The sequence below is a fragment of the Arachis ipaensis genome, chromosome B10 (genome assembly GCF_059453495.1).
Source record: "Arachis ipaensis isolate K30076 ecotype BB chromosome B10, ASM5945349v1, whole genome shotgun sequence".
NCBI lineage: Eukaryota > Viridiplantae > Streptophyta > Magnoliopsida > Fabales > Fabaceae > Arachis > Arachis ipaensis.
Genome location: NC_142435.1, coordinates 97,145,137 through 97,266,943, shown reverse-complemented (window position 1 = coordinate 97,266,943; position 121,807 = coordinate 97,145,137). Strand labels below are relative to the sequence as shown.

Genomic DNA, 121,807 nt, shown 5'->3' with positions numbered 1-121,807 from the left:
TACAAGTATTTTTTATTTTAAGATATATATTTTTCAAAACTTCTTAACCACTTTCTCTCTCTTCATTTTTCGAAAATCCTCACCCACAAATTTTCAAATCTTTTTATTTAATTAATTAATTTAGTTTTCTAATTCCTTTTATTTCTTTTTCTTTTCTTAATTTTTGAAACTTGCATCAATTTTTTTATTTACTTTATTTTTTAAAAAAAAAATTATTTACAATTCACATCACTTTCCTTTCTCCATCATGGACCTAAGTGGAAATAAACAGTCCAAAAGGACTCTGGGGTCATATGCTAACTCCACTACTACTTCATATGGAAGTAGTATCTATATACCCCCCATCAGAGCAAGCAATTTTGAGCTAAACCCTGAGCTCATTATCATGGTGCAGCAAAATTGCCAGTATTCTGGTCTTCCACAAGAGGAACCTACTGAGTTTTTTGCACAATTTTTACAAATTACTGACACAGTACGTGATAAGGAAGTAGATCAGGATGTCTATAGATTATTACTGTTTCCATTTGCTGTAAAAGATCAAGCTGAGAGGTGGTTGAATAACCAAACCACAGCAAGCATAAGAACATGGAAACAGTTATCAGACAAATTCCTGAATCAATATTTCCCTCCAAAAAGGATGACAGAGCTAAGGATGGACATCCAAGGCTTTAAACAAGAGGATAATGAATCTCTTTATAATGCCTGGGAGAGGTACAGAGAGATGCTAAGGAAATGCCCCTCTGAAATATTTTCAGAATGGGTGCAGTTAGACATCTTTTACTATGGGCTTACAAAAAAGGCCCAGATGTCTCTAGACCACTCAACTAGTGGATATATACATATGAGAAAGACAATTGAAGAGGCTCAAGAGCTCATTGATACAGTTGCCAAAAATCAGTACCTGTACTCAAGTGGTGAGACCTCCATGAAAGAAGAGGCTGAGGCAGCATCCACTGAACTTAGCCCTCCAGAACAAATTATTGAACTCAATTAGTAACTATTTTCTATAACAAAATAGTTAGCAGAATTTAAAGAGATGTTACAAGAAACCAAAGATGCTAACCAGAATATGGAAAAACAATTGAATCAGACAAGACAACAGTTATCTAAACAGATAATAGAAGAATGCCAAGCTGTTCATTTAAGGAGTGGAAAAACATTGAATGTCTCAACTCAAAGCAGCAGGAAGCCAAGAAAGGAACATCTGACAGAGGATGACCAAACCACTGCCCAAAATCCCTCTAAGGACAATAAGAGCCCAGAGAGGAATAATTTTGGCGTTCAAACGCCAGAAAAGGGTCAAAAGTTGGCGTTAAACGCCCAATGGATGGCCAATTCTGACGTTCAAACACCAGAAAAGGGTGGCAATCTGGCGTTAAATGCCCAAAAAGCACCAAATTCTGGCGTTCAAATGCCAATGAGGGATCAGACACATGCAAGTGCCGATAACAACCCCTTTAAGCAAGCTTTTCCAACCACTTCTGTAGGAAATAAACCTGCAGCAACTAAGGTTGAAGAATATAAAGCCAAGATACCTTATCCTCAGAAACTCCGCTAAGCGAAACAGGATAAACAATTTGCCTGCTTTACAGACTATCTCAGGACTCTTGAAATAAAGATTCGGTTTGCAGAGGCACTTGAGCAAATACCCTCTTATGCTAAGTTCATGAAAGAGATCTTAAGTCATAAGAAGGATTGGATAGAAACTAAAAAAGTTTTTCTCACTGAAGAATGCAGTGCAGTCATTTTAAAAAGCTTACCAGAGAAGCTTAAAGATCCCAAAAGCTTTATGATACCATGCACATTAGAGGGTGCTTGTACTAAGACAGCTTTATGTGATCTTGGGGCAAGTATCAACCTGATACCTGCATCCACTATCAGAAAGCTTGGTTTGGCTGATGAAGTTAAACCAACCCGGATATGCTTCCAACTTGCTGATGGCTCCATTAAAATTCCATCAAGCGTAATTGAGGATATGATTGTCAAGGATGGGCCATTTGCCTTTCCAACTGACTTTGTGGTGCTAGAAATGGAGGAGCACAAGAGTGCAACTCTCATTCTAGGAAGACCTTTCCTAGCAACTGGACGAACCCTCATTGATGTCCAAAAAGGGGAGGTGACCTTGAGAGTCAATGAGGATGAGTTTAAGTTGAATGCTGTCAAAGCTATACAGCATCCAGACAATTTCAAAAGACTGCATGAGCGTTGATATTATTGACTCTTTGGTGGAAGAAGTCAATATGATTGAGAGTCTCAAATCAGAGCTAGAGGACATTTTTAGAGATGTTCAGCCTGATCTGGAGGAACCAGAGAAAACAAAAGAACCTCTGAAGACTCCTCAGGAAGAGGAGAAGCCTTCTAAACCTGAGCTCAAACTACTACCACCATCCCTAAAATATGCATTTCTGGGAGAAGATGACACTTTTCCGGTAATCATAAGCTCTGCTTTAGAGCCATAGGAAGAGAAAGCATTAATTCAGGTGCTAAGGACACACAAGACAGCTCTTGGTGGTCCATAAGTGATCTTAAGGGCATTAGCCCAGCCAGATGCATGCACAAGATCCTATTGGAGGATGATGCTAAGCCAGTGATTCAACCACAGAGGCAGCTGAATCCAGCCATGAAGGAGGTGGTACAAAAAGAGGTGACTAAGTTACTAGAGGCTGGGATTATTTATCCTATTTCTGATAGCCCTTGGGTGAGCCCTGTCCAAGCTGTCCCTAAGAAGGGAGGCATGACAGTGGTTCATAATGAAAAGAATGAACTAGTTCCTACAAGAACAGTTACAGGATGGCGTATGTGTATTAACTACAGAAGGCTCAATACAGCCACCAGGAAGGATCATTTTCCTTTACCATTCATAGAACAAATGCTAGAGAGACTAGCAGGTCATAAATACTACTACTTTTTGGATGGCTATTCAGGTTACAACCAAATTGCAGCAGATCCTCAGGACCAAGAGAAAACAGCACTCACATGTCCATCTGGAGTATTTGCCTACAGAAGGATGCCATTTGGTCTGTGCAATGCACCTGCAACCTTCCAGAGGTGCATGCTCTATATCTTCTCTGATATGGTAGAGAAATTTCTAGAAGTCTTCATGGATGACTTCTCATTATTTGGAGACTCATTCAGCTCTTGTCTTGACCATCTAGCACTTGTTCTGAAAAGGTGCCAAGAGACTAACCTGGTTTTAAACTGGGAGAAATGTCACTTTATGGTGACTGAAGGAATTGTCCTTGGACACAAAATTTTGAACAAGGTAATAAAGGTGGATAAAGCTAAGGTAGAGGTAATTGAAAAATTACCACCACCTGCCAATGTTAAGGCAATCAGAAGCTTTCTGGGGCATGCAGGATTCTATAGGAGGTTTATAAAGGATTTTTCAAAAATTGCAAAACCTCTGAGTAATCTGCTAGCTGATGATACACCATTTGTTTTTGACACAGAGTGTCTGCAGGCGTTTGAGACTCTGAAAGCTAAGCTGGTCACAGCACCAGTCATTTCTACACTAGACTGGACATTGCCATTTGAACTAATGTGTGATGCCAGTGACCATGCCATTGGTGCAGTATTGGGACAGAGGCATGACAAGCTTCTGCATGTCATTTATTATGCTAGCCATGTTTTAAATGACGCGCAGAAGAATTACACAACCACAGAAAAGGAGTTGCTTGCAGTGGTTTATGCCATTGACAAGTTCAGATCTTATTTAGTAGGATCAAAAGTGATTGTGTAAACTGAACATGCTGCTCTAAAATATCTCCTCACAAAGCAGAATTCAAAACCCAGACTCATAAGATGGATGTTACTTCTGCAAGAGTTTGATATAGAAATAAGAGACCGAAAAGGGACAGAGAACCAAGTAGCCGATCACCTGTCCTGGATAGAACCAGTAGCAGGAGCGTCCCTCCCTCCTACTGAGATCTCTAAAACTTTTCCAGATGAGCAACTCTTTGCCATTCAGGAAGCACCTTGGTTTGCAGACATTGCAAACTATAAAGCTGTGAGATTCATACCCAAAGAGTACAGTAAGTAGCAAAAAAAAAATTGGTTTCTGATGCAAAGTACTACTTGTAGGATGAACCATATCTCTTTAAGGGATGTGCAGACGGAATAATCCGTAGATGTGTGCCTAGAGAAGAGGCACAGAAGATCCTATGGCATTGCCATAGATCACAATATGGAGGACATTTCGGAGGTGAGCAAACAGCCACAAAGGTTCTCCAATGTGGCTTCTATTGGCCTACTCTCTATAGAGACTCCCGAGAGTTTGTACGTAAGTGTGACAGTTGCCAGAGAGCTGGTAATCTGCCTCATGGTTATACCATGCCTCAGCAAGGGATCTTAGAGATTGAGTTGTTTGATGTATGGGGTATTGACTTCATGAGGCCTTTCCCACCATCATATTCAAACACTTATATTCTGGTGGCAGTAGACTATGTATCTAAATGGGTAGAGGCAATTGCAACACCCACTAATGATACTAAGACAATGATGAGGTTCCTCCAGAAGTATATCTTTAGCAAGTTCGGTGTCCCTAGAGTACTGATCAGTGATGCAGGCACTCATTTCTGCAATAAACAGCTTGACTCTGCTCTGATCCGATATAGAACTAACCACAAAGTGGCTACTCCATATCATCCACAAATAAATGAGTAGGCTGAAGTCTCAAATAGAGAACTAAAATGAATCCTGGAACGGACTGCAAGTACCCATAGAATGGATTGGGCAAGAAGTCTGGATGATGCTCTGTGGGCATATAGAACTGCATTCAAGACTCCTATAGGGACCTCTCCATACTAGCTTGTGTATGGAAAAGCTTGTCATCTGCCAGTGGAACTGGAACACAAGGCCTACTGGGCAACCAGGTTCCTAAACCTTGATGCTAAGGTAGCTGGAGAGAAAAGATTACTCCAGTTGAATGAGCTGGAGGAGTTCAGACTCAATGCTTTCGAAAATGCTAAAATTTACAAGAAGAAAGCAAAAAGGTGGTATGATAGAAAGCTGTCATCTAGAGTCTTTGAGCCAGGATAGAAGGTTCTGCTGTTTAACTCTAGGCTCAGATTGTCCCTTGGGAAATTGAAATCCCGATGGAAGGGACCATATGTGATTACAAGTGTGTCACCATATAGATATGTAGAGCTTCAGGATATTGACTCTGACAAAAAGTTCATTGTTAATGGACAGAGAGTCAAACATTATCTTGAAGGCAATGTTGAGCAAGAGTGCTCAAAACTGAGACTAAATTAAAAGCTCATTGTCAAGCTATTGACATTAAAGAAGCGCTTATTGGGAGGCAACTCAATGTTATTTAATTATATTTATTTTTTATAGACATTTGTTTTCCATTGCCATGTTATGTTTTCGTTAGGTTGATGATAATGTGGAGTCATAAAAACAGCTGCAGAATTAAAGCAAAATAAAAAATAGCATCAAAAACAGCATACCCTGGAGGACAAGCTTACTGGCATTTAAACACTAGTAAGGATAGCAGAATGGGCGTTTAACGCCCATGCAGGCAGCATTCTGGGCGTTTAACGCCAGAAATGGCAGCATTTTGGGCGTTCAGAAAAACACCCAGTAAAGAAGGATTCCTGGCGTTTAACGCCAGCTAGGGTATCTGGCTGGGCGTTAAACGCCCAAAGAGGCAGTCAAGTAGGCGTTAAATGCTAGAATGGATAGCATTTTAACGCCAGGATGACACAAGGGAGGTAATTTTGTTTCTAATTCGATTTTTTTTTTAATTTTTCATGTTTTAATTCATAATTTTTGCATCAAACATATTTTAAACGTTCATCTTTTAATTTCTATTTTCAAATATTAATAATCTTTCCAATTCTTTTTAATTCTTTTTTTTCAATTCTTTTCAATTTCTTCCAAAACGTTTTCAAACTTACATATCTTTTCAAATTCTTTTTCAACTCTTTTTAATTTTTCTTGTATACAGTAATAAGATTTCATAATTAATTGCATCATTCTTCTTCTACTCCCTTCTATCTTATTTTGCTCAAGGACGAGCAAAGCTTTTAAGTTTCGTGTGGAAAAGCTCAGCTTTTTGCTTTCCATAACCATTAATAGCATCTAAGGCCGGAGAAACCTCTAGGAAGAGGAAAAACAAAGGCAAGGAAGAGACATAGAGGATCACTCCATTGGTTCTTCAAGAGGAAGAAGAAGCCACTATCACTAAGGTGGACCCGTTCCTTAATCTCCTTGTTTATTTTCTTTTCTATTTTCAGTTTTCACTACAAGAATTTGACAAATTAGCGACGAATTTTTGCGAGAAATATGTTTTGTCACTAATCCGTCACTAACTTGCGAGGAATTAGTGACGCACTAACGACAAAATTAATGAGCGGTCACAAAATAACTGAACTTAGAAAAGCGACTGATTAGCGAGAGATTTACGAATAAGTTTGTTTCTCGCAGATTGACTTTTGTGGCTAAAAAAAGAGCGGGAAAAATTTCCTCACTAATTTGTCACAAATTAATTAGCGAGTGACATTGTTCTAGCAAATCAGTCACTTAGGGGTTCAATCGAATAAAAGTAAAGTAACGAGTGAAATTATTGTCACTATTCCATCGCAAGTGTTTGATATACAATTAGCGAGAAACAATTCACACACTAGTTCGTCGCTAAATAAACTTTGTGCGAAATGGCTAATTAGTGAGGAACAACGTTCCTAGCTAATCCGTCATGAAGAATTGAAATGTATTTTGCGATGGATAATTTCCTAGCTAATTTGTCACCAAAGTTTTTATTTTTTAGCGAGCAACTAGTTTATCGCTAATTTGTCGCATAATATTGTAAAATTCAAAATAAGAGTAGCGACAGAAAATAGTCGTCGCTAACTCGTCGCAACAGATAAATCATTTAGCTAAGGAACTGTTCCTCGCTAATTAGTCGCTAAAGTGGAAATATGGATATTGAGCGCCTAGGACCTAAGTAGTGAGAAATTTGCGACCATTTAACAACTGACACAGTTTGTTCGCTGATTTCAAGTCGCTGATTAGCGGGCGAAATACATTTGTCTCTAAGTTGTCGCAAGTTTAATTTAGCGAGCGAGTTGGCAAATGCAATCTTGTCACAAAGTAAAAGCTATATCCTACCTATTTTGTAGCAAATTACTCGCTAATCTCGTTGGAAATCCGTCGCAGAGTTATAACAAATCCAAAACTGATCAAGAAAATTTTATAAGTAACTAGTCGCAATTGAGTCACTAATCAAAAGCTTATTTAGTGAGGAATTAGCGACCGTTTAACAACTGATATACTTTTCTCGCTTATTTCATGTTGTTACTAATTTATTAGAAAAAATATTAGTCCCAAGTTATTACTAATCACTAACCACTATATACATTCATGAAAAATTCATGAAAAAATCATTAAAAAAGTAATACAAATGATTTTAATTTATTTATTTTAAAATAAGATCATTGATATTTACATAAATATTTTCATATTTTTTTTAAAAAAATCTTATCTACCTTATAAAATATTTTTTAAAATTAAAATTCTTTTTAAAAAAATCAAAATGAAAATTTGAAAACAAAAGAAAAAAAAGTAACTCAAGAAACAAAAAAGTATTTAATTTCAAAATTTTAAAATGTATCTATAAGAAATTTTTTTTATTATTTCAAATAAAAAATTGCGTATAAGCATTATTTCTAATGCTTTAAATCAAAATTTGAAAATTTTATTATCGTTACATGAAAAAACTAAAATGAGCCCTATTATATATACTATATATGAGATTTGAGATCTTGTTATATATTGATGCAAGACGTAATCAATACCTATATATATATATATATATATATATATATATATATATATATATATATAATTAAATTTAATAAATAATGCTAACAAACTTGATTTATACATATAATCAAACTTTACAAATAACATTTCAAATTTATAATCATAGCACACATATACAAATGTACACTTGCTATCATAGTTGTAAAAATCGAACCGGATCGACCGGTTCGAGCAAAAAACTAATGAATCGGATCCTAATTCAGTTCGGTTTACTCCTTGAACCGTTTAAGGAAAAAAACCGGTATGATCCAGTAAGAATCGGTGCAAACCGAAAGCAACCTCCACTTGCCTCTCAACCATTGCACTTCTAATTATTATATTTGACAAATACTAATTATATAGTATACAAAAACATCTAATTTAATTTAATTTTTGTTTTTTCTATTTTTCAAATTAATTATATTTTAATTATATACCATTATTAATATAAATATAAATTTCACTAAAAATTTATTAATTTACTTGATCTATTTTAATGCTAGTATTGTGATTAAGGTTATTTGTTTTGATATTAGTGTTAAAATCTATTGATATTATAATTAGATGATATTATAACTAATCTATTAAGAGTAATTGTTCGGTTGCTCGGGTACCGGACAGGTCAAAGTGAAGCTTCAGTTGGTGAGACGAAGAATCGCCTGGTTCCGGGTTACTGGGTTGGAGGTGGAGTAGCTGACGTTCCGAGCTCTTCGTGTGGAGAAGGGGGTATCACCTGCAAAGACACTCCGATGCTCTAGTCAGTCAGGTGTGCAAGCGAAAAATGTATAAAGTGATGTGTGTCGTACCTTGGGGGAGGGGTAGGACCCTCCCCATATATACTGTGTCAGAAGTGGATCCCGTAAGAACAGATCCACCTTCCTCGAAGTTTCCTCTTACAGTTGTAGTGATGAGCTGCCAATGACGCGTGTCCGGGTCGGTGGTTGAGTGGCTCGTACCCGACCGTTCGAGTCGGGTGGTCTATGGGTCGGGTCGGCCCGCGAGCTGTTTGGGTCAAGCCGTTACAGTAATCAAATTAGTTTTATTAATATTTGGGGTTAAGATAATTAATATTCTTGTGTAAATTTTTATAATTGGTTATTTGAAATTAAAACTCAACAATAAAAGTATTATATAATTTAATTTAAGAAATTTGTATTATGATTAAATTACGATTAATTTTATTAAATTGAGTTCTTAGAGATTAATTTATTAAGAATGATTAAATTAATTTTTATAAATACTTTGAGTTTAAGTTAATTAATGTGTATGTACAATTTTTATTATAATTAGTTATTTTATACAAATTAAAATTAAAATTTTGATAGTAAAAAATTATGAAAGATTATAGCATATAATTTGAATAATTGATATTCTCGAATTTAAACTGTATTTTATAAAATTTGATTAGTATATTTATTTTATGATTTAAATTAAAGATAATCATTTGAGTTCATTGATATATTAATAAATAAAATCTTACGTATTTTAAAAATAATTTTTATAATATTATATTTAATTTTTAAATTATTATTTTATCTCAAATATTTTATAAAATTATTATATTACTGGTACATATTTTACTCTAACCTTAAAGTTTTCAAATAAAACCCTAATTCCATTAATCCCTAAATCAAAACAAGCAAAACATACGCAGAAGGGGCAGAAAAGAAACAGGGAAACAGAGAGGGGGAAATGGGAAGAAGAGGAAGGAGAAGAAAGGGACGGGATGGAAGGGAAGGCGCCGGGAAGACCGTCGTCGCCGTCGCCGTCGCCCTCAGATGAAGGTGGATGAGTGACTGAGAGAGAGTCGGACGTGAGGAAGGAGAAGAGAGATTGAGAGAGGGAGACGGAGAGCTCGAGAGTCGAGGAAGGGGAGGAAGGCTGCTCCCGTCATCACCGCCGATTCCGCCTAGACCGCCGCCGTCACCATTGAGGGAGTCACTGCCGCCGAATCCTAACCGTCGCTGCTGTCAGAAGAACGAACCTGGAAGGAGAAGGACGAGGTCCGTTCTCGCACTGTCCTGCTCCGCCGCCGCCGCTGCCATCGATTGGGGTCACACCGTTGCTGTTGCGCCCTGTTTTCGTTGATAGAGCCACTGTTGAGAGTCTGTCGTCAGAGAAGCATCGTCGGCGTTGCTGCTGTAAACTATTTCAGCTACTGCCCTGGTATTGCTCGGTCACCACAGCCTCCTTTGTCCTTGTCTCTGAATTCTGTACCATTCACGACCTATTTTGATTATTGTTATTCTTGCTTGCCGCTTCTGCCTTCGTCGAAGGGAGTGAGAACGCCGTCAAACAGAATGTGAGAAGGGAGAGGAGTTGTGTTCTTTAGCTGTCGCCGTCGTTGCCGAAACCAAGACAAATTTACCGGTAACTCTGCTGTTTCCATTCTTGAATTTGCGCTACTTCCATTTTGTTCCTTAGTCTTTTTCTGTTCTGGTAAGGAAAACCCATGTCTCTGTTTAACACTCCTGCTCTGCCTTCTCTGTTTGCTGATGGAACTATCATAGGAGATAGTGTTGATGATAATAAAGAACTGTTAGAGTTGTTGCTGCTGCTGCTAGTTTGGTTCGAGTCTGTTGCTGCTACAAACTAAAACAAAAGAGGGGTTTGCTGCGCTTAATTATCAAATTTCGGCTAATCGAGGTAGGGGGTTTAATTTAAACGGTTTTAATTTAAGAATGCCGACAAAGTTTATTGGATAACTGCAAATAGGTATAATAGTTGTGAGTGATTGATTGATTATATGAATGTTGAATTGTGGCTGAGATTGTGATTGGAATGATTGAGATTTTGGTTGGAACTTTGATTGAATTCGTTGATTTTGTCAAATTGATCATGCGTGGTTTATGAATTGTTTGATGAGGGATTGTTGTGAATTCTGTATTTTGATGGATTAAATTGAAATTTTTGTTATTAAACTGGTTATATGATTATTGTAATGGACTTAGTTGGTGATTGATTGGAGTTGGGTTTAGAGAATATTTGGAGGAATGAATCTTGAAATGTTGAATTGATTGTTGAGAATCTGAGTTTTGAAATTAAATGGAAACTTTGGAAGTAAATCGGATATTCAACAGTAATCGAAATGATAAGAGAGTAAAAGCTAAGTAAACTAGGATGAAATTCGTTGTTGGAATTTAATTTTGAGAAGTTTGAATTAACTGGAGAATTAGTTGTGATTTTCAAAATTAAACTGAAAAATCTGATTTCCTGCATTATCTTTAAATGAAATCGGTAACTTTGAAAAGTTATAACTAATTCCGTGATGATCGGAATTGTGTGAGACCAAGTCTGGATTAAGCTTGGGTATATAAGGAGCTGGACTGGGGAATTTAAGACATTTTTTTTAAGTATATGATTTATGGTGAATTTTTGAGTTATGGTTGTGGAATCTGATTTTTACTGCAGAATATTTAGAACAGCAGTAACTTGTTGGCTCTGCTGTGAGTGTTTCGAATTGAATTTTGAAATGGAACCAATTTTAAATGAAACTTTGGTCCTATTATTTTAATGCCGTAAAATTTCAGAACGGTTGGACTTGTAGTTTTAAAGATATGAATTTTTGAAAGATGATGCATTATGCAGTAAAAGCCAGATTCTGTTTCCTTAAATCAGTAACTTTGAGAGTTTATAACTTTGGATTCTGGATAGATATTGAGATGGAACCAATTGGAGGTGAAATTTAAGTATGTTTAGCATATGTGATTTAAATTTCAGGGCTGTCAATGTTTTAATGAGTAAGTTATGAGATTTGGAAGAGGATATGTTCATTAACTTTTAAAACAGAATTCTGCAGAAAATTACTTAACTTCTAAGTTATATAACTCCTTTATTAAAAATGATATTGATCTGGAACCAATTGGAAAAGAAACCTGGATCAGTGAAGTCGAACCACATTAATTTTTAAGATCGTTGGATTTAACTTGGATTTTATATTGAATTTTGAATATCACATGCTGCTGTTTTCTGATTTAAAGACACTGCAGAGCAGTCACGGTTTTGCTTCTATTCCCGAAGTTAGAGTAAGCAAAAAATTATGATTTTTCATTTAATAGAAAGCTTAATCCGAGACGGTCGTATGGATATAGAGTTTGTGTAATTCCGAATTTATTTGATATTTTAAAAACAAAATTGAAATTAGGCTGCCAATGTTGTTTTGGTAACTACCCTGGGTATAGGGTTTAAAAATTGATTTTTACACTATTATCAAGTATTTTGAGAATATATTGTTGTGGTACTTGCTGATAAAAGGTTGGTGAAATGTTGAGAAAGAGGAAACCCGTATGGGTGGCTAAGTTATATTTTTAGAGGAGGTTATGTTCGAATTTTTATAAAAGTATAAGGTTGTAATTAAAACGAATATTTAAGACTTGTTTAAAGACGATAATTTTGCTGATTCTTTTGAGAAAAGATTATTTGGTTTATGAGGTTGTTGGCAAGGGCGTGGAAAGAAGGTTAACATCCTCTATTGATTTAGTTGGTTGAACTTGCACAAATTACTACTGTAGAGTGATGTTATTGAACCTGTTTTCTGATGCAATCTCTTTTAATGGGAATCAATTGTTTGATTTTTGGTCAGTATTAAATAGTCAATTATTGTACTCTCTTTTTTCAACGTCTCTTATCAATTATTCAGCTATTTGCTGGCTCATGCTATTTTCGACTCACCCTGTTCTCTTCTGTTGAGAGGAGCTGAAAATGAATCCTGTTTGTGTTTCTTGGTAAAGTTTCTACTTTAATTTCTCATCTTGCTTTCTTCTATTTGATTCTGTTGTTTATCTTGATTAATTTTTTTTGCGTGCAAACAAGAATCACATGATGTTGTGTAGTGTAGTGCAGTGGCTTTGATTTTGACTGCTGTTGGATTCTTTATAATTATAAAAATTCTTTTCTTTTATTTTTTGTTGAATTTCTTGCTACTTCTTTGGTGATCATCTTCTATAAATCCATTTATGGAATTTTTTATCATGGGTTAGTTTGGCTTATAGTTCTATGACCTCATGTATGGACACAAAATTTTCCATTTTTCTATTGATTCATGTTACTTTTCCGTAATCTGCAGAACTGATGAGGTAATCAACACTCAATTGATGGTTTCTCGGTAAATTCTCCAAAAATGGGTCAAGTATTTTTCTCCATATTTCAGCTGGAAACAAAGAGGTTGTTATGGCTTATTGGCATTACATTTGCAGTATGTAAATTAAATTATTAGTTTTATTATAGAATTATAATTTTTTAAATTATAATTATAGCATGTAAAGAATTTATGTAAATCAATAAAAAAATCAATTCTTTTTATACTTTCTTATTTTCTCCCTTCAAAAGCGTGGCTATATCTCCTATTGGCACGCTTTCGAAGTGTAGCTAACACTAACTCAATTGGCACGTTTCTAAAAAAGCGTGGTGAAAAGATATTGCTATACTTTTTGCATATTTGGAATGCTTTAAAAGCATAGCAAAACCCAGTTTTTTTGGTAGTGCGAGATACTTATCGATTTGTTACTAGTTTAAAAGGAATTTGCGATGACATTTTGCGATAGTATTACAACTAATTGACTACAGATTATTTCCTAGCAAATTAGCGACTATTTCGTAACTTTACTTTCTCATTTCGAATAGCTTTGGTTTAGCGACAAAATTCCTACAAATTTGATTAAGAATTTTTAAAGATTAGCTATAAATTTGCTACAAAATGTGACAGAGTTGCGATCATATTAGCGGACAACTTGCAACGAGTTAGGTTCGGAAAAATTCCTCTCGAATTAGCGTCAACTAATCATTCCATTTTGTCTACGAAGTTAGCTTGCATTTAGCGATGAGTCTGTTGCAGTAGAGTTTGTCGCTAATTAGCGACTACCGTTTAGTCTATTTCTTCTATGGAATTAGCTTTTACTTTAGTGATGGATTTGCGACTATCTATTCGGTAGCAAAAAAACTTTCCGATGAATTAGCGACTGTTGTGTTTGCCTCACTGATTTGCGACTTGTAATCAGCGAGGAAAGCATTAGTAGCTAGGCGGTAGCTAATCCGTCACAAATTATATTTTGCGTCGGATTAGCGACGATTTTACGACTCGTTTTGTGGTAGCTAATCGGCCATATTCTTGTAGTGTTTTATGCTATATTTTGACTATGTTTGTGTCTTCATTACATGATCATTAGTGTTTAGTGTCTATGTCTTAAAGCTATGAATGTTCCATGAATCTTTCACCTTTCTTAAATGAAAAATATTTTCTGAAAAAAAAAAAGAAGTACATGAATTTCGAATGCTATCTTGAAAATAGTTTAATTATTTTGATGTGGCGGCAATACTTTTTGTTTTCTGAATGAATGCTTGAACAGTGCATATTTTTTATAGTGAAGTTTATGAATGTTAAAATTGTTGGCTCTTGAAAGAATAATGAAAAAAGAGAAATTTTATTGATAATCTGAAAAATCATAAACTTGATTCTTGAAGCAAGAAAAAGCAGTGAAAAACACAAAGCTTGCGAAAAAAAAGAGGCGAAAAATAAAGAAAAAGAAAGAAAAAGAAAAAGCAAGCAAAAAAAGCCAATAGCTCTTTAAACTAAAAGGCAAGGGTAAAAAGGATCCAAGGCTTTGAGCATTAATGGATAGGAGGGCCCAAAGGAATAAAATCCTGGCCTAAGCGGCTAAATCAAGCTGTCCCTAACCATGTGCTTGTGTCATGAAGGTCCAAATGAAAAGCTTGAGACTGAGTGGTTAAAGTCGTGATCCAAAGCAAAAAGAATGTGCTAAGAACTCTGGGCACCTCTAACTGGGGACTCTAGCAAAGCTAAGTCACAATCTGAAAAGGTTCACCCAGTTATGTGTTGTGGCATTTATGTATCCGGTGGTAATACTGGAAAACAAGATGCTTAGGGTCACGGCCAAGACTCATAAAGTAGCTTTGTTCAAGAATTAACATACTAAACTAGGAGAATCAATAACACTATCTGAATTTTGAGTTCCTATGCATGCCAATCATTCTGAACTTCAAACAATAAAGTGAGATGCCAAAACTGTTCAGAAGCAAAAAGCTACTAGTCCCGCTCATCTAATTGAAACTAAGCTTCATTGATATTTTGAAATTTATTGTATATTATATTCTTTTTATCTATTTTGTTTTTTGTTGCTTGGGGACAAGAAACAATTTAAGTTTGGTGTTGTGATGAGCGGATAATTTATACGCTTTTTGGCATTGTTTTTAGGTAGTTTTTAGTATATTTTAGTTACTTTTTATTATATTTTTATTAGTTTTTATGCAAAAATCACATATCTGGACTTTACTATGAGTTTGTGTATTTTTCTGTAATTTCAGGTATTTTCTGGCTGAAATTGAGGGACCTGAGCAAAAATTTGATTCAGAGGCTGAGAAAGGACTGCAGATGCGGTTGGATTCTGACCCTCCTACACTCGAAGTGGATTTTCTGGAGCTATAGAAGCCCAATTGGTGCGCTCTCAATTGCGTTAGAAAGTAGACATCTTGGGCTTTCCAGAAATATATAATAGTTTATACTTTGCCGGAGATTTGATGGCTCAAACTGGCGTTAAACGCCAACCAGAGACCCTTTTCTGGCGTAAAACACCAGAACTGGCACACTTCTTGGCGTTAAACGCCCATTTTGGCACTCAGGGTGGCGTTTAACTCCAATTTGAGGCATATGCACGTGGAAGCTTGAAAGCTCAGTCCAAACACTCACCAAGTGGGCCCCGGAAGTGGAATTCCGCACTATCTACACATACTTACTCATTTTCTATAAACCTAAGTTACTAGTTTATATAAAAACTACTTTTAGAGATTCATTTAGCAAATCATGACATTTTACATCTCATATTGTATCTTCTACAGCATGAGTCTCTAAACCACATAGGTAGGGGTGAGGAGCTCTGCTGTGTTTCAATGGATTAATGCAATTACTATTGTTTTCTATTCAATTACGCTTGCTTCTGTTCTAAGATACTCACTCGTACTTCAATATAAAGAATATGATGATCCATGACATTCATCATTATTCTCAACTTTATGAATGCGTCCCTGACAACCACTCCCATTCTATCTGAGCTCAACGTAGTCATTGGGCGACAGCTTGAGTGTGTATCTCTTGGGTCTCTGATCCACGGATTCAACTTGCCTCTCCTGACAACAGAGCATTCGAATCCGTGAGATTAGAACCTTCGTGGTAGAGGCTAGAACCAATTGGCAGCATTCTTGAGATCTGAAAAGTCTAAACCTTGTCTGTAGTATTCCGAGTAGGATCTGGAACGGGATAACTGTGACGAGCTTCAAACTCACGAATGTTGGGCGTAGTGACAGTGTACAAAAGGATAGAGAGATCCTATTCTGACAAAAGTGAGAACCGACAGATGATTAGCCGTGCGGTAGTTGTACCTGGTATTTTTCATCCGAGACGAGAGATCCGACAGTTGATTAGTCGTACAGAAACCGTGCCTGGTATTTTTCATCCGAGAGGATGGATGGTAGCCATTGACAACGGTGATCCACCAACATACAGCTTGTCATTGAAGGAAGCCATGCGTGTTTAGAGAATAAGACAGTAGGAAAGTAGAGATTCAGACGACAGAGCATCTCCGGAACCTCAACCTGTTCCTCATTACTGAATCACAAGTAACCCTCAATTCATGTTATTTACTTTTCATGAACAAAAAATTATTTTGATCACTAATCTCCTAACTAAGATTTACAAGATAACCATAGCTTGCTTCAAGCCGACAATCTCCGTGGGATCGACCCTTACTCACGTAAGGTATTACTTGGACGACTCAATGCACTTGCTGGTTAGTTGTGCGGAGTTGCAAGGGTGTGATTGCAATTCCGTGCACCAGTTAGCAATGAGTATTTTATTTTTTGTGATTTTTGCAATGTATACATGTTTGTGGATGATATTTGTCTGCTTTTGTTATTTTGATCCTATTTTTTTGAACCAGAGTCCTTGTTAGGGTTTGTTTTAGTTCCTATGTTACTGGGTGCAAGGATATCTATATATGCTCTATTTTCAATGCTTGATAAATAGGTTTACGTGTGTGTGTGTGTGTGTGTGTGTAAATTTTTTATGACATCTGTTAACTTTGTTGCTGAATTGTAAATATGTTGAGAATTTTGTGTGTGATTGTCTTTATACCAATTTTGTTGCTGAATTGTAAATATGTTGAGATTTTTGTGTGTGATTATCTCTGTACCTATTAATTTGATGTGATAATGGTAACTATACTTTTCAATCAATTATGCAGACAGAGGTATTGATGGATATTATGTTCCATCATGGGAAAAATTTCAGAAAGATGGTAATGGGAACACAATTTATTCACCTGTTAATAATGCATGTCTTAGTGACCTTGATGAGGATACACTAGATTTATTATTTGTCAGAAATTATTATAAAGAACTTGGGTATGACAATAAGTTAGGGGAGATATGGTTTATGACTCAAAAGAACAATGCCCTAGTTGATATTTATTTTGAGCATAGAATTTCAACACCAGAGTTTCTTGAGGAGAAAGATTCTTGTGTATGTTGATGATGAAATAACGGAGAGTGGTGATGTTGATGCAAACTTGAAGGGCAAACCCAACATTGAGATTAGTTCTTCTATGTCCACTCCAAACCCCTTGCCAAAGAAAGACTTGAATCCTATCCCAAATTTCACTTCAGACACCCTGCCCAGGAACAATAAAACTATGGCCAAGGAGAATGAAACCATAGCTATTGCTCCTGATAAACCCTTGTCCACCAACAATGAATGCATTACCCTTGCTGCTAATAAACCTATTTCCAAGGAGAATGAAACCAAATCTCCTGCCAAAAACCAATAAATTCCTTACCACATCAAAGGCAAATCCTTAGTCCATGGCAAAGCCTAAGCCTGTTAGTAATGCTACATCAAAAAAACAAAACCTTAGTCCAGTAACAAGCCTAAGTCTAATTTAAAGTCTATACCAAAGCCCAATTTAAGGTCTAACAGAAGGTCATTGAAGGAATTCGGAGTTGTACAAGGGCTTCTTTAAAAGGTAAGCACGTTTAACAACATCAGTGGGCCAATAAAAGGTGATCATTTTTCATCTAAAGATAAGCATACTACTGAAGACAACTCTTATGAACCTGGCCAAGAAGATAGCTCCTCAAGTGGTGATGATGAAGCTGTTGGTAGCATATCAAAGGCTAAGATGAAAGACATGAAGTTCAGACATGCAACTGCACCTGCCTTTGCAAAGCCAAAAAGGAATCTAATTTAATGATGATGATGCACTAATTATGGATAATGAAGCTAAAGAGGTGGACTTTACGTATTTGGGAGTTCTACACTTAGATGATGCTGTAGCTGATGATGCTTTGGATTCGGGAGCTAAGTCTGATGGGGTCAACTGATGGAACTCAAAGAAAATGAAAACTCCTTCCAACTCCAAAGATAACTTTTCTGATGATAAAGATGATCTTGTGTTTCCAGTATTTAGAGAAAGTGTTAGGTTTTGTAAGCTGAAACTTGAGGTAAGGATGAAATTCAACACAAAGTATGATTTTAGGGAGGCTGTAAGAGTATACGCAATATAAGAGGGGAGGCATATAAGGTTTAAAAAGAATGATGTAGTGAGGTATCAAGATGTGTGCAGCGTTGATAATTGTAATTGGATAGTGTATGGTTCACAGGTCCATGAGGAAACATATTGGTATATTAAAACCTTCAACAATTAACACACATGTCCAAGGGAAGTCACCTATAGAGCTGCAAATCAAAGTTGGTCGACAAGAAAGCTTGTGACAAAAGTAAGAAAGTACCCAAATTTTAGGCAATGTGAAGCTACAATGTATTTCAACTCCAAGTGTGATCTAATCCTAAATAGGAATTCTATCTCTAGAGCCATGGCATATGCTAGAGCTATTGTGTATGGGGATGAAAAGGACCAGTATGCAATAGTGAGGGACTATGGTGAAACCCTCCTTAAGTGCAATCCAAGATTAATAGTCAGAATCAGCACCATCCTACAGTCTGATAGAGAGGTGATTTTTGAGATGTATGTTTGTCTAAATGGGTGCAAAAATGATTTTAAAATAGGGTGCAGGAGACTAATTGACCTAGATGGGATGTTTCTAAATACACAGTTCAGAGATCAGATCTTATCCGTAGTGGGCAAGAAGCAAATCATTATATTTATCTTATATTATGGGCAATTGTGGAGGTAAAGAACAGCAAGGAGAATTAGAAGTGGTTCTTGAAGCTACTCCACGGGATCTTGGTGACTATAAACAACATGGATGGTATTTTATGAGTGACATGCAAAAGGTATACTCCAACTCTAGTTATTATGTTAGACTAAATGGGATTATATTATTTGTTCTGTCTTGCAAATTTATTGGTACTGTAACAATATATTTTTCCTTGTTCATGTGTTTTTGTCTGTGTTTGGGAATTGATGAGCGGATATTTTATACGCTTTTTTAGCATCATTTTCATATAGTTTTTAGTATGTTTTGTTTAGTTTTTGCTGAATTTTTATAGGTTTTAGTGTTAAATTCACATTTTTGGATTCTACTATGAGTTTTTTGTGTTTTTTGTACAATTTTAGGTAATTTCTGGCTGAAATTGAGGAGTTGGAGCAAAAGTCTGATTCAGAGACAGAGAAAGCACTACAGATGCTGTCCGGATCTGATCTCCTTTCATTCGGAAGAGCTTTTCTGGAGCTACAGAAGTTCAGATGGGGTGTTCTCAACAACTACGAAAATCTGACTTCCAGAGCTTTCCAGAAATGTATAATAGTCCATACTTTGCTTCAGATTAGAAGGCCCAAAACAGGCGTCCAACGCCAGCCTCCTGCCCCCTTCCAGGCGTCCAATGCCCACAAAGCAGAGACCAGCGTCCAAACACCCAGAAAGGACCCCCTAGCCAGCGTTCAATGCCCTAGAGGCCTCATAGCACATGGATCTCATCAAAACTCAGCCCAAACACTCACTAAGTGGGCCCCAGAAGTGGATTTTAGCACTAAAAAGACTGTTTTATCCTTACTAGTCATTTGTTTAGTATTTAAGGGATTAGATTTATACCTTTCGAAACTTTTCTACAGACTTTACATCATATTCGAGTTTCACCATTGTATTTTCTATCAGTATGAGTTTCTAAACCTTCTAGGTTGAGGGAAGGAGCCCTGCTGAGTCCTATGAATTAATAAAAGTATTACTATTTCTCTTCGATCGTGTTTGATTTATTTCTAAGATGTATACTCATTCTTCAACATGGTAAATAGGATGATCAGTGACAATTAGCTCTGTTCATCATACTAGGACTGTGTGCCTGACAACCACCCCTGTCTACTGATGAGTATTTTGGTGGAAAAATAAATTTCTCCCAAAACACACAAATCTAACCGGCAAGTGCACCGGGTCGCATCAAGTAATAAAGACTCACGGGAGTGAGGTCGATCCCACAGGGATTGAAGGATTGAGCAATTTTAGTTTGGTGGTTGATTTAGTCAAGCGAATCAAGATTTGGTTGAGTGTTTTGTGATTTTCAGAAATTAAATTGCATGGAAATAAAGAGGACAGGGAATTAAAGTGCTGAATCTTAAAGAACAAGAAATTAAATGGCAGAAACTTAGAATGTAAGAAATGTAAATTGCGGAATCTTAAAGTGCAAGAAATGTAAACGGCTGGAATTGTAAAGGGGATTGGGGATTGGATTTGCAGAATTTAAACTAGGAAAAGTAAATTGCATCAAACAGAAGAGTAAAAGAGGATTTGGATCAAATCGGATCTCAGAGCAGAAAAGTAAATGAACATTGAAAATAGTAAACAGAGAATGTAAAAGTGGGAAATCAGATCTCAGGACCCAAAGACTAGAAAACCAAGTCTAGATCTCAATGCCTTCCTAGATCCAACAAGAACAATTGCAAGGGAATTGTAAATTGCAAGGAAAGTAGATGAAGAGCAACTGACAGAAATTAAATTCACTCAAGCAGTAAATAAAGCAGAGAGATCTAAGGATGAGATTGAAACAGAATTTCTTCAATTCTCCAACCCAAGATCCAAGACAATTGTAATTGAAATTGAAAGCAATAAAACTAAGAGGAAGAGAAGTGAATTTTCCTTCCCCAAGACGGAGAAATTAAAGATCACTCAATATCCAAAGCTCTCCGAAAACTGTTATGAAAATTCAAAAGAAAAGCTCCCCGAAGAACTTGAATTCTATACTATTTATACACTTTCTTCAAATGATCTTCAAGCCTTGAGTTGGGCCTTTGCTCTTGGTGGAATTGGGTTGAAAGAGGCCTTGGTTGATTGCTCTTGAAGTTTGGAGAAGAACCAAAGTGAACCAATTGAACCGGGTTGGAGTTTTGCAAAAGTTGGACCAAAAGTTGGAGCAAAAGTTAGGGTCTAACTTTTGGTCCAACTTTTCATATTAGCCAACATAACTTGCTGATACTCACGTTGGTGCAAAAGTTAGGGGTCTAACTTTTGCACCAACGTTGGCCTTCCTTGGTGCACTTGAGGCGCCAACGTTAGCCTCAAAGTTAGGGGCTAACGTTGGCGCAAACTTTTGCTCCTCCCCTTGTAGTTTTCATGTGCCAACGTTAGCCTCAAAGTTAGGGGCTAACGTTGGCACAAACTTTTGGTGCCCAGGGGTGATTTTCATGTGCCAACGTTAGCCTCAAAGTTAGGGGCTAACGTTGGCGCAAACTTTTGGTACCCAAGGAGTGATTTTCAAGTTCCAACGTTAGCCCAAAAGTTAGGGGCTAACGTTGGGGCTAACTTTTCACCCAAAAGTTTGTGCAAAAGTTTGAGGCTAACTTTAGGTCTAGCTTTTTGCTTCCTGGTTCAATTTCACTTATTCCATTATCTTCTCTTTACTCCTAGCTATTCCTTCTTGCTTCAACCTTTCTCCAAGCTTTCTTTACCTATCATTAATCAACCAAACACATCAAAGCTATGCTTAAAATCATGAGATATTCATTCTTTCATAATATGTGACAATTATAGCATAAAACCTCATGAAATAGCATGAATTCATACATGGTTGATTAAATCAAAGGAAACATGAAAATCTACCTAATTGGCTTGCTTGTAGCTCAAGAAAGTGCATAATTCTAATGAAAACAAAAGAAAAAGACTAGTTAAAATAGGCTAAGATGACTTGTCATCATCTACTTGGGTTCGTGTGAATACGTGATTGGAAAGTGATAAACCACAATTTTATGGTTTATCTTGTGTTTAATTGAGTGGTTTTCATCAAGCCTTTACCCACTTATTCATACTAATTACATGATTTTATAATCCCTTCCTAGTATTGTTTTATGATTGAAAACTTGCTTCCTATAGATCTTTAATTAGTATATTTTAATTCTCCTTTATACCATTCGATGCCGTGATCCGTGTGTTAAGTGTTTCAGGCTTCATAGGGTAGGAATGACTTAGAAAATGGAGAGAAAGCTTGCAAAAATGGGAGGAACACAAGAAACTAAGGAGATGACCAGCGAGTACCGACGCGCACGCATGGCTCACGCGAGCGCGCGGAATGGAGAAAACTGCAGCGACGCGTGCGCGTGCCTGACGCGTACGCGTGGATTGGAGTCTGCACAAAAGACGCACACACGTGGACGACGCGTACGCATGACAAGGAAATTTGCCAAATGACAGCCACGCATGAATAACGCATAAGCATGATCTGCGCGATTTGCAAAATTAACAGAAAATGCTGGGGGCGATTTTGGGCCGCGTTTTGACCCAGTTTTCGGCCCAGAAACATAGAATGAAGCCAGGGAACACACACAGACACATTCAAATATTCTCATTAGGATAGTTTTTAGGTTTTTAGATCTAAATCTAGAGAGAGAATTACTCTTCCTCTAGTTTCTCTTTACATTCCTAGTTTATTGCTTTTGCTTTTGGATTTTGAAGAGTCATCACCTCCGTTGAAGATACTATTCTAGTTTGTTTCCTTACTTGCTCTTTTATTTATTCCATATTCTTAATTCTTGTTTAGAGTGGTAATTGGATTATTTTCATGAATTGTTAATGCAAAGGATTACTTTTACTTTTAATTAATTTTGAATCTATATTTTATTTAAATTATCATATCTTCTTCTTATATTTTTCTAAGCGTTATATTCATGTCAATGGAGTAGATTCCCTACTTGACATGGGGGTTGATTAAAAGGAGACACTTGAGTTGGAAGGCTTAAGTGATGGTTAAATTGGAAGTTGTTGGCTAGTTCTGTATTTACTAACGCTAGACCTTCCCAAGGGAGAAGACTAGGATTTGCGAATAAGAGTTAGCTCAATCACTTGACTTTCCTTTATTTAGTAAGGGTTAACTAAGTGAAAACAACAACCTTTTTGATACTACACTTAAGAGATCCCAACAAGGATAGAACTTCCGATTAATCATTCTCCCAGTCAAGGCTTTTTATTTAGAATATTATAAATCTCTTTTAATTTTCATTGCACTAAATTACAATTGTTTAATTTCTGTTATTCAACTCTCAAAACTCTCGGAAAACTCCTGATTAATAACTTAGCACCCTTTCTAGCAACTCATTGGGAGACGACCTGGGATTCATACTCTCAGTATTTTTATTCTAAACCTTTTTTGTGACAACTTTTCTAAATTGATGAGGCGGATTTATGCTGGTTAAGAGCTATACTCGCAACGATTTTCTGTTATATTATAATATCTTAATTGGTCTAACTTCTGCCACTCGTCAGTTTTTGGTGCCGTTGCCGGGGAGTTGCAATTGTGTGCTAAATTATTAATTAGTGTACATATTTTTGTTTTATTTCCGTATTTTATTTTATTTTATTACCATGAGCTGTATGTTTCTTTCATTGAATGACGCGTTCGTTGCCTGATCCGAGCTTAGCCGCATTTGATCCTGAAATTAAAAGAACTATTTCACGTATTAGGCGAGCTCGACGTCGGTTAGCCTCAGAGGGTGGTGAAGTGATTATTATCGATTCACCAGTCTCATCTGAAGGCGAATCTGAACCGTCATCTGAGGAAGAAACAAGCTCCTTTACTACTGATTCAGTTGATTCACGTGTAGATAACATGGCAGCAACTAGGAGGATCACTCTCCAGGAAGCTGGAGCCCCAGATTTTACACTGCAACCATATCAAGTGCATCACACAACTCTGGCTACAGATTTTGAGCTGAAGACTGCATTAATCAACTTGATGCCCAAGTTTCATGGCTTACCTGCTCAGGAGCCTATCAAGAACCTAAGGGATTTCCAGACAGCCTGTTCTACTGTTAGGCGTCATGGTGCAAATGAAACTTCTATTCTGTTAACCGCCTTCCTGTTTTCTCTTGAGGAAAAGGCGAGGGAGTGGTACTACTCCCAACCTGAAGCAACTGTTACCAACTGGGATACGCTCAGGAGAGAATTTTTGGAAAAATACTTTCCAGCTGAAGTTACAGATAGATTGAGGAAAGAGATCTCCTGCATTGTTCAAGGAGAATCAGAGACTCTTTATGAGTACTGGGAGCTCTTTAGGAACCTTCTAGACGCATGTCCACATCACATGATTGACAGGCTAGTGTTGATCAGCTATTTCACTCAAGGCATGAAGCCTAGGGATAAAACTACATTAGATGGTGCTAGTAATGGTTCCCTGAAAAAGTACAAGACCGCAGATGAAGCATGGCAACTGATCAGCAACTTAGCTAAGTCCACCAGGAATCACAAGCACAGGAGCAACCACTCAAAAGCTATTGCAGAAGTTTTCTCTTGCACTGAGACTTCTGCTCTTACACAAAGTATATGTGAAATGACCAACCTACTGAAGCAAATGCAGTTGAACCAACAACAACAAACTCAACCTTTCCCACCACAACAAAGCCAACAATTAGTTCCCCAAAGAGTATGCGGAATCTGTGCTGATTATAGTCATTATACTGATGACTGCCTGCAGCTCCAACAAGAAGACAACACTGTGGCAGCTACTCATAACTTCTATGACCGCCCAAATTAAGGATACAATCAACAAGGCGGCAACTACAACCAAGGTGGGAACTATAACCAAGGATGGCATGACAACTCCAACCAAGGTTGGAGAGATAATTCCAACCATGGCTGGAGGGAAAACTATAACAGAGGAGGCAGAGATAACAATGGAAACCAAAGGTGGAATAACAACAACAGACAGCAGAATTAGAACCAACTTTACAGAGCTCCTCACCTAAGACAGTCACAAGGACCCCAGCATAACCAACAACAAGTCCCATAAATCACTTACCCTACTTGCTCATCAAATGACGAGATGCTTCGTTCTCTTGCACAAGAAAAACAAGACATGCAGATTACACTGAACTCTACATTAAATGGTCTGAATGCCACTTTACAAGCTCTCGCCGCCCGGATAGATTCACTACCTACTTCCACTAACCAACCTTTAAGCTCCAGTGGAATTCCTTCTCAACCCTTACCTAACCCCAAGGGTGGCATCAATGCCATCACTTTGAGGTCCGGAACCACACTGCAAGAGAGGACCCAGGAGGAGCCAAGCCCAATAGAACACACCCAAATTGAAGACTCAGTGGACATGGAAGACGCTGAAATGAGAGATGTTGAAGAGGAAGATGAAGTACAAGACAAGGTTGAAGAAGAAGTAGCTCCGCTAAGGAATGGAGCACCAAAGGATGCAGAGGCTATAAGTGGCGCCATTCCTATCTCATTTCCATACCTTGCAAGGAAGTCCAGAAAGCAGATGGCACCGTTCCTATCCCATCACTTTGGGGCATTTTTTGTCCCCTTTTTATTTCTTTTTTTCTTTCTTTTTTTTCTTTTTCTATATTTTTTTCTTATATATATATATATATATATATATATATATATATGTTCTTTTTCTTTTTCTTTATCATTTTTTAAGGTATATACAAATGTATCAATGCATATGGTTTTACATATAGTGCATGAATATGTACCAAATTCCCAATATTTTTAACAAAAATAAAAATTACACTTTTACCTCAACCAATGTCCTAAGTTTTCCATACCCAAATGATACACACCCTCACTAGCCTAAGCTAATCAAAGATCCAATTAAGGACATTTATTGTTTTTCACTTAGGGGTAGTGATGTGCTATAATTAAGAACAAAAGGGATTCAATAGGCTCAAATTTGGCTAACAATGGTTGATAAAAAGTAGGCTATTTGGGTAAGTGAGCTAAATAAAATGATGGCCTCAATCATATAAATGCATGTATACATGGAATAATGGACATAAAGAATCAAACAAATCAAAGATTACAATCATAGAAAGAGAACAATGCACACAAGAATGGAAATAAGTGGTTATATGATGTAACCACACAATTAGGCTCAAAACTCACATGCTTGTGTTCTTAGCTCAAAAACCATGTTCCAAAGTAAATTCTTCAAGCAAGTTCAACAAGAAAAATTTTCAAATTGATAGGGTGCCTTAAAAATAATTTTTCTTGGAAAAGAAATCATCACCCTAACCAAGTAGTCCTAACATAAAAAAATGGTAAGATATGTACAAATTCTAACTAACATGCAACCTATCATGCAATGTAACAACTAACTAGCAAAGGAAATTAAAAATTGGTGTTGAAAAAGGAAGTTGTTACCCATGGAGGTCGGTCGGACGAGCTCCCCGCACTTAGAAATTTGCACCATCCTCGGTGCATGCAAAGAAGAGCAATGTGGACGGGTTGCTACAATTGATGAGCTTCCTTAAAGGGTTGTGCGGGTGAACTTATTTGTTGCCCCATTTAGAAGCTTTTCCTTTCCCTCTTTCGGTGGCCAACCTAAAAGGAAAGAAAGAGAAAGAAGATTAAGCCTACAACAAAGATATCAAAGAAAATAGAACATAGGCGAGGGCTAATGGCAAATAAGAGTAAGGTTCTCACTACATGGTAGCTACAACATGTGAGTGAGAAAATAATATAAGCTAAGGCATATTAACTAACACTTGATGCAAGAGTAAAGTCAAAGCATGAAGAGCACTCAAAAGCATCAAGTTCAACTAGAAAGAGTGGGTCATGAAAGACATGCAAGTTCATACCAATGCACAAAGAATATAAGAGTCATACAAGATTAAGCATTGATTTAGAAATTTCATTACCCATCAATATCAAACAAGTCTAGAAGCACCAAGATTAACCAAGAAATTCTCAACAATTGAGTAAGAAAATTCAACACCGTTATTAAAATAAGAAGCTTAAAAAAGAAAGTAAAAACAAGCTATAAAAACAAAATGAAAATACAAAAAATAAAAGTATGTGAATGTAATGGACAAAAGAAAATGGAAGATGAGAAAAAAAACTCTTTTTTTACCGTCGCGGACGCGTCATGCACGCGTGCGCACCGATGCACAGTTGGCTGAAGGGCGCGTACGCGCTAGGTGCGCGCACGCGCTAGGTGCGCGCACGCGTGGGTTGCAGGCATAGAATAGGCACAAACTGGGCATAACTCTCTGTTTTTTGGCTGGGGGTAGAATTTTTGCATCCACGCGTACGCGTACATGGCGCGTCCGCGTGGATCATCGAAAATGCTTGAGACGCGTGCACGCGCCAGGTGCGCGCACGCGCGGGTTGGTACTCTGTTTTCAAAAAAAAATTTTCTATGTTTTTGGTACCAATCCAAGCATTCCAAACCTCCAAACAGCTACCAAAACACCATAAAACCTTATTTAATCTATCAAACTATCAAATAAACTCAACAAACAAAACAAAACATGGAATTAAACTAATTCTATTAATATGTACAAAAGAGAGAAAAATAAAAAGAGTTTACAATGGTGGGGTGTCTCCCACCTAGCACTTTTGTTTATTGTCCTTAAGTTGGACTTATGGGGAGCTCCTCATCAAGGAGTCTTGTGCTTGTAACCATCTTGGAACATCCACCAATGCTTGAATCTCCAATAAGCTCCATTTTTTAATTTTAATATCTTCAAGCTTTGATGGAGTTCTTCACAAACCATGAGCTCCCAAAGTTGATTTTCCTTGTGTGATCCGGGATCCCACACTTTGTTTTGACACCCATCTTCAAATTGATCATCATAATTCCAATTGGGTGGCATGACCTTAGAATTCTTAATTAAGCATCCAAACATTCTCCTAGACCCATGCCATTTGATTTTACACCAACCATTGCCATTCAACTTTGAGCATGCAACCATCATGAACTTAGAGTGACGTGTCCAACCACTACACAACTCTCTCTTACTGTTAACTCCACAAAGGGCTCTAAGTTGACCATCATTTTCAAGCAAACCATATTCAAATGAGAAAGTAAAGCTTAAGGATAAGAATTTTACCCACTTGAATGTTGTGTAGGATGGTGACTTAGGAAGGGGTGGTTCCAATGATCTTGCAAGCTCCACTCCCTTGTGCTCTTCCTTGACTATCTCCACCTCTTTGCAACTTTCCTCAACTTCAACCTCTTCCTCTTGGTGGCTTCCTTCCAATTCAATCTCTTCTTCATTGCTTACCAATGGTATGGGAGGTGAGGTATCTTCTTCCTTACCCTCTTTGTCAAACCAAATTGGAGAGGATTCAATTTACATAAGAATTCTTCAATGATTGAATCCATCTCTTGGTCAACCTTTTCAAAGGCTTCAACCACTTCTTCCGGCTCAATTATCTCGACTTCTTCCCCTTGTGGCAATCCTTGTTTCACCCCTTCTTCTACACCTTGAATTTCTAAACTCACTCCCTCACTATGCTCCTTGATTGCTACTCCACATTCAACAATTGGAGTTCCTTGATCGCATAGGCTTAGGCGGGAGGAGACCATATTGCGAATGGCTTCCACTATGGTAGCTATCTTGGCTTCCAACTCCTTGAACTCCTTTTGGTTCTCTTCTTGCTTTCGAATGTAAGAACTAACATATTCTTGGAGAGAATCATCTATTGGAGGTGGTGTGGAAAAAGAAGGTTCATAGGCATGTGGTGGTGGTTGTTGACAATCACAATAAGGGTCACCACATCCATTAGATTGATATGCATTAGGATTAGGATTATACCCATAAGAATCCGGAGGTTGTTGTTGCCAAGAAGGTTGATCAATCCCTTGAGGCTCCTCCCATCTTTGATTGTTCCATCCTTGATGCATATTATCATTATAGTTCCCATTCCCTACAACATAATTTAAGCCAAACTCATAGCCAAATGGGTGAGAATTCATAGTAACAAATAAAAGCAAAAGCTAACAAAAATAAGCAACACAGTCCTAAAGCTAACAAAAACTAACAAATAAGCAAAAGGCAAACATATTCACAATATTCACAATAGCCAATAACATAACACCATTGTAACTCTCCGGCAACGGCGCCATTAATTTGATTGCAAGAATCGTGTTGGTTAAGAATTTCTCTTATCGAAATAAGAACATCGTTGTAAGCGTAGCTCCAAATCAACAAACAACTCTCACATCAAATTAAAATTAGTTTTGTCACAAGTACAAACCCCAATAAGAATTAACCGAAGTATTTAAACTCCGGGTCGTCTCACAAGGAATTGCAATGAAGTGAATGATTATTGGCTATGAAAGGGGGTAAGGGGTTTGGTTTTGTATTTTTGCAAGAAATTAAATAACAAGAAAAGTAAATCAAGCAAGTAACTAAATAAGGCAATTAACAAAGAGAGACATTCATGGGAAGAATTGAGATCATAGGCTTTCTATCCTAGTCATACAATGATTAATTCATCTTATTTAGTCAACTCCAACAAATGGAAGAAGGTATCATGTTATCTTCACATAGGGAGAATGTGAAACAAAACTAATCAATCATATCACAATAATAACAAGAATCTATCTCATTTCGTCATCCCCAACATTGGAAGAAGGTGTAAGTTATCTTCCATGAGAGAAAATCAAACAAGACTAGTTAATCTCAAATCAAAATTCCTAATCAACTCACTAATTAAATTAGCAAAAGATTAGAGTCATTGAAAATGATATTAACTAACAATTCTAAATCACCAACATAGGTTGGATTTTCATGACTCAAGATTGCCCAATTACTCTTCCCAAGCCAAGGATGCTCTAAATCTACTCTAAAGCCCAACCAAGCATTTTGTCAAACACTTGATGGGTACAAATGGAAAGCATAATAAATTGCAAGAAATAGTAAAATCTAACAACTACTAATTGTAAGAAAAGTAAGTCAACAACTCAAATCATCAATAAAAGAACATCAAACATTAAATTTTATTAAATGTAAACAAATTCAACATGAGCATTCATAAACATAAAAGAGACATAAAGGTAAAATTGACAAGAGAACTAAGAAGAATAGAGTAGTAGAACAAGAAATTGTAAAGGAAATAAGATGAGACCATGGAATTAAGCCTAGATCTAAGATGGATTAACCTAACCTAATTCTAGAGAGAAGAGGGAGCTTCTCTCTCTAGAAACTAACCTAAATGATGCTAATGCTACAAACAATTGCTCCATCTTTTGCCCAAGCTTGAATTCTGCATGAAATAGCATCAGAAATGAGTTGGATTGGGCCCAAAGTGCTTCAGAAATCGCCCCCAGCGATTTCATCTTTAGTGAGCCACGAGCAGCATCGGCGTGCACGCGTACATGGCGCGTGCGCGCCCCTATACTCGAAGCAACATATGGCAAATTTTATATCATTTCGAAGCCCCGGATGTTAGCTTTCCAACACAACTAGAACCGCCTCATTTGGACATCTGTAGCTTAAGTTTTGGTCGATTGAGTGCGAAGAGGTCAGGCTTGACAGCTTTACAGTTCCTTCATTTCTTCATGAATTCTCCCACTTTGCATGCTTTTCTCCTCACTTCTTCCATCTAATACTTGCCTTATGAACCTAAAATCACTTAACAAACATATCAAGGCATCGAATGGAATTAAAGTGAATTAAAATCACCAATTTTAGGGCCTAAAAAGCATGTTTTCACATTTAAGCACAAATCAAGGGAGAATTGCAAAACCATGCTATTTCATTGAATAAATGTGGGAAAAGGTGATAAAATCCCCCAAATTAAGCACAAGATAAACCACAAAATTTTGATTTATCACTCACATTTCCCATTGACTTCTATATCCTGGAAATGCCCCCTAATGACTCAGGAAGACCATCATCAATCTTGCTTGGAAGACCATTCCTGAAGACTTCGAAGTTCAAGCTGGATGCATTCTCAGGAACTTACTCCTTTGAAATAGATGGCAGAACAGTGAGTTTCAGTTTAAAAGAAGCTATGAAGCACCCTCCAGAGGATCATTCTATTTTCCAATGCGACATCATTGATGAAACTGTAGCTGAAGTTCACCAAGAAGAAGTAGAAGAGAAGCACATGGAGCAAGGTCCATGTATGGGGACTGATGTGTGGAAAATGATCCAACACAAAACTCACCGGCAAGTGTACCGGGTCGCATCAAGTAATAATAACTCACATGAGTGAGGTCGATCCCACAGGGATTGAAGGATTGAGCAATTTTAGTTTAGTGGTTGATTTAGTCAAGCGAATCAAGTATTGGTTGAGTGGTTTGTATTTGACAGAAACTAAATTGCTTGAAATGTAAAGGGAGAGGGGAAATTGCAGTAAATGAAAGAGCAAAGAAAGTAAAAGTGCTGAATCTTAAAGTGCAAGTAATGTAAATTACTTGAATTGTAAAAGGAATTGGGAATTGGGAGTGCAGAATTTAAACAAGCAAAGGTAAATTGCAATAAACAGAAGAGTAGAGGAGTAATTGAATTGAAGTAGATCTAAACAGAAAAGTAGAAATTCTTGAGAAAATTTAAAAACAGAAAGTGAGGAATGCTTAATTTGCAGCAATTTAAAAGTGGTTGAAGATCTCAGGAGTGGAAGAGACTAGATAACAAGTCTAGATCTCAAATCCTTCCTTGATCCAACAAGAACAATTGCAAAAGAAATACAGGAAATTAAATTGCAGAAATAAATTGCAGAAGAGTAGAAGAATAAAGCAGTAAATAGAAACTGAAATTCAATTATGCAGAAGATTAAAACAAGATCTCAAGGTGACATTGAAACAGAAGTTCTTCAATTCTCCACCCAAGATCTAAAGCAAGAAAATTAAAGAGTGCTCAAGCAAGAACAAGGAAGAAGAGAGATCAATTCTCCTTCCCCATTCTCTAAGATCTAAATTCAAAAGTAAAAAGCTCAAAAATGAAAATGACAATTAAAAGGAAAATTCAAAGTAAAGTCTCGAGGTTCTAATTACATCAAACTAGATCCTATTTATACACTTTCTATTTTTGGATTTTGGAATTTGGATGGGCTTTTGATTTGGTGAAGAAATGAATTAAGTTGGATTTTAATTCAATTTTCAGCCCAATATTGCACCTCCCAGGGGTAAGCTCAGTTGGAAAAACCAACTGAGCACTCAAGTGTGCTGCCCGTGTCAAGTATGGTGCGTGTCCCAGCCTTGGTTGAATGCGTGACACTAGAGCTCAGTTGGAAATTTGAACTGAGCTCTAGGACGTGTCATGGTGCGCTTGGCTTGCTCCTTGTTACGTCAATGTGTGTCTCTCGGCCGTGTCATGGTGCGCATGACAAGCTCCCTTGTGAGCATTTGTTGCGCCAAAGAGTGGGACGCTTGGGGGGAGGTAATGCTCAGTTGGGAAAACCAACTGAGCTTTCCATGCAGCGCTTAGCCTTCGGCCTGAATGTCCCAGGTTCGAATCCTGGTGAGAGCAAGTGGAGGCTATTTTTCTTGGAAGAGTTGGACGCTCCTCCCTTGCTTTTCGTGGAGTTCCCTGGTTCGAACACTATGGAGTGCATCTTGGCTTATGTTCTTGCTAGCTTGGTGGCACTCCTTCCTTGTGTTTCAAAGGATTCCCAAGTTCGAATCCTAGAGGAAGCATTTTGGCTAATTCTTCATGATTTTCCTTTGTGAGGAACGTTCCTTGCCTCCCCTTGGTCCTTGGTTCGATCCTTGGGTGAAGCTTTTTGGCTATTTTCTTCTTATTTTTCTTCCTTGGGTCATGAGTTTGATACCTTGAGGCTTCACTCCTTGGAAGTTTGCTTTGAATTAATTTTGGAGAACCCCCGATAAAGCTCACTTAGTGAACTGAGCTTTATGTTGCTTCTTTGCTTTCTTTAGTGCTCAGTTCACTAAGTGAACTGAGCTTTGTACCCTGCCTTCTCTTTTTATCACTTGTGAAGCTCAGTTCACTTTTCCAACTTAGCCTTCCTTCTTCCTCAATGTTGGCACACTTTTGCTTCCCTTAGGCACGCTTTTTGCTTCTTTTGGAACGTCCCTTAGGCCACGCTTTTCTTCTTTTCTTCTTTCTTCACCTACAAGTAATCAAAACAACCAATCAAAGTATCACTAAATTCACAAGGCTTATAAATCATTAAAAATCAATTAAATTTGGCTTCAACCTCATGATTTAGCATCAAATAAATGGTGGTTGTTTGATTCAAAGAAACTATGCATTTCCATTCCAAATTACTTACTTAGAATGCAAGAAAGTGCATAAAACCTAATAAAAACAAAGAAAAAGGCTAGTGAAACTAGGCTAAGATGACTTGTCATCACAACACCAAACTTAAAACTTGCTTGTCCCCAAGCAAGCACTTAAACATAAGAGAAGATAGAATGAAATAGATAAGTATGCATGTCCTTATTGGGAAAATAGTTGAATTTGGTTTATGAGGTTTTATGCAGATCAAAAATAGCTCATTTATTACTTGCTGTCAAAACAAACAATGTTCCCTCAAGGGTTCACCAAGATTGCTGCTACAATGCCTTACTTTTTGATCATTTCCCTTGTAAGCTTTTCTTCTTTCTTTTGCATAAAGAGCTTATTACTTATCAAAGGCTTGGTGGAAAATGTTGCAGTGGCCTTTGGCTTATTTTCACTCAATATTTCTTCACCACAGACACATGGCTCACCTTTTTCTTCCTAGGATCATTGATGCCCAGCATCTCTTTGGATCACTAAATGTTTTGTAGCTAGGTTGCTCTTTATTGTGGACTTTCAGTTGGCAATCCCAAATCAGTTGATCTAAGTTGCCAAGTTTTTAAATACTCCTTAGAACCTACTTGTCCAAGCATATCCTAGTACATAAACACCACAGGCATATGTCCTAGGGTCCAAGCTATTGGTGTCTAGCCTTATTGTTTGTTTCTTTTGCCAACTTTTGGCTTTTCTTCTTTCTTTTACTTTCTGTTTTGGTTTATTTTCAAGGGGCTTTTATTAATTGAAGGATCATAGCAGCAAACTAGCTTAAGCTTCAAGAAACAAGTCATTCTGCAACATTTATTCCATGAGCTAATAGTTGAATCAAACACACACCACCATTAACTTTCATTCTAACTTTTGCAACATTGAACAATTGCTTTTCTGAATCAAACATCTTTCTTTTATTCAACAGCAAGGGAGACAAAATAAAGTATTCAAGCTGATGAATGATGACAATTATTATGCAGATAACTTTCAAGCAAAATTATGTAGACAGCTTTCTAGCAGACTTAGGCAAATCCAAAAAAAAATAATAAATGGAGGTGTATCATGTTTCAGATACACATCTTCCTTATTTAAGTAAAAGTAAGAAAAGGAGCTTCACCACCTCTATTTGTCAGGCATGTCCATTCTTTTGGATTTGCTGGATTCTCCCTTCCTCTTCTTCCTCGTCTGTGTATAATCTTGAGCTTCTTCACGAGGACATCTTCTTTCCTAAACAGGATCTGTGAGACCAGAGAGCCCAACTGCCTCTAATCTTTGGAATGCTACCTGGGTATTAAGCTGAGACTTTGCTGCTTGGCGGTCTCTAAGTTCTTGGCATTGATCAAATGATTTGATTTGTGGATTTAGTACTGGCATGCAGCGGGTTAAATACTCTAACCTTGCTTGTACATCCTCATTACAATCTGATTGTTGCACATGTCTAACCTCTCCAATGGTGTGATGAATATTCTTCTACTGGTACAGGTTGTGAGTATATTCCCCATACTTGGCTGGAGTTAGGAACATTTTGTCATATGATTCCTTAAGATTTGCTGTTTGTTCCTTCTGCCATTCAAGAATATTGGCTTGGAATTCTTGTTGTTGGGCCATTGATTGTTGCTGCCAGCTCTCCAATCTTTCCTCCATTCTGTGTTGCCAAGCTTCATTTTGCTCCCTGTCCTTCGAATATTGTTCCCGGTGCTCTAGATATTGCTCTTGTTGTTGCAGATAGAGTTCCTGTTACCTTGAATACTGCTCTTGTGCTCTCACATTCTGTTGTGATATTTCATCAAGAACTTCCTGTAATTGACTCATATCTATGATACCCTGAGCTTGTTCGTCCCTCCTATGTGACCTTCTTCTTCTGTGAGTTCTTTCTTCTTCTTGATCTTCCTCCTCCTCTTCATTAAGGCCTTCCATTTTTCTCTTTGTAATTCCTCTGGTTCCTTTCACCTTCTCTGTATCTTCATCCTCGAAGAGCACTCCAGCTTTGTTACACAATCTCAGGATTGTGCTTGGGTGCCCAAGCCTACCCGATTTGTTTGTGTCTTCAGCCATCTCCTGGATACTATCTGCTATGAGTTAGGCAAGGTCGATTTCCCCACCAAGTAGGATGCAGTATGTCAGGAGAGCTCTTTTGATTATGACTGATGAGGTATTCGCAGTGGGGAGTATTGATCCCCTTACCACCTCATTCCACCCCTTTGCCTCAGGTCTGAGATCAAGTCTCTTCAGACAACTCGGGGTTCCCTGTAAGTCTCTTTCCCAGTCTCTTCCTTCAATACATAACCCTTCTAATATTTCATCAAGATCATTATCACCACGCAGTCTGTCTTCATAGCTAAGCTCATCGTAAGTTATGGTTCTCAACTTTAGAGCTCTTGTGATTGATGGTGGGCTAAAGTCCACTTCAACACCTCTGACATAACTTTTGTATGATGGGCTGTCTTCGTTCTTCTTAACCGCATTGGCATAAAACTCCCTTATCATCACAGCACTAATATCAGTGAGAGGACGGCACAGAAGATCCCATCTTCTTTCCTTGGTGATTTGTCGCATAATGGGGTATTCTCCCTCCCTCAGTTCGAACCCCATTTTAGGAATGACAATCTTTGTTTTCATGAGTCTATCGTATCTTGCTTCATGAAATTGGGATTTGAACCTCTTTGTGTCATAGGATGGAGGTTCTGTCACCATTGGTTCTTTTTCTGGTCTTCTTCTTGAACTTGAAGGAGCCATTGAATATGTGTGTAGATAAGAGATAAGTAGGGTTGTGTTTGGAGTGATGTTCGGTCTTGCTGTGAAGAAAATGAAGAAATCGTGTGCTTTGAGTGAGAGTGGCTTATATGAAAGTGTTCTTTATGATGTGTTGGAGGCTATTTATGGACAAGGTTTCCAAGTTTCCCAACAAGATCACAAGAGAGGAGTGGATTTGGTTATGATGATGAATGGTGAGGATTGAGTTGAATAGTATAGAAACTCATGAAATGAATGGCCTGCATGTATTGTTGAAGCTTGACGAGGATTCTCTTCCTATTGGTTGCATACTATTTCGGTGTCCAATGGTGCATGCATGCCGATTTTGCTTTCCAAGATTGGCACACCTCTCTAGGCACATATGATCCTTCTCTTGACTTGTCATAACCGTTCCTTCCTCTTGTCTTTTCTTCAAGCCTTCTTTTCTAATTAAATCAAAATGAAATGCTTCAAAACTTATTTAAAGCATGGTGGTCAAGTGGTATATGCTTACATTTTATATTATGGTCCTTAGTTGTGAAAGATCAATTGTGTCCCTGAACCAAGGTTTGGTGAACACCAAACTTGTTTCTTGCTCAGTGATTAGAATAAACGCTTGTTACAATTGATACTTTCACCATAAGCGCCAATTTATCTCTTAGCATAAATTTCTAAAACAAAACAATGTATGATCCATCTTTGCATGATTTTGATTTTTTGAACAAAAGTTGAATTTTTTCTCAAAATTCGTACACATGCAGACACCAAACTTAATGTTTGGTCATATACTTCACCAAAATGACTAAGCATATGATCTAAGAATGCTTGAAATGTTAACTTTTGTGTGCTGTCAAGCACACCAAACTTAGAAGTCTGGCATGTATTTCAAAGCAGTGTATGCATCTGTCAAGGATGTCTAGACAAATTCAAAATCATGCTAAAGTGATCACACTTTATTGAATTTAAAAGCAAGCAGGAATCATAAATCATGGGTTGCCTCCCATGAAGCGCTCGTTTATTGTCATTAGCTTGACATTGACCCCCTCTTTTATAGTGGTTGATGACTGTAGTGCCTCAACTTGTCCCCTCTGATCGTGAGCTTCTTCTTTGTTCCTTGGTGCTCTATTTCAGCATGCTCTAGTGAGAGTATTTTGCTCACAGTATAGTAATCATCAGTCTGTTGGCTTGCTCCCAGTTGTTGATAGACCAATTGCACTTTGTCACCTTTGGAAAGCCCTTCTGTTGGAATTTTTTTGTTCTTCCAACCCTTTTTGACTCTGTTTTTGTCTTTCTTCCCTCCTTTTGTTAACCCTTCTTCTTTGACAACGGGCTTCCTCTTGAGATTTCTTTTCTTAGTTGCCAATACTACAATGTCCTCTTGAGCTTCTTCATTATTTTGCACAGTCTCTTTCTCTTTTTGACCTGCTGTATCATCTATCTCTTGCTTGGGAGGGCAGTTGTTGTTTGTCTTGTTGATTCCCTCCTTCCACTGCAGGTTCTCTTTGTCTATTTCCGTACCATCCTTCTTTCCATTACTGATCTGTGTTTCTGGCAGTACACTCAGAGTGACACTTTCATCATGCATCCTGAGGGTTAATTCTCCTTGCTCTATGTCTATGATGGCCCTAGCAGTGGCCAAGAACGGTCTTCCCAGTATAATGGAGTCGCCCTCATCCAGATTTAAATCTAAGATCACAAAATCTGCAGAGAAGATGAATCTGTCTACCTTGACTAGAAGGTTCTCAATTATACCCCTGGGGCATATCACTGACTTGTCCACCAATTCAAGAGACATTTGTACTGGTTTCACCTCTTTTATGCTTAGCTTTTTCACTAGAGAGGCAGGCATTAGATTGATACTAGCTCCTAACTCAGACATCGCCTTGTTGATGGTCATACTGCCAATGGCGCAGGGTAGAAAGAAACTCCCAGGGTCTTCGAGTTTAGGAGGAAGTCCCTTCTGGATTAGTGCTCTGCATTCCTCAGTAAGCAGTACAGTTTCATTAACTTGCCAACTCCTCTTCTTGTTGATAAGTTCCTTCAAGAACTTTGCATACAGGGGCATTTGCTCAAGTGCTTCAGCTAAGGGAATATTGATTTCCAACTTCTTGAAGATTTCAAGAAATTTTGAGAAGTGTTGGTCCTTAGTCTCTTTGTTGAACTTTTGAGGATATGGCAAAGGTGGTGTAAAGTTCACTCCCTGACTTTGTTCCTTGGTTGGATCTTTCATTGCTTCCTTCTTTTTCCTTGATTTTTGTGGCTGATCTTCCCTTTCTTTGAGCTCTTCTGAGGTCTGCTTGCTTGCTGTTACATCTTCATCATTGGCTTTCTCTTCTTCAGCTTGTTTCTTGTCACTTTCCTTTGGCTTCTTAGTTGCTTCTTCATTTTTCACCAGAATTTTTCCACTCTTCAGTTGTATTGCCTTGCACTCCTATTTTGGATTAGGAATGGTGTCACTTGGTAGTGAGCTTGATGGCCTTTCAACGGTAATTTGCTTGGAGAGTTGTCCAATTTGCCTTTCCATATTTTTCATGGAGGCTTCCTGGTTCCTCAATGTCATCTCTTGATGCTTCATCATCTTTTTCATTAAGAGCTCCAAGTTGTTAATCCTCTGAGAGTCTTGTGAGATTGGTTGATTGTGGGGTGTTGAGGGTTGAGGGTAAGTGTTTTGACTTGAGGCTTGGTTATTGGATGGATGATGGTTAGAGTTGGGGTAGGTGTTTTGTGATTTTCTATATGTGACTTGCTATTATTCTGTTGATTATTTTGATTTGTGTTTTTCCAATTGTTTTGGTTTGAGTTTCTCTGCCATGGCTGTTGAGTTTGATTGTGGTTGTCTCCCCATCTGAGGTTGGAATGGTTCTTCCATGAAGGGTTGTAAGTATCACCATAGACTTCATTTGGCCCAGAATTTTGGTTGTGCATGTACTGGACTTGTTCTTGTTGTTGCTCCTCTTGAGTTTCTTCATTTTGCCCCCATGTGGATGATGGTTGGCTAGTGTTAACTGCTGCAACTTGGAGGCTATCAATCCTCTTGGCCATTTACTCAAATTGTTGTTGAATTTGCTGCTGCATCATTTTATTTTGAGTTAGGATTGAGTCCACTCCTTCCAAACTCCATCACTCCTTTCCTTTGTGATGGTTGGCGTTGCCTTTGGTGAGCAAAGAAATATTGGTTGTTGGCCACCATATCAATGAGATTTTGGGATTCCTCTGTCGTTTTCATTAGTTGTAAGGAGCCTCCTGCTGAATAATCCAAAGCCTCTTGAGATTTCAGTGTCAAGCCTTCATAGAAATTCTGCAATCTGTCCCACTCACTGAACATTCCTAGTGGACACTTCCTGATTAGAGCTTTGTATCGTTCCCATGCCTCATACAAGGGTTCAGCATCCATTTGTGTGAATGTTTACACTTCAGTCTTCAATCTAATAACTCTTTGAGGTGGGTAAAACTTGGCAAGGAACTTGGTTACTAGATCATCCTAATTGTTGATGCTGTCTCTTGGGAAGGATTCCAACCATTGAGTGGCTTTGTCTCTGAGAGAAAATGGAAATAGCAGTAGCTTGTAACTGTCAGGGTGCACACCATTGGTTTTGACAGTATCACAAATCCTCAAGAAGGTGGACAAGTGTTGGTTAGGGTCTTCAAGTGGTCCTCCTCCATAAGAACAATTGTTTTGAACCAAGGTGATGAGTTGTGGCTTTAGTTCAAAGTTATTTGCATTAACATTTGGGGTAAGAATGCTACTCCCACAATGTCTAGGATCTGCACATGTGTAGGAAGCCAAAACTCTTCTCTGTGGTGCATTATTGTTGTTATTGGCTGCTCCTTCAGCTCCATTTGGTGGATTTGTTAGGTGTTCCTCCATATCCTGGAACTCTTCTTCTGACTCCTCTTCTCCAACAATGTTTTTCCCTCTTTCTGCTCTTCTTAATCTTCTGAGGGTTCTTTCGTCTTGTTCACAAAATGTGGGTATAACTCTCTTTGTACCTGACATACAACCAAAGCATAAGAATCACACAACACCAGAAAGGCAATAACACTTCAATCCATTGCTAAAGTGAAATGTTAGTTGGATTAAGCAAAAATTCAAACAGTTAGTGTGTTAGTCAAAAATTAAAGAAATAGAAAATAAAAAGTGCCTGATCTAGATCTCCACTTCACTTAATCATTGTCAATCTATTTCAATCCCCGGCAACGGTGCCAAAAACTTGATGTGTGGAAAATGATCCAACACAAAACTCAACGGCAAGTGTACCGGTCGCATCAAGTAATAATAACTCACATGAGTGAGGTCGATCCCACAGGGATTGAAGGATTGAGCAATTTTAGTTTAATGGTTGATTTAGTCAAGCGAATCAAGTATTGGTTGAGTGGTTTGTATTTGACAGAAATTAAATTGCTTGAAATGTAAAGGGAGAGGGGAAATTGCAGTAAATGAAAGAGCAAAGAAAGTTAAAGTGCTGAATCTTAAAGTGCAAGTAATGTAAATTACTTGAATTGTAAAAGGAATTGGGAATTGGGATTGCAGAATTTAAACAAGCAAAGGTAAATTGCAATAAACAGAAGAGTAGAGGATTAATTGAATTGAAGTAGATCTAAACAGAAAAGTAGAAATGCTTGAGAAAATTTAAAAACAGAAAGTAAACAATGCTTAATTTGCAGCATTTTAAAGTGGTTGAAGATCTCAGGAGTGGAAGAGACTAGATAACAAGTCTAGATCTCAAATCCTTCCTTGATCCAACAAGAACAATTGCAAAAGAAATACAGGAAATTAAATTGCAGAAATAAATTGCAGAAGAGTAGAAGAATAAAGCAGTAAATAGAAACTGAAATTCAATTATGCAGAAGATTAAAACAAGATCTCAAGGTGAGATTGAAACAGAAGTTCTTCAATTCTCCACCCAAGATCTAAAGCAAGAAAATTAAATAGTGCTCAAGCAAGAACAAGGAAGAAGAGAGATCAATTCTCCTTCCCCATTCTCTAAGATCTAAATTCAAAAGTAAAAAGCTCAAAAATGAAAATGACAATTAAAAGGAAAATTCAAAGTAAAGTCTCGAGGTCCTAATTACATCAAACTAGATCCTATTTATACACTTTCTATTTTTGGATTTTGGAATTTGGATGGGCTTTTGATTTGGTAAAGAAATGAATTAAGTTGGATTTTAATTCAATTTTCAGCCCAATATTGCACCTCCCAGGGGTAAGCTCAGTTGGAAAAACCAACTGAGCACTCAAGTGTGCTGCCCGTGTCAAGTATGGTGCGTGTCCCAGCCTTGGTTGAATGCGTGACACTAGAGCTCGGTTGGAAATTTGAACTGAGCTCTAGGCAGTGTCATGGTGCGCTTGGCTTGCTCCTTGTTGCGTCAATGTGTGTGTCACGGCCGTGTCATGGTGCGCATGAGAAGCTCCCTTGTGAGCATTTGTTGCACCAAAGAGTGGGACGCTTGGGGGGAGGTAATGCTCAGTTGGGAAAACCAACTGAGCTTTCCATGCAGCGCTTAGCCTTCGGCCTCAATGTCCCAGGTTCGAATCCTGGTGGGAGCAAGTGGAGGCTATTTTTCTTGGAAGAGTTGGACGCTCCTCCCTTACTTTTCGTGGAGTTCCCTTGTTTGAACCCTACGGAGTGCATCTTGGCTTATGTTCTCGCTAGCTTGGTGGCACTCCTTCCTTGTGTTTCAAAGGATTCCCAAGTTCGAATCCTAGAGGAAGCATTTTGGCTAATTCTTCATGATTTTCCTTTGTGAGGAACATTCCTTGCCTCCCCTTGGTCCTTGGTTCGATCCTTGGGTGAAGCTTTTTGGCTATTTTCTTCTTATTTTTCTTCCTTGGGTCATGAGTTCGATACCTTGAGGCTTCACTCCTTGGAAGTTTGCTTTGAATTAATTTTGGAGAACCCCCGATAAAGCTCACTTAGTGAACTAAGCTTTATGTTGCTTCTTTGCTTTCTTTAGTGCTCAGTTCACTAAGTGAACTGAGCTTTGTACCCTGCCTTCTCTTTTTATCACTTGTGAAGCTCAGTTCACTTTTCCAACTTAGCCTTCCTTCTTCCTCAATGTTGGCACACTTTTGCTTCCCTTAGGCACGCTTTTTGCTTCTTTTGGAACGTCCCTTAGGCCACGCTTTTCTTCTTTTCTTTTTTCTTCACCTACAAGTAATCAAAACAACCAATCAAAATATCACTAAATTCACAAGGCTTATAAATCATTAAAAATCAATTAAATTTGGCTTCAACCTCATGATTTAGCATCAAATAAATGGTGGTTTTTGATTCAAAGAAACTATGCATTTCCATTCCAAATTACTTACTTAAAATGCAAGAAAGTGTATAAAACCTAATAAAAACAAAGAAAAAGGCTAGTGAAACTAGGCTAAGATGACTTGTCATCAGGGACACCCTCTGAACATAATGAAGACACTTTGCCATTATCACTAGCTCCGAATGATCCAAAGCCTAGCTTTGAGCAGAAATTGGAATTGAAGCCCCTTCCTTCATACCTCAAGTATGCTTACATTGAGGATAATCAGAAGTTGCCAGTTATCATTGCAAGGGAACACACTTCACAACAGGAGGAGCAACTGCTCGGTGTACTAAGAAAGCACAAGAAAGCAATTGGGTGGAGCTTGGCAGATATAGTAGGCATCAGCCCTCAAGTTTGTGAAGATAGAATATATCTAGAAGAGGAATCAAAACCCATCCGTCAACCCCAAAGAAGATTGAATCCCACCATCTTAGAAGTTGTCAAGAAATAAGTGACCAGGCTACTTGAAGCATATATCATTTACCCCATCTCAGACAGCGAATGGGTCAGTCCAATACAAGTGGTGCCCAAGAAGTCTGGAGTCACAATAGTCAAGAATGAGCATGGAGAGCTCCTGACAACTAGAGTGCAAAATTCATGGAGGGTTTACATTGACTATAGGCGTCTCAACCAAGCTACTCGCAAGGATCACTACCCCTTGCCATTCATTGATCAGATGCTTGATCGCCTGTCAGGTAAATCCCATTACTGTTTTTTAGATGGTTATACAGGCTAATTTCAAATTCATATAGCTCCTGAAGATCAGGAGAAGACTACTTTTACATGTCCCTTTGGAACGTATGCATACAAAAGGATGCCTTTTGACTTATGTAATGCACCGGCTACTTTCCAAAGATGCATGATGGGTATCTTTTCAGATCTTATTGAGAACTGTATGGAAGTTTTTATGGATGATTTTAGCGTATATGGCGATTCGTTTAACCTTTTCTTGGATAGTTAGGTAGAGTATTAGACAGGTGTATTAGTTCAAACCTTGTATTGAATTTTGAAAAATGTCACTTTATGGTAAAACAAGGGATTGTTCTAGGACATGTTTTTTCTAATACTAGTATTTCTGTAGATCCAGCAAAGGTGGACGTCATTTCTAGTTTACCTTACCCCTCCTCCATGAGGGAAGTCCGTTCGTTCCTTGGCCATGCAGGTTTTTACAGGAGGTTTATTAAGGACTTTAGTAAGGTAGCATTACCTTTATCCAGACTGTTGGAGAAAGATATTGAGTTCGAGTTCAGTGAGGACTGCATGCAAGCATTTGATAAGCTGAAGATCACCCTGACTCTAAGCTCCAATTGTAAGAGGACCAGACTGGAGCCAGCCATTTGAGATTATGTGTGATGCCTCCAACCATGCAGTAGGAGTGGCGTTGGCTCAGCGCGAAGGTAAGGATCCTTTTGTAATTGCTTACGCATCTAAGACCCTAGATGCCGCTCAGTCTAATTACACTACTACGGAAAAAGAGCTTCTTGCTATTATTTTTGCTCTGGATAAATTTTGAGCCTATTTACTTGGTACTAAGGTAGTAGTATACTCAGACCATGCAGCTCTAAAGTATTTATTAGCTAAAAAAGAGTACAAACTAAGGTTGATACGTTGGATACTATTGCTACAAGAATTTGATTTAGAAATTAAGGATAGGAGTGGTAACCAGAATTTAGTGGCAGACCACTTGAGTCGCCTTGAGCACATTAAGGATGATTCCACTCCTATCAATGACACTTTCCCATTTGATAGTTTACAAGCAGTATCCGAAGTAGTTCCTTGGTATGCACCTATAGCTAATTATCTAGTTAGCCATACTTTCCCTCCCAATTTTACTAAGCATCAAAGGGACAAGCTAAAAAGCGAGTCTAAATATTATATATGGGATGATCCATATTTTTGTAGGTATGGTGCTGACCAGGTAATTAGAAGGTGTGTGCCTCAATCAAAATTCTAGTCCATTTTAAAGGCCTGCCACTCTTCTGAGAGTGGAGGACATTTTGGCCCTCAAAGAAAAGCTAGAAAGATTTTAGACTGTGGATTCTGGTGGCCTACTTTTTTTAAAGATGCTGCTGAATTTTGTAGATCTTGTTCCCCATGCCAAAGGTTTGGTAATATATCTAAGAGGGATGAGATGCCTCAACAGATTATGCTTTTCTGTGAAATTTTTTATCTTTGGAGCATTGACTTCATGGGTTCATTTCCAAACTCTAATGGTTACCTTTATATACTGTTAGCTGTAGATTATGTTTCTAAATGGGTGGAAGCCATTCCTACCCGTACTGATGATGCTATCACTATTGTTTCCTTTTTTAGAAACCATATTATTTGTCGCTTTGGATCACTACGAGCAATCGTGAGTGATCAAGGCACTCACTTTTGTAACAGGAGACTAACAAGATTGCTGAAGAAGCATGGGATTGTTCACAAGGTAGCAACAGCTTATCATCCCCAAACCAATGGACAAGTAGAAGTATCTAATAGAGAAATAAAACATATTCTGGAGAAGATAGTAAAGCCTTATAGGAAGGACTGGAGTGCCAGGCTACAAGATGCACTCTGGGCATATATAACAGCATACAGAACACCCATTGGGATGAACCCCTTCCGCTTAGTGTACGGAAAGGCTTGCCACCTTCCAGTAGAGGTGGAACACAAGGCTTTCAGGGCTGTGAGGGAGTGCAACATGAATTTTGAAGAAGCTGGTGCTGAAAGGAAGCTGCAACTAGCTGAATTGGAGAATCTTCACCTAGAAGCATATGACAACTCCAGGCGATACAAAGAGAAGATGAAAGATGTCCATGACAAGTACATAAAAAGGAGAGAATTCAAACTAGGGGAGTTAGTTCTTCTCTATAACTCCAGACTGAGACTCATGCCAGGTAAACTGAGATCAAGATGGGAAGGTCCTTACAGAGTAGAGAAGGCAGAGCCATACGGAGTTTTTCACCTGCGTCATCCTTCAAGCTCCAAATTCATCAAGGTCAATGGACATCGCCTAAAGCTTTATCATGGAGAAAAGATAAACGATCACAAAGAGCTAGAGGTCTTCCTCTTGGAAGACCAACCAACAGAAGCATAATGAGCTTGAAGAACGTCCAACTTAAGGACGTAAAAGCAAAGTGCTAGGTGGGAGACAACCTACCATGGTATGATCGTTCCGTTTCAGTCTTAGTTTTATTTTACTTTATTCTATTTTAATGACTCTTCTCATAATCTCTGCATATAGTCTGCAATTGCATTTGCATTCTGCATTTAAAAAAAAAGCACACGACGCGTAAGCGTCGCTAACGCGTCCGCGTCATAGGTGCATTTGAAACAAGGAAGAAAAGAAGCAGAGAGTCACGCAGGAGCGTGGCTGGAGGCGTGCCTTAGGCACAAGCATGCCCACACGAACGCGTGCCCTACGCGTCCGTGTCATTTGAAAAATTAGCTTCCCGCGCGTGCGCGTCGCCCATGCGTACGCGTAACCCTGCGAAATCGATGTAAAAAGGTGTATGGCAGAGAGTTATGATGGAGTGGTGCTGGAATGGTGCTAGAAGCACAAGCCCTATCATGCGAACGTGTACCCCACGCGTCCGTATCATTTTTCAAAAAGAGGCCATTCACGCGTGCGCGTCACCCATGGGCACGCGTCACCCAAAAATTTGGCAATGCGCATATAAAACAGAAAGTTGTGCGTACCCGAAGCTGCTCTCGCGCCAATGGCACAGTTCATTTCACGCGAATGCGTGATCCACGGGTCCGCGTCGCCTGAACATATCACAAACCACGCGACCACGTGCTGCACGTGTTCGCATTGCCTGTGCCGCACAGCTTATCCAAATCAACGCCAGATATCTTATCTTTTCTTCCCCAATCTTATTTTTTCCTTCTCCCTTCTTATTTCTTTCTTCTTCCTTCTTTCTTCTTTATCCATTCTTACTTTTTTTTCTCCCCTCTTTTTCACATCCATTCTCAAGGTTCTTTTCTTTTCTTCTTCTCTTTTTACTTTTCCATTATTATTCTTACTTTTATTTAAGTTTTCTTCTTCTTTTTCTTTTTACTTTCATACTCTATGTTCCTTTTTCTTTCTTTTTCTTTTTACATTATTTTAATTGGTGTTAGAAATTTAATTGGGTAACTATTTTCTTCTATAATTGCTTGTGGATTTTTATGGAATTGTTTGATAATTAATATTATTTCTTAAGGGTTGTTTGCATGTTCAAATTCAATACTTTCCATAACATATTTACCATGCATGCTAAGTGTTTGTGAAAAAGCCCGTATGGCATTGTGCATTATTTCTAAATTATTCTACTACTCTAATGCCTGTTTTTCACAAAACCCCTTTTTATATATTATTGATTGAATATAATTGTCAATACAATCAGGTTGTTAGTTTGAAACACTTGATAATCAAATTGGGTAATTAATGCTTAATCTATGCTACTCATGCCTTTTCCAACATGCCAATAAACATCTCGCATTTACCTGCCATAACATGAACTTGCTATATTTCCATTAATAAACTTCTCACATGTAGTCGCGACCATGTGTTAATGACATCCTTCTTTACCGTGCATTGATTATCACTTATACCATCCCCTTCCTTGCTCTAACCCTTAGCTTTAAAAGTTACTTTCCTTTTCCCTTTTCAGGATGGCCACCAAGAAAGGTAAAGAGAAAGCTACTCCCAAACAACCAGCAAGGAAAGGAACCAAAAGAGCACTAGCTGCAGAGCCATCTTCAATAGCAGTAAAGCCCTCAACAAAGCGAATCAAGAGGATCATCAAGGTCGACGAAAAAGAGAAAGCTTTTCCAGCAAAGGACACTGTACGGTTCACTAAACGCTACTGTGAGCAGATGTTCCCTATCCTGGCGGAGAGGAATTATAATAATGAATACCTTCTCGTCCTCCCGACTAACATTGCTGAATTTGTTGAGCCCTGAATTGAACGAAGACAATGGAGATTCCTACGGAGACAGCCATGACAGGTTAACCTTTCATGGGTAGTTGAATTCTACTCCAATTTTCACATGCCAACCATACAGTCTGTCTATGTTCGTCAGAAGCAAGTTCCCATAACAGAAGAGGCCATTCAGCGAGCTTTAGATCTTCCCCCTGCTCCAGAAGGATTGGACGTATTCCAAAAAGCCTCTTTCAAGCGCTAGACATACTAATTTGAGTGGGACGCCGTTCTCATAGTTATAGCACAACCTTGCAGCAAATTGATCTTTGGATACCATCGATCCCGACCTAAAAGCATATCGGCTTCAGCACTCACCTTGGAGGCTCGAGTATGGGCACAGATTATGTCCCATTACGTTTTTCCGAGCACTCACGAGTTCTCCTTCACTGCAGATATGGCTGTTTTACTCTGGTGTATCCTTATAGACCACCATCTCAATTTACCAAGACACATTCGAAATGCTATGAGACACGTACAGATTGTGGGCAACCTACCTTTTCCTGCCTTGGTTTCAGATCTAGTCTCAGCAGCCGGAGTTTCCTACAAAGCTGGGGACACTAAGGCCATGATTCCACGGGATGACCAGTACGTCCCTAACAGGAAGTATATCATACCTCCAGCAGCCACTATTGATGCCAAGGCATCTTAGCCTAGTTTTACTAGTCATTTTCCTTTGTTTTCAATAGGCTTTATACACTTTCTTGAGTTACAAGTAAGCCATTTGGGTAAAAATTCATGTGTATTGAGATTCAATCAACCGTGAGTAATTTGATGCATTTTCATGAGATTTTGTACCATAATTGCTTATATGTCAAGAATGATAATAAGTCTCATGATTTTAGCAAAGCTTTGATGCATTTGTTGATTGATGACAAGTGACCAAAAGGCTTGGAGGAAAGTTGAAGAAAGGGAATGGCAGAAGACCGCAAAACCACCCTGGGAAGAGTCCAAAATTATATCCTGGAGAAGCCGATGTTTGCGCCCAAGTTTGCGCCCAAGTTTGCCGCAAACTTGGAGGCAAACGTTGGTGCAACAACTAACCTTGGAGAAGCCCAAGTTTGCGACCAAGTTTGCCTCAAACTTGGAGGCAAACGTTGGTGAAATATATGCACCCAGGGGAAGCCAAGTTTGCGTCCAAGTTTGCCTCAAACTTGGAGGCAAACGTTGGCATAGTATATGCATCAGGGGAGGCCAAGTTTGCGACCAAGTTTGCCTCAAACTTGGAGGCAAATGTTGGCATAAGCATACGTCCCAGGGGTGGCCACATTTGCGACCAAGTTTGCCTCAAACGTTGGCACTAAATGTGATCGTGGAAGGGGAACGTTTGAGTTCAAGTTTGACCCCAAACTTGAACTCAAACATGAATGACAGATGAAAAACCTTTCTGCATAATTTCAAAAACCAACGTTTGAGTTGAAGTTTGCCTCAAACTTTAACTCAAACTTAAAGGCTCAGAGTCCAAATTGCAAAAGGGTTTTTCTCACAAGTCCAAGAGCAACCAACCAGGGCTATCTTCAATCCAAGTCCATCAAGGCCAAGGCCCAAACTCAAGGCTCCAAGACCATTAGAAGAAAGTGTATAAATAGGAGTTAATTTGATTTAGAAAAGGACGTCGACTTTTACTTTTGAATTTACACCTCTTGGAGGATTTTACTTACTGTAACTTGGATCTGGGAGGAGAATTGAATTCTCTTCCTCTTCAGTTTCTTGTTTTCTTTTCTGCAAAGTTTTACTGAGTCTTGGGTGTTGAGAATTGAGGAAATTCTGTCTCAATCTTACCTTGAGATCTCTTTTTGTTTCTTTCACTGCATCAGTGGAGAATTGAGATTTAAATTCAAGTTTTCTTACTGTTTTGATCTTTAACTTGTTGCAATTGCTTTCTGAATTGGATCAAGGAAGGTAGTGAGATCTAGATTTGGTTTTCTAGTCTCTTGACCCCTGAGATCTGAAAATTTCTTTTAATTCTTCTGTTGAATGCTTCTTCAAGCCAATTTACATTTTCTATTTGAGATCTACTGCAATTAATTTCATCTTTTACGTTCCTGCTTGTTGCAATTTACTTTTCCCTGTTTAATTTCTACAATCCCAATTCCCAATTCCCTTTATAATTCAAGCAATTTATATTTCTTGCACTTTAAGCTTCAGCCATTTACATTTCTTGCAATTTAAGTTTTTGCAATTTACATTACTTGCACTTTAAGATTCAGCTCTTTTAATTCTTTTGCACTTTAAATTCTTGTCGATTATCCCTCTCCCTTTAAATTTCATGCAATTTAGCTTCTGTTGGATACAAATCACTCAAATCAACTCTCGTTCGCTTGACTAAATCAACCACTAAACTAAAATTGCTCAATCCTTCAATCCCTGTGGGATCGACCTCACTCACGTGAGTTATTATTACTTGATGCGACCCGGTACACTTGCCGGTGAGTTTTGTGTTGGATCGTTTTCCACACATCAAGCTTTTGGCGCCGTTGCCGGGGATTGATTAGGTTGACAATGATTAAGTAAAGTGAAGGTCTAGATCAAGCACTTTTTCTTTTCTGTTTCTTTAATTTTTGATTAACCCGCTAACTGTTTGAATTTTTGCTTAAGCTAATTAAAACCCCACTTTAGCAATAGAGTGGAGTTCTTCTGGTTTTTCTGGCTCTGTGTGATTCTTATGCTTTGTTTGTATGTCAGGTACAAGGAGAGCTATACCTACCTTTTGTGAACAAGACGAAAGAACCCTTAGGAGATTAAGAAGTGCAGAAAGAGGGAAAGGCATTGTTGGAGAAGAGGATTCAGAAGAAGAATTCCAGGACATGGAGGAACACTTAACAAATCCACGAAATCCACCAGAAGGAGTAGCCAACAAGAACAACAACCCACCTCAGAGAAGAGTTTTGGCTTCCTACACATTTGTAAATCCTAGACATTGTGGGAGTAGCATTCTCACCCCAAATGTTAATGCAAATAAGTTTGAACTAAAGCCACAACTCATCATCTTAGTTCAGAACAATTGCTCCTATGGAGGAGGACCATTGGAAGATCCAAACCAACACTTATCCACCTTTCTGAGGATTTGTGATACTGTTAAAACCAATGGTGTACATCCTGATATCTACAAGCTGTTGTTGTTTCCATTTTCTCTCAGAGACAAAGCTACTCAATGGTTAGAATCCTTCCCAAGAGACAGCATCAACAATTGGGATGATCTAGTGAGCAAGTTCCTTGCCAAGTTTTACCCACATCAAAGAGTTATTAGATTGAAGACTGAAGTACAAACATTCACACAAATGGATGCTGAACCTTTGTATGAGGCATGGGAACGATACAAGGCTCTAATCAGGAAATGTCCTCCTAAAATATTCAATGAGTGGGACAGATTGCAGAATTTTTATGAAGGCTTGACGCTGAAATCTCAAGAGCCTTTGGATCATTCAGCAGGAGGCTCTGTTCAACTCATGAAATCTGCAGAGGAGGCCCAAAATCTCATTGATATGGTGTCTAACAACCAGTATTTCTTTGCTCACCAAAGGCAATACAAATCGTCACAAAGGAAAGGAGTGATGGAGTTGGAAGGAGTGGACTCAATCTTAACTCAAAACAAAATGATGCAGCAGTAAATTCAACAACAATTTGAGCAAATGGCCAAAAGGATTGATAGCCTCCAAGTTGCAGCAGCAAGCACCAACCAACCATCAACCACATGGGGGACAAATGAAGAAACTCAAGAGGACCAGCAGCAGGAACAAGTCCAATACATGCACAACCAAAATTCTGGATCAAATGAAGTTTATGGTGACACTTACAACCCCTCCTGGAAGAACCACCCCAACCTCAAATGGGGAGACAACCACACTCAGACTCAACAGCCATGGCAAAGGAATTCAAACCAAAATAGTTGGAAAAACAGAAACCATAACAACCAGCAGAATAACAACCAAAATACATATAGAAAACCCCAAAACACTTACCCCAACTCTAACCATTATCCATCCAATAATCAAACCACCAACCAAAACACTTACCATCAACCCTCAACACCCCACAACCAACCAATCTCACAAGACTCTCAGAGAATCACCAATTTGGAGCTCTTAATGGAGAAAATGATGAAGCACCAAGAGATGACCACAAAGAACCAGGAAGCATCCATGAAGAATATGGAGAGGCAAATTGGACAGCTTTCCAAGCAAATTGCTATTGAGAGACCATCAAGCTCATTACCAAGCGACACCATCCCTAATCCAAAAGAGGAGTGCAAAGCTATTCAGTTGAGGAGTTGGAAGATATTGGTGGACAACAAAGAAGCAACTAAGAAGCCTATGGACAGCAACAAAGAGCCAACAGAGAAAGAGGAAGCCAGTAACAAGGACATGGCAACAAGCAAAAATGTCTCAGTGAAGCTCAAAAAGAAGGACAGCCAGCCACACAATTCAAGGGGAGAAAAGGAGGAACAAACCCAAGGACAACATCAAGTAGAGAAGAGCTTTAAACCTCCACTGCCATATCCTCAAAGGTTCAACAAAGAAGCAAAGGATCAGCACTTTCATAAGTTCCTTGAGACTTTCAAGAAGTTGGAGATAAACATTCCATTGGCGGAGGCATTAGAGCAAATGCCTCTATATGCCAAATTTCTAAAAGAGCTTATTAACAAGAAGAGGAGTTGGCTTGAGAAGGAGACCGTGCTGCTCACCGAGGAATGTAGTGCTGTGATTCAAAGGGGTATTCCACCAAAGTTTAAAGATCCAGGGAGCTTTGTAGTCTCATGTACCATTGGCAAAATGGTTCTCAACAAAGCTCTCTGTGACCTTGGTGCCAGTATCAACTTAATGCCCCCTCTCAATGATGAGAAAGCTTGCCATAGAAGAACTAAAACCCACCAGGATGTCATTGGTAATGGCTGATAGATCAATCAAGACACCCAATGGAATTGTGGAAAATCTGTTAGTAAAGGCGGGGGAGTTTATCTTCCCTGCAGATTTTGTGATTCTGGACATAGAAAAGGAAGGAAATAATTCAATTATCTTGGGAAGGCCATTTCTAGCAACAGCCAGAGCCATTATTGATGTAGAGAAGAGAGAGATGATCTTCAGGGTACACAATGAGCAAATGGTCATTAATGTTTTTAAATCAATGCAACACCCCCCGGAACAAGAGAACTATATGAAAGTGGATATGATAGAAAGTCTGATAGAGAAAATGTTAGAGGCTAACTATCAGGAGCAACATGGAGAAGAAGTGGAGAAGGAACAAGAAGAGGAAGTGGTAGAAATCTCCACTAAAGATAAGGAGAAGGAGAAGCCCAAACAGGAGTTGAAGCCCCTTCCCCCTCACCTCAAATATGTGTTTCTTGGAGAAGAAGAGGCCCTGCCAGTGATCATTAATTCATCCCTGAATATGGAAGAAGAAGCAAGGTTAATTGAAGTGTTGAAATCTCACAAAACAGCCTTGGGGTGGATGATTGAAGACATCAAAGGCATTAGCCTAGCCGTTTGTATGCACAAAATCTTGTTGGAAGAAGAATCGAAGCCTGTAGTTCAACCCCAAAGAAGGCTCAACCCAACCATGAAGGAGGTGGTTCAAAAAGTGGTCATGAAGTTATGGAATGCTGGGATAATTTTTCCAATCTCTGACAGCTCATGGGTGAGCCCAGTTTAAGTCGTACCAAAAAAAGGAGGGATGACAGTCATCACTAATGAAAAGAATGAGTTGATCCCCACTAGGACAGTGACTGGATGGAGAATGTGCATAGATTATAGAAGACTAAATGAGGCTACACGGAAAGATCACTTTCCTCTCCCATTCATTGATCAAATGTTGGAAAGATTGGCCGGCCATGCCTATTACTGCTTCCTGGATGGATACTCCGGGTACAATCAAATAGTGGTGGACCCCAAGGATCAAGAGAAGACTTCCTTCACATGTCTATTTGGAATTTTTGCCTATAGAAGGATGCCCTTTGGGCTATGCAATGCCCCAGCCATATTTCAAAGGTGTATGCTTTCCATTTTCTCTGATATGGTGGAAAAATTTTTAGAAGTCTTCATGGATGATTTTTCTGTCTTTGGCGATTCATTTAACACTTGTCTGCATCATTTAACTCTTGTTTTGAAAAGATGCCAAGAAACTAACTTAGTATTAAATTGGGAGAAATGCCATTTTATGGTTCCTGAAGGGATAGTTCTTGGGCATAAGGTATCATGCAAAGGTATAGAAGTTGATAAAGCTAAAATAGAAATTATTGAAAAACTTCCTATACCTGTTAATGTGAAGGCAGTAAGAAGCTTTCTTGGGCATGCTGGTTTTTACAGGAGGTTCATCAAAGATTTTTCAAAAATAGCAAAACCATTGAGCAACTTGCTAATGCTTGATAGCCCTTTCATCTTTGATGACACTTGCAAACATGCCTTTGAGACTTTAAAGAGAAAACTCATTACAACACCAATTATCACACCCCCAGATTGGGAACTCCCTTTTGAACTTATGTGTGATGCAAGTGACCTTGCTATTGGTGCTGTGTTGGGGCAAAAGAAAGACAAGCTGCACCATGTTATATATTATGCCAGCAAAGTGTTAAATGAAACACAGAAAAATTATACCACCACTGAGAAAGAGCTTTTGGCAATTGTATATGCATTTGACAAGTTTAGACAATATCTGATTGGTTCAAAGGTTATAGTATATACTGACCATGCTGCTCTCAAGTATTTAATGTCTAAACAGGATTCAAAACCAAGGCTTATTAGGTGGGTGCTGTTGCTACAAGAGTTCGATATTGAAGTAAGAGATAGAAAGGGAAGTGAGAATCAAGTAGCAGATCAATTATCAAGAATGCCACAAGAAGCCAATCAGGATACACCACAGCAAGTGAATAAAAATTTCCCTAATGAGCACCTTTTTTAAGTTCAGCAAGCGCCTTGGTTTGCCGACATAGCAAACTACAAAGTAGGAAGGAAGATACCTTAAGAATTCTCCAAGCAACAAGTAAAGAAACTAATTCACGAAGCAAGAAGGTTCCTGTGGGATGAACCTTTCTTATTCAAGAGATGCTCTGATGGAGTAATTAGGAGGTGTGTCCCTAAAAACGAAATGAGAGATATATTGTGGCATTGCCATGGTTCAGCCTATGGTGGACATTTTGGACCAGAAAGAACAGCTGCAAAGATATTGCAGAGCGGCTTTTATTGGCCAACTATCTTCAAGGATGCCAGAGAGTTTGTTCATCAGTGCAATGAATGCCAAAGAGCTGGAGGGTTGACAAGAAGGAATGAGATGCCTCAAAATTTTATTCTAGAAGTGGAACTGTTTGATCTATGGGGGATCGATTTCATGGGACCCTTTTCCCCTTCCTACTCTTTCAAATACATCTTGGTATCAGTGGAATATGTTTCAAAGTGGGTAGAAGCCATAGTCACAACCACCTGTGATGCTCAGATTGTTCTTCAATTCCTCAAGAAGCACATCTTCACTAGGTATGGGGTACCCAAAGGTCTTGTTAGTGATGGTGGTGGCCATTTCTGCAACAAACAGATGGAGAAACTCCTTCACAAATATGGAGTAATTCATAAAGTAGTCACACCATACCATCCTCAAACCAATGGCCAGGCTGAATTAGCAAACAGGGAGTTGAAGAGGATTTTAGAAAAAACAGTGGGAATCACAAGAAAAGACTGGGCTAGGAAGCTAGAAGATGCACTCTGAGCATACAGGACAGCTTTTAAGACTCTCATTGGAAAGTCTCCCTTTCAGCTATTGTATGGCAAGTCTTGCCATCTCCCTGTAGAACTTGAACACAAAGCTTTTTGTGCTACTAAACTCCTTAACCTTGATTCTCAGGCAGCAGGGGAGAAAAGGTTATTACAACTAAATGAGTTGGATGAATTTAGGCTAGAAGCCTATGAAAATGCCAAGATATATAAGGAAAAAGCCAAGAGGTGGCATGCCAGGAAGATCCTAAAAAAAGAGTTCAAACCAGGACAGCAAGTGCTCTTATATAACTCAAGGTTCAAGATTTTCCCTGGCAAACTGAGGTCTAAGTGGACTGGTCCATACTTGGTGACAAAGGTCTTTCCTTATGGAAGCCTTGAATTATTAGATGAAGCAACAAAGAGTTATTTTACAGCAAATGGTCACAGAGCAAAACCGTACTTAGGAGGACACTGGGACAAGGAAAAGGAAGTGCAAAATCTAAACTAAGCAAGCAAGAAGAATGTCAAGCTAATGACAATAAAGAAATGCTTGTTAGGAGGCAACCCAACCTGAGGTAATTTTCTTCTCATAGCTAATTTAATAAAGAGGCTGAGTGGTTTATTTGTATTGCAAGAAGCTAAGTTTGGTGTTGTACACAAAAAAAATTTTTTTAAGGGAGAATAAAGAATTCTAAGTTTGGTGTTCCACCAAAATCTCAATTAAAAACACATTCTCACCTTCTGCATAAAAAGTTGCTAGCTCCAAGCAATCAGAGAAGTTACTTAGCCAGTGTCCATTTTCTAATCTTTAGTTTTATTGTTTTTAACAAAGATAGGAGGATTTCACATATAGTTATTTTGATACATGAGAAAGGTGGCAAGGAACTAAGTTTGGTGTTCACACACCAAAGTAACTTCAAAAGCCTACAAGACAATCCTGCACACTAACCAATTACCTAAGGGCTTGAGAGACAAGCAACTTCCATGAACTTTGCAGGAATTCAATCACTCTCTTGGAATGGCTATATACCATCAGCTGAGAGTAAGAAGGAGAAGCCACCAAGAGGTTGTATTGTCACTTAATTCCATTAGCATTAAACTGTTCTAATTTGAAAGTTTAAGTGTAACCATCGCGACAGTAACTGTTAGTTCAGTCATTTTGCATCTTGAGTGTTCCAGTAGAAATAAGTATGCTAGCCTAAGTGTGTTCTTGTGTTTATTCACTTTCATCTAACTAAATGCATGCTTTGTCCCCTGTACCTTTTTGATTCAATAAAAGAGAAATACTTGAACTAGGAAGTAAATATCCAATGTTGCATAAGTTAGAATGAAAGTTAGTGGTGGCATTTGTTGATTTAATGCATAGTTCATAAAATAAATGCTACATAATGATATGTTCTTTGGAGTGTGAACTGGTTTGTTGTTATGAAGGCTGTACCATTTAAGATCCCTTGAGAATGAAATGAACTAGAAGAAAAAAAAATAGAAAAAGCCAAAAGTGGCAAAGAAAATAAACGATAAGGCTAGGCACCAATAGCTTGGACCCTAGGACACATGCCTGTGGTGTTTTTGTACTAGGATATGCTTGGACAAGTAAGTTCTGAGGAGTATTTCAAAACTTGGCCACTTAGATCAACTGATTTGGGATGGCCAACTGAAAGTCCACAATAAAGAGCAACCTAACTACAAAACACTTGGTTATCCAAAGAGATGCTGGGCATCAATGATCCTAGGAAGGAAAAGGGTGAGCCATGTATCTGTGGTGAAGAAATGTTGAGCAAAAATAAAGCCAAAGGCTGCTGCAACATTTGCCACCAAGCCTTCAAAGAATAATAAGCTCTCAGAGCAAAACAAAGAAGAAAAAGTTAGCAAGGGAACAAGCCAAAGTAAAGCCTTATAGCAGCAAGCTTAGTAAACCTTTGAGGAAACATCTCTTATGTAACAGCAAGCAATAAATGAACCACCATTGTCTGCATATAAATCCCATGGACTGAATTCAACTATATGCTTAATAAGGATATACATACTTCTCTGCTTCATGTCATTCTCTCTTACGTTTGATGCTTGCTTGGGGACAAGCAAGTTTTAAGTTTGGTGTTGTAATGCCAAGGCATCTTAGCCTAGTTTTACTAGTCATTTTCCTTTGTTTTCAATAGGCTTTATACACTTTCTTGAGTTACAAGTAAGCCATTTGGGTAAAAATTCATGTGTATTGAGATTCAATCAACCGTGAGTAATTTGATGCATTTTCATGAGATTTTGTACCATAATTGCTTATATGTCAAGAATGATAATAAGTCTCATGATTTTAGCAAAGCTTTGATGCATTTGTTGATTGATGACAGGTGACCAAAAGGCTTGGAGGAAAGTTAAAGAAAGGGGATGGCAGAAGACCGCAAAACCACCCTGGGAAGAGTTCAAAATTATACCCTGGAGAAGCTCAAGTTTGCGCCTAAGTTTGCGCCCAAGTTTGCCGCAAACTTGGAGGCAAACGTTGGTGTAACAACTAACCTTGGAGAAGCCCAAGTTTGCGACCAAGTTTTCCTCAAACTTGGAGGCAAACGTTGGTGAAATATATGCACCCGGGGAAGCCAAGTTTGCGTCCAAGTTTGCCTCAAACTTGGAGGCAAACGTTGGCATAAAACACGTCCCAGGAGAGGCCAAGTTTGCGACCAAGTTTGCCTCAAACATGGAGGCAAAGGTTGGCATAGTATATGCATCAGGGGAGGCCAAGTTTGCGACCAAGTTTGCCTCAAACTTGGAGGCAAACGTTGGCATAAGCATACGTCCCAGGGGTGGCCACGTTTGCGACCAAGTTTGCCTCAAACTTGGAGGCAAACGTTGGCACTAAATGTGATCCTGGAAGGGGAACTTTTGAGTTCAAGTTTGACCCCAAACTTGAACTCAAACATGAATGACAGATGAAAAACCTTTCTGCATAATTTCAAAAACCAATGTTTGAGTTGAAGTTTGCCTCAAACTTCAACTCAAACTTAAAGGCTCAGAGTCCAAATTGCAAAAGGGTTTTTCTCACAAGTCTAAGAGCAACCAACCAGGGCTATCTTCAATCCAAGTCCATCAAGGCCAAGGCCCAAACTCAAGGCTCCAAGACCATTAGAAGAAAGTGTATAAATAGGAGTTAATTTGATTTAGAAAAGGACGTCGACTTTTACTTTTGAATTTACACCTCTTGGAGGATTTTACTTACTGTAACTTGGATCTGGGAGGAGAATTGAATTCTCTTCCTCTTCAGTTTCTTATTTTCTTTTCTGCAAAGTTTTACTGAGTCTTGGGTGTTGAGAATTGAGGAAATTCTGTCTCAATCTCACCTTGAGATCTCTTTTTGTTTCTTTCACTGCATCAGTGGAGAATTGAGATTTAAATTCAAGTTTTCTTACTGTTTTGATCTTTAATTTGTTGCAATTGCTTTCTGAATTGGATCAAGGAAGGTAGTGAGATCTAGATTTGGTTTTCTAGTCTCTTGACCCCTGAGATCTGAAAATTCCTTTTAATTCTTCTGTTGAATGCTTCTTCAAGCCAATTTACATTTTCTGTTTGAGATCTACTGCAATTAATTTCATCTTTTACGTTCTTGCTTCTTGCAATTTACTTTTCCCTGTTTAATTTCTGCAATCTCAATTCCCAATTCCCTTTATAATTCAAGCAATTTACATTTCTTGCACTTTAAGCTTCAGCCATTTACATTTCTTGCAATTTAAGTTTCTGCAATTTACATTACTTGCACTTTAAGATTCAGCTCTTTTAATTCTTCTGCACTTTAAATTCTTGTCGATTATCCCTCTCCCTATAAATTTCATGCAATTTAGCTTCTGTTGGATACAAATCACTCAAATCAACTCTCGTTCGCTTGACTAAATTAACCACTAAACTAAAATTGCTCAATCCTTCAATCCCTGTGGGATCGACCTCACTCACGTGAGTTATTATTACTTGATGCGACCCGGTACACTTGCCGGTGAGTTTTGTGTTAGATCGTTTTCCCCACATCAACTATCAACCGGAGCACAGAACCAGTGGAAGATATCCCTTCACCTTCCACATCACAAGCACCTTCAATAAACCAACTGCTCTATCAGATACTTGAGAAGTTAGACCGGCTTGACTGGAAAGGAAAGCAAAGGGAGCGCCATAACAAGCACAGATTTATATACCTCAAGGAGCTACTTGTTGGTAACCAACCACCTGAAGAAGACCCAGGCACCCCGAACTCCACTTCATTTACCAGCACAGGGAGCCACGATGGTCCCGATTGTGGAGATGCTACTACCTGCCCCCCTTTGTTCCTGACTGATGGCACCGAGGACGGTACAAAGCTTTAAGTGTGGGGAGGTCGGTTAGTACCTGACTTTCGGAAGTAATTTCTCTTTCTTAACACCAATAAATTAATTATTTTTCTTTTGTTAGAATATAATAGATTTCATAGTAATAGGTATTTGCATGCATGTTCTAATTGGTTGAAAAATAATATGTTTCTTCTCAAGACTTTATTTTGAAAAATTTTACTAATTTAAATAAAAAAATTTTTGTGTTAAATTTGTTTGAAGACTGTAAATTGGAACATAAATGATAGCTAAGAACACACAACCTATGAGAATTGAGCTTAATTACATGGTTACACTATTTAACTATAATATTTTATTCTTGTGTGTTTGCTTCTCTATGATAGTAATCTATATTTTGTTCCATCTTATATGTCCAATATTTAATGTGTTATATGCATGCATATGATTGAGGTCATTGTTTGATTATTAGCTCACTTATCCCAAATAGCCTACCCTTCCATTTGCCTTTGTTAGCCACTTTTAGCCTTTAAATCCCATTTGTTCTATATTTTACCACATCACTAGCCTTAAGCGGAAAAACAAGTAATACCCCAAATTGAATCTTTGGTTAGCTTAAGATAGAAATTGTGTGTCAATAAAGTATGGGAAAATTGTGGGAACATAGGTTAATAAGGGAATGTGTCATGATAAAATATTGGGAATTTGGGTACCTACTCATGTGAAACTAGAAAAAATTAAAAATCCATGTGCATTGGCAATGTTATGTTTATTTTTATGCTTCAAAAAAAAATAAAAAAATAAAAAAATAAAAAAAATCCAAAAATATTCAAGTAATTAAGTAATTAAATAAATGAATAAGGGGACAAAATTACCTCAATGCTAAGCAAGTTAATGAAAAGATCAATGCATATGTGATACAAGTTAAGAGAAAAGTTGATGCATGAGTATGTAATACATAAGTGGGAAAATTTTGGGTAGCTAGGCATGAATTTAAAAGTATAGAGTGTATGTATAGGTAAGAGCTTAGGTTAATCAAGGATTCAATTTATAGCTCACTTAGCCACATATATATATACCCGCACCTTTACCTTAGCCCCATTACAACCTTGAAAAGACCTCATGATGTTTGCATTGGTACATTAAATACTTGTTGATTGGTTAGGTGAAGAACAAGGTTTAGAAAGCATGATTAGGGAAGAATAGAGTGATTACCCTATACACTAGAGTGACTAGAGTGCATATACACCATCAGTGAGGGTTCAATGCTTAATTCTATGTTCCCTGCTTTCATGAGCTGTCTTCTTACAAGTTTAATTGTTTTTACTGTATAAATTTTAATTAGGGATATTTGATTTATATTTGTCTTGAAGAACTTATTTACTTTTAACCAAGTAGGCAAAATCATTTTAGCATATAGTTGCATTCATATACATAGGTTGCATTGCATTACATGAGTCTTACTTTTCCCTACTCATTTGTTTTATCTCCTTAAGCTAAGCATGAGGACATGCTAATGTTTAACTGTGGGGAGGTTGATAAACCACTATTTTATGGTTTATCTTGTGTTTAATTGAGTGGTTTTCATCAAGCCTTTACCCACTTATTCATATTAATTTCATAATTTTATAATCCCTTCCTAGTATTATTTTATGATTGAAAACTTGCTTCCTATAGATCTTTAATTAGTATATTTTAATTCTCCTTTATACCATTCGATGCCGTGATCCATGTGTTAAGTGTTTCAGGCTTCATAGGGTAGGAATGGCTTAGAAAATGGAGAGGAAGCTTGCAAAAATGGAAGGAACACAAGAAACTAAAATGACCAGCGAGCACCGACGCGCACGCATGGCTCACGCGAGCGCGCGGAATGGAGAAAATTGCAGCAACGCGTGCGCGTGCCTGACGCGTATGTGTTGATTGGAGTCTGCACAAAAGACGCACACGCGTGAACGACGCGTACGCGTGACAAGGAAATTCGACAAATGACGCGCACGCGTGATTGACGCATACGGGTGATCTGTGCGATTTGCAAAATTAACAGAAAATGCTGGGGGCAATTTCGGGCCGCGTTTTGACCCATATTTCGGCCCAGAAACACAGAATAAAGCCAGGGAACACACAGAGACATATTCACATATTCTCATTAGGATAGTTTTTAGGTTTTTAGATCTGAATCTAGAGAGAGAATTACTCTTCCTCTAGTTTCTCTTTACATTCCTAGTTTAATGCTTTTGCTTTTGGATATTGAAGAGTCATCACCTCCGTTGAAGATACTATTCTAGTTTGTTTCCTTACTTTCTCTTTTATTTATTCCATATTCTTAATTCTTGTTTAGAGTGGTAATTGGATTATTTTCATGGATTGTTAATGCAAAGGATTACTTTTACTTTTAATTAATTTTGAATCTATATTTTATTTAAATTATCATGTCTTCTTCTTATATTTTTTCTAAGCGTTATATTCATGTCAATGGAGTAGATTCCCTACTTGACATGGGGGTTGATTAAAAGGAGACACTTGAGTTGGAAGGCTTAAGTGATGGTTAAATTGGAAGTTGTTGGCTAGTTCTGTATTTACTAACGCTAGACCTTCCCAAGGGAGAGGACTAGGATTTGCGAATAAGAGTTAGCTCAATCACTTGACTTTTCTTTATTTAGTAAGGGTTAACTAAGTGAAAACAACAACCTTTTTGATACTATACTTAAAAGATCCCAACAAAGATAGAACTTCCGATTAATCATTCTCCCAGTCAAGGCTTTTTATTTAGAATATTATAAATCTCTTTTAATTTTGATTGCACTAAATTACAATTGTTTAATTTCTGTTATTCAACTCTCAAAACTCTCAGAAAACTCCTGATTAATAACTTAGCACCCTTTCTAGCAACTCATTGGGAGACGACCTATGATTCATACTCCCAGTATTTTTATTCTAAACCTTTTTTGTGACAACCTTGTAAATTGATGAGGTGGATTTATGCTGGTTAAGAGCTATACTCGCAACGCTGTTCTATTATATTATAATTTCTTAATTGGTCTAACTTCTGCAACTCGTCAGAAAGCACGAACCGCCAGCTTGATTATACATCTCTCAGATGGCTAATCCACGACTTTGTTGGGGACTTGTCGAGACACCAGTTCAGCCAATTTTCAGGGAGATTAGGGTCTCTACGGTAGAGGCTAGAACCTAAAGAAGCAGCATTCTCTGATCCGGAAGATTGGACCTTGTCTGTGGCATTTTGAGTAGGATTGCCAAGAGAATGAACTGCTAGAGCTTCACGCTTCGTCAGATTGGATGACCACGGCCAATGGCGTTTGATCTGGAGAAAAGGAGACTGATGATCATAACCTATGGCGTCAATCACATACAGCCTGCCATAGAAGAGATCATTCACAAGCAAAGAGGACAGTATTACCAGAGTTAATTCAGAAAGACAAAGCAACTCCAATCCTTAACCATATTCCTATTACTGATTTTAATTTATACAATATTCCTTTAATACAATTCCATATCCAACAACCTTCTAATTTCGCCTGACTAAGACCTACAAGATAACCATAGCTTGCTTGAAACCATAATCCTCATGGGATCGACCCTGACTCGCTCATGTATCACTTAGACGACCCAGTGCACTTGCTAGTACAGCTGTACGGAGTGTGGGGATCCATGCACCAAGTTTTTGGTGTCGTTGCCGGGTATTGTTCGAGTTTGGACAAACTGACGGATTGTCTTGCTCCCTAGATCAGATAATTTATTTTATTTTGTTGAGTCTTTCATTTTTATTTTCTTCTTCTCTATTTTTCGAAAAATTTAAAAACTTTTTCAAAAATATCTTTATTTTCTTTGTTCAATTTTTGTTTTTGGTTTGAGTCTTTTGTTTGTGTTCTTGGTTAAATTTTCATTTTCTTTGAGTCTTTCTTTCAAAAAACATTTTCAAAAATATTTTCTTTGGTTAAATCTTATGTCAATTTTTTAAGTTTGGTGTCTTGTGTTTTTTCTTTAATTTTTTGAAAATTTATCTTTGGTTTTCTAAAAATTTTAAGACTGGTGTCCTTTATATGTTCTTGTGTTCTTTAAATTTCTTGAGTCTTGTTCTTAGTGTTCTTGTCAATCTTCAAAGTGTTCTTGTATTTTCTTTGTGTTTTGATCTTAAAATTTTTAAGTTTGGTGTCCCTTTTGTGTTTTTCTTTAAATTTTTGAAAATTAGTCCCTTTTGATTTAAAAATTTTAAATTTTTTGTCTTTTACTTATTTTTCTCTTTCTTCATTAAATTCAAAAAAATATCTTTTCTATTTTTATTTTTATTAACTTTTTTCAAAAATTTTAAAATAAAAATTCAAATTTCAATTTTAAAATTTTATCTTACCTTATCTTTGTTTTCAATTTTCAAAAAATCAAATCTTTTCAAAATAAAAAATCTTATCTTTTTCAAAATCTTATCTTTTTTTCAAAATTCAAATTTTAAAATCAAGTCGTTTTCAAAATGAAATTTCAAACCTTATCTTTTTCAAATCTTTTTAATTTCTTATCTTATCTTTTCTTATCTTTTTAATTTTAAATTTTTAAAATTCAAATCTTTTCTTATCTTATCTCTTATCTTATTTTATTTTAAAATCTTTTCTTAATTAATATCTTATCTTCTCTCTCTTCATTTTCAAAACTTCTTAACTAACTCTTCTCTCTCTCAATTTTCGAAAACTGCTTCGGTAAAATCTGGTTAATTAATAACTAATTAACTCACAAATTAAAATATATTCTAGAAACTAAGAAATGAGATTTTTATGATTTAATATGATAGATAAAATTAAAATGAGAATTTTGACACTAATTTTAAAGAAATCGGCCCAAGATTGGGTTGAACGGGCCGAACCGATTGAACCGGGCTCAAAATGGGCCCAAGGCCCAACCCATTCAACCAAGACACATTAAATGGGCCATGAATTCCTCTCTCCTTCAGTAAAAACACGTTGAAGCATTTGGAGAAGAGGAGGAAGAACACTCCATGAAACATAAACCCTTGGTTATCTTCAATCCTTGATAACTTTTGATCCGGAGCTCCGATTGATGAACCGTTTGTGGCTACGCATCAAGCTTGAGGAGCTCTTCAAATCTATCCAAACAAAACAGTAAGTAAATTGCGTTTTCCTAGCTCTATTTCTGCTGGTATATTAATTTCGGGTTTAAGGTTTGTGGAACTCAATTCCTTGATAATTTTCATGTTTTAGGGGTTCTCTAGACTTGATTCCTTGTGGGTAATTGCTCAAGGATCAGTGGGTAAAGGTAAGGAAACTCTAAACCCTTGTGGTTGCCCAATTTCATGTGCTCTAGTGTTAAAATTGTTCAATTGTATGAACTAGTTGACTTTATGTTGAAATAGAGTTGAAAATTGTCAAATTGGAGCTTGATTGAAGTCTTGGAAAGGCTTGGAGTGGACTTTTGGTGCTGGAAGATCCATTTGAAAGGTGTTGGAGCCCTGAAGGTTTGAGGAAAGTGAAAATTGGAGGCTTTCCGGGTTGAACGGGAATCGGCCAAGGTATGGTTTCAGTTTTCTGTATCTAAAATGTAATGTGGTTATAAAAACGTAGGCTAGTGGCCCTAGGATAAGATTTTGAAATATTGATATAGTTAATGGATGATATAAGTTGTGTTATGTATGAATTCGGTGGATTGTGAAATTTTGATGTGGATTAAGTTGAAATTATGTGAATGATGATTGTTTGGTTGTGAGTGTTGCTAATTATTGATGATCATGTAAGAGTATGAGTAATGTGGAATTGATATGCTTAAAGTGTTGGTAAGATTGAGGCTCTTGTTGTTGAGCATGAATTAGTATGTGATAATGATGTGTATGTTCATGGTGATTGATGAAATTGAATAAACGCTTGGAAAGTTGAGCTATGGAATGTTGATTATAAATTGAAATTATTGATTTGAGATTTGGTTAAATGTGTAAAAATTAGTGGGTTGATGATTGGATGAGAGGTTAGAGATGTTTGATGTTGGAATGGTTGGATTTTAGTGAATTTGGAAGTGTAGGTTTTGGAAATTGGAAGTTTATAAACTTTGGTAAAATTGAAATTTTGATGAACTTCAACGGATTATATCTCAAGCTATTGTTTTTGGAATTTGATGCTTTTTATATCAAAAGAAATTTGGTGAAAATCTGAATTTTGTGGAAGGAGATACGACCGTTGAAAGTTTGGACCCGAAATCTGAATTCTGCAGATTCCGCAGAATTTGTGATTTCTGGTTTGTGTGCGCACGCACATCCCGTGAATTTTTGGAGCTGTGCATACGTATAGCCTTGCGTGCACACACACGTTGGGAAGGACATTCTGTTGATGGCACTGCACGTCCTGTGCGCACACTCAACAAGGGAAATTTTGCTTTCTGTGCGTACGCACAACCCTGTGCACACCCATACTCCTGTGCGTACGCACCCGACCCTATTTTCTTATAAAACCTCTATTTTTAAGTCTTTCACCTTCCCATCAAGCTCGTACCCGTCCGAGATGCTATTTCAAGCTTATAACCCCCATTTTCATCCGTTAAATCTTAAATCAATGTAGAATGCCTAGTGACTGAGAGGAAGCTAGGGAAGGAGGTAACTTATAGATGAAGAAAGGGCATATTATGATGAGTTATGATTAATGATGAGGATATGAGTTGTGGAAGAAGATAGCGGGGTGCTGTGTATTCCATGAGTCGAAGGGCTGTGTTTGTTAGTGAATTATGGCTGGTTGTGTATTATGCCGGGTTTGTTTGTTAATGAATTGATGATGAATGTTGAGAATAATTATAGTTGTTGAGAATTGTTATTATTGTTGATGATTAATGATTGTTAATGAGAATGTTATTGGTGAATGAATGAGGAGAATTATCTGTTAGAGTGGAGTATGTATATTTGTATGATTCAATGAGATAGAGATGCCGGGTAAGAGGCGGTGGGAAATGACCACTCGCTCCGGGTATATGATTAAGAAGGGTAGAGATGTTGAGAATCTATGGAAAGTAAATTAATGAGTTAGTGATTATGAAGGAATTGGAATGATACGAAAAATAGACTTGGATTTGATTGTGATGTGCCTCCGGGTAAGATGCATCGGTGTTAACCACTTACTCTGGGTAAGAGGCAAGAACTCCGGGTAAGATGCAGTGGTGTTACCCACTTGCTCCGGATATGTATTGAGAATGAATGGATGAATAAATGAATGATAATGATAATGAAAGTGTGTTTCTGTATGTGACTCCGGGTAAGATGCAGTGGTGTTATCCAATTGCTCCAGAAAGGCTGCGGGTAAGACGCAAGGGCTGTCTTCTATTGCCGCTTGCTCCGGGCCGGAAATGTAACACTGCCTGGATAAGAGGCAGGGTGAAGTTGTCTCCTGCTCTGGATACGCGGGTAAGATGCAAGGGTTGTGGCGTTGTCCCACTTGCTCCGTGTTTGGTGTCCTATCCAATGGTTAGCTACCAGGACATGTCGGGTTGGCTTTGCAACCGACATATGAGACTCATTAACCACTAGGACAGGCTTGCATCATATGCATCTATATGTCTTGTTTGGATTGCCTAAGTGATTGCATATCTAAATGCTACTTGATTATCTACTCTATTTGAATCCTATTTGTGATTTCTCTGTTTGTAATAATTGTGTTTGTTGCATTTGGTTCCGTTGGTGGTTGGAAGGTTTGGAGGAGTTGGAAAGGCGATTTTTAGATAGCTCTGAAGACCCTAAGCTAGTTGCCTGTTTTCTCTTTATGGTTTAGTTATGTTTTAAGCTTTAATTATCTATTTGAAGTTCTAGGATTGCCTTTGGCTTTCCCAGGACATTATATGTTAGATATGCGGGCATCGTTACCATGCTGAGAACCTCCGGTTCTCACCCATGCAGGTTTTGTGGTTTTCAGATGCAAGACAGGTGGTACCTCGCTGAAGCATGCTGGAAGCTTCTGATGTTGCAAAGATCTTTACCTTTTGAGTTTATTTTGGTTATATGTATTTGTTTAGATACTTAATATCTCCACCTGTTATATGTATGCTGTATTTATTCCTCTTAGAGGTGATATTGGAGATTCAGGTCTTGTAATTCTTTATTTTGTGTTTTCTTATATATCTATATATGTATATACACCTATTCGCTTGGGCCGGTTTATCTTCGCGAGCCGAGTCTTGAGCTTTGTTACATGTGTTTTGGAACTCTTGGTATATTAATCCCTTAGCTGGTTCTATCTTGCACTATCTGCTTTATCGCTTCGTGAGCATTGCGCTTTTCAAATTAACGATTTTTGCTTTGTCCCTTTCTTTAAAGGCTCCTAGTTATAAACCTTTTTCACTATATTATATAATAAATTTTATTTTAGAAGTCGTAGCGCTTCGCCACCTCTGTTTTACATCCTAGGTGTAAAGCTCTGTGTGGTAGGGTATTACACCTTCTTCTTCTCTCTCTTCTATTTTTGAAAATTCACTAACTAATTTTCAATTCTTTTTTTAATTATTAACTTAATTTTCAAAAATAATTAACAAATAAAATAAAAACAAACAAAAATATTTTAATTCTTAATTATCTTTTCTAATTCTAATTCTTCTCGTCTCTATTTATATTATTCGAATTTTTCTTCTCTCTCATCTTCTATCTTCACTTTTTTATCTTCTTCTTCTTTCTTCACATCTCACTGGGAGCCTTCTATACTCAAATCAGAAATAGAAGCTTCCTTTCTTTTTTTTCTTCTCTTCTTGTTTATGACCAGGAACAGGGATAAAGAACTCCTCTTTGATCTTGATCCTGAACCTGAAAGGACTTTGAAAAAAAGCTTACAACAAGCTAGAGCACAACACTTTAGAAGAAACCTTTCAGAAAATATTGAACAAGAAATAGGAGACATGGTCGAACCTGAAGGTGATGCCAGAAAGGTTCTTGGTGATTTCACCATGCCTACCTCTGACTTTTATGGTAGAAGTATCTTTGTACCTGCCATTGGAGCTAACAATTTTGAGCTTAAGCCTTATTTAGTCTCTCTTCTGCAATAGAATTGCAAGTTCCATGGACTTCTATTGGAAGATCCACATCAATTCTTAGCTAAATTCTTGCAAATTTGTGATACTATTAAGACTAATGGAGTAAATCCTGAAGTCTACAAGCTTATGCTCTTTTCCTTTGCTGTAAGAGACAAAGCTAAGATATGGTTGGATTCCCAACCAAAAGAGAGCTTAGGCTCTTGGGAAAAGCCGGTTAATGCTTTTATGGTTAAATTCTTTCCCCCTCAAAGGATGAGCAAAATTAGAGTGGAAGTACAAACCTTCAGACAAAGAGAAGGTGAATCCCTCTATAAAATTTGGTAAAGATACAAGCAATTAATTAGGAGATGTTGTCCTGACATGCTCTCAGAATGGTCTATCATAGGCGTGTTCTATGATGGTCTGTTTGAAATGTCCAAAATTTCATTAGACAGCTCTTCAGGTGGATCACTCCACTTGAAGAAAATACCTGCAGAAGCAAGAGAACTCATTGAGATGGTTGCAAATAACTACTTCATGTACACTTCTGAAATAAATCCTATAAACCATGGGACTTCTTAGAAGAAAGGAGTTCTTGAAGTTGATACTCTAAATGCCATCTTGGCTCAAAATAAGATCTTGACCCAACAGGTCAACATGATCTCTCAGCATCTGACTGGACAGCCAACTATAGCTAGCTGCACCCAAGAAGTATCTCCTGATGTAGATGCTTGACGAAGAGAACTATTGTTAGTCTAGATTTTCACAAAATAGAATTCCATCGTTGAAAGTATAGTCCAAAGCAACAATGAATTCTCTTAGTCAAATAATAAATTTCAATACAAAGTATAAAACGAGATCGAGAGTAATTCAACCTCGGGTCGTTCTCCCTAGGAATACAAATGAAATGTTACACTTTCGGTTGTTAAGAGGGCAAAAAGGGGGTGTTCAAGCAAGAAATGAAAGATTAAAAGAACTAAGCAATGAAAGAACTAAGGAATGATCGAAATTGTAATTCATGCAAGTAAAGAGAAGGCAAGATCAAAACCTAATAAAAATGCTATAAGTGCAATAAAAGAGCCTTGACTTGGGAATGAGGATCCAAGGAATCCTTTCATCGCTATAACCACAACTATGGTAATTATGATGAGTCAATCTTGCCTAGTCAACCCCAACCATTGAGGAGTAAGTCAAGCAAGCATAATTGACCTTAATCCATAAGTCCTAACTAACTTACCAAACTAGTTGATAAAAGGCTAGCGTCAATGGAAACAAGAGTCAACTAACTACCCAAGAATTACCACTAAATGTCGGACATTATGACTATAATATCCTAGGAACTCAAACCACAAGCCAAGGTGGGAAAATCTACTCAAAACTTAAAGTTGGCATTTTCACAAACACCTTGTGTGCATAAAAGTAAAACATGGGAAATTGCAAAGTAAAATGGATAACTATAACTAACTATCAACAAAACCAAACATAAACAAGCAATCAAACATAAAGGAAGCATGAAATGTAAAATTCATTGATCAAAACTTCAAGAAACATAAAATTGCAATATGAACAGAGTAACTTGAACCAAAAGGAAGTGAAAGTAAAAGTGCTTTAATTAAAGAGGAAATTTAGAGTACTTACAATTGAAGAAGTAAAAATCCAAAAATCAAGCTTGCTATAAAATGCTATAATAGAGATTTATAAACCCTAGGAGAGCTCTCTACTCTACACTACTCCTACTCCTAATTACTATGCAAAACTATGTAAAATAAAGTCTAAGTCCTAATGCCTTCAAATGTGTTGATATCCCCTTTATATAGCCTTCCATTTCAGCCTTCCAGCCTTCCAAAATGGGCCAAGAGGCCTCAGAATTTGCACAGTACGTGTTTTATTAATGCAATCACGTGTTGGTTCCTGTGCGGATGCACAGATGTGTGCGTCCGCACACTCGGCTGAAAATTGACCTGTGCGTACGCACAGGTGTGTGTGTACGCACACATGGAAATTCTCGCTTGTGCTCGCGCACGCAGGGCTGTGCACACGCATACTTCGCTGTGTGCTTTTCCTTGTTTTCATCATGTTTTCTCCCTTGTACATGCTTCCTTCCACTTTTGGCTATCCATTCTTGCCTCCAAGGCTTGAAATCACTCACAAACCAAATCACGGCATCGAATGACATAAAAGTGGAATTAAAAATCACTAATCTAAGCATTAAAACGCATGCTTTTACATTTAGAATCAAATTAGGAATCAAACACAAAAGTATGCTATTTGAGTGCTTAAGTGTGATTTCATGTGATAGAATCCATCCAAATCAAGCCAAAATATATCAGAAAATATGGGCTCATCAATTCCCCCACACTTAAACAATAGCATGTCCTCATGCTAAACCAACAAGGAGAATGATCAAAAGGGGTAATCAACTTATTAATTGTAACTACCTATATGCATGCAAGTATATTATATACTATCTATATCTATATATCTATCTATAGTATCTATATGAAATTGGTGAAACAAACAATCAAGTTTCCAAGCAAGGATGGACAAATAGGGCTAAGCAAGGAAATAAACCAATGCATCCAAAATCTAAAGAATTGATTCAACCCATCAAAGTGAAGCAACTTGCAAGAATACATGATAAGGAGTATGAAAAGATAGAATTGAGTAATTGAGCCCTTACTAAGAGTGTATACACTCTAGTCACTCAATGTTTAGGGGTTTAATCACTCAAGTCTCTTCTAATCATGCTTTCAAGGAATTGCTTTTCATCTAACAATCAACAATAAGTGATGCATGAATGCAATTATCATGAGGACTTCATATGGTTGTAATGGGGTTAGGGTAAAGGTGGGATATATATGGCTAAGTGGACTAAAATGGTTGAATCCTTGATTAGTTTAAGTCATCCACATCAACCTATATTAATCAAATCAAAACAAAATGCAATCCTAACCTTCCATTAATTCTTTTTCACAAACATTCATGTATGGCTTATCATCCACATCACATATGCATTTCTTATTCATTTTTCTTTTCTTCGGGATAACTTTCATCCCTTTTTTATGATGATACTGGTTTTTTTTTTTTTTGAAAGTAAAAGTAAAATGCATATGATTCTAGTAGCTCATACATGAGTGCACCCATTTTCCAAAATTTTTAATGAAATACCTAAATTAAACATTTTCATTCATTACCAATATTTTCCAAAATTTCCCCCACACTTAGATGATACACACTTCTCCAACCTAACCTAATCAAGGATACAATCCAAGGTAAGACATAGTTTTCTGCTTAAGGTTGTGTTATGGTGATGTTAAAACAATGGGGTCAATTAAGGCTCAAAAGGGGTTTAACAATGGTAAATGCAAAGAGTAGGCCATATGGGAAAAGTAAGCTTCTAAACAAAGATGGCCTCAATCATGCTCAATGCAATTCAAAACATCAATAATTGGAAATAAAGAATTAAGCAAAACCAAGATTACAATCATAGAAGAGATGTATCACACAATGAACAAAATTAGTGGTTAAAATATGTAACCACTCAATATAGCCCAAAAAATCACAAGGTAATTGTTCTTTATTCTTCTATGTTCCAAAAAGAAATAATTCAAGCAAGTTTGAAAACAGTTTTCTCAATCAATTCAATAGCACGCCCTTGACAAATTTTTTGGAAATCCTTGTTGTTTTTCACCAAAATTATTTCCTATATGTATGTATGATGTGATGGATGCAAAATTTTTCAAAATTTTCTAGTTCTTTTCCTAATTTTCAACAAGCAAAAAGTAACATGAACAATTAGGATCTAGATAAACTAGGCATAGGCTATTCACATCATCCAATCACAATCCATAACTATACTATATACCAGCAATATGAGGATGCAATATATATACCAAAACTAGAAATGCAATACTAAAGATACTAGAAGTGAAGCAAGCTACTATATATACAAAAGTACTAACAGTAGTGCATAAGTCAAAGTACTATAAATATCCACAAAAGCATAGTAAACTCAAAATAAACTAAATGGAAGTGTTCAGGAGAGAATGTTTACACCCAAAAATAGAAGATCCTCCCCCACACTTAAGTCATGCACTGTCCTCAGTGCCAAAGGAATCAATCAGGGGGAATCAACCATGTGAAGCTCCACCGCCTGACGGTGGTGGGTGGTGATGACACTGGTAAATAATGATGGCACTGGATGGTGTGTGGTAGTCTCACCTCAAAGCTCCTCAAGTGTGTGGCCAGCTGGCTCTGATGCTGTTTCAGCTCTCGGCTCGGCTACAGCTTCCGGATCCTCAACTTGCGGCTCCTCAGCTCTATGCTCCTCAGCTCTATGCTCTCCAACTCTATGCTTCTCAACTCTGGGCTCCTCAGGTCTCTGCTCAGCTGTTTGGACTTCCTGGCCAGCTTCAACTGTTGGCTCCTCAGATGCAAGCTCCTCGGCCTCAGGCTCTGGTGTGTCTAGAAGAGGTGGCCCAGGGTCTCTACCCTCAAACTTTGCAACTATCCACTGGAAGCAGCGAGTGTTGTGGCGCTTGGATCGGTGGACAGCCTGAAGGAGCTCCCAACACAACTCATATGGTGTTGATGATCGGGTTTTTCTATCGGTAAAGAATGAAAGTAATCGCGTTGTAAGTATAGTGTCTAAACCAACAGAAAAATCCTTTCGTACAAATGTTTTGGTTGTCACAAGTAACAAACCCAATAAAATTTATAAACCGAAGTATTCAAATCTCGGGTCGTCTTCTCAAGGAACTGCAGGGAGGTGTTCTTATTATTAGTTATGGAACATAGTGTTTTTGGGTTTTAAAAGGGTTGAACAAGGAAAATAAATTGCAGGAATTAATAAATTAATATCTAATAAAACTCTTGGCAAGGTATGAAAATTCGGAAGTCCTATCATAGTTATCCTTATCGATGGTGATGAGAATTGAGTTTTAATCCCACTTAGTTAACCTTTACTAAAGCAAGGAAAAGTCAAGTGGGCTATTTAGTTAGATCCTCAAGTCCTAGCCAACTCCTAAGGAAAGACTAGATTTAGGGGAATTCAATTCAATTAGCCAAAATAATAATTAACAATCATGATAAGTTTGATAACTCAAGAATATCCAGTTAATCAATTAAAGCCAAGAATATAAAAAGCTAAATAAGAATCATAAATCTGAAATACCTCAATTTATATTAAATAGAGAAAATCCTACAATGAATGGTTCTTAAGTCAATTTGGTAACATAAGTAATTAAATAAAAGCATTAAAGTATCTGAAAGTAAAAGAGAAATATAAAGTGAAAGGAATATTGAACCTGAGAGGAAGTTGTAATCCTAAATCCTTTAAGAGGAATCCTAATCCTAAAACCTAAGAGAGAGGAGAGAACCTCTCTCTCTAAAAATTACATCTAAATCATGAAAAGTGAATTATTGGAAGGCTCCCATGAATGGATGCATTTCCCCACTTTATAGCCTCTAATTTGTGTTTTCTTGGCCGAAAACTGGGTCAAAAACAGTCCAGAAATTGCCCCAGCGATTTCTGTTACGTTCAGGTCGCGGGAAGGTGACGCGGAGGCGTCATCCACGCATTTGCGTGGATCACATTTTTTCCAGGTCACGCGTCCGCATGATCCACGCGTTCGCGTTGGCTGGCTTCAGGGCAACTATGGCAAATTATATATCGTTGTAAAGCCCCGGATGTTAACTATCCAACGCAATTGGAACCGCATCATTTGGACCTCTGTAGCTTAAGTTATGATCGATTTTGTACTAAGAGTTCAGGCTGGACAGCTTTAGCAGTTCCTTTAGTTTCTTGTATTCCTTCCACTTTTGCATGCTTCCTTTCCATCCTCTAAGCCATTCCTGCCCTGTAATCCCTGAAATCACTTATCACACATATCAAGGCATCGAATGGTAATAAGAGAGGATCAAAATTAATAAAATTAAGGTCAAAGAAATATGTTTTCAATCATAGCACAAAATCAGGAAGGAAAACGTAAAACCATGCAAATCATATGAATAAGTGGGTAAGGACTTGATAAAATCCACTCAATTGAGCACAAGATAAATCATAAAATAGTGGTTTATCAACCTCCCCACACTTAAACATTAGCATGTCCTCATGCTAAGCTCAAGAGAAGCTATAAAGGGGTGAAGAGCAATGATAGAATGTATGAAATACAACCTATCAATATGAATGCAACTACATGCAGAATGTTTCTACATACTTGGTTAAAAGTAAATAAATCTTCCAAGAACATAGATGAACTGGATTTCACTAATTTAAATCATAAAAATGAAGTACAAATAGATTTGCAAGAAGAAGATAGCTCATGAAAGCAGGGAACAAGGAATCGAGCATCGAACCCTCACTGGAAGTGTATACACTCTAATGACTCATGTGTTTAAGGTTCGATTCTCTCAATCCTCTACTAACCTTGCTTTCTAAGGCTTGATTTTCTTCTAACAATCAACATAAATTTAATGCACATATACACATATCAAGAGGTCTTTTAAGGGTTGTAATGGGGTTAGGGTCAAGGTAGGATTGTATTTAGCCAAGTGGACTAAAATCTGAATCCTTAATTAACTTAAACTTTCCACCTATCTTTAGACAATCCATGTAATCATAGTATCACATCTAACTATCCATTAACCATGTTTTCCACATATTCATGCATTCTAATTTCAAGTACAGTACATATGCATTGCTTTCACCATTTACTTTGGGGCATTTTGTCCCCTTTTATTATTTGCTCTTTTTCTTTTCTTTTTCTCCTTTATTTATTTATTTATTTAATTTTTTTCTTTTTTTCTTTTTTTCTTTTTTTCTTTTTCTCTTTTTTTCTTATTTATTTATTTATTTATTTATTTATTTATTTATCAATGCATATGATTAAATTATTGAATGCATGAATATGTCCTAAACATTTCTTTCACATTTTCATAAAGATATACAATGCCCAATTCTTAAACCAAACGTTTCCAAACCCACTTTTCCCACACTTAAATCATAAGCACTCTCACTAGTCTAAGCTAACCAAGGATTCAAATTAAGGACATTATTATTTTCCGCTTAGAGTTAGTGATGAGCTAAAGTAAAGAACAAAGGGGTAAAATAGGCTCAAAATTGGTTCGCAAGGGATAATGAAGGAGTAAGGCCATATAGGTATGTAAGCTCAGTAAAACAAAGGCCTCAATCATATAAGTTCATGCATATATTAAACCATGGAAATATAGAATTAAGCAAGACAAAGATCAGAATTTTAGAGAGAAAAATACACACCAAAAATAAAATTATTGGTTGATAAGATGCAACCAATTCAAATAGGCTCAAAAATCTCACAGGTTTTGTGTGTTCGAGCTCTAAACCATGTTCCAGTATAATATTTCTTCAAACAAGTTTTTTTCAAAAAGTTTAATTCAAATTAGTGAAATGCTATAAAAAGTTTCTTGAAAAAGAAAATATTACTTTAACCAGGTGGTAGTAAAATATGCACAAAATCAAACATGCAAATGCAACAAATGAACAAGCAAAGAAAATTTAAACATTGGTGTTGAGAAGAGAATAACTAACCCATGGAGATCGGTATCGACCTCCCCACACTTAAAGATTACACCGTCCTCGGTGCATGCTAAGATGTACAAGTGGATGCAGGTTGTGGTTCCTCAGGTGGGGCTCTTTTTGTTCCTTTCCTTGCTGGTGGTTTGGGAGTAGCTTTCTCTTTACCCTTCTTGGTGGCCATCCTGAAAATGGAAAAAGAAAGTAACTTTTAAAGCTAAGGGTTAGAGCAAGGAAGAGAGCAGGAAAGGTGGTAATCAATGCACAATAAAGGAGAATGACGTTAACACATGGTCATGACTACATGTGAAAAGTTCATCAATGGAAATATAGCAAGTGCATGTAATGACAATTAAATGCAAGATGTTTATTGGCATGCTGGCAAAGGCATGAGTAGCATAGATCAAGCATTCCATGTCCAAGTTAGATTACCAAGTCTTTCAAACTAACATGTTTGAATAATAATTATATTTAATTAATAAAAAGAGTTTTGTGAAAAGCAAGCATTTAGAGTAGTAGAATAAAGAAATCTAAAAAATAGTGCACAATGCCATACGGGTGTTTTCACAAACACATAGCATGCATGGTATATAAGTTATAGAATGTATTAAATTGAACATGCAAGCAATCCTTTAAAAAGTAATATATAATAAACAATTCCTTTAATAATCCACAAGTAAAATATAGAAAATAATGACCCAAATAAATTTCTAACACCAATGAAAATAATGCAATGAATGAAAGTATGCAAATAAATTAGATGAAATAGAATGGGAGTGAAGAGGGATGAGAAGTTAAAGAGATGAAGAAGAAGAAAGTAAGAAAAGGAAGAAGAAAGGAGAAAATATAGAAGAAATTACGATTAGAAAAGAAAAGATAAGATAATTGGTGCTGATCTGGATAAGTTGTGCGGCGCAGGCAATGCGAGCGCGTGGGTTACGCGTTCGCACAGATAACGCTTCTATGAAGTGACGCGGATGCGTGGGTCACGCGTTCGCGTGGAGTGATTTTTGCCATTAGCGCGAGGGCAGCCTCGCGGTCGCGCAACTCTCTGTTTTAAATGCATTTTGCCAAAAATCTGGGTGACGCGGTAGCGTGGTTGACGTGATCGCGTGAATGGCCATACTTTGAAAAACGACGCAGACGCGTGAGGCACGCACTCGCGTGGTGGGGCTTGTGCTTCTAGCGTGGTTCCAGCCCCACTCTATTACAACTTGCTGTCATACACCCGTTTTACGTCGATTTTTTGGGTCACGCGTTCGCGTGGGTGACGCGGACGCGTGGGAGGCGTAATTCCCAAATGACGCGGCCGCGTGGTTGACGCGGACGCGTGGGCATGTTTGTACCAAAGGCACGCCTCCAGCCACACTCTCGCGTGACTCTCTGTTCAATTCTCTTTTCTTCAAAATGCACTGGTGACGTGGACGCGTCAGCGACGCTGCCGCGTCGCGTGCGTGTTTTTTTTTTATGCAAATTTCGAAAATTCAATTAAAATAAAGAGAAAAGATATTTTTTAATTAAATGAGGAAAGAGAAAAATAATAAAATGACACTAAACTTGAAATTTTTAGATCAAAACGAAGAGAACAACTAAGAACAACTTGAAGGTTAAGATGAACACAAGGAACAAATTTTTGAAAAATTTTTAATAACTAAATAAAAACCAATAACCTCTTAATTTATGAAAAAACAAAAATAAAAACAAATAAACAAGCAAAAAGCAAATATTTACAATAACCAATAATAAGGCACACGTTTGTAATTCCCCGGCAACGGTGCCATTTTGACGATTGGGTTTTTCTATCGGTAAAGAATGGAAGTAATCGCATTGTAAGTATAGTGTCTAAACCAACAGAAAAATCCTTTCGTACAAACGTTTTGGTTATCACAAGTAACAAATCCAATAAAATTTATAAACTGAAGTATTCAAACCTCGGGTCGTCTTCTCAAGGAACTGCAGGGAGGTGTTCTTATTATTAGTTATGGAAAATAGTGTTTTTGGGTTTTAAAATGGTTGAACAAGGAAAATAAATTGCAGGAATTAATAAATTAATATCTAATAAAACTCTTGGCAAGGTATGAAAATTCGGAAGTCCTATCCTAGTTATCCTTATCGATGGTGATGAGAATTGAGTTTTAATCCCACTTAGTTAACCTTTACTAAAGCAAGGGAAAGTCAAGTGGACTAATTTGTTAGATCCTCAAGTCCTAGCCAACTCCTAAGGAATGACTAGAGTTAGGAGAATTCAATTCAATTAGCAAAAATAACAATTAACAATCATGGTAAGTTTGATAACTCAAGAATATCCAGTTAATCAATTAAAGCCAAGAATATAAAAAGCTAAATAAGAATTATAAATCTAAAATACTTCAATTTATATTAAATAGAAAAAATCCTAACATGAATGGTTCATAAGCCAATTTGGCAACATAAGTAATTAAATAAAAGCATTAAAGTCTCTGAAAGTAAAAGAGAAATATAAAGTGAAAGGAATATTGAACCTGAGTGGAAGTTGTAATCCTAAATCCTTTAAGAGGAATCCTAATCCTAAAACCTAAGAGAGAGGAGAGAACCTCTCTCTCTAAAAACTACATCTAAATCATGAAAAGTGAATTATTGGAAGGCTCCCAAGAATGGATGCATTTCCCCACTTTATAGCCTCTAATCTATCTTTTATGGGCCAAAAACTGGGTCAAAAACAGCCCAAAAATCGCCCCCAGCGATTTCTATTACGTTCAGGTCGCGGCAAGGTGACGCGGAGGCATCGTCCACGCGTTTGCGTGGATTGCATTTTTGCCAGGTCACGCGTCTGCGTGATCCACGCGTTCGCGTCTCCTGGCTTCGGGGCAGCTATAGCAAATTATATATGGTTGTGAATCCCCAGATGTTAGCTTTCCAACGCAACTGGAACCGTATCATTTAGACCTCTGTAGCTCAGGTTATGGTCGATTTAGTACCAAGAGGTCAGGCTGGACAGCTCTAGCAGTTCCTTCAGTTTCTTGTATTCCTTCCACTTTTGCATGCTTCCTTTCCATCCTCTAAGCCATTCCTGCCCTGTAATCCCTGAAATCACTTAACACACATATCAAGGCATCGAATGGTAATAAGAGAGGATCAAAATTAATAAAATTAAGGTCAAAGAAACATGTTTTCAATCATAGCACAAAATCAGGATGGAAAACGTAAAACTATGCAAATCATATGAATAAGTGGGTAAGGACTTGATAAAATCCACTCAATTGAGCACAAGATAAATCGTAAAATAGTGGTTTATCAGGTGTTTGGGGTTTGGGTGTGGGTGCGGGTCCTGTAGGAGGTGCTGAAGGGTCGGCTGTTGATAAACCATTATTTTATGATTTATATTATGTTTCATTGAGTGGTTTTATCAAGTCTTTACCTACTTATTCATATGGATTGCATGATTTTATAATTCCTTCCTAGTATTGTTTTTGGTTGAAAACTTGCTTCCTAGAGACCTTTATTTTGTACATTTTAATTCTCCTTTATACCATTCAATGCCGTGATCCGTATGTTAAGTGTTTCAGGCTTCATAGGGCAAGAATGGCTTAGAGAATGGAGAGGAAGCTTGCAAAAATGGAAGGAACACAAGAAACTAAGGAGATGACCATCGAACACTAACGCGAGCGCATGGCTCACGCGGGCCCGCGAAATGAAGAAATTGCAGCGACGCGAACGCGTGCCTGATGCAAACGCGTGGATTGGAGTCTGCACGAATGACGCAAACGCGTGGACGATGCGTACGCGTGGCAAGGAAAATCACTGAATGACACGAACGCGTAGACGACGCGTACGCGTGACCTGCGCGATTTGCAGAAATAACAGAATACGCTGGGGGCAATTTCGGGCCGCGTTTTGACCCAGTTTTCGGCCCTGAAACACAGACTAAAGCTAGGGAACATGCAGAGACTCAACACGCCTCCACACACATTCAGATACATCGATATTAGGATTTTTTTTTAGTTTTAGATCTGAATTTAGATTAGTTTTACATTGATAGTTTATGCTTTTGCTTTGGATTTTGGATGCTGATGAGTCATTACCTCCGTTGAAGACACTACTTTAGTTTGTTTCCTTATTCCTTTATTCTTTTCAAGTTGATCATTGACCCTATTCAATTACGTATGTTGAATTTTGAATTTATTAATATATAGAGTTACTTTTATTTTTAATTAATTTTAAATCTCTATTTTATTTCATTTAATTATGTCTTCTTATATTTTTATGAGTATTAATTCCATGTCAATGGAGTAGATTTTCTACTTGACATGAGCGATGATTATGAGGAGACACTTGAGTTGGAATGCTCAAGTGCTTAGTTAAATTGGACGTTGTTGGCTAATTCGGTACCTACTAACGCTAGACCTTCCCAAGGGAGAGGACTAGGATTTGCGGGTAAGAGTTAGCTCAATCACTTGACTTTCCTTTATTTAGTAAGGGTTAACTAAGTGAAAACAACCACCCCTTTAAACTACACTTGAGAAGATTCCAACAAGGATAGAACTTCCAATTATTCATTCCCCAGTCAAGGCTTTTTATTTAGAATATCAATAATTATTCTTAGTTTATTTTTATTGTTTTAATTTACAATTTTTTTACTCATTATCAAAACTCAACTTTTTTGGAAAACTTCTAGTTAATAAAATAGCACGCTTTCCTGCAACTCGTTGGGAGACAACTTGGGACTCATACTCCCAGTATTTTTATTTCTAAAATTCGTGACAACATTTCTAAATTGACGAGGCAGATCTTAGCTGATTGAGATCTATACTCACAACGTATTCCATGTTTTGATTTTTTAATTAGCCGACTTCTGCCTGCCGATCAATTTTTGGCGCCATTGCCGGGGAGTTGCAATAATGTGATAGATTATTAATTAGTGTACATATTTTTATTTTTATTTGCATATTTTATTTTTTTTTCTGTTACCATGAGCTATATGTCTTTCTCATTAAATGACGCGTTCACTGCCTGATCCGAGCTTAGCCGCTTTTGATCCCGAAATTGAAAGAACTCTTTCACGTATTAGGCGAGCTCGATGTCGGTTAGCCTCTGAGGGTGGTGAAGTGATTGTTATCGATTCACCAGTCTCATCTGAGGGTGAATCTGAACCGCCATCTGAGAGCGAGACAAGCTCCTTTACTACTGATCCAGTTGATTCACGTGTAGGTAACATGGCAGAACCTAGGAGCATTACTCTCCAGGAAGCTGGAGCCCCAGATTTTACACTGCAACCTTATCAAGTGCATCATCCAAATCTGGCTGCAGATTTTGAATTGAAGACTGCACTAATCAACTTGATGCCCAAGTTTCATAGCTTACCTGCTCAAGAGCCTATTAAGCACCTTAGGGATTTCCAGACAGCTTGTTCTACTATTAGGCGTAATGGTGCAGATGAAACTTCTATTCTGTTAACTGCCTTCCCATTTTCTCTGGAGGGAAAGGCAAAGGAGTGGTACTACTCCCAACCTGAAGTAACTGTTACCAACTGGGATACACTCAGGAGAGAAATTTTTGGAAAAATACTTTCCAGCTGAAGTCACAGATAGACTGAGGAAAGAGATCTCCTGCATTGTTCAAGGAGACTCGGAGACTCTCTATGAATACTGGGAGCGTTTTAAGAACCTTCTAGACGTATGCCCCCATCACATGATTGACAGACTAGTGTTGATCAGCTACTTCACTCAAGGCATGAACCCCCAGGATAAGACCACACTGGATGGTGCTAGTAATGGTTCCCTGAAAAAGTACAGAACTGCAGATGAAGTATGGCAACTGATCAGCGACTTAGCTGAGTCCACTAGGAATCACAGGCAGAGGTGCAGCCACTCAAAAGCTGTTGCAGAGGTTTCCTCTAGCATTGAAACTACTGCTCTTACACAGAGTATATATGAAATGACCAACCTACTGAAGTAAATGCAATTAAATCAACAACAAGCATAGCAAGCTCAGCCTCACCCACCACAACAGAGCCAACAGTTAGTTTCACAAAGAGTATGCGGGATCTGTGCTGATTATAGTCATTATACTAATGAATGTCCGCAGCTCCAACAGGAAGACAACACTATGGCAGCTACTCATAACTTCTATGACCGCCCGAATCAAGGATCAATCAACAAGGTGGCAATTACAACCAAGGTGGAACCCATAACCAAGGATGGCAGGATAACTCTAACCAAGGTTGGAGAGATAAATCTAACCATAGTTGGAGGGACAACTATAATAGAGGAGGCAGAGATAACAATGGAAACCAGAGGTGGAATAACAATAACAACAATAGACAGTAGAATCAGAACCAACCTTACAGAGCACCTCACCTAAAACAATCCCAAGGACCCCAGCATAACCAACAACAGGTTCCTCAGATCACTTACTCCAATTCCTCATCAAATGACGAGATGCTCCGTTCTCTTGCACAAGGGCAACAAGACATGCAGACGCAGTTGAACTCTACTTGAAATGGTCTTACTTCCACTTTACAAGCTCTCGTCTCCTGGTTAGATTCATCACCTAATTCCACCAATCAACCTCCAAGCTCTAGTGGAATTCCTTCTCAACCCCTACCTAATCCCAAAGGTGGCATCAATGCCATCACTTTAAGGTCCGGAACCACACTGCAAGAGAGAAACCATGAGGAGCCAAGCTCACCAGAACACGTCCCAGCTGAGGATGTAGTGGAAGTGGAAAATGCTGAAGAGGAAGAGAACGTACAAAACATAATTGAAGAAGAAGCAGCTCAACCACAGAATGAAACACCAAAGGATGCAGAAGCTGCAAGTAACACCCTTCCTATCCCATTCCCGCAACTTGCAAGGAAGCCCAGAAAGCAGATAGAACTTAACCCCAAAATGGTAGAAATATTCAAAAAGGTTGAGGTAACTGTTCCTCTTTTTTGATGTTATTCAGCAGGTACCTAAATATGCAAAGTTTCTAAAAGATTTGTGCATACATAAAGATAAAATTAATGAGTTAGAAACTATTTCTTTAGGTAGCTCTATATCTGTTTCAATGGGAGGTATACCTGAAAAATGTAGTGATCCAGGTCCATATATGGTTAACTGTACCATTGGAGGTGTAATTTTTTCTGATTGCATGTGTGATTTAGGAGCGTGTGTTAGTATAATGCCTTTGTATATATATGATACTTTGAGGCTCCCTCCCTTAAAAAGGTCGGCAGCTCATTTTGTGTTAGCAGATAAAAGCATTATTACAGTAGTTGGAATTGCTGAAGACGTATTAGTGAGCATTAAGGGGCTCACATTTCCCATTGACTTCTATATCCTGGAAATGCCCCCTAATGACTCAGGAAGACCATCATCAATCCTGCTTGGAAGACCATTCCTGAAGACTTCAAAGTTCAAGCTGGATGCATTCTCAGGAACTTACTCCTTTGAGATAGATGGCAGAGCAGTGAGTTTCAGTTTAAATGAAGCTATGAAGCACCCTCCGGAAGATCATTCTATCTTCCAGTGTGACATCATTGATGAAACTGTAGCTGAAGTTCAATAAGAAGAAATGTAAGAGAAGCACTTGGAGCAAGGTCTAAGTGTGGGGACACTTTCTGAAAACAATAAAGACCCTTTACCATTATCACCAGCCCCGGATGATCCAGAACCTAGCCATGAAAAGAAATTGGAATTAAAGCCTCTCCCTCCATACCTCAAGTATGCTTACCTTGAGGATAAGCAGAAGTTCACAGTTATCATTGCAAAGGAACTCACCTCTCAATAAGAAGAGCAACTGCTCAGTGTGCTGAGAAAACATAAGAAAGTAATTGGATGGAGCTTGGCAGATATAGTAGGCATCAGCCCTCAAGTTTGTGAGCACAGAATATTCTTAGAAGAGGGAGCAAAGCCTGTCCATCAGCCTCAAAGAAGATTGAATCCCACCATCTTAGAAGTTGTCAAGAAAGAAGTAACCAGACTACTTGAAGCAAATATCATTTACCCCATCTCAGACAGTGAATGGGTTAGTCCAGTATAAGTGGTGCCCAAGAAGTCTGGAGTCACAACAGTAAAAAATGAGCACGGAGAGCTCCTGACAACTAGAGTGTAGAATTTATGGAGAGTTTGCATTGACTATAGGCATCTTGATAGTGAGGATTTATACCAGATCAGAATTCCACAAAATAATTCCGTTGTTAGTATAGTCCAAACCAATAGTCAATCCTCAAATCAAATTAAAATTTGGTTTTGTCACATGTACAAACCCCAACGAAAAGTAACTGAAGTATTTAAACTCCGGGTCGTCTCACAAGGAATTGCAATGAAGTGCTCAATTATTGGCTATGAAGGGGGGTAAGGGGGTTGGTTTTATGTTTTTGCAAGAAATTAAATGGCAAGAGAAATTAAATGACAAGAAAGTAAAATGATAAGAACTAATAAAATAAAGGAAAGTACTCTTGGCTAGACATAGGTAATTGAGATCACCATCCTTGTCTACAAACCAAATATTGATAATTATGAGGAACCAAGCTCATTAAGTCTACTTCCAAAAGCCTGAAGTACATAATATCTACTCCTAGACTTGAAGTAAATCAAATGGCTTTGATCACATCAACCCATAAGTGCCAACCTACCTACTAATTAGATTAGTAGCGGGTTGGCGTCAATGAATATCAAATTGATCACCAAGGGTTCTCAAATCACCAAATCATTGAGACTCAATGACTCAAGGCCACTCAATTCCCTTAGCCTAGGCCAAGAGTAAAGAGAACTACTCAAAAACTAGTGAAAGCATTTTAACAAACAAAATGCAAGAATTAGCGAAACCCATAACTATCACAAGCAAGAAATCAACAATAACAATGAAGATAAACATAGAAGAGCATGGAAACATAAAATTGTATTAAAGAAAAATGAGATCCAACAATTGTAAACATAAAAGAGGACAAAATAAAGGAAATGACAAGTAAAACTAGAAGAGTAGAGATGTAACAACAAGAAATTAAAAGGAGAAACTAAATCAAAACAAGAATTAAAAGTTGGATTTAAGAAAATTAAACCTAAACTACCCTAAATTCTAGAGAGAATGGAGAGCTTTTCTCTCTAGAATTCTAGCCTAAAACATGATGAAAACTAAATTATGACTACTTGGTTTATTCCCCCTTCAATCCTTGGGTTTAATAGCATCAGAAATGAGTTGGATTGGGCCCAAAATGAGCTACAAATCGCTGGCCACGATTTCACTTTTAATGGGCCATGTGTAGCATCGGCGCGCACGCGTACATGGCACATGCGTGCCCCTATACGTGAAGCAACATATGGCAAATTTTATATCATTTCGAAGCCCCAGATGTTAGTTTTCCAACACAACTGAAACTGCCTCATTTGGACTTCTGTAGCTCAAGTTATGGTCGTTTGAGTGCAAAGAGGTCAGGCTTGACAGCTTTACGGTTCCTTCAGTTCTTCATGAGTTCTCCCACTTTGCATGCTTTTCTCCTCACTTATTCCATCCAATACTTGCCTTATGAACCTGAAATTACTCGACAAACATATCAAGGCATCAAATGGAATTAAAGTGAATTAAAATCACCAATTTTAGGGCCTAAAAAGCATGTTTTCACATTTAAGCAGAAATCAAGGGAGAATTGCAAAACCATGCTATTTCATTGAATAAATGTGAGAAATGGTGATAAAATCCCCCAAATTAAGCACAAGATAAACCACAAAATCGGGGTTTCTCAAATCTCAACCAAGCTACTCGCAAGGATCATTACCCCTTGCCATTCATTGACCAAATGCTTGATCGCCTGTCAGGTAAATCCCATTATTGCTTTTTAGATGGTTATACAGGCTACTTTCAAATTCATATGGCTCTTGAAGATCAGGAAAAGACTACTTTTACATGTCCTTTTGGGACTTATGCTTATGAAAGAATGCCTTTTGGCTTGTGTAATGCACCTGCTACTTTTCAAAGATGTATGATGAGTATCTTTTCAGATCTTATTGAGAACTGTATGGAAGTTTTTATGGATGATTTTAGCGTATATGGTGATTCATTTAGCCTTTGCTTGGATAGTTTATCTAGAGTGTTAGACAGGTGTGTTAGTACCAACCTTGTATTAAATTTTGGGAAATGTCACTTTATGGTAAAACAGGGAATTGTACTAGGACATGTTGTGTCTAATACTGGTATTTCTGTGGATCCAGCAAAGGTGGATGTTATTTCTAGTTTACCTTACCCCTCCTCTGTGAGGGAAGTCCGTTCGTTCCTTGGCCACACAGGTTTTTACAGGAGATTCATTAAGGACTTTAGTAAGGTAGCATTGCCATTATCCAAATTGCTGCAGAAAGATATAGAGTTCGAGTTCAGTGAGGATTGCATGCAAGCGTTTGATAAGCTGAAGATCGCCCTGACTCTAGCTCCAGTTGTGAGAGGACCAGACTGGAGTCAGCCATTTGAAATTATGTGCGATGCCTCCAACCATGCAGTAGGAGCGGCGCTAGCTCAGTGCGAAGGTAAGGATCCTTTTGTAATTGCTTATGCATCTAAGACTTTAGATGATGCTCAATATAATTATACTACTACTGAAAAAGAGCTTCTAGCTATTGTTTTTGCTCTGGATAAATTTCGAGCCTATTTACTTGGTACCAAGATAGTAGTGTACTTAGACCATGCAGCTCTAAAATATTTATTAGCTAAAAAGGAGTCTAAACTAAGACTAATACGTTGGATACTGCTGTTGCAAGAATTTGATTTAGAAATTAAGGATAGGAGTGGTAACGAGAATTTAGTGGAAGACCACTTAAGTCGCCTTGAACACATTAAGGATGACTCCAGTCCTATAAATGATAATTTCCCATTTGATAGCTTACATACAGTATCTAAAGTAGTTCCTTGGTATGCACTTGTAGCTAATTATCTAGTTAGCCACACTTTTCCTCCGAATTTCACTAAGCATCAAAGAGACAAGCTGAAAATCGAGTCCAAATATCATATATGGGATGATCCATATTTATGGAGGTGTGGTGCTGACCAAGTAATTAGACAGTGTGTGCCTCAATCAGAATTTCAGTCCATTTTAGAGGCCTGCCACTCATTTGAGAGTGGAGAACATTTTGGCCCTAAAAAAATAGCTAGAAAAATTCTAGACTGTGGATTCTGGTGGCCTACTCTTTTTAAAGACGCTACTAAATTTTGTTAATCTTGTTCCCCTTGCCAAAGGTTTGGTAATGTATCCAGGAGGGATGAGATGCCTCAACAGATTATGCTTTTCTGTGAAATTTTTGATGTTTGGGGCATTGACTTCATGGGTCTGTTTCCAAATTCTAATGGTTACTTTTATATACTGTTAGCTGTAGATTATGTTTCTAAATGGGTGGAAGCAATTCCTACCCGTACTGATGATGCTAACACTGTTGTTTCCTTTGTTAGAAACCATATTATTTGTCGCTTTGGATCACCACGAGCAATCGTGAGCGATCAAGGCACCCACTTTTGTAACAAGAGACTAACATGATTACTGAAGAAGCATGGGATAGTTCACTAAGTAGCAACAGCTTACCATCCCCAGATCAATGGGCAAGCCAAAATCTCTAACAGAGAGATTAAACGCATTTTGGAGAAGATAGTAAAACCTCATAGGAAGGACTGGAGTGCTAGGCTACAAGATGCACTCTGGGCATATAGAACAGCATACAAGACACCCATTGGGATGAGCCCCTTCTGCTTAGTATACGGAAAGGCTTGCCACCTTCCAGTAGAGGTGGAACACAAGGCTTTCTGGGCTGTGAGGGAGTGCAACATGAATTTTGAGGAAGTTGGTGTTGAAAGGAAGCTACGACTAGTAGAACTGGAGAATCTTCGCCTAGAAGCATATGATAAATCCAGGCGATACAAAGAAAAGATGAAGGCTGTCCATGACAAGCACATAAAAAGGAGAGAATTTAGACCAGGGGAGTTAGTTCTTCTTTATAATTCCAGACTGAGGCTTATGCCAGGTAAACTGAGATCAAGATGGGAAGGTCCCTACAAAGTAGAAAAGGCAGAGCCATACGGAGTTTTCCACCTGCATCATCCTTCTAGCTCCAAATTTCTAAATGTCAATGGACATCGCCTGAAACTCTATCATGGTGAGAAGATGAAAGATCACAAGGAACTAGAGGTCTTCCTTTTGGAAGACCCACCAACAGAAGCAGAATGAGTCTGAAGAGCGTCCAACTTAAGGACGTAAAAGCAAAGTGCTAGGTGGGAGACAACCCACCATGGTATGATCATTCCGTTTCAGTTTTATATTTATTTTACTGTATTTTTATTTTTATTTTTATGGTGTTAAGGACTCTTCTTATAATTTCTGCATATAGTCTGCATTCACATTTACATTCGCATTCTGCATATAAAAACAAAAAAAAACACACGCGACACATAAGCGTCGCTGACACGTCCGCGTCATATGTGCATTAAGAAGAAAAGAGAATTGAACAGAATGTCACGCAAAAGCGTGGCTGGAGGCATGCCTTAGACACAAAAATGCCCACGCGACCACATCGCTGACGCAGCCGCGTCATTTTGGAAAAATAGCCTCCCACGCGTCTGCGTCACCCACGCGAACGCGTGCCCCTAAAAGTCAACGTAAAAGAGGTGTGTGGCAGCAAGTTTAAATGGAGTGGGGCTGGAATGATGCTGGAAGCACCAGCCCTATCACGCGACCGCGTGCCCCACGCGGCCGCGTCATTTTTCAAAATATGGCCATTCACGCGACCGCGTCACCCTAAATTTTGGCAAAATGACTTTGAAACAGAGAGTAGCGCGAACACGAGGCTGCTCTCGCGCCACTAGCACGAATAAACTCACGCGACCGTGTGACCAACGTATCTGTGTCACTTGAAACATCGCGCACCACGCGACCACGTGACTCATGCGTCCACGTAATATGCGGCGTACAGATTATCCAAATCAGCCAAATATCATATCTTTTCTTCCCCAAATCCTAATTTTTCTTTTTTTTACTTTCTTCCTTCTTTCTCACATCCATTATCAAGGTTCTTTTCTTTTCTTCTTCCTTTTTTACTTTTCCATTATTATTTTTAATTATGTTTTTTTCCTTCTTTTTTCTTTTTACCTTCATTATCTATATTTTCCTTTTCTTTCTTTTCATTCCTTTAATTGGTGTTAGAATATTAATTGGGTGATTATTTTCTTCTATATTTTGCTTATGAGTCTATTAAGGAATTATTTGACAATTAATATTACTTCTTAAAGGGTTGCTTACATGTTCAAAATCCTACTTTCAATAACATATTTACCATGCACGCTATGTGTTTGTGAAAAAGCCCGTATGACATTACGCATTATTTTAAATCTTTCTATTCTACTATTCTAATGCCTATTTTTCTCAAAACTCCTTTTATATTTTATTAATTAAATATAATTGTCAATACAAATAGATTATTAGTTTGAAAGGCTTGGTAATCTAACTTGGATATTGAATGCTTGATCTATGCTACTCATGCCTTTGCCAGCATGCCAATAAATATCTTGCATTTAATTGCCATCACATGCACTTGCTTTATCAACTTTGATGAACTTTTCACATGTAGTCTAGACCATGTGTTAACGACATCCTTCTTTACCGTGCATTGTTTATCACCCTTAATGTTCGCTCCCTTGCTCGAATCCTTATCTTTATGTATTACTTTCTCTTTCCTTTTTCAGAATGGCCACCAAGAAAGGTAAAGAGAAAGCTACTTCCAAACCATCAGCAAGGAGAGGAACAAAAAGAATATTAATGGCAGAGCCATCTTCAACAGCGGTGAAACCCTTAACAAAACGAATCAAGAGGATCATTAAGGTCGATGAAAAAGAAAAAGCCTTTCCAGCAAAGGACACTGCGCGGTTTACTAACCGCTACTGTGAGCAGATGTTTCCCATCCTGGCAGCAAGGAACTGTAACAATGAGCACCTTCTCATCCTCCCAACCAAAATTGCTGAAATTGTTGAGCCCCGCATAGAGCGAAGAAAATGGGGATTCTTACAGAGACAGCCATGGCAGGTTAATCTTTCATGGATAGTTGAATTCTACTCCAACTTTCACATGCCAACCATGCAGTTTGTTTATGTCCGTCAGAAGCAAGTCCCCATAACTGAAGAAGGCATTCAACAAGCTTTAGATCTTTCCCCTGCTCCAGAAGGACTGGACGCATTTCAAGAAGCCTCGTTTAAGTGCCAAACATACCAATTTGAATGGGACATCATTCTCAGAGTTATCGTACAACCTGGCAGCATATGGATCTACGGATACCATCGTTCCTGACCTAAGGGCATATCGGCTTCCTCACTCACCTTGGAGGCTCGAGTATGGGCACAATTTAGGTCCTAATACATCTTTTCGAGCACTCACAAATCTTCCTTCACTGCAGACATGGCTGTTCTAATCTGGTGTATCCTTACAGACCAGCACCTCAATTTACCAAGACACATTTGGCATGCTATGGGACACGTACAGATTGCGGGCAACTTACCTTTCCCCGCCTTAGTTTTAGATCTAGTCTCAGCAGCCAGAGTCTCCTATAGAGCTGGGGACACCAAGGCCATGATTTCACGAGATGATCAATACGTCCCTAACGGGAAGTATATCAGACCTCCAGCAGCCACTATCAACTGGAGCACAGAACCAGCAAAAGATACCCCTTCTTCTTCCACATCACAAGCACCTTCCACAAACCAACTGCTCCATCAGATACTTGAGAGGTTAGACCGGCTTGACCAGAAAGGAAAGCAAAGAGAGCGCCGTAACAAGCGCAGATTTACATACCTCAAAGAGCTACTTGTCGGTAACCACCCACCTAACGAAGACCCAGACACCCCGGACTCCACTTCATTTACCAGCACAGAGAGCCATGACAGTTCCGATGGTGGAGATGTTGCTACCAGTCCCCCTTTGTTCCTAACAGATGGCACCGAGGACGGTGCAAAGCTTTAAGTGTGGGGAGGTCGGTCAGTACCTGACTTTCGGAGGTAATTTCTCTTTCCTAAACACCAATAAAATAGTTAGTTTTTCTTTAGGATAGATTGCATAGTAATAATTAGTTGCATGCATGTTCTATTTGGTTGAAAAATAATAAGTTTCTCTTAAGACCCTAATTTTGAAAATTTTTACTAATTTAAATCAAAACTTTTGTGTTAAATTTGTTTGAAGTTGTAATTGGGACATAGTTTAAAAAGCTAAGAACACACAACCTGTGAGACTTGAGCCTAATTACATGGTTACATTATTTAACTATGAATATTTTATTCTTGTGTGTTCACTTCTCTATGATTGTAATCTTTATTTTGTTCCATCCTATATGTCCAATGTTTAATGTGTTATATGCATGCATATGATTGAGGCCATTATTTGTTTAGCTCACTTATCCCAAATAAGCCTACCCTTTCAATCACCTTTGTTAGCCACTTTGAGCCTTTTAAATCCCATTTGTTCTATATTTTACCACATTACTAGCCTTAAGCGGAAAAACAATTAAATATCCCAATTGAATATTTGGTTAGCTTAAGATAGAAATTGTGTGTTAATTTAGCATGGGAAAATTGTTGGAATATAGGTTAATAAAGGAATATGTTATGTTCCTACCTTAATAAAATAACGGGAATTTGGGTACCTAATGATGTAAAACAGAAAAATTAGAAATCCATGTGCATTGATATGTTACTTTGACTTAAAAAAAATCAAAAAAATATTCATTACATAAATAAATAAATAAGGGGACAAAATTACCCCAATTCTAAGTTAAGTTAAGTCTCAAGATCAATGCATATGTGATAAAAATTAAAAGAAAATTGATGCATGAGTATGTAATGTAAAAGTGGGAAATTATGGGTAGCTAGGCATGAATTAGAATTACATAGAGTATGTGTATGTTAGGTGAAAGCTTAAGTTAGTCAAAGATTCATATTTTAGCTCACTTAGCCATATATATACCCTCACCCTAACCTTAGCCCCATTACAACCTCGGAAAAGACCTCATGATGTTGCATTAGTAAATTAAATATTGCTGATTGGTTAGGTGAAGAATAAAGTTTAGAAAGCATGATTAGAGAAGAGTATAGTGATTACCCTATACACTTAAGAGGCTAGAGTGCATATACACCATTAGTGAGTGTTCAATGCTTAATTTCTATGTTCCCTACTTTCATGAGCTATCTTCTTACAATTTTACCTATTTTTACTATATAATTTGAATTAGTGGAATTTGATTTATGTTTGTCTTGAAGAACTTATTTACTTTTAACCAAGTAGACAAGAATCACATAGTTGCATTCATATATATAGGTTGCATTGTATTGCATGAGTCTTACATTTCCTTACTCATTTATTTTATCTCCTTAAGCTAAGCATGAGGACATGCTAATGTTTAAGTGTGGGGAGGCTGATAAACCATTATTTTATGATTTATATTGTGTTTAATTGAGTGGTTTTATAAAGTCTTTACTTATTCATATGAATTACATGATTTTATAATTCCTTCCTAGTATTGTTTATGGTTGAAAACTTGCTTCCTAGAGACCTTTAATGTGTACATTTTAATTCTCCTTTATGCCATTCGATGCCGTGATCCGTATGTTAAGTGTTTCAGGCTTCATAGGGCAGGAATGGCTTAGAGAATAGAGAGGAAGCTTGCAAAAATGAAAGGAACACAAGAAACTAAGGAGATGACCAGCGAACGCTGACGCTAGCACATGGCTCACGCGAGCGCGCGAAATGAAGAAATCCCAGCGACGCGAACGCGTGCCTGATGCAAACGCGTGGATTAGAGTCTGCACGAATGACGCGAATGCGTGGACGATGCGTACGCGTGGCAAGGAAAATTGCTGAATGATGCGAACGCATGGACGACGCATACGCGTGACCTGCGCGATCTGCAGAAATAACAGAATACGCTAGGGCGATTTCGGGCCGCGTTTTGACCCAGTTTTCGGCCCAGAAACATAAACTAAAGCTAGGGAACATGCAGAGACTCAACACGCATCTACACACATTCAGATACATCGATACTAGGATTATTTTTAGTTTTAGATCTGAATCTAGATTAGTTTTACATTGATAGTTTATGCTTTTGCTTTGGATTTTGGATGCTGACGAGTCATTACCTCCATTGAAGACACTACTTTAATTTGTTTCCTTATTCCTTTACTCTTTTCAAGTTGATCATTGACCTTATTCAATTAAGTATGTTGCATTTTGAATTTATTAATATATAGAGTTACTTTTATTTTTAATTAATTTTAAATCTCTATTTTATTTCATTTAATTATGTCTTCTTATATTTTTATGAGTATTAATTCCATGTCAATCGAGTAGATTTTCTACTTGACATTGTGGTTGATTAAGAGGAGACACTTGAGTTGGAATGCTCAAGTGCTTAGGTAAATTGGACGTTGTTGGCTAATTTTGTACCTACTAACGCAAGACCTTCCTAAGGGAGAGGACTAGGATTTACGGGTAAGAGTTAGCTCAATCACTTGACTTTTCTTTATTTAGTAAGGGTTAACTAGGTGAAAACAACCACCCCTTTACACTACACTTGAGAAGATTCCAACAAGGATTGAACTTCCAATTAATCATTCCCCCAGTCAAGGCTTTTTATTTATAATATCAATAATTATTCTTAGTGTATTTTTATTGTTTTAATTTACAGTTATTTTTACTCACTATCAAAACTCAACTTTTCTGGAAAACTTCTAGTTAATAAAATAGCACGCTTTCCTGCAACTCGTTGGGAGACGACCTGGGACTCATACTCCCAGTGTTTTTATTTCTAAAATTCGTGACAACTTTTATAAATTGACGAGGCGGATCTTAGCTGATTAAGAACTATCCTCACAACTTATTCCATGTTTTGATTTCTTAATTAGCCGACTTTTGCCTGCCGTTCAGCTGCTGCTGATGAAGGCTCCATAGTCTTCCTCTTCTTCTGAGGCGGCCCGTCATAATCACCGTATGGCAGAAATGGTTCCTTACTGATGTAGACAGACGTCTGGTCGGTTGGGCGTCTCTCAACACCAGATAGAGCTGCTAATCTGGTGATCAATGATGGAAAGGGAATGTTGAATTTCAGCTGTTGGTTTACCTTCATCATCGATTCTCTGATAAGGGGAAGAATAGAGATCCTTTTCCCCTCCAGGATATCCCATAGTAACACTGCCACACGAACTTTGATATGCATGGCATGCGTGCTCGGAAGGATGTAGTCGGCAATGATCTGCTGCCAGATCCTAGCCTCTGGGTTGAGGTCAGTGCACGCAATCCTCAACTGGACTGGCTGCTCTCCCTTGCTGTATTTCCATCTAGCCTCAGGCTGGCCAATCTTTTCCAGGACCACATCCAAAAAAATCTTGCCCGTTGTCACGTCCGTCATTATTTGAGTGTAAGCGTCTCGAGCCGGAGGAATATGCAGAATATCCAAGAGGGCCTCTAAAGCAGTATTAGAGGTGTCCCTTGGACACCTCTTAGAAAAATAGTTTGGGCATCCCTCTTGAGGAAATTGCATAAAATTCCTTGACCTGGTGTTCATTTACTTCCACTGGGTCATATTTTACGAATCCCCAATGATAAAAATTTATTTGTTTAAGGATCTGGTCTACATATTTCTCAGACAGGTTGAGCTTTCTCTCATAATGGAAGGCCCTTTTTTCTAGTTTCTTGTACTGTTCCTGGACTTCAGCATTTATGAAAGTATCTGGATAGTCACTGGGAGGCATGGGAAGAGGACGAGCCAGAGGATTAGCTTTCTCCTTTCCCTTTTGGGCCATCCTGAAAAAGACAAAAACAGAATATAACTCAGGGGAAACAGATAAAATTCATAGCAAGAAGAAGGAAACAGTTAAATAATTCAATTAAGAGCCAGTCAAATAAACAAACACTTAATCAGGGGAAGACATGTATAAAACAGTTGAATGCTCAAAAGAAAGGGCACTTCCCCAAAATCAAGCAACCTAAGTTTCATGCATGAGTGAACAAACAATGAAAGCATATATATGTCTTAGGTACATTATGTAAGTGAATTGAATTCGAAGAAATTGATTATTGCCCTGTTGCATTTGAATCTAAAGTGTTATCAAAACTTATGCACAAAAGGCAATAATCAACTTGGTAATTTAAAGCACTGTTTATTCATGGAATTAAGTAGTAAAGTGGTCATTGATGCCAGGGCATTTTGCCCAGTTTCACTGACCTTTTCTTTACTGTTTTAGGGTAGTTTCATGCATTTTCTTAGTAAATAAAGCAAGTTTTGGGTAGAAATATACCTACATCTTGATTAAAGCAAACATTGTGAACTTTACATGATTTCATGAGAATTATGCATGAATTGAATGACAAATTGGATAATGCATGATCTCATGACTTGGAATAGAGCTTTGATGCACTCTATTTGCTTGATTTTAGGACAAAGAAAGCAAGGAAGAGCCACGTTAGTAGCCACATTAGTCTAATTAACGTGACCACTAACGTGGAATGGGCATAAGCTTGTGGCATTAATGAGAAAAGTGATCGCCAATAACGCCTTCGAAAGCCATCATAGCCCACGTTAGTTACATTAACGTGGGAGCTAACGTGGAAAGAAAAGAGGAGCTCCAACATTAGTGGTAAAAGTGAACACCACTAACGTTCCAAAAGGCCATACATAAGCCACGTTAAGAGCCACGTTAATCTAATTAACGTGAACTCTAACGTGGGAGGAGGAAAAAATTGCCAACGTTAGTGACACTCACATTTGTCACTAACGTTGGACTAGGCCAACATTGCCCACGTTAGTGGTCACATTAAGACCACTAACGTGAAGGGTAACGTGGAGCAAGGAGTGATAGGCCAACGTTAGTGACACTCACCTTTGTCACTAACGTTGGAGATGGCAATTGCCACCACGTTAATCTAATTAACATGAACTCTAACGTGGGAAGGAGGGACGTTTGGAGCGTTAGTGACAAAGGTAAGTGTCACTAACGCTCTCGAAGCTTAGGCATACCTACGTTAAGGGTCACGTTAGTTATACTAACGTGAACTCTAACGTGGGGAAAAGAGGCAATTAGCAACGTTATTGGAAAATGTGAGTGCCAATAACGTTTGTGAAGGACCAAGAGGCAATGTTAGTGGTCACGCTAGTTCCACTAACGTTGAAGTTAACGTGGATCAATTTGGTTTGGAACGTTAGTGAAAAAGGTGATCGTCACTAACGTTCTCGAACCCACATTTTTACTTAACGTTAACACCACTAACGTCCTAACTAACGTCCATGCCTAACTCACACTTTTTCTGCAAGCAAAGATGAGCCCATTGAAGACTATAACTGCTTCAACTCAAGATCAAAGGCCCATATCCAAGACTTGAAGAGCCAACTAGAAGATCAGAAGAGTAGTATATATAGGAGTAGTTTTGAACTAGTAAGGGAGCTTTTCGGCATTTTGGAGAACTACACTCTGTATATTTTACTTTCTCTGTAATTTCTAGTTGAATTTGACAATGCATTCTTCTTTATCTTCTTCCATTTCCAGAGCTATGAATAACTAAACCCCTTTTCATTGGGTTAGGGAGCCCTGTTGTAATTTGATGGATCAATAATAGTTTTCATTATTCTTCTTCTTTCTTTTCTCTTGATTTTACTAGAAAGCTTTCAATCTTCATCCAATTGGGTAGTTGTCTTGGAAAAGAAGCTATTCATGCTTGGATCTCTTCATAACCTTGGAAGAGGAATGAAGAGATCATGCTAGAAATGCTTTCTCATGTTGGACCAAATTTGGGTTTGGATGGATATAGTGACATATAATTCTACCAACACTTTGATTTGGGAATACCTGTGGTATAATCAGTGACCATACTTCATCTCTTCTCATGAGCAATTAGACCAAGGAATTGGCTATTGATCAAGATTTGAGAGATTGAATTACCAAGGAATTGGAATCCAATCACTTAAGATTGCCAAGGAGATCAATGAATGCATTGATTGAGGAAGAGATGAGAATGAACTTGATCCGGAGAATACAACATCTCCTGAGCCCAATGAATCCTCCATTTCTGATCTTACCCATTCTCTTTATTTTCTGCCATTTACTTTTATGCTCATCCTCCTAATTCCTCATTTAATATTCCACAATTTACTTTCCGCCATTTACATTCTGCTCTTTATTTCCAGCATTTACATTTTCTGTTATTTACTTTCCCGCCATTTAACTTTCTGAAATTACTCAACTCAATTTCTGCTTAGCTCAACTAGAACATTCCTCTAATTAAAGTTGCTTGACCAATCAATCCTTGTGGGATTCGACCTCACTCTATTGTGAGATTTTACTTGACGACAATTCGGTATACTTGCCGAAGGAAATTTTGTTGAGAGACAAGTTTTCGTGCATCAAGTTTATGGCGCCGTTGCCGGGGATTGATTGTGTATCAAAAATGATTAAATTGGTGGATAACTAGATTGAGCATTTTTCTTTGTTTGATTTAATTTCATTTGAGTGATTTACTTTCAGTTTTAGTTATTTTCTTCCCTCTACCCCTTACTCGTTTGTGGTGTTATCTTAATTTTTTTTACATTTCAGTTCACTAACCCACTAACTATTTGATATATTGCATCATTCACACTAATAGCACCCCTAATAGGAGTAACTTCTCCATCAATTCTCTTTCCTACTTTTTGCTCTATTGGTTGTATGACAGGTAGAAGAAGCGGGGCTTCAACTTCCTTTGATTCTGAACCTGAGAGGACCTTCCTTAGATTAAGGAGGGAAGCAAGAGGAAAGAGAATCGTTGGTACTGAGGAGGAGGAAGAGTACTTTGAACCAGACATGGATGAGAATATGGAGAACCATCATGAAGAAGAGGCTCACAACCATGGCAGAGAAGGTCCAGTGCATCATGCTGGGCAAGAGAGAAGAGTTCTAGGCTCTTATATCAATCCAAACCCAGGAAACTGTGGAAGTAGCATCCAAAAGCCAACCATATATGCCAATAACTTTGAACTAAAATCCCAGCTCATCACCCTTGTTCAGAACAACTGTTCATTCGGAGGAAGTGTCCAAGAAGACCCCAATCAACATCTCACCACCTTCCTAAGGATATGTGATACTGTGAAGTCTAATGATGTTCATCCTGACACCTATAGATTGCTTTTGTTCCCCTTTTCACTCAAGGACAAAGCATCTAAATGGCTGGAATCTTTCCCGAAGGAGAGTTTAACAACCTGGGAAGATGTGGTGAACAAATTCTTGGCGAGATTCTACCCTCCTCAGAGAATTAACAGGTTGAGAGCTGAAGTACAAACATTCAGGCAATAAGAGTGTAAAACTCTCTATGAAGCATGGGAGAGGTTTAAGGACTTGACAAGAAGGTGCCCACCAGACATGTTCAATGAATGGGTGCAGTTACATATTTTCTATAAGGGTCTTTCTTATGAATCAAAGAAGGCAGTAGATCACTCATCCGGGGGATCTCTGAACAAGAAGACCATTGAAGAAGCCATAGATATCATTGAGACTGTAGCTGAGAATGATTACTTCTATGCTTCTGAAAGGGGCAATACTAGAGGAGTGATGGAGCTGAACAACGTGGATGTACTACTGGCTTAAAACAAGATGATCACCAAACAGTTGGCTGACCTTACCAAGAAGATGGAAAGAAACCAAGTCGCAGCAGTCACCACCTCATCAGCAGCTCAAAAAGGAGTGAACGCAGAGGTAGAGGGTGATCAGGAACAAGCCAACTACATTGGGAACTCACCTAGGCAGACCCATGATCCATACTCCAAAACTTATAATCCTGGTTGGAGGAACCACCCGAACTTTGGGCGAAAAAATCAACAAGATCAAGGCCAAGATCAGAGACGTCGCAACCCCAACAACAATGCAGCTCACCAATATTCCACACAAAGATCATATCAGCACCCACCTAACAATACCTCTCAACATCCATATCAAAATTAAAATGGCCCTTCTCATCCCTCCAATCTCAACTCACCATCATCTGAAGATAGACTCTCAAGGATTGAGACTCTACTTGAAGGGATATATAAGGAAATCCAAGATAACAAGGTGTTCAAGGAGGAGGTGCGAGCCAATATCAAAAACCAGGGAGACACCATCAAGAGGTTGGAATTTCAAGTGGGATACTTCTCTGAGAAGATTCCCAATCCTACTGACAGTTTCCCAAGTGACACATAGAAAAACCCGAGAGGTGAAGCAAAGAAAGTGAGATGGGAAGAGTGCAAGATGGTCACTATAAGTGATAAGGGGACTGAGGAAGAGCTGAACAAACCCTTAGAACACTCTGGAGATACTTCAGCAGAGAAGCAGGAAGAGGGTAACCAAGAAACCAAAACTACACAGAAGGAGATTCTGAAAATCTATGCACCTTTTCCCCAAAGACTCAAAGGTGGTGTAGAAAAGAGAATATACTCAAAGTTCCTCGACATGTTTGCATTCCTTCATGTGAACATACCATTCATCAAGGCTCTCCAACAAATGCCCTCATACATTAAGTGTATGAAGGAGCTGCTGACCAGGAAAAGCTCACTCAAAGGAGGGCAAACAATAGTGATGAATAAGGAGTGCAGTGCTCTCATTCAACCAGAGTTGCCTACAAAAAAGAAGGATCCAGGGTGTTTTAACATCCCCTGTGCCAAAGGAGAAACACTGATTGATAAGGGACTCTATGATCTGGGAGCAAGCATTAATTTAATGCCTCTATTCCTCATGAAGAAGCTGCAGATCAATGAGCTAATGCCCACAGACGTAGTCATCAGGCTGGCCGACAAAACTCAAAAACAAGCAGTAGGAGTGGTTGAAAATATGTTGGTGAAGGTTGGGAACTACTTCCTTCCCATAGACTTTGTCATATTGGAAATAGAAGAGAGTTACCTCCATCCAATCATATTGGGAAAACCATTCCTAGCTACAGCCAGAGCGCTTATAGATGTGGACCGAGGAGAGCTAATATTGAGGATACATGATGAACAACTTACCTTCAATGTCTTCAAACTCTCACAAGAAGCAGATCAAGAAAACAAAGAACCAAGGGAACATCACAATAAAGAACTGGTGGAAGAAACAAGCACTGAAGCACAAACTGTACACTTGGGAATCCCTTTGGTTGGTAAGTAAAACAGTCAGAAGGTGCCACAGCTAAAGGAAACCCAAGAAGAGCTAGAACCACCAGAGTCATATGAGACCAGCAACAAAATTTCCCTGGAAAAAGAGGCCACAAGGAGTAGGGTAGTGTTAAAAGAAACAAGGAAGAAGGCACCAAGGGGATGGAGGAACAAAAAGATCCCTACAGAGAATTTCTCTCCAGGGGATAAAGTGATCTCAGCTCATCTCCTAGCTATTCCACCTCATCTCCCCACCATCCCATCTCAGCTGCCTAAAGTTTTCACCATCAGCAGAATTCTCTCCTTAGAACATGTGGAGATCCTTAATGAAGCCAATGGAGATAGATTCACTGCGAGGGGAGAAGATTTGAAGCATTACCAACCACCCTGACAAAGGCAGAACGTCAAGCTAGTGATGCTAAAGAAGCACTTCATAGGAGGCAACCCATGTTTTATATGCTTTTAAAGTAGTTAACAAAGCAAGGTTCATGAATTCCAAATCAACTTTGACATACACTTAAATGAATTCTTGTATACAACATATAGTGAAGAACAAGTTTGGTGTTCAAGGCACATTAAGAGAACATAAATGCAATTCATATCATGTCACTCTTAGAACCTTGAACAAATCTTTTTACACCACATGGCCACAAACTAAGTTTAGTGTCACCAATGTTGCATACATGGACAGTTAAATAGTCGGTTGGTTTGCATTCATGAATAGCACTTAGTTAGTTAAAAATAAAAAAAATTTAAAAAGTAGTTATTCCACTTTTTAATTTTTGCCCACTTTTTTAATTTTTGCCGCCACTATCCAAAATTCATTAGTTACATTCCTTTTATCTTGTAGGAGAAATGAAGAGAAGATTGGAAGGAATTGATGGGACAATTGAAGAAGGAGGGTTCGGCCACTTCACAAAGGGGACTATACACATATCCTCAAAGGGAATGCATTGGGAAATGTTGCCATGCAACATTGGAGGAATAAAACGCTTGGAAACTGAACCAACCCCATCATAAAAGTGATGATCCTTGTGCCCATCCCACGCTAAACCCCATCCGTTCATTATTAGACTACACTATCAATCCACACCTTTCATTTACTCACCACTTTTCTATATAAGTGGTTATTACTCCGTACCCCTTCACATTCCAATTCTCAATTCTTCATACTTCTTACTCTCGGAACACACCTTCAACACCTCTTACTCCATCGAATCATCCATACTTCGATAAATTCAAATTTAAAAGTCACTCATGGCATCGTCCAACTCTAAAAGAAGAAAAGGGAAGGAGCCTATGGAGCAACGCCCTTTTGATGAGAAGAAGTTCAGAACCTTTCACCATGCATTACAATTTGGGTGGATGGCTGATAAGGAGATCATATATGAGCTAGGCTTTCAAGTCAAGAAAACTGAGTGCCCCGAAATTGCAGAGAAGGTGGAAAAGAGAAGATGGGAGCTCCTCACTGATCCGGTAACAAAAGTAAACGCAACTCTTGTAAGAGAGTTTTATGCAAATGCAGTCAGATATGATAAGGCAGATGAGTCCTATATAAGCTTTGTAAGAGGGGTGATCGTGGATTTTAGACCCATGAGTATCATGAGGGCGTTAAAGCTACGAACAATACCATTTGCAGAAGAGAGCTATCAGTCCAAAATAGATAGCAGTCCCAATTATGCTGATGCACGGAAAACTTGTCTCACAACAAATTTCCTTTGGCAAGTGTACCGAATTTGTCGTCAAGTAAAAACTCACAATAGAGTGAGGTCGAATCCCACAAGGATTGATTGATCAAGCAACTTTAATTAGAGGACTGTTCTAGTTGAGCGAATCCAGAATTTGAGTTGAGAATTGTAGAAAATAAAATGGCGGGAAGGTAATTGACAGGAAAGTAAATGCTAGAATTATAGATCTGAAAGTAAATGACTGAAGGTAAATTGCAGAATTGTAAATGGGAATGGGGGAATTGCTCATTAAAGTAAATAACAGAAATTAAAGAGAATGGGTAAGATCAGAAATGGGGAGTTCATTGGGCTTAGGAGATGTTGCATTCTCCGGATCAATTTCATTTTCATCTCTTCCTCAATCAATGCACTCATTGATCTCCTTGGCAATCTTAAGTGATTGAATTACAATTTCTTGTAATTCAATCTCTCAAATCTTGATCAATAGCCAATTCCTTGGTCAATTGCTCATGAGAAGAGATGAAGTATGGTCACTGATTATACCACATGCATTTTCCAAACCAAGTGTTGAGAGGATTATAGTCACATATCCATCCAAACCCAATTTGGTCCAGCATGAGAAAGCATTTCTAGCTTGATCTCTTCATTCCTCTTTCAAGGTTCAGAAGAGATCCAAGTATGAATAGCTTCTTTTTCAAGATAACTACTCAATTGGATAAAGATCGAAAGCTTTCAAGTAAAATCAAGAGAAAAGATAGAAGAAGAATAATGAAAACTAGTATTGATCCATCAAATTATAACAGAGCTCCCTAACCCAATGACAGGGGTTTAGTTGTTCATAGTTCTGGAAAATGAAAACAAGATGGAGAATACATGATGAAAACTTAGAAGTGCAGAGAAAGTAAATACAGAGAGTAATTCCTATGCTAAGAGTCTCCCTATAATTTCTAACTCTCCAAAATATTTCAAAGCTACTCCTATATATACTACTCTTCTGTTCTTCTAGTTGATTCTTCAAGTCTTGGGCCTTTGGGTCTTGAGTTTGAAGCAGTTCTCTTCTTCATTGGGCTTAGCTTTTACTTGCAGAGAGAAAGTATGAAGTGGGCAGGGGCTTTGGCTCAGGAAGTTAGTGGTGTTAACGTTCAGTGAAAATATGGGTTCGAGAACGTTAGTGACAATCACCTTTTTCACTAACGTTCCACACCAAAGTTAAAAGCCACGTTAACCTCAACGTTAGTGGCACAAACATTGCCACTAACGTTTCCACTATGTCCTTCGCACATGTTATTGGGACTCAACTTTCCCAATAACGTTGAGAAGCCTCCCCCTTCCCTACGTTAGAGTCCACGTTAACTTAGTTAACGTGGCTCTTTTAACGTAGGCTTGCCATCCTTCGAGAACGTTAGTGACACTTACCATTGTCACTAACGTTCCGAATTGCCCCTATTTTCCACGTTAGAGTCCACGTTAACTAGGTTAACGTGGCTTCTAACGTGGCCTTGCTAGCCATCTCCAACGTTAGTGACAAAGTTGAGTGTCACTAACGTTGGCTCATCTTTCCCTTATCCACGTTAGCTTCCACGTTAACTAAGTTAACGTGGGAGTTAACGTGGCTCATGGTGGCATGTGTGGCTCCTTCCAACGTTAGTGACAATGTTGGGTGTCACTAACGTTGGCGATCACCTTCTTTCTTCACGTTAGCTTCCACGTTAACTAGGTTAACGCGGGAGTCAACGTGGCTCATTGGGGGCTTGTGTTCTTCCAACGTTAGTGACAATGTTGGGTGTCACTAACGTTGTCGACCACTTTGTTCCTTCACATTAGCTTCCACGTTAACTAGGTTAATGTGGGAGTTAACGTGGCTTAATGTGCTTTGGCCAGCACCTCTTTGGGTTACTAAATGCTCTGTGGTGAGGGTTACTCTTGATAGTGGACTTTCAGCTGATAATCCCGGGTTAGTTAACCCAAGTTTCCAAGTGATAAGGCACCCCTAAGAGCTTATTCATCCAAGTAGATCCCTCACACAGGAGCACCACAGACACATGCTTCAAGATTAAAACCATTGGTGCCTAGCCTTATTGCTTACTATTTTTCTTTTATTCCTCAACTTTGATTGTTCTTTCCCTTTTTCTTATTAGGATCTTCTTATTTATCTAGTCTCCTGGGGCGTGTCTCAAGCATAGTATTCATGACAGATAGTTATCTTCCCACCTTATGGTTGAACCAACTTAGCTAACTTATGACCACACCACAAACTCATGGACTTACTCCCTAGTATGAACTCCACTCTGGTCTTTTTAAAACAATCATTCTTTTCATTTGATTCAAAAGGGACAAGCATACATGTAAGTAAAGAAATGATGCAGTGACATAGAGACTAGCACACAGAGACCTCTTCAACACACAAACTAAAAAAAAACAGAATTTAAAAAGGTTTAAACTAATCATGGAAGCAAGTTCTATTTCATACGAGATCTTCCTTATTTAAAACTTAGAATAAGATGGACCAAAGAAAGAACTTCACCACCTTTTACTCTTGTGGATGTCCATGCTTTCCTCCTTGTTTGTCTTCTTTGTGTCCTCTTGCATTCCCTCTCATCCGTGCCAATCTTGCTTGCTTCCAATCCTCAAGTGCCTTTCTTACTGATTCATGACTCTCTTCCACCCTTTGTCTTTCTTCTCGTGCTAATTCATCCCTCATTTCTTCATACCTTGTGATTCCTGGCTACAATATAGGCAGTTGTCCTACCAAGTAACCAAGCCTAGCTTGAGTATTTATATGATGCCCAGTCTCGCTCATGTAAACTCCTTCTGCGAATGCCCTTTGCTCGTCCAATAGTTCTGCCTGTTCTATTTGTCTTCGATGCATCTCATGTATATGTGCACCTTGATGTGCTTGGATGTTGATTAGCCTCTGGATGGATTCTTGTTACTCATTTTGCCTTTGTTCCATCTTGTGAAATGTTTCATTCCATTGTTGTCCTTGACTCAGTTGCTGATCCATCATTTGCTTTTGCCAATCCCCTTGTTGAGTCATCCATCTTGAGAGTGACTCCTCTTGCTGCCCCATCATCTGTAATTGAAGTTCTCTCTGTGCTCCTTGGCTCTCCAAATATTGTTGAGATAGTCCACTAATGGCCTCCTGCAATTGATGCATATCCAAAGTGGTTGGTGCTTGCCCTTCTACGGCTTGTCCTTCTACTACTTGAGGGGTTGTCCTCTTCCTTTGCTTCCGTTGAGGTAGGGGGATGCAGTGGCATGCATTCGTTGAACGGTTATTGGAATGCCCTCTTTTATCCACACGGGATCCTCATCTTCAAACACCACCCCAGCTTTTTTGCACAGTCGGTAAATAGTGCTGGGGTAACATAACGTTCCTCTTGAGTCGCTTTTCTCTGCCATTTTTCTAATGCCTTCTGCTATGAGTTCATGAACCTTGATTTCTCTTCCTTTGAGTATACAGTGTACCAGTGTGGCTCTCTTGAGATTCACCTCCGAGTTGTTCGCTGCTGGGAGGATGGACCTCCTTACAATCTTGAACCATCCCTTTGCTTCCAGAGTAAGATCTGCTCTCTTGATGAACCTTGGTCTCCTATCTGCATATCTTTCCCAGTCAGCTCCTGGTACACAAATGTCTTGCACAATCTGATCATGATTAGGGTTGTTGTCCATCCTTGAATGATAACTCTCTTCTTCAAACGGTATGGACCGCAGTTTTAATGCCTTCATGACACTCATGGGGCCAAAATCAACAATCTTTCCTCTCACAAAGCTTGTATATGACTCATCTGCCTTATCATAACGGACCGCATTTGCATAAAACTCTCTTATAAGATTTGCATTCACCTTAATGACCGGATCAGTGAGGAGCTCCCATCTTCTCTTTTCTACCTTCATTGTAATTTCAGGACACTCAGTTTTCCTAACTTGAAATCCTAGCTCATAAATGATTTCTTTATCAACCATCCACCCGTATTGCAATGCATGATGCAAGCTTCTGAATCTCTTTTCATCATACGGGTGTTGCTCTATAGGTTCCTTCCCCTTCCTTCTTTTAGAGCTTGAAGATGCCATGATTGAGGGTTAATGTATGGAGTTGGCAAGGGTGTGGAGACTTTTGGTTGTTTAGGGTTGAGTGCAATGAAGGTGGTGAGGGAGAATGTGTTTAAATGGTTAGGAAATGCTTTGCTCCGACATGGATAGGTGTGAAGAGTGGATATGGAGTGTGGAGCTAGGGTACGGATCAAGGATCACTTTTATAGAAAGGTTGTGAGTGAATGGAGGGTGTGGATTGATGGAGTGGTTGTTTGATGGACGGTTGGGGTTGTGCATGTAGAAAGGACAAGGATCATCACTTTATGATGGAGATTGCTCGATCTTCAAGGGTCCCATTTTTTTTTTCAATGTTGCATGGCAACATTTTCCAATGACTTCCCTTTTTAGAACAAGTGTATAGTCCTTCCTTTTGTGGTGTCCGAACCTTCTTCCTTTAGTTGTCCAATCTATCTCTTTCAATGCTCCTTTCCATTCCCTATAAAGATCAAATAAGAAAAGTAAGAAATATCATAAAAAAATCGATTTAGATTTTTACGGCTAAAATAATAAAGAGAAGAAAAGATTAGATTGTTTATTCATGAACTCCAACTAACTAACTAACTGTGTATCCCTTTATGCATTTTGGTGGCACCATGGGGTGACACCAAACTTAGTTTGAAGCATTGTGATGAAAAGTTCTGTTCAAAGCTCCAAGACTAGAATGCTCTCTGTTGCATTCATGCTTTTTTGGTACGCTTTGAACACCAAACTTGTTCTTCACTATATACTGCAATATAAGGACTTCACCAAGTTTGGGTTGGAATTTATGAATATTGACTTATTCACTAGTAACAGCTAATAAAACATGGGTTGCCTCCCATGAAGCGCTTCTTTAGCGTCACTAGCTTGACGTTTCTCCTTCATCAGGGTGGTTGATAATGCTTCAAGTCTTCCCCTCTTGCCTTGGACTTATATCCATTGGTTGTATCAATGATCTCTACATGTTCCAAGGAAAGAACTCTGTTGATAGTGAAGACCTTAGGTAACTGAGATGGTACAGTGGGGAGATTAGGGGGGATATCTGGGAAGTAAGCTGAAATCACTTTATCTCCTGGAGAGAGGCCTTCCGTAGGGATCTTCTTGTTCCTCCACCCCCTTGGTACCTTCTTCTTTGTCCCTTTTGATGCTTCCCTGCTCTTAGCGACTTCTTCTTTTAAGTGAATTTTGTTGTTGTCTTCAGATGCCTCTGGTGGTTTAGGTTCCTCCAGCTTCTCCTTGAGCTGTGACGATTGCTCTCAGATGTGTTGGTGGTGCCTCAGTGCTTGTTTCCTCTGTCAGCATCCCGTTATGATCATTGCTTGGTTCTTTGCTTTCTTGGTCAGTTTCTTGGGAGAGCTTGAAGACATTGAAGCTGAGTTGTTCATCATGGATCCTCAATATTAGCTCCCCTCGCTCCACGTCTATGAGTGCTCTGGCTGTAGCTAAGAATGGTCTTCCCAATATGATTGGGTGAGTGTGACTCTCTTCCATGTCCAAGATGACAAAGTCTGTGGGAAGAAAGTATTTCCCCACCTTTAACAACACGTTTTCCACCACCCCTCTTGCTTGTTTTTGAGTTTTGTCAGCCAGCCTGATGACTACATCTGTGGGTAATATCTCATTGATCTGCAGCCTCTTCACTAGGGATATAGGCATTAAGTTGATGCTTGCTCCCAAATCGCAGAGTTCTCTATCAAACATTGTTTCTCCTATGGCACAGGGGACATGAAAACTCCCTGGATCTTTTCTTTTTGTAGGCAACTGCGTTTGAATGAGGGCACTGCACTCCTTGTTCATCACTATAGTTTGGCCTCCCTTGAGTGAGCTTTTCTTGGGAAGCAACTCCTTCATGTACTTGATGAATGCAGGCATTTGTTGGATAGTCTTGATGAATGGTAGGTTCACATGCAGAGATGCAAATAAGTCAAGAAATCTTGAGTATATTCTCCTCTCCACAGCTCCCTTGAGCAGTTGGGGAAAAGGTGCATAGAGTCTCAGCAACTCCTGTTTTGAGATTTCTGGTTCTTGGTAATCTTTTTCCACCTCCTCTACTGAGGTATCTTCAGGTTGTTCTGACACCTTGCTTGGCTTGTCCTCAGTCTCCTTATCACTTATAGTGACCATCTTGCAATCTTCCCATCTTACCTTCTTTGTTTCACCTCTCAGATTCTTCTCTGTGTCACTTAGGAATCCATCTGTGGGTTTGGGAATTTGCTCAGAGAAATATCCTACTTGAGATTCCAACCTCTTGATTGTGTCTCCCTGGTTCTTGAAACTGGCTCGCACTTCCTCCTTGAAGACCTTGTTGTCTTGAATCTCCTTGCTTAGGCCTTCAAGTAGATTCTCAATCCTTGAGATTCTTTCATCAAATGATGACAGGTCAGGCTGAGTAGGGTTATTCTGGCCTTGATATGAATGTGGGGAGTTGTTGTTATGGGGGTGTTGATATGGTTTAGATGTGAACTGTTGGGTGGCTGCATTGTTTGGATTTGGGCGTCTTTAATCAAGGCTTTGGTCTTGTTGATTTCCCCACCCAAAGTTTGGGTGATTCCTCCATCCAGGGTTGTAGGTCTTGGAGTATGGATCATGGTTTTGCCTAGGTGAATTTCCAATGTAGTTGGCTTGCTCCTGACTACCCTCTGCTTCTTCATTCACTCCTTCTTGGGTTGTTGATGAAGTGGATACTGCTACTACTTGGTTCCTCTCCATCTTCTTGGTGAGGTCAGCCAGCTGCTGGGTAATGAGCTTGTTTTGGGCCAACAGAGCATCTACATTGTTTAGCTCTATTACTCCTCTTGTGTTCCCTCTTTCGGAAGCATAGAAGTAGTCGTTCTCTGTTACTGTTTCAATGACATCGATGGCTTCCTCAATAGTCTTCTTCTTGTTCAAAGATCCTCCGGATGAATGGTCTACGGCCTTCTTTGACTCATAAGAGAGCCCCTCATAGAAAATGTGCAGCTGCACCCATTCATTGAACATATCTGGTGGGCACCTCCTTGTTAGGTCTTTAAACCTCTCCCATGCTTCATATAGAGTCTCACCATCTTGTTGCCTGAAAGTTTGGACCTCAGCTCTCAGCCTATTGATTCGTTGAGGAGGGTAAAATCTTGCTAAGAATTTTTCACCACGTCTTCCCAATTTGTCAAGGTTTCCCTTGGGAAAGACTCCAGCCACTTGGCTGCCTTATCCCTGAGTGAGAATAGAAATAAGAGCAGTCTATAGGCATTAGGATGAACACCATTAGACTTCACTGTGTCACATATTCTCAGGAAGGTGGTTAAATGTTGATTTGGGTCCTCTTGGACACTTCCTCCGAATGAACAGTTGTTCTGCACAAGGGTGATGAGCTGTGGCTTCAGTTCAAAATTGTTGGCATGGATGGTCGGCTTTTGAATGCTACTTTCACAGTTTCCTGGGTTTGGATTGATGTAAGAGCCTAAAACTCTTCTATCCTCCCCAGCATGATTTGCTCGACCTCCTCTGCCATGGTTGTGAGCCTCTTCTTCATGATGGTTTTCCATGTTTTCTTCCATGTTTGGTTCAAAGTATTCCTCAAAGTGTTCCTCCTCTTCTTCAGCACCAACTACACATTTTTCTCTTGCCTCCCTCCTTAGTCTAAGGAAGGTTCTCTCAGGTTCAGAATCAAAGGAAGTTGAAACCCCGCTTCTTCTCCCTGTCATACAACCAACAAGTACAAGCAAAGAGAATAGGTGCAGAAAGTATATCTATCAGAATTACTGTTAGTGTGAGTGATGCAATATATCAAACAGTTAGTGGGTTAGTGCGATGAATGGTAAATAACAAAGAAAAAGTAGGGGGAAGGGAAGAAATTAACTAAGACAGGAAGTAAATAACTCAAACAGAAATTTAAATCAAACAAAAATAAAATGCTCAATCCAGTTATCCTCCAATCTAATCATTGTTGATGCACAATCAATCCCCGGCAACGGCACCATAAACTTGATGCACGGAAAACTTGTCTCACAACAAATTTCCTTCGGCAAGTGTACCGAATTTGTCGTCAAGTAAAAACTCACAATAGAGTGAGGTCGAATCCCACAAGGATTGATTGATCAAGCAACTTTAATTAGAGGACTGTTCTAGTTGAGCGAATCCAGAATTTGAGTTGAGAATTGCAGAAAATAAAATGGCGGGAAGGTAATTGACAGAAAAGTAAATGCTAGAATTATAGATCTGAAAGTAAATGACTGAAGGTAAATTGCAGAATTGTAAATGGGAATGGGGGAATTGCTCATTAAAGTAAATAACAGAAATTAAAGAGAATGGGTAAGATCAGAAATGGGGAGTTCATTGGGCTTAGGAGATGTTGCATTCTCCGGATCAATTTTATTTTCATCTCTTCCTCAATCAATGCACTCATTGATCTCCTTGGAAATCTTAAGTGATTGAATTACAATTTCTTGTAATTCAATCTCTCAAATCTTAATCAATAGCCAATTCCTTGGTCAATTGCTCATGAGAAGAGATGAAGTATGGTCACTGATTATACCACATGCCTTTCCCAAACCAAGTGTTGAGAGGATTATAGTCACATATCCATCCAAACCCAATTTAGTCCAGCATGAGAAAGCATTTTTAGCTTGATCTCTTCATTCCTCTTTCAAGGTTCAGAAGAGATCCAAGTATGAATAGCTTCTTTTTCAAGATAACTACTCAATTGGATGAAGATCGAAAGCTTTCAAGTAAAATCAAGAGAAAAGATAGAAGAAGAATAATGAAAACTAGTATTGATCCATCAAATTACAACCGAGCTCCCTAACCCAATGACAGGGATTTAGTTGTTCATAGCTCTGGAAAATGAAAATAAGATAGAGAATACATGATGAAAACTTAGAAGTACAGAGAAAGTAAATACAGAGAGTAATTCCTATGCTAAGAGTCTCCCTATAATTTCCAACTCTCCAAAATATTTCAAAGCTACTCCTATATATACTACTCTTCTGTTCTTCTAGTTGATTCTTCAAGTCTTTGGCCTTTGGGTCTTGAGTTTGAAGCAGTTCTCTTCTTCATTGGGCTTAGCTTTTACTTGCAGAGAGAAAATATGAAGTGGGCAGGGGCTTTGGCTCAGGAAGTTAGTGGTGTTAACGTTCAGTGAAAATATGGGTTCGAGAACGTTAGTGACAATCACCTTTTTCACTAACGTTCCTCACCAAAGTTAAAAGCCACGTTAACCTCAACGTTAGTGGCACAAACGTTGCCACTAACGTTTCCACTATGTCCTTCGCACACGTTATTGGGACTCAACTTTCCCAATAACGGTGAGAAGCCTCCCCCTTCCCTATGTTAGAGTCCATGTTAACTTTGTTAACGTGGCTCTTTTAACGTAGGCTTTCCATCCTTCGAGAACGTTAGTGACACTTACCATTGTCACTAACATTCCAAATTGCCCCTATTTTCCACGTTAGAGTCCACGTTAACTAGGTTAACGTGGCCTTGCTAGCCATCTCCAACGTTAGTGACAAAGTTGAGTGTCACTAACGTTGGCTCATCTTTCCCTTATCCACGTTAGCTTCCACGTTAACTAAGTTAACGTGGGAGTTAACGTGGCTCATGGTGGCATGTGTGGCTCCTTCCAACGTTAGTGACAATGTTGGGTGTCACTAACGTTGGCGATCACCTTCTTTCTTCATGTTAGCTTCCACGTTAACTAGGTTAACGTGGGAATCAACGTGGCTCATTGGGGGCTTGTGTTCTTCCAACGTTAGTGACAATGTTGGGTGTCACTAAAGTTGTCGACCACTTTGTTCCTTCATGTTAGCTTCCACGTTAACTAGGTTAACGTAGGTTAACGTGGGAGTTAACGTGGCTTAATGTGCTTTGGCCAACGTTAGTGACAATGTTGAGTGTCACTAACGTTGGCTCCCCCCTTTCTTCTTAACGTTAGAGGCCACATTAACTGAGTTAACGTGGACTCTAACGTGGCTACTCATGATCTTGGTCCAACGTTAGTGATAATATTAAGTGTCACTAACGTTGGCTCCATTTCTTTACTTCCACGTTAGAGTTCACGTTAACTTAGTTAACGTGACTCTTAACGTGGGTAATGATGGCTTCGAGAGCGTTATTGGCAATCACTTTTCTCATTAACTTTGCAAGTTACTCCCATTCCACGTTAGTGTTAACGTTAGTGTAACCAACGTAGCCACTAATGTGGTTCTTCTTTGCTTCCTTTGTCCTGAAATCAAGCAATAACGTGCATCAAAGTTCTAGTCCATGTCATGGGAAATGCAACATCCAATTTTGTCCTTAAATTCATGCAAAATCCTCCTGAAATCATGTAAAGTGCACAATGTATGCTTGAATCAAGATGTAAGTAAATATCTATCCAAAACTAGCTTATTTCCTAAGGAAATGCATGAAACTACCCTAAAAACAGTAAAGAAAAGGTCAGTGAAACTGGCCAAAATGCCCTGACATCATATGCCCAGATTGCGCAAGATATTTGCATACAAGGAGCTGATTGGGTACGAGATCCCCATGGGAAGCCCAAATTCATTAAGAGAGGGGATCTCACTCCTGAAGCAAAGGGATGGTTCGAAATTGTAAGGAGATCCATCCTACCTGCCGGAAACAATTCAGAGGTAAACCTTAAGAGAGCAACAATGGTGCAATGTATACTCAAAGGGGGAGAGATCAAGGTTCACGAACTCATAGTCCAAGGCATTAGGAAGATGGCTGAGAAAAGCGATTCTGGAGGAAAGTTAGGCTACCCCAGCACTATTTTTTGTCTGTGTGACAGGGCTGGGGTGGTGTTCGAAGACGGGGACCCTGAGTGGATAAAAGTGGGCATCCCAATTACTGTTTGACGGATGCATGCTATTGCATCTCCCCTACCTCAACGAAGGATAAGAAAGAGGACAGTCCATCAAGTTGTAGAAGAACACAACCCAGAAGAGCAAACCCCAGCCGCTTTGGACATGCACCAATTATAGGAAACCATTGATGGCTTATCTAGACAATACGTGGAGAATCAAGGGGCACAGAAAGAGCTTCAACTACAAATGATGGACCGCCAAGAAGAATCATTCTCCAGATGGATGAATCAACAGGAGGAGTGGCAAAAGAAATTGATGGAGCAGCAACTGGAACAAGGGAGACAATGGAATAAATCTTTCCAAAGGATAAATCAAAAGCAAGAGCAACAACAAGAAGCCATCCAAAAGCTAATCAACATCCAAGCATATCAAGGTGCACACATACATGAGATGCATCGGAAACAAATAGAACAGGCAGAACTCTTCGACGAATACAGGGCATTCTCAGAAGGAGTTTACATAAGTGAGACTGGACATCATGTGAACACTCAAGCCAGGCTCGGATACTTAGTCGGACAACTTCCTATATTGTATCCGGGAATCACAAGTTATGAAGAAGTGAAGGATGAATTAGCACGAGAAGAAAGAGAAAGAGTCGAAGGAGTCATGAATCAGTAAGGAAAGAACTAGAGGATTGGAAAAGAGCTAGAATGACACGGATACAAGGAAACACAAGTGGAGACAAAGAGGACAAACCAGAGAGAAAGCATGGGCATCCCCATGAGTAAAAGATGGTGGAGTTCCCTCTTCGTTTTATCTTTTTCAAGTCTAAATAAGGAAAATCATGTACGAAATAGAACATGCTTCCATAGTAGTAGCTTAGGAATTTTCAATTCTGTCTTTAGCATTTTCAGTTATTAAGTCTGTGTGTGCTGGTCCAAGTTACCTGTTTTCATTTTCATCCTACTTACTTGTATGCTTGCCCTTTGAATTTAATGAAAGAGAATGTTATGAAAGAAACTAGAGTAGGGTTCATATGGTGAAATAGTCCTTAAGGTTTTTGGTGGGATAATAGATTAGCTAAGTTGGATCACCCATAAGGTATGAGGGCACTCATGTGTATTGAATTACATGCTTGAAACGCATCCTATGGACTAGCCAAACAACAAGATCCTAATAAGAAAAAGAGAAAGAACAATAAGAGTTTGAAAAAGAAAGAAAAATAATAAGAAATAAGGCTAGGCACCAAGGGTTTAAATCTTGAGGGATGCGTCTGTGGTGTTCTTGTACCAAGGATCTACTTGGATGAATAAGTTCTTAGGAGTGGTTCATCACTTGGTAACTTGGGTTAACTAACCCGGGATTATCAACTGAAAATCCACTATCAAGAGCAACCTTGCTACAGAACATTTAGTAACCCAAAGAGGTGCTGGACACCAACGCCTCAAGGAAAGAAAATAATAAACCATGTGCCTGTGGTGTGCATGTATGGGGGAGAGAGACTTGAGGGAGTAAGTCCTTAAGGGTGTTTCAACACCTAGCACCTTGAACCAACTGGTTCGAGAGTGTTGGCTGAAAGCTTACTTTAAAGAGTTGCCCCCTCACAGAGCACTTAGCCTAAGGATGCAATAAACCCTGAGAAAAAAAGGGAGGATCAAAGAATAAGGATCTCATAGGATGCAATCAAGCAAGTATTCAAGAGCATGATAAGGACCTGGAAACCAGTAAAGGAATGAACCTAAGTTGCTATGCATGAAACCCCATAAACCAAGAGCTTTACTTCTATAATAAGAACTTGTTTCTCTTGTTCTTTCATTCATTATTCTGATGTTTGGGTACTTGCTTAGGGACAAGAAAGCTTTAAGTTTGGTGTTGTGATGGCAGGGCATTTTGGCCAGTTTCACTGACCTTTTCTTTACTGTTTTAGGGTAGTTTCATGCATTTTCTTAGTAAATAAAGCAAGTTTTGGATAGAAATACACTTACATCTTGATTCAAGAAAACATTGTGAACTTTACATGATTTCATGAGAATTATGCATGAATAGAATGACAAATTGGATAATGCATGATCTCATGACTTGGAATAGAGTTTTGATGCACTTTATTTGCTTGATTTCAGGACAAAGGAAGCAAGGAAAAGCCCCGTTAGTCTAATTAACGTCACCACTAACGTGGAATGGGCATAAGCTTGTGGCGTTAATGAGAAAAGTGATCGCCAATAACGCCTTCGAAAGCCATCATAGCCCACGTTAGTTGCCACGTTAGTTACATTAAAGTGGAAGCTAACGTGGAAAGAAAAGAGGAGCTCCAACGTTAGTGGTAAAAGTGAACACCACTAACATTCCAAAAGGCCATACATAAGCCACGTTAATCTAATTAACGTGAACTTTAATGTGGGAGGAGGAAGGAATTGCCAACGTTAGTGACACTCACCTTTGTCACTAACGTTGGACTAGGCCAACATTGCCCACGTTAGTGGTCACGTTAAGACCACTAACGTGAAGGGTAACGTGGAGCAAGGAGTGATAGGCCAACGTTAGTGACACTCACCTTTGTCACTAACGTTGGAGATGGCAATTGTCACCACGTTAATCTAATTAACGTGAACTCTAACATGGGAAGGAGGGGCGTTTGGAGCGTTAGTGACAAAGGTAAGTGTCACTAACGCTCTCGAAGCTTAGGCATACCCACGTTAAGGGTCATGTTAGTTATACTAACGTGAACTCTAACGTGGGGAAAAGAGGCAATTAGCAACGTTATTGGAAAAGGTGAATGCCAATAACGTTTGCGAAGGACCAAGAGGCAACGTTAGGGGTCACGTTAGTGCCGCTAACGTTGAAGTTAACGTGGATCAATTTTGTTTGGAACGTTAGTGAAAAAGGTGATCATCACTAACGTTCTCGAACCCACATTTTTACTTAACGTTAACACCACTAACGTCCTAACTAACGTTCATGCCTAACTCTCACTTTTTCTGCAAGCAAAGCTGAGCCCACTGAAGACTATAACTGCTTCAACTCAAGATCAAAGGCCCATATCCAAGACTTGAAGAGCCAACTAGAAGATCAGAAGAGTAGTATATATAGGAGTAGTTTTGAACTAGTAAGGGAGCTTTTTGGCATTTTGGAGAACTACACTCTGTATATTTTACTTTCTCTTCAATTTCTAGTTGAATTTGACAATGCATTCTTCTTTATCTTCTTCCATTTCCAGAGCTATGAACAACTAAACCCCTTTTCATTGGGTTAGGGAGCTCTGTTGTAATTTGATGGATCAATAATATTTTTTATTATTCTTCTTCTTTCTTTTCTCTTGATTTTACTAGAAAGCTTTCAATCTTCATCCAATTGGGTAGTTGTCTTGGAAAAGAAGCTATTCATACTTGGATCTCTTCGGAACCTTGGAAGAGGAATGAAGAGATCATGCTAGAAATGCTTTCTCATGTTGGACCAAATTGGGGTTTGGTTGGATATTGTGACATATAATCCTACCAACACTTTGATTTGGGAATACATGTAGTATAATCAGTGACCATACTTCATCTCTTCTCAGGAGCAATTAGACCAAGGAATTGGCTATTGATCAAGATTTGAGAGATTGAATTACCAAGGAATTGGAATCCAATCACTTAAGATTGCCAAGGAGATCAATGAATTCAATGATTGAGGAAGAGATGAGAATGAACTTGATCCGGAGAATACAACATCTCCTGAGCCCAATGAATCCCCCATTTCTGATCTTACCCATTCTCTTTATTTTCTGCTATTTACTTTTCTGTTCATCCTCCTAATTCCCCATTTAAGATTCTGCAATTTACTTTCCGCCATTTACATTCTGCTCTTTATTTCCAGCATTTATATTTTCTATTATTTACTTTCCCACCATTTAACTTTCTGCAATTACTCAACTTAATTTATGCTTAGCTCAACTAGAACATTCCTCTAATTAAAGTTGTTTGACCAATCAATCCCTGTGGGATTCGACCTCACTCTATTGTGAGTTTTTACTTGACGACAATTCGGTATACTTGCCGAAGGAAATTTTGTTGAGAGACAAGTTTCCGTGCATCAGTCATATAGCCAATTCTTGTTCCTAAAAGCAATGTCAAGTGAAATCAGGTTTCAATGCTCAAAAAGATTCACAAGGGACAAGTAATTGTATATGATCATTTACATTCAAATCATGAGTAAGCAGTTGGTCAATTCACCAAATAAACATTTTATGTACTGCTGTAAAAGGCACCCAACAGATTTTAAGATGTATAAATTTCAAACTAGTTTGGTGTTAAAACAAAGAGGCATGGCAGTCAGTACATAATGCGATAAATCAGCATGCTATGCACAGCAAAATTGACATCAAACAAGATAATCACAAGGCAAAATGAAGCTTAGATTGATGTTTCATCAAAATGAATTTGTAAAGTGCATAATTAATAAATTTCAGGCAACAACCATTTTTAGTAGAAAACTACACTATATGAAAATAAAATGCCAAATGGGAGTAAACATCCAAGCTCTTATGCTAATCAGACAAAGAAATCAGAGAAAAACTTCATTCAGGCATTTAAATAAGCATAACATGTTCAATATTCACAGGCATCAATCACAGTTCAACAATTGTAGCATCCAGAGCTCAGTCCAGAATAGCATCACACAGTCCAGAAAGTAATCCAAAATACTCAGGCAGCATCACATATATTCAATCTGAAATCAGAAGTTATCTAACCTATAACCACCTAGCAACTACAACAGAATTAAAATCAGTAAAGAAAGAGAAGTAACATGAAACAGAAGCAGAAGAGGGAAGGTTACAGGGGAAGAATTGAAACATGTAGTGCAGAAGGAGAGAGGAAGAGAAATGCATGGAGAAGGGGGTGTGGTGAACGTCGCGGCGGCACAGAAGCTCGCCGCCTGGTGGCTGGTCAATGGAACTGGGAGGCGCAGCTAGGGCTGGTATGGAAGCAGAGCCAGGAAAGAGGGAGAAAGGGGAAAAGGAAATGTAGAGGAGAGAGAGACGAAGAAGGGAGAAGGAAGAAAGAGGGAAGGTTGGCAACGGCGGCACGGAAGTTCGCCGGCGGTGGCTGGTCGCGGTGGAAGGAGGTGATGGTACGAAGAGGAGGGGCTGGGTTGGTTTCAGAGAGAAGTAGAAAGAAAGGTTTGGGGGGTTGGTAACTGAAGTGCGAGTGCCCCCCTTTCGAATTAACATTCGAAAAGGGGCCTATGCGGACGCACAAGGCCGTTTGCGGACGCACACAAGGAGAAAGAAGGGGGTATGCGCGCGTACAATGTTGTGCAGACGCTGAGAACAGAAGGTGAAACGCGTCCTGTGCAGCCACACAGGGTGGTGTGTGATGGTGCCCAAGGATGTATAACGGTTCAGAATCCCACATAATAACTCCGTTGTTAGTATAGTCCAAACCAACAACAAGCCTCAGGTATCAAATTTAGAAGAGGGATTTGGTTGTCACAAGTTCAACCCCAATAAAAATAACCGAAGTATTCAAACCTCGGGTCGTCTCACAAGGAATGGGCAAACATGTGTGATGAGAGGAACTTTTGCGTGGTCTAGAAATTTGAAGATAAATCCTCGTTGCACGTATAGTTTCTAAACCAACAAAAGTCCTTTCATACAAATGTTTTAGTTGTCACAAGTAACAAACCCCTTTTAAAATTGATAACCGAGTATTTAAACCTTGGGTCGTCTTCTCATGGAATTGCAGGGAGGTATGTTCTTATTATTGGTTATGAGTTTGTAAATTGGGGTTTTGGAAGTAAGGAGGGAATATGTTGAATGACAAGTAAAATAAAATAATAATAATAAAATCTCTTGGCAAGGTATAAGAATTGGAATTCCTATCCTAGTTATCCTTATCAGGTGTGAAGAGAATTGGGTTTTAATCCCACTTGGTCAGCCTTTACTAAACAAATGAGGGTTAAGTGGACTGATTAGCTTGATTCTCAAGTCCTAGTCAACTCATGTGGAGAGACTAGCTTTTAGAGCAATCCTAGCCCAATCAGAATCTGCCAATTTCAATCACTTGCTGAGTTTCATGACTCAAGTACTACCAATCACTTGACCAAAGCCAAAAGGGAGAAAAATATCTAAATTAAATTAAAAGCATCAATATAAATAAAGCAAAGCAAAATTAAATCTGAAAATACCTCGAATTGCATTAACAAAAGAAATTAAATCTGACATAGACATTCATAAATTAAATTGAGAAAATAAATAAAAAGAACATTGAACCTGGGATTGAGAGACACTCCTAAAACTAAGAGAAATCCTAAATCCTAATCCTAAGAGAGAGGAGAGAACCTCTCTCTCTAAAAACTACATCTACTCCTAAAATTGTGAATTGTGAAAGCTTATTGATGAATGGGTGCATTTCTCCACTTTAGAGCCTCTAATCTGTGTTTTCTGGGCCGCAAACTGGGTCAAAAACAGCCCAGAATTCGCTGGTTGCGAATTCGAACACGCTGATTTTTTGTCATTGCGACGCGGCCGCGTGGACGACGCGTTCGCATCACCTAGAATCAGGGCAACTATGACATATTACATATCAAATCGAAGCCCCGGATGTTGGCTTTCCAACGTAACTGAAACCGCGTCGTTTGGATCTCTGTAGCTAAAGTTATAGCCGTTTGAGTGCGAAGAGGTCAGGCTGGACAGCTTAGCAATTTCTCCAACTTCTTGTATTCCTTCCACTTTTGCATGCTTCCTTTCCATCCTCTGAGCCATTCCTGCCCTGTAATCTCTGAAATCAGTTAACACACATATCAAGGCATCTAATGGTAATAAGAGAGGATTAAACATAGGGAACTTAAGGCCAAAGAAGCATGTTTTCAATTAAAGCACATAATTAGGAAGACAAATGTAAAACCATGCAAATAGTATGAATAAGTGGGTAAAGAGTTAATAAAATCCACTCAATTGAGCACAAGATAAACCATAAAATAGTAGTTTATCAATGTGCTTCAACATTGGTTAGAAATCTAGGGTTGTGAGTCATGAGCAAGAAAATAAATGGGAATCTTAACAAGCAAGCAATCTTATAATGCAAGAAACTAATTCAATTAACTAAGCAAAACATGAGCAATTCCAAGCTAACAAAATAACATCCAATATGATTCTATTCTAAACTAAACAAGTAACTATAACTAAAACAAGTACTTAAGAATTTGGATTTTTAAATAGGAATGATAAAAGCAACTCTTGGCTAGGCATGGGAATTGGGGTCACCATCCTTGTCTAATAACCATATCTTGACAATTATGAGGAACCAAACTCATTAAGTCTACTTCTATACTTGAAGTACGTCAAATGGTTTGGTCAACATCAACCCATAAGTTCTAACTTCACTACTAATTGACTTAGTAGAAGGTTAGCGTCAATGGCTATCAAATTGACCACTAAGGGCTCCCAAATCATCAAATCCATTAGAACCAATGACTCAAGTTTACCCAATTCCCTTAGCGTAGGCCAAGAGTAAAGAGAACTACTCCATAATCAAAGTAAACAATTCATCAAACACATGGTAAGCATTAACAAAAGACATGTTCAAAATAGCAATTAAATTGAAATCAACAAGTACCCACTAACAATTTTCAACATACAATCATCCAAACAACACAATTAATCATAGAAATCATCAATGTAACATCAACAAGTCAAGATTCACAACATTCATGAAATGGGTATAAAATGAAAATTGATAAGAATTCATAAAACTATCACAAGATCTAAGCAAAATTATACTAAGGAATTCAAATTGAACAATTAAAACTAGTAATTAACAAGATCCAATTCACAATTCAACAAGGAAAGATCAAATTAAAACTAGATCTAGAGAGGAACAAGGGTTTCTCTCTCTAGAAGAACAAAGAACCAAAAACTAGCTAAATTTATGTCTTAGTGTAGAATGATTGATCCCTCCTTTCCCCCTAGCATCCTTGGGTCTTTTCCATTCAGAAACAGCTTGAAATTGGGCCTGATGAGTCTCAAAAATTGCCAAGTACGATTTCCTTTAATGAGGTCACGTACAGCTTCCCGCACGTACACGCCATGCGTGCGTGCTCGCCGATTGCTTTTGTGATCCACGCGTGCGCGTGCGCATCGATAGGAATCTTCTGATCCGCGCGGATGCGTCCATCCTTGCGCGCCGCTTCCAGCCATCCTCATCCATGCGTGCGCGTGGAGTGCGCGTGTGCGCCAATGCTGCTTTTCCCAAAATTCAAATCTTCATGTTCCTCTCTTTTGTACCTGCTTTCTTTTTCTCTTCTAGGCCATTCCTACCCTATAATTCCTGAAATCACTCAACAAATACATCACGGCATCAAATGGCAATAGAAAAGGATTAAAATATGGCAATTTTAAGGCAAAATAAGCATGTTTTTCATCATGGAGCAATATTAGGAAGTGAACACAAAACCATGCATTTCTTGTGAATAAGTGTGAGAAATATTGACAAAACCCCCCAAATTCTACACAATATAAACCACAAAATTGGGGTTTATCAAGTCTCCCCACACTTAAACCAAGCATGTCCTCATGCTTAAAATAAAAAGACCAAAGATCATGGTGAGAAAGGGTTTAGGAAATGTAAACTAGCTAAGTGAATGCATGCGACTAATGTAAAATCATCTACCTACTTGGTCAAGGGAAAATCTATCCTCCAAGAACACATGTGAACATATGGGGTGAAAATAGTATGTAGCTCATGAATCCTACCAAATTGAACATCACTAAGGAGTGCATATAACTTGCTAAATGAACGCTTGTGAAAGCTGAGAACAAAGAATTGAGCATCGAACCCTCACCGGAAGTGTATCCGCTCTATTCGCTCAAGTGTATAGGGTTCATCACTCAATCCTCTTCTAATCATGCTTTCCAAGATTTGTCTTTCATCTAATAATCAACAATTACTTAATGCATGCTTACGAGTATCATAAGGTCTTATTCATGGGTTGTAACGGGGCTAGGGTGAATGTAAGGATGTATATGGCCAAGTGAGCTTAGAATTTGAGTCCTTAATTAACCTAGGATCCCACTAGACACATAGAACAACCTATACAACTATAATACATTACCTAGCTACCCTTGAGTTTCACATTTTTGCATACTCATGCATTCTTTTCAATTCATACCCATATGCATTGTTTTCTTCATTACTTTGTCTTGGGGTTTCTTTGTCCCCTTGTATTGCTTTGTTTGTTGGTTTTTTTTTATTATCCCCTTTTCTTGGGGGCCTTATGTACAAAATTTTTAATGCATATAGTCCAATCATTCAATACATGAGTATGTTCCCAAATCCTAAAATTTCAATTACACTACAATTACGTACCTATATATCTACCCAAATTTCCCAAGTATACCCTCCTAATTGAATGATACACATCCTAACTTACCTAAGCTAATCAAGGATCCAAATTTAGGGACATTCAT

At 38.4% G+C, this 121,807-nt stretch overlaps 2 non-coding genes and 1 pseudogene across 2 annotated transcripts; 2 read left to right on the top strand and 1 right to left on the bottom strand.

Annotated features, from left to right (window-relative positions):
* The first annotated feature begins 4,386 nt into the window (after window positions 1–4,386).
* Window positions 4,387–86,585, top strand: LOC148580996 (uncharacterized; annotated as a pseudogene).
* On the bottom strand, window positions 81,298–81,405 carry LOC148580997 (small nucleolar RNA R71). Its single transcript, XR_015895623.1, has one exon. It is a non-coding gene; the product is annotated as a small nucleolar RNA R71 (small nucleolar RNA).
* Window positions 86,586–108,563: 21,978 nt separating the features above from the next.
* Window positions 108,564–108,670, top strand: LOC148580995 (small nucleolar RNA R71). The gene has a single exon (XR_015896985.1). It is a non-coding gene; the product is annotated as a small nucleolar RNA R71 (small nucleolar RNA).
* The last annotated feature ends 13,137 nt before the right edge of the window (window positions 108,671–121,807 follow it).